The sequence below is a fragment of the Anopheles bellator genome, chromosome 1, assembly GCF_943735745.2.
Source record: "Anopheles bellator chromosome 1, idAnoBellAS_SP24_06.2, whole genome shotgun sequence".
Lineage (NCBI taxonomy): Eukaryota > Metazoa > Arthropoda > Insecta > Diptera > Culicidae > Anopheles > Anopheles bellator.
In genome coordinates this window covers 32,437,969-32,582,147 of record NC_071285.1, presented here as the reverse complement: position 1 = coordinate 32,582,147, position 144,179 = coordinate 32,437,969, and the positions used below count along the sequence as shown (strand labels likewise).

General features: G+C 39.6%; 8 protein-coding genes across 19 annotated transcripts; 5 read left to right on the top strand and 3 right to left on the bottom strand.

The window, feature by feature from the left end:
- Nucleotides 1–8,556: 8,556 nt before the first annotated feature.
- LOC131215445 (serine-rich adhesin for platelets-like) lies at nt 8,557–24,617 on the top strand. Its single transcript, XM_058209835.1, has 5 exons — nt 8,557–8,577; nt 9,603–10,050; nt 11,104–13,981; nt 14,096–14,123; nt 24,561–24,617. The coding sequence occupies exons 1-5, from the start codon at nt 8,557–8,559 to the stop codon at nt 24,615–24,617; spliced, it is 3,432 nt and encodes a 1,143-aa protein (XP_058065818.1).
- On the top strand, nt 14,100–40,814 carry LOC131205304 (FH1/FH2 domain-containing protein 3). 8 transcript variants are annotated; one of them, XM_058197350.1, is made up of 15 exons: nt 16,348–16,425; nt 24,561–25,153; nt 26,523–26,632; nt 28,867–28,925; nt 30,411–30,819; nt 32,200–32,602; nt 32,726–32,948; nt 33,270–33,848; nt 34,039–34,616; nt 34,684–34,830; nt 36,961–37,775; nt 37,848–38,087; nt 38,168–38,469; nt 38,663–38,852; nt 39,672–40,814. In XM_058197350.1, exons 2-14 carry the CDS (start codon nt 24,968–24,970, stop codon nt 38,725–38,727), a joined length of 4,116 nt encoding a protein of 1,371 aa, XP_058053333.1. In that variant the 5' UTR covers nt 16,348–16,425; nt 24,561–24,967; the 3' UTR covers nt 38,728–38,852; nt 39,672–40,814. The 8 variants fall into 8 exon arrangements, with proteins under 8 accessions (XP_058053332.1, XP_058053327.1, XP_058053326.1 ...); XM_058197345.1 differs by having other exon boundaries at nt 32,200–32,948; XM_058197344.1 differs by lacking the exons at nt 16,348–16,425; nt 38,663–38,852 and adding an exon at nt 15,467–15,519 and having other exon boundaries at nt 24,564–25,153; nt 32,200–32,948.
- Nucleotides 40,815–45,220: 4,406 nt separating this feature from the next.
- On the top strand, nt 45,221–48,232 carry LOC131215444 (uncharacterized). The gene is made up of 4 exons (XM_058209832.1): nt 45,221–45,479; nt 47,006–47,158; nt 47,237–47,500; nt 47,576–48,232. The coding sequence occupies exons 1-4, from the start codon at nt 45,221–45,223 to the stop codon at nt 48,211–48,213; spliced, it is 1,314 nt and encodes a 437-aa protein (XP_058065815.1). The 3' UTR covers nt 48,214–48,232.
- A 7,633-nt stretch (nt 48,233–55,865) lies between these two features.
- On the bottom strand, nt 55,866–85,035 carry LOC131215443 (band 7 protein AGAP004871). The gene is made up of 7 exons (XM_058209831.1): nt 84,864–85,035; nt 84,694–84,711; nt 58,210–58,319; nt 57,042–57,114; nt 56,785–56,867; nt 56,309–56,568; nt 55,866–56,157 (listed from the first exon to the last, which is right to left on the bottom strand). The coding sequence occupies exons 1-7, from the start codon at nt 85,033–85,035 to the stop codon at nt 55,866–55,868; spliced, it is 1,008 nt and encodes a 335-aa protein (XP_058065814.1).
- A 3,359-nt stretch (nt 85,036–88,394) lies between these two features.
- LOC131206448 (tripeptidyl-peptidase 2) lies at nt 88,395–93,270 on the bottom strand. 2 transcript variants are annotated; one of them, XM_058198999.1, is made up of 9 exons: nt 93,100–93,270; nt 92,342–92,975; nt 91,347–92,270; nt 90,768–91,273; nt 90,589–90,694; nt 89,783–90,506; nt 89,270–89,659; nt 89,028–89,211; nt 88,395–88,921 (listed from the first exon to the last, which is right to left on the bottom strand). In XM_058198999.1, exons 1-9 carry the CDS (start codon nt 93,265–93,267, stop codon nt 88,712–88,714), a joined length of 3,846 nt encoding a protein of 1,281 aa, XP_058054982.1. In that variant the 5' UTR covers nt 93,268–93,270; the 3' UTR covers nt 88,395–88,711. The 2 variants fall into 2 exon arrangements, with proteins under 2 accessions (XP_058054982.1, XP_058054983.1); XM_058199000.1 differs by having other exon boundaries at nt 89,270–90,506; nt 92,342–92,971; nt 93,100–93,153.
- A 410-nt stretch (nt 93,271–93,680) lies between these two features.
- Nucleotides 93,681–104,185, top strand: LOC131205754 (tumor protein D54). 3 transcript variants are annotated; one of them, XM_058197993.1, is made up of 8 exons: nt 96,466–96,533; nt 97,016–97,038; nt 97,210–98,151; nt 101,137–101,258; nt 101,345–101,505; nt 101,736–101,795; nt 102,957–103,119; nt 103,223–104,185. In XM_058197993.1, the coding sequence occupies exons 3-8, from the start codon at nt 97,470–97,472 to the stop codon at nt 103,337–103,339; spliced, it is 1,305 nt and encodes a 434-aa protein (XP_058053976.1). In that variant the 5' UTR covers nt 96,466–96,533; nt 97,016–97,038; nt 97,210–97,469; the 3' UTR covers nt 103,340–104,185. The 3 variants fall into 3 exon arrangements, with proteins under 3 accessions (XP_058053977.1, XP_058053975.1, XP_058053976.1); XM_058197992.1 differs by lacking the exon at nt 97,016–97,038 and having other exon boundaries at nt 96,413–96,483; XM_058197994.1 differs by lacking the exons at nt 96,466–96,533; nt 97,016–97,038; nt 97,210–98,151 and adding an exon at nt 93,681–93,829.
- Nucleotides 104,186–106,505: 2,320 nt separating this feature from the next.
- LOC131206654 (V-type proton ATPase subunit G-like) lies at nt 106,506–108,113 on the top strand. Of its 2 annotated transcripts, none has more exons than XM_058199312.1 (3): nt 106,506–106,664; nt 106,807–106,907; nt 106,971–108,113. In XM_058199312.1, the coding sequence occupies exons 1-3, from the start codon at nt 106,583–106,585 to the stop codon at nt 107,148–107,150; spliced, it is 363 nt and encodes a 120-aa protein (XP_058055295.1). In that variant the 5' UTR covers nt 106,506–106,582; the 3' UTR covers nt 107,151–108,113. The 2 variants fall into 2 exon arrangements, with proteins under 2 accessions (XP_058055295.1, XP_058055296.1); XM_058199313.1 differs by having other exon boundaries at nt 106,506–106,672; nt 106,815–106,907.
- Nucleotides 108,114–127,708: 19,595 nt separating this feature from the next.
- Nucleotides 127,709–130,244, bottom strand: LOC131214972 (uncharacterized). The gene is made up of 5 exons (XM_058209328.1): nt 130,154–130,244; nt 129,315–129,485; nt 128,977–129,258; nt 128,623–128,879; nt 127,709–128,225 (listed from the first exon to the last, which is right to left on the bottom strand). Exons 1-5 carry the CDS (start codon nt 130,209–130,211, stop codon nt 127,803–127,805), a joined length of 1,191 nt encoding a protein of 396 aa, XP_058065311.1. The 5' UTR covers nt 130,212–130,244; the 3' UTR covers nt 127,709–127,802.
- Between the last annotated feature and the right edge of the window lie 13,935 nt (nt 130,245–144,179).

Sequence of the window (144,179 nt, the reverse complement as noted above, 5' to 3'; positions counted from 1 at the left end):
TTAGCACAACACGGGTTGTTTTATTGTTTTATAAATACTCATGGTTTACTCATTTCTATGGCTGAGGCGTTTCGTGGCGTTTTGTGGCGTTTCTCCTGTGTCTACCAGTGCTCAAGCCACTCGCTTGATTATGACTAGGTTTTTTCCGCATCCATAGTTCACCCAAAGGCGGATGGCGTCATTTCACACGAGGAATTTTCATCGCCCCCTCTTGTTGTGCCATTCTAAATGTTCTAGCATTCGTTCTCTCCGCAAGTTTTTATAATTATTTGACAGAGAAAACGGTAATCTCTGTTGCTGAACGGTTACCTGGTTTATCCTGTAGAATTTGCCCAGCAAATGTAAGTTTGCCTGTGCTGTCCTTTGCTGCATTATGGATTTGGATTCATCATCTTTGGATCATCATCATTAGGATCATCTTTGCTGTATTTAAAGTCATTACTCGTGCCCTTAAGTATTGGGGTATCACCCATCTGCATAAGGGATTGGGATCCGTATACCCTTGCTTGCTTTTTTGAAGAATAAGTTATGGCTCTGTCAGCTTAGGCGAGGCATCGACGAGGAACCTGTAGTATCCTTCGACAGACATCAATTCCCATCAGAGCAAGTACATATCGATGGTGTACTTTATGTTATTACAAATAAGTAGTAACAGGAAATGGGCAAACTGGGGAAGATTTTGCTCTAGAACCAATGTTGTCAGACACTAATGCATTGCCGGCGTACTTATGGAGTGTTTATTGAAACTAATAGAGTCTTACGAGTTTTTTATAACTTTTGCTACTTCTTTATTGCTTCCAGGGGTCCTTCAGGGGTTTCAAACATTCACCAGAACATTGCCCCTTCCCAAAAACTCCCACCTGCTGAATTTGGTTCGATTTGGTTCGATTTGGTTCGAAAACAAGCCAGATGATGCTGAGTTTATCGTTGACGTTATCGGTCGTCTCCGGACTGCACTTTATGTCGCATCCACCGAAGAGTACGTAGGAGTGGTAGAAACTGGTCAGGGGATCCGAGAGATCAGATCAAATCGAACCCATTAAAGAGCAGGAGCTACCACTCCTGACCTACATACCAGCCGGATATGAGGGCGAAATGGTGACCCATTAAAAGGCCATGGTCTAGCTGGTCCGCAAAGTGAAGTCGAACGGCAAACCGCTACTTGTAACCGCGGCAAAAACAACAGCACCGGCCCAAAGTGCAGCCACTACAGCAGCTCGTGAGAATGAGCAGCGTCATCGAAGCGTCACAGCAGTTTTCGGTGCAACACACTAAGCGGCAGCTCCAGTGCGAGAAAGTCTAGAGACGGTAGAAGCTGAAATAACAGGAGCCTCAGCATAAGCAACAACAGCAGTCGAAGCTGTAACTTCGGGCGATTACTTCTACGTCGAGGCAATGAAGCAGATAGTTGACGACCGAATTGTAAGGGAGTCGATCACCAAGTCGGCGTCGAAGTTCGAGATATTGGTAGTTCGCAAGAATGGACGCAGATACCATAGGTTTTAACGACAATGGCTGATCTTCTCATCAAGCCGATCGACATGTGCGCTCTTTCCGCTCCATTTCCTAAAGAGCGTGGAGTTCCACGAGACCCAAATGCTTTCGGGGAATGGATTTTTCTTGGCCCCTACACGATAAGAGGTTTCCAAGACCGCACCTGCTGCCCTGAGGTGTCGAGTCGGCGGAACATGCCATGGTCTGACGTTCCAAAGAGAGACGCGGCTAACAGGGTTTCATTAGTTTCGGACAGAGTCCATGTTTCAAATCTGAGGTCTCCGCTGCCTGAACACCATTTTGAATATATAGAAAAGATGGAAACAGAAACGCAGAACGCATTGAAGTATCTGGCACAGATGATATTGGGGCACGAGTACTTCTGGGATTACTTACAAAAAAAAAATTAAATTACTTACAAAGCACAAAGCAGATCTTTGCACAGAACTGAAGAGAGTACCAGTGCTCAGCTAAGAACGTCTACATTAGCAGCAGTACATCCGCATGCAGTATGGCTAGTGATGGCAGGCGGTTGGAATAAGCCAAAGTGTCTAGACACGTTTTCCACTGAGCAAAATAAAAATATCTTCACACAGCACGGTTCACTTGTAACATTTCTTCCATTTCATATGGAATTGATTAATTTCCGATTTGATTTTTGAGATTTGAGCATGTTTGGACTTGTGTAATTTCAAATCAATTCTTCACCTGACTGACCGCATGACCGCTTTTCTAAACGTTTTTGAAATACACTTGTTGAAATACATGAACATACACATATGTTCAGAAATCTGTTTTTACTCTTGGGTCTGAGATACATTTTGGCCATCTCTCTCCGCCACTGCCTATCATCCAATCTCTTTCTTTATATTATTTAACGAACCACTTCTTCAAATGGTTTTTAAAGCTTTATGAAGTGTTTACTACAGATTTTAACCATGCCTCTGGTGTTTTATAGATTAGATTGGATTTGATAAAAACACATTTTTTTTTTAAATCCTGCCACAGTGAAAGATAATCGATACAGTTTCTCTCTTCAACGACAGTTATTCTCAAAACTGACCAATAGCTATACATAACTACATTTGTTTGATGATTACTATTGCTTATTAAAAGTGGTTATTGCGGTCATTGCTATTAAAAGGGAAGCAATAGGAATGTCTCCAAAACTTAGTGCGACACGTAGCATTATTTCTCATTACATTCGTAATATAACGTAATATACATAGTTGTTTCTCATGACATTAAAATAAAAATATAACTGAACAAGAAAATTTGTGAATATGTTCCATTACTGAGCCTCGAAGATCCTTAAATTTTCTTCACAAGTTTCACTGGATTCGAATGTAAATAAAATGTCTTCTAGTAACCGACGAAAGGCGTGAAGTTAGAGCTTATGATGTGAAAATCGTACCAACACTCCAAAGGGTACGCCACGATAGTAATCTATTTTTAGAAACAGCCACCACTTGCATCACTAAGACATGTAACCCAATGGAATGTTTGTTCGTGTTGATCAGTTTCAATACCCGAATACTACACAATCGTTCGGTGGAAAATCTAATACTAAACTGAGTATCTGTATTAGTAGAAAGAATACCCCTGATTACCTTGAAACGGTGAAGAGAACAAAAATCTTACGTTTTTTAATCTGTTGTTTTGCTTAGCCATTGTCTCGATCGCTCAGATCCGGCCGCAAGTAATCAGAGCGCTCTTCGATAGCGAAAGACTAAATCCCGATCGTGATCGATATCTTTTCAAGACCAACAAGCATGGCTCACTTCCACCTCCATTTCCAGAGACTGTCCCCAGACCGAGGGTTCAAATATTTACGAAGATGTAGATAGCCAAAGCAACTTTCGACAGCTTCAGTTGCAGAACTTCTTCTTTAACATGGCACCCTCTCCACCAATCTGTTATCCCGGGTGGGCCAGCATCGCCTGCAGTCTCGCCATCTCAAACGATCCCTTCAGTCCCTCATATCTTGCTTATTTTTTCCTTTTTGTAGCTTTTGTAGAGCCCTCAGTAGAGCCCGAAGAGCCGAATATGCCGAAGGGCAGATCCATCTTTAAAGCGATGCTATGGCTCTGTTCATAGGCGGGCAGGTGCTGCACAAATGAAAATTAGCTTCAATAACTTTAACCAGGAAAAGTTTTATATTTTATATATTTAGCACAAAAAATAACGGAGGCTTCGCAAAAAACCGACAGAGTTTTACCAATTTCACCATTTTTTACCAATGAAACTCGCAAATATACAATAATATGATAATACGTAAATCGCATTAAAAAGAAACTTGAATACAAACTAGAGTCTTGAATTTGACAAAACTGCAAACTGCTGTTTGCATTTGTTTTCATTCCTTTCAGTGTAATGCCATTTATGCAATAATAATTGTTACTAATCTGGTCTTTGTTGAATTTTATTTGTTCACGGCTCATTACTTTATATTTGTATCTAATTTGTTGTTGTTATATTTCAACCGTACATTCCGTTTCGCTTTTTTGTCGTAGGATTGTTGCGTAATAATAGTTTCAATGCAAATACGCGGTTCTCTACACGAATCTCTAACCATAAACCAGCATTTGAACAATCAAGCATTGGAACAACGTTTGTTGTGAAAAATAAATTAAGACGTGATTATGTGTATGATTTTCCATGAGTCAACGTGCTGAATGCTTCTTTTGCTCGAAGGACAGCGAATCACACCATAACACTAAATCGTGCAGTAAAATACCTAAAACCATTTTCACTTCTGAGATGGTAAGCGATGGAGTTTGGAAGATGGCTTCTTCCGACGATGCTGATCCATATGGTGAGTAAGCGCTATTTCGTCAATGCACAAAATGCCAATGCTAATTTTAGATCGTATGTGGGATGGTTCAAAAATGCTCATCTGTGTTAAATTTTAGTTCGCCATATGTATCTTCAACTATATTAATTTCGCGCACTGATTTCAATCAAGGTGGATAAAGCAACTAACATGCTTCAGGATGATTTTTAAGGCGCTTCATTGTGAAAGTGAAACAAAGTATTGGAAAGCACTAGAAGATATTAGCTTTATATGATTCGCTAACACCCCTGTCTGGGTCGCTGTACCGGAGTAATTTATAGAATTTAGCAATAAAGGAAATTGTATCACACCCCTCTTCAGACTTCGCGTGCATCTAACAGCCATTCAAGCTTTCAGTTTTGAATTTTTAGTCAAGCGGATCTCGTTCGCTAAGGGCGCTAAAATTATACGAGACCATTGGTGACAGAAAATCCTATATACCAACGATCGGAATACTTAGACCAGATTGGTTGACGTTCATATGTCAGAACATCAGCGACATCTATATTTTAGGTTGGGAAAAGAAATCCATTGTTTTCTCGGTAGATGGCCTTAGTGATTTCAAGTTTGACTCGCTTTAAACTTAAAAAAAGCTTTCATTCAAAAAGCTGTTTATTGTTTGTTCCACTTTATAACAGGGTGTTAACAACGGAGGCCAAATAAGAGAAAATTCAGTACGTTTTACATTTTTTCTTTGACAAAGGCGAAAATTCAAGCTAGTCCACTGAAATTGTGGCCAATGGTGCTGATACTCCAACAGCTAGTAACGTGCAGATTTGGTTCCATCGAATCGTTTTAGCTTAAGTTTAGGTTATCGTTTTAGGTTAAAGATGCACCTCGCTTAGGCAGACCCGCCGTCGTAAAAGTCGATAAAACCACACAAATAACAATTAAAGTTGATTGTTAGTAATCAGAGCATTGGCCAGGAGCTAACGAACAAACAACAAACAGTTTTTAGCCATTTAGGCAAAGCTGGATTCACAAAGAAGCTCCATGTTTTGGTGACACACCTATTAACACAACAGAACTGATGGATCGAACTTACATATGCGCAGTTTTGGCCAAACGGAATGAAATCGAACCATTTCTTAAACGGATGGGTACTGGGGATAAGAAATGGGATACGAAACCGTGACGTGAAAACGCAGCTTCCGCGACGCGACGTGGTGAAGCAGCTTAACAGGATGCACGACCAGGAAGGTTATACTGCGTATTTGGTGGAACTTGAAAGGAATCGTTTATTATGAGTCGCTTTCGTGTGGTTAAATACTAAACTCAGATCTCTACTGTCAATAACTGCACCGTTTGAAGCTAGCGATTGACTAGAAACGACCAGAATATGCCAACGGAAAAGATGTTGTGTTCCATCAGGAAAACGAAATATTACGCACGTCTTTGGTGACTCGCCAGGAACTCCGGGAGCTTGGTTGGGAAGTTTTAATGCATTCACGGTATAGTTCGTACCTTGCAACAGCGATTATCACCTTTCCGCACATTGCAAAACTTTCTGAGTGATAAGAAATTGACAGCAAGAAAGGACTGTGAAAATAGATTGCTCGAGCCGTTCGCCAATAACGACCAAGACTTCTCTATAGGAGAGGCATTATGAAGCTATCTTAAAGAACCTTAAAAAAGACAACACATTTTACAAACAAAACGGTAAATATTTGACGTAAATCGCACCATCGGAAACATCTTAAATAAAGTTTTGAATTTCCCCCAAAAATAATGGATTACTTTTTCCCCAGCCTTATAGATCAGAAATGAGTTATCAGAACATTCAGACAGAACAGATCAGAACAGATCAGACAATTATCAGAACTTTTCGAACACATTACTTTTGAACGTTCAAGAGAAGCAATGACCCGAAAACTGATGGCTTGAAAAGGTTCACTTCGCGCCATCAGAAACAAATGTGGTCGTAGAGGTATTGATGATGCAGAACGCAGTGGACGTCCAAATGAAGTGAAAATGAAAAATGAATAAATCAGAGAAAAATGTAATAAATAAACTTTAAGAATAATAAAAAATTCTGAGCAGCGTTTGGTCATTTTTAAACGTAACCGGAATCAAAACGAGGCTCATCTGAGTAGAAAGAGTAGAAGCATGTGCGTGGTGTAATATACATCGACTATCCTGAGAAAGCAAATGCCATCAACAGTGAACATTGTATGACCGATTGCAGTACGTGGCGCGTATTGCGCACACAATCCGCTCGTGCCGTGTCCGCTGCATCGCCGTAAGCTAATCTGATACTTTAATTGCTGTTCATTTCAGAGCAGGAAGAGTATTGAAGATAGATTTCATTTATTCTATTCTGCGCCACGATCTTATCTTGTCTTGAAGATCTCGTCGATCTCCGCCTAATGAATGAGCTAAATATAAGTTTTCAGAAGATCAGACAGGCTCTGCATACTCTAGCTACGTCGCGAGATTCCGGTTGCGATTTAATTCTTTCGATTTTCGAATACTCCCGTACATCGTAGGTCGGTGCTTAGGAAAGTGTTTTCAATTCTAGAACAAGATCATTATACTAGATATGAAAACTGAACGTACTATAAATTTATGAAAACTATTATCAATTTACCAATCGGAAACGTCGAAATGCATCGGTTGAAATATTCAGTAATTCGAACATAAATTGAACGCTTGAACCTGAACTCTACACATACGGACAACACAATATGTAAAACACCAGTAAACTACATTTTCTTCATCAAGTAGGAAGTTGTTACCCGGCTCAGCTTTCTTTAAACGTCTGTCAAACGCCTTCACCGGCTATGGTGTCGTTTTTGTCACTTCTGCGCACTAGAAGCATCGAGGACGACTTGCTAGAGAGGCTATATTTCTTCTCTCATGATCTCGTATCGGGGAGGATTTTTCGTTCTCTAGTCTAGTCATCGGCCAGTAGTGAATTAAGTTTCGAACAAGCCACGTGTACGCCGATAGCGTGCGTTAACGTTTTGCGAATCTTTTACGGACTCGTCTACCGAAGTGGTGCTTGGTAATTCTGACTTCTTCGATTATTCGGCCTCGACGAAAATTAGTGTCCGCACGCAGGGAGCATGGCAATACTGTTGCTTCACTTGCGGCGCATTCTACTCCTGGTCACGGTCGTCTATCTTGCCGCCGCTCTTGGCCGAAAGTTGCTCTCAGCCGGGGCCAGTAGTTCGTCACGCGGTTTCCTGTTCGCAAAACGACTTCACTTGCAGCCGTGGGCTTACATCTATACCTTTTATGTGTATCTGATAGTGAATAGTATCGAATGGAATGAGCGCAACTTACTCAACATGTTCTAATAACCGAATAGAAAGAATGTGCAAGTTTTCGAAACGTTTTATGAAATCGGCTTTAAGGGAACAGTCTGTGAAAGAGAGTCGAAAGTAGTAGGAATACAGGCGAGAGAAAGAGTGATCTATAAATATCCTGCGTCAACGAATTAGTCCATTCCACGGTCTGGCTTGCGTGTGTAAGTGTTCTGTGTATTTTCCGGTTTGTCCTGGTGTGTGTTGGAAGGTGAGAGAAAATTCAAAATAACTTTGTCGTCTGCAAAGATCATTTCGTAGGGTGTAAAGAAACTGTAGTATTGAGAGCAATGTATTGCTGCTGGAAACAGTAACTCGTCCGCCTCGAGTGATGCGTGTTGTGCGCAGTTGCAAGAACTGCACAAAATTCCTGCCACTACTAGGCTTGGTAAACGCAGACCTTTGCTCGAATAGTGCATATCGACTTGGTGGAAGACCAGTGAACAAATCTGGCATAACTCATGCTCTTCTTTGGGGCTGGGGCGAGTAGTGATGTTGGCCAACGAGTGCGTGATGCAACAAGTGGGCGATGAGCGTATAATGTGATGGTGGTTGTTACTGGTGTTATGGATACAGAAAATTTGTAGAAATTACGGGCAAATCAAAGGCATTGCACCGTATATGTATATTTATATCTAAAAACACACACATACAGCATATATATACATATATATATATATATATATATATATATATATATATATATATATATATATCTTATGTTGGTCGAATGCCTGTGGTTGAATTGATAGATGGTTTGCTCGTCTTTAATGGGGTCTGATGCTGTATTTGTGAAGGGAGGCCAATCTTCAACTGGTGTACGTAATTGTGCTGTATGTGTGATTTGACGATACGTCGGGAATAATATTCGCCAGTGACTAGCTAGCACGTTGTAGACAAATTCGCTGTAACACGAAGAACAGGATGTCGTATCGGAACTATCACGTAAGTAAATCATAACCTGGTTTTAAATGTGGATCAATGGTTCAATATTTACGATTAATCCTTGACTATGCCTTATTAACCTTATGCCTTATGCCTTATTAGCTTTGATCACGATTTCACTAACTTTCAGTGAAGAATTAGGACAGATGATCTTGTAATTCCATGAAGTATTGATAATCCACCGATAATCCACCGATGAATAACTAGGCTACAAGGAAATGAATGTGGTTTTCGAAACTAAGTCATCGACCACTACCACCACTCATTATTTTTAAATATATTTAGAATACGTGTGAATTTTTATATAGATCAAGCTTAATAGTTTCTCGCTGTAGCCAATCGTTTGCGGTGGGATGGTTATTAAAAATAAGGAATTGGGAACTCCGTGGAATAGCCAACAGCCAATCCCAAATATGACTAAGTTCAATTCCGGTTGTCGGTTTCCGTTTGGAGTCCTGCGCTTCTTGTTGAACTAAATGGGAATGTGGATAAGTTTTTTAACTTTTGTTTTGACTTACGCTGATATTCATAACCCTGTTTATAGCGTTGTCCGTAACGCTCGTCGTTGATACGCAGCTGGCCTGGGTTCGATTCCCGGACAAGGTGGTTGCTGCGAGTCGTAAAGTATTCGCCTATGTATTCGTCATCTTGGTTGTGTTTTCCCTTACCTCCTTCATCACCTTCTACTGGGTCATAGTGTTGAATCTGATCGTTTCGTCGTATTTCGTCATCCTATCGCTTTTTGTCGGCGACCCGTGTTTTTCATGTTCACTTGCAAGCTCGTTTTTTGTGTAATATTCACACACCTCCATCGGATTGCCATGGGGCTCATGTACGACGTACGACTATTAAACATTAAACTAATTAACTGGATAAAAAATGTTAATAATCAGACACATCCAAACGCTTCTTTCATTATTATTATTATATTACAGTAAATTAAATATTACTAAAATTATGAACTTTTACACTCATGGTTATTATTACATTAACGCTTCTCATTATTCAAACCTTGTTTTTTATAGCTCTCAAAAGATGCAACGCCAGCTTCCCGGTTCAGTTCATTGAGTTCTTCCAGCACGAGCTCGTATCGTCCGTTGTATGGTTCCGGTTCGTATCGCAGCCCTCGTTCAGCTACCACATTGTCCGCAAGCTCGACCGTGTCTTCGTTCATTAGCCGCTACTCGAATTTGTCTATCGACAAGGATAAAGAACAGGGTTGTGATAGAGCGAAAGAAGATGAACGTCGCAAGCAACGTGAATTGCGCGAAAAAGAGCGCGTAAAAGAACGCGACCGGGAGAAAGAACGGCTGATCGAAACGTCCAAAAAGCTCGAAGCCCAGATAAAAGAAAGCAAACCGAGCCCGCTGAGAAAGTCCGCACTGATTGCAGTGAAGTATGGATCAACGAAGGACATTTCTTCGTCAGAAGATCCTTCGGCGAAGGGACCTATTGTTACTCAATCCGCGAGAAGTACTGCGGATAAATCGAAAAAAGATAATGCTCCTCCGGTTACGTTCACTACACGCTACAGTCGGGTGGCTAAGAGGGATAAGTCACGCGAACCTAGTCCAGCGTCAAAATTCGGCTCTTCAAACTCACTTACACGTTCACGACAACGGGATCCAAGTCCTGTTGCAGGACTTGTTACCGAAAGCATTCGTTCCCGTGATGCTAGTCCGGCCATGGGGTGTAAACGTACCGATGCTTTGACTGTTGCGGATAAGCTGCCCAAGCAAGCGGTGTCTAACGAATATAGAAAGCAATCATCAAGAGGTCTAGCATTTGCACAATCCCGAGCACGGTCTCGTGATCCCAGCCCTACGGTACGTTCATGCACCTCTCGAGAATCCAGTCCCATGGAGCCGAGATATATTGAATTTGCTAATAAAATGATTGCAACAGCGGCACGTTCGCGTGATCCGAGTCCGATTTCCACTCATCATCTCAAATATGGGCCAATATCTAAAAAAGGAGAAACCGAACAAAAGCATCGTTTTACCAGCTCGATCACCGTCAACCCCTGTCTCCGACAACAAGATACTAGTGCCGCCCAGCCACGAAAGAATTCAATTGGAACACCTGTACACACAAAATCACAATCCCGAGATCCCAGTCCAGCCGATAAAAAAAGAAGCACGTTGCGAGGGCGTATGTCCAAGACCGAAACTGAAACCACAAAGTCACCGACGTCGTCAAATGCTGGAAAAAAGACACGTGATCCTAGTCCGGCTGTTAGTATGAAGGTGTGCAGTAAAGAATCAAGCCCAGCGTTACTGACAAGTAGAAGTCGGGCGTCTCGGAGCTCTAGTCCTGTAGAATCGGTTCGTGATAAGTACGGACTCGGTGGTTCAGGACAACGCCGATCCTATGTTCGCTCAAATAGTGGACTAGGAGCAACCAACAGGTTCGGTCTAAGCGCGAGTCCTGTCACCAAGAGTCCGATCGCGGATATCGCTTTGTCATATATGACGTCAAACGAAGCGAAAGCCACTCGGCCTTCATCGCGCTTTTCGCTCAATCCAGAAACTCATAGACCGCTGCCGTGTTCACCGCCTCTTACGTCGAGTCAGGCATTCTCTCCAGAATCCCAGTCGTGTGTTCAAGCTACCGAGTCGAAGCAAGAAAGTTCCTCCAGCTCCGAGACCACTACGACGGAGGATTCGTCCGAGGAGAACGAGAACAGTTTGCAGCAGGAACCAAAAATTTTCATCGAAATCTCTTTGGTAACAAGGGGCACATCGCCTACCAGGCCTGGGACAACTCCTCTGATCCGCACTCGACGGGTCGAGATAGGCAAAACAATCGAAACGACCATCCGGAAGCAGCTTCTCCCAGTCGAAACGGCCGACAAACAAATGCAGTCCGATCGAATGGATGACTCCACAAGATATTTGCGTTACAATCAACCGTCGTGCCGTAGCTGGTCCCCGTTTTTCGACTCTAAAGAGGGTACGTCATCACCCACCCCTCTTTATACGCGCTACTCAAGTAGTTCGTCAAAGTACAATCGTGACACTCCTAGTTTGAGCCGCGAAACAAGTGTCAGCTCGACGAAAAGTGGCGCTTCGGAAAATCATGAGTTATCGAAGCTGGCGGCTCGCGTTAAGGATCTAAGTTTGTCCACTCAGAACAGCACCAAGCCCACGGCAAGCTTATTGACGGACACTGGCACGAACATCGGCAGACCCAGAACACTTCTTAAACAAAGTTCGCCGGAAAAACCTCCTGCAGTCCCAACAAAGGACGGTATCGTGTCGATGAAATCGGTTGCCAACAAGGACTTTCGTAAATCAGCACTTAACATGGGCCCGGCTTCAGAGCGCCCATGCAAGTCCTCTTCTTCTTCCTCATCGACCAAATCGTCCAGCAGCTATTCCAGTTCATCCGGTGCGTCTACTGCGGCGCAGATCGAGATGACAAAAGGCAAAACGGCCGTTCAGATCAATCAAAATGGAATTTCAGCTCGAAGTTCGTTATCGCCGAGCTGTGAAGACACCAGCGGGTCCTCCAATACTGAAACGGACCGATCCAGTACAGATCGAGAGCAATCTCTGGTCCGTACTTCGTCGGTGGCACTCGATGAGTCACAGAACACCACCAACAATGAGCTCCTCAGGCGAGCAATTCAGCTGGCAACCAATTTCGTGATGAATCAAAATCGTGGTGTCCCAGAACGTTGTTACGAGAACACTTCCACAGAGCAATACTTGCCATCGGATGTGAGTGGGAAGGCAGGCTGGGAGGCAGGGACTCACTACATGGAAAGTATTAAGGATGATTCTAGCGACCAAGATGATGTGGAACAAGGTCAATTTGACAGTAACAAGGATGACGAGGGAAGGTCGGTGCTTCAACGTATGACTTGGTGGCGTAAATCAGACAATTTCGAGCCGCATTCCCCAAAACAGGAAGACACTATTCAGGAATCGCTACCAAGTGTTCGCAACTTCTGTTACCGTATCCAACGTGTGGAGTCTGGCGAAAAACCGTGGTGGTTGTCGGAAGAGACCAAACGTCCGGAGTCGGAGGAAACGTCCGAGGAGAAGCCGATGTCTGCCGTCACTGCGTTAATGTCTGCCGAAGGAACCTCTGAATCAGAGGCCGGCGATGGCCGTAGCACGGTGACGGGCCTGTTTGATAGTCAGGCACTTAATTCATTCCATCCGATCCAGGTGACTCGTATCGAGTCCGGAGAGAAGGCTTGGTGGATGAATAGTTCAGACAATTTGACCGATAAGGTGAATACTGAACAAAATATTGAAGCATCATGCAAATCGCCAACACTGAGGCCAAGCAATAGCAGTGATAGTGGTGGTAAAAAAAGGGCAGGATTCATAGTTTGTACACTGGAAGCTGAGGACGAAGCATGGTGGGAGGAAGCAATGACTGGACTGAAGCGAAAGGATTCCACCAGCGGTTCAAGTAGTACTTCGGTTAGTCGTGGACCATCGCACGAACCAACACCTGAACCTAGAAATGGACAACTGTTTAGAGTTTCCCATGTTCGTTCCGGTGACAAAGCTTGGTGGTTGTACAGCTCAGACAATGACGAGAAAACTCAGTCAAAGACAGAGCATACTTCCGAATCTGAGTTTGTGCACGAGTGTAGTCCTGTGAAAGCGAAACCGTTCAAGATAACTCGCATCGAATCTGGTGAACAGCCTTGGTGGATGCTGGAAACATCCGAAGGTCCGCTTTTATCTCGATCCGGTTCCAAGTTGAACTCGAATAGCCTCAACAGCTCTAAAAAAGGTAGCGGACAGACTAGCCCTACGAAGTATCGTATAACACACGTGGAATCCGGCGAGAAAGCTTGGTGGATGATGTCGGACACTTCGGATAATTTGGCCGATAGTCCACGCAAATTATCGACATTCGCGGAGAAGCATGATGAGGAAGAAACCAGTTTGCACGACTTTGAAAACGAAACACAAATCGGAAAGGAATTGCACAACGTAACAAAGGTAGCGGCTGGTTTGCCGAAATTTCCAATCGGTGAATATGCGGCGGAAATGCTTGGTGAAACACCACCCCTGGGTCATCGGGCCAGTCCGGAGGGTATAGAAGATAATAGCCCTCGATTAGGCGGTCGAGTCTCGCCTTATGATAACATTCCTTCAGCTGCAACCACAGTTGACGAGAGATTTTTGGCTAGCGGAACCGTGGGAAGCAATACGAACGGCGGAGTTGTACCATTCAAGGACATTCAGTGTCAATCAGCATTCATCACACACCTTACGAACATAGATGATCTGCTGGGTAAATCGTGCCATCCACTGAGCCCGATTATGGACCAAATGTTTATAATGGACGGCGCTGTTCAAGAGATAGCACCGGAGGATGTTCATTTTCACGACAGCACAGCACGATTCATCGATTACGGATCCGGTTCCGCTGATAGGTAAGATAGTTGGTTTGTGCTTTCGTTAGATTCATTCATGCAATTCTTCCCTTTCGCATTTTTGCAATGGAAACTTGCTTCAACTGCTTATTTGGATTTTTTGTATTGTTGCAGAGTTCACCATATCGACCGCACAGCGACGGTAAGTAAACAAAGTTTCGTCGTTTCTTTGTTTCTCGGTTTTTGCATCAAATCAGTCATTTGAATTCTACCGAGACCATGAATCTTTATTATTATGTCGCTTCGATTTTCATACTGACGCTAATGAAACGCATCTAAAACGTTCACCAAGTGCGAGACCTGGTGAATTCTTGTGAAATTAATCAAAGCACATTGTTTCTTTTAAATAAACTCAAATCTCATGATTGAGAAAAAATTAAACTCGACGAAACCGCTCGATGGCGTACTCCTGTCTATAGCGCTGGGTTCGGGTGCGCTGCGGGTTTACAGGACTAGATTCGGTGCGCCATTGACTGCATTTTTGTGACATAAATTTACATGCTTGGAAAACGGTTTGTCACGATACATATGGGTAAATATTGTGGAATAATTTAAAAACTACGAACAGATTGCATATCATGCATAACAGTATAAGAAAGAATAAAAAAAAAACTTTCGTACAAAATGTGAAACAATTTCTCAGTCCCTTAGTTTCATCTTTAAAATTAGAGAAACGAAAAAGTGTGCTAAAAAATTTAATTGTAAGAAAGTTAATTTAAAAAAGTTAATGTTGAAAGGAGTAAACTTTTCGTATGAAAAAGTTAATTTTTCGTATGAATCAAAAACTCAGTCACAAAACAGTTATTCACCAAAATTCGCCTCAGAGAAGAACAGAAAGAGAGACACAGAGAAAAATAGAGAGAAAAGAGAACGGGAAGGCAAAAAACAGGTACTGGGAACGCAGAGTCAGAGATTTCATCTTCATCATTCATTCATTCATTCATTTATTCATTCAGGCGGTCAGAAAATACAGAGCCTAAAATTGTTGTTTCAAATCGGCTGTTATCATTTCGTAAATCTTTCATTGTTCTGTCCAATTCCTCTAATAATTTTTCTCTAATAAATAAACTCTAATAAACTCCACCGCAATACTAGGCTGTTCATTAGTTCTGCGCCTAGATAAGAGAAACACCATTTTATGGTTTGAAAAATACTTTTTTATTCAGTATGGTCTCCCTGGACATCAATACACTGGTTTCAACGAGACTCCAATTTATGAAATCCTTAAATGTTGGCCATTTTCAAAATGTTCCTTCTTTTATTGAACCGCAGAACTTTTGGAACAATCCAATTTAAACACCATTGCACGCACACACGCGAACGCACCGACGTGTGCGGACGTGTCGTTAACATGGTGTTGGTGCAAACCAGGTTTAGGTTTGCAGGTTCAGGTTTGTCATCAGGTTTGAAGGTTCAAAGTGACGTTCAACACGGTTGGGATTCTCAGGAAACAGCAGACACTTTTTTTCTTAACTTCCAACCCAACCTTCAGAGAGAGTTAAAATTAAAATTCCAAGAAGGAAATATTTGAACTTCTCGTATGTACAATAAACAAATAAACAATAATAACGTTCAAGCGGAAATTAGAGTGGTGCTTTAGTTAACATTGCCAACGTTTGCCAGGAAGGTGTTGTTGTGTTATCAGTTATTATTCAGGGATTCATATAAAAGCCTCAGAAACTCAGAGCCAGAAATTTCAATAATTTTTCAACTGTTGCCGTCAGCTCAAAAATCCCGATTCAACCTACGAAAATCCCGAACACGAAACGAAAGAGAGCTTTCGGATTGGATTAAACTATAAAGCAGCCAAGCTTTTTGCTTCGCTTATGTTGTTGCATATGAGGAAAATTAGGAAAAGTGATCGAACTGAACGTTTGATGGACGGATATCGAGGATTAAACAGTTGGTACATGTGGCATAAACTATAACAATTGTTCTATCGATCGTGAGAAGTGGCAGAAATCGGGTTTGTTTTCCTTTTCACGACGTCCCCGAAGAGAAAAGCTGTGGTTACAGAAGAAGAAGAAGACATAGTGTCAGGAAACAAAGTAAAAATGCAATTTATTTCAGTGTGGGAAAAACGAAATCAATCTTAATATTATATATTAAAGTTTAATATTTTTGTGTTGTTTCTTTTGTGGTGCTTTTAACATTTCGGCGATCATTGGAGATAATTGGATTGTGTACTTTGACTCATCGACGGAACGCCAAGAGCGTATGAAAATGACCACACAGTGCTAGTATTTAGCAATTAGCTAGTTAACGTTGGTTCGTAAAATAGTGGATGAATGAAATCTGCATATAACCTGTTTATATTTTGTGTGTGATTTGCCGCTGGTGCCATAAATATTTCCCACTAAACCGATCATATTTCGGTCGGCAACATCATAAAACTACCGGCTTTCGGAAAGTGAAGTTAGCTTTGGGAGTTGATAAAAGATGAGGTGAAGTGCTAAAATCGTTCTAGAGGGATATTACGGATGCAATACTATTGTAGTGGTTTTCAATGTTTGGCTCTTCACATTGCTACTTCTGTTTCGGATCTTAATCTAAATCCGAACACGTAACACGGAAAAAGCAAAACCTTACAGCCTCAACGGAATCGAACGGTCTAGGAAAAAAGCACACGAGCATCGAAGTAATAAGATTTGGCGGCTTTCGTTTCCAACAACACATACTAAGAAGAAGAATGTTTCGCGTGAAGAATGTCTAACCAAGAGCGGCAAATGTGGTTTGAGAAAACAATTTGAGACTGTGGCGTTAGGCCAATTTTACATTTAGTGTGTTGAATACGTTGTGTTTTCACAACTCTGCAGCTATGCCGGTCGCAAGTAATGTTTTAGTGTGTTTTGCATTTTCCTTTATATTTTTTCCGAGCTTTTACTGTCTCGATTTCGTTTCGTTGTTGTTTTTTGCAGGATTGTGACATAGGTTTTTCGATGTCATTGACACCTCTTTTGCGATAACATTTCATCCTTGGTTTCTTAAGGGCCGGCTCTTTTCGTGTTCAACTGTACATTATTGTGTAGATTAATTAGCTTTCTCAATTATAGATTTGTTATGATTTGTTAGTAATAGATTTTTTTTCAAGATAAAAAAAAACTATTGTTTTTATTGTAAATCTGTTCGGTGAGATTCCCGAAAAATTGTCATCAAAATTTCTTCCGTAAAAGTTTGTTTTTCCAATATTTTGTAAATGAGGTATTTTAGAAATCAAGAAAATCCACTGCTTAAAATTAATTATAAGCAAACATTTGCAGAACGAAACTTACTCAGCGAACTAGACTTTATCTATTTGCCTTTAGTGCCTTCAAATCAAACATACGTGTTTAGCAATAAACTATGCAAACAATATTCTTTATCGAAATCACTGTGTGTTGCTAAAACATTTGATTTTCCATGGAACGATGAAGTAATTTGGACAATGCAGCTTACATATACTTTTATTCATAGTCGTAACACTCAACAGCAACTTATACGCAGCAACAATTTTTCATATCCCCAAATTATCCTTCATTACGCTTTGATAATGGACAAACAAAAACGAATGCGAGCTGGGTTCTTGAAAGTACATTAGGAACACTCTTTAAATTATCGTTATGGAGCTTCAACCAGACCGTGATTGAACATAGCATTCTGAAGTAGAGTGGTTAAGATATTTTCTAAATTTGTATCCCTTGCATTCTGCTGCCGGAAGTTGGTCATTGCAATCATTTTCATTTCCGGTACAGGCATCGCTCAGCAAAGCATGGTTCTACGAAATAGCTCTAAGAAATGTTGCATAACAAATTTAAAAAATTCCAAGTTAGTGATTAACGCCAGATATTGGAAATATCATTTCCGGTTTACCAGTAGACAGCAGAAAGGTGTTTTTCCAACTATCATATGGTATTTATTAGGGTTTCTCTACTCAATGTAGACTTAATGTGAACGATGAACGGCTGTTTTTGTTTGTTACATTCAGTTGTGAGTTACAGGATGTTAAGAGTGGAAGACTTCCCTTCCCTTCCCTGGAGAGACGAGTCTGAGAGCTTAAACTCCATCACATTAACTAAGTTAAATTGGTGCTCGATGAGAAGTCAATGCGAGATATAGTAAATGCGATCAATATTTATTGATTTGTTATCGATATCAAAATTTGAATTAAGTGATTTTTTTCGCAATCAAAAGTGATACGTAGTTTGATGTTGATATTGATCAGTAAGATAGTAAAAATCAGTAGGAGCAAGAACTACGAAAGTCAAGAAACGAAGTAGACAAGAATGCTTAATCTTACGATCACTGAATCTGGATGAGGCTTTCATATCTGCAATCTTCATGTGCATGTAAAGAGGTTAGGTCAAATTTTGTCGGCGCTTGGCATCAGTTTAATCGGTGGCCAGAAAGCGATAATTGAAAGACAAATTACGGAGCAGAGCTGAAGCGAATAGAGTGTTTGAAATCATGGTGAAATCAATTGGAGCCTAATATTATGCCATTCGTTTCGAGGTCGCCGCAATTAACAATGTCGGGGATATGAAGTATTCGCTATGAGTATTGTTTCTAACAACTTGAAACTGAAAGGAGAAAATGATAAATTTGAAGATAGCGTATCTACGAATTGTTTTTCCTGTAGCACTAAATTATACTGGGCAAGTGTATTTAATGCAAAATTGGGTTACTGCCACGCACATGAACATAATATTTGTTTTGAGTGCGTTGTGAAGTTAGATGTGTTCGCGTCGTAGGTGCAATTGTTTAGGATTCAGGTTGAGGAAAACAACAACAATAATAGTAGTAATTATTATATAATTCAACAGTAACATTATATAATGCACTATTTTAACAAAAATTTAATATGTATTACTGCATACTGGGTTTACTAAAAAGAAATTCACTATTTTTGTGTGAATTTCAAAAGTGTATTTCCGATGGTCCGATTTACGCCGTTTTGTTGTATAATTTTGTTACCATTTTAAAGGTGGCTTCATAATGTCTCTCTTATAGAGGGTGTTTCAGTAACGGCAAATTTTTTCATTTGGTTATTTAAAAAAAATGGCTGAATATTTTTCAATGGTTGAACATTTGTTTGAAAGGTTCATTCATGACATTTATGTATAAAATATAATTTCGGTTGCAGAAAATTGGGAAATACGAAAAATTTATTTCCTAAGTGGTAGGTCGCCAAATCATTCGTCAAAAGCACATTTCATTGTAGCTCATTTCCACCTCGGTGGCTATGTTAATAAGCAGTATTGTGGTACGGAAACCCCACACATCGTTCAAGAGAAGCCAATGCACCCACAACGAGTGATTGTTTGGTGCGGATTTTGGCTGAATGGTTCTTCGGCGTAATTGAAGCTGAGAACTTGGACGGTATTTGGTTTCAACAGGACAGCGCTACATGCCATACAGTGACAGCCACAATCGATATTTATGTTATGCGAACAAACCAGCAACTATTGACGACCTCAAAGCCAAAATGCAAATGGTAATTGCCGAGATAGTACCACAGATAATCGAAAATATACTCAAAAATAGGCCTTTCGAAAGGACTACTGCTAAGCCAGCCGTGGCACACATCTGACCAGAATTGTTTTCCATAAAAAAATGTTACAAAATTGAAAAATGTTAAGCCGTTTCTTTTATTATAACCAACTGAAAAAATATGTCGTTACTGAAACGCACTGTAGAAGTTTTACGCTATTGTTAAAAAAAATCTAGCTATCTAATTCTACAATCTTCTCTTTTAAATTGTTTTTAATTTCTTATCACTCAGGAAGTTTTGCAAGGTTTAAAACGAACATGAACTTGAAATTGTACGATACATACTTTACGAAATATCATTCACTAAAGCCAACATTCTTATAATTATTTTTTTATGCGTTACTTGCCGCATTGGTTGGGCAGGGTAGGATAATGACAGATATATTGACTTGATAAACATCGACGTGTGTGGACGTGTTCAAGTATCAAAATATAACCGTTAAAATTCACATATATGAAAAATAATAAGTCAACCATGATTTAGAAGTAGGACCGAAGATTATATAGATATATGCTGAAATGCCAAAAAGGCATCTTTCCTAAGTTACCACTTTTAATTAAATCGCATGAAGTTCGCAGTTCATCTCGTTCAATATCTATCTTTCTTTCTTAGGAGAGTTTTGCGGATGTGAAAAAGCTACTGGCGCATTGTTATTCAATGGAACTTTTAAACAACACGACTGCGTGCATCAAAAATCCTCTGCCCTATGCCAGATTACTTCCTTCTTTCAGTGCGGCTTTGCACTTCTCGTGGATGCAGAAGTGCATTGTTGGAAAGTCGTTTGTGCTCTTAATGTGCGAATTATAAGAGCCAGCATTCTCAGTATGAATCAGGAAATGTGCAATCGACAGTAATCAAACAATTCAATAGTTGAGAAGCAGTAGATGTGTGTCTTTACTTTTCTGAGGTACATTGGTTGAAGTGAAATTTCTTCTTTATCCGACTGCTACTCCCGAGCGTTCATGCTCTGCAAGTTGTAGTGATACACTTTGCGCAATTTTCCAGTTGTTCATCTTTCCGTTTGCACCTCATTGAATTGCGCAAAGCTCACAAAAATCATGACAGAGATCACACGTATGAATTCGTTTCTGTGAGATGATGAGCCACATGTGAATAATGATGCCCGTAATTGTATGACTGAAAGGGGGGTGGTTTGGTCTGAAAACAATGGTACAACTACAACTACCTTCACAATGGAACTTGTATACCTTCAGATTTGAGTTTTTGTTGAATATTTTTGGCCGATTGGAAAGGGTGAAATCTCCCTTTTCACCTCAAATGAAAATATTTATTTTATGTTCTCTATAAGCCCATCAGCTTTAATTCGATGAACAAGACGTTCGTTTTAATATTCTTTGTTTATTTAATCAACGACACCTCGCTCTTGTAAAATATTTTTGCAATATCATTGGTTCTGTCACCATTAAAACTAATCGGTGGCCGTTCTCGATCGGTTATTTTCAAGGTTTAAAATATTCAAGGGCTTTGCCACCTTACAAGCTGAGAAACAAAATAATGTCTTGTGAATACCCTTATTTGTGCATTGATTACCAAACCATATAAGAGATCATGTAATTATTAGGCTGCTCATTAAATTCCGAGCTTTTATAAGAAAAACACGTTTTTATGGTTTGAAAGTCACTTTGTTATACAGTACAAAACCTCCCTGAACACCAATGCACTTGATACAACGAGACTCCAATTTTTGCATTCCATCCATGAAGTGAGAAACTGTACGCGCTTCAAAATACGCTTCCGCAGCTGTTATGATGGCATAATTTGATGGAAAACGTTTTTCACGCATAATACTGTGTCATGTCGATATAAAATGGCTTATAAAAAAAATAAATGGCCGATTGAAATGAGATTTCACATACGTTAATATGAAAAGTGTACCAATATATAAAAAAATAGACTCGTAGCAGCGTCCTCCGTTGTCGAAGCTCGGAATTTAATGAGCAGCAAATTTATGGGTTACAATCAACTAAATCTGCACAGTTGTTTTAATATAGAGCAAATCGAAGAAAGTCCAAAACTTCAACTAAACTTTATTTGCGCCGTCCAAATTCATCAACGACAGGAAACGGCTGGTTGCAAATTTTGCAAATATTTGCATTACAATAGTCAACAGTCAACAATAACCACAAAAATCTTTTATAGCTGCGAGGTTCCCTCGGGATATTTCACACTAGTATAATAGTGAACAAAGATTAACTATTTTTCTGTTGCACGCAAAGACCGCCCAGAGGCTGTAGTGCCAAGAAGAAGAAAGAAGAAGAAGAACTATTAACGCTAGGAACACTAATACGAGATCTCGTGAAGTATCGATGCTACAGTTTTAAGTTCAGGCTCATTTTAAAGCTGATACTTTACACTCAAAAAATGATTTTATTGTTTATTGTTTGTTCCATTCGTTTATTGTTTGTTCCATTTCATGAGTTACAGGGTGTTAACAATGGAAGTCACCGTAATGAAAATTTGGTACATCTTTCAATTTTTCTTTGAAAAAGGCGAAATTTCAAACTAACCGCTGCAATTTTGCATGGTGTTTATGGTGCCAATACTCTAATAGCTAGTTGTGATATATTTTGGTTTCATCCACCCGTTTCGGTTATTTTCGATATTAAAGATGCACCTCGCACAGGCAGACACGGCATCGAAAATGTCGATAAAATCGCAGAAATAATCAAAGTTGATCAGCATTTTCGTAGTCAGAGCATCGGCCAGAAGCTAAAGATCAATCATCGAACAGCTTAAAGCCATTTTCGCAAAGCTGGATTTACAAAGAAGTTCGTAGTTTGGGCGCCACCTTATTTACATCAAAAACCGTGATGCCTCGAATTTCCATCTGCGCAAGTTTGGAAAAACGAAATGAAATTGAACCATTTCTTAAACCGATGAGTATTGGGGATGAGGAATGGAATACATACGAGGTGCGTTCAAAAAGTTCTGACAATTTGGCATTTACTCGGGCTACGTATGTTCGATTTTCAAATTTCAAAAATTCACTTATGGTGAAACTTTCGGCCTTGAGTAATGAGCTGAAACTTTGAGTAATTAGTAAATTTTTAACAACTGTTTTACTGTGCGCGTGTCTTGGCCAATCGGCGATTTTTGTCTATTCCGAAAAATTGTTGGCAAAAAATGTGTGTCAAATTTTGTGTAAAAAACGAAATAAAAAGCTCGGACGAAATTGAAATGTTGACTGTAGTTTATGGTGATGCTACTAAGACCAAAAGCAGCGCTTATCAATGGTTCAAACTTTTTTCAGAGGGCCTAGAAGATGTGAACGTCGACGTTGTTTGGTCAGCCATGTTTGGTCGAATGTAAACAGTTTAGCTTACAGTTTTCTTCGATTGCAGGGTCGTGGTGCAGTTGTTGTTGCCAAAGGATACAACAGTCAATAACGAATATTTCCTGATAGTTATGCACAATTTGCCCGAAGCAATCCGTCACAAACGCCCGGATTTGTGCGAAACCCAAAATTGGCTGTCGCACTCCTGCTAACACATCGTGGTTTCTGCTCGAAATTTTGACCAAAACAACACACTGATGATGCTAAAGCTACCGTATTCTCTAGATCTGGCCCCCTGTGACTTTTCTTTAATCCGGAAACTGAAGGAGGCCATGAAAGGACGAAGCTACGATACGATTTAGGTGATAAAAATGGCATCGCAGATGAAAAAAATCTTGTCCAAGCAAAACAGTTGACAAAAATTGACCGATTATTCAAAATAGCCGAACTTTTCACCATCAGTCACTGACATGTGTAGCAACCTAACGCCACAATCGTAAATCGTAAATCGGATATACGTAGCCCGCGTAAATACAAAATTTTCAGAACTTTTTGAACGCCCCTCGTACGACAATACTGTGTGAAAAATCTTGGTTCGTGGTCTAAGCGTGCTGAAGCAGCTCAACTGGTGGTCAAATCGGAACTCATCGCTAGGAAGGTTTTACTGGGTTTGTGGTGGAACTTGAGGGGAGCCGTTCATTATGAGTTACTTCCGTGTAGTCAAACACTAAATTCAGATATCTACTGTCAATTACTGCACCATTCGAAGCTATCAATTGACCAGAAACGACCGGAATCGACCAACGGAAGAGATTTTATGTTTCACCAGGACAACCAGGTTTAGTGACTCGCCATTTAGTCCGGGAGCTTGGTTGGAAAGTTTTAATGCATCCACCGTATAGTCCGGACCTTGCACTAGACGATTGACGTGTATCACAAGATGCTTAAATGAAGAAAACAGAAAGCCTAGAAAAGCATGCTAATATTAATCAATGTTAATCTCTGATACTCTCTGTAGCAATTTGTTTTTACGGGCGGGGTTGTTGGTGCCGCGCCAACCCCCTGTCACGCCGGTATCGGAAAAAAGGTGATACAACAATTTTACAATACAGTCTGAGAACTTTAATTTTCCGAAAAACGATCATCGGACTACGTTGTGCATTTCGGTAGCCATGGTAAGAATTATGAAGGTTCCATAAGTGTAGTGTGTAGTGTGGTTCTCAAAAGTTGGAGATGAAAATGCTTTCTGGAATTACGAATTACTGTACGATCACATGTCACAGCCTGAAAGGTAGACAATTTAGTCGATGTGCGGCAATTTTTCGCATAGTTGAAAAAAAAAGAAAAAAAAACAAAGCGTGTATGCAGAACAGCCGCAAAATAAGGAAAATAAAGTAAAACGCTCTCGACTCTCGATCGCTTTCGTACCTAACCAACAGTGCCTCCCATCATCCCCCGTCCTGCGACTTTCAAGACCAGTTATGGTATGGATAACGTTCTAGCGATGGATAACTGAGTGAAAGACTATTCTTGAGCGCTACCGAATGAACAAACACAGGAACTTTCGGTGCACCGTTCGCGAAGATGTCCACGTAACGCATCCGCGATTTGATTTGAAAAAGATACCGCACGAAAAACATTGTGCTGTTAAGATTATAAGGATTATTACTTATTAAGATTATTTTGCGTAATTGTAGTAATGTTTAAATATCGTGACTCTGCGTCTAACGTTCGTTTTTCGTCAATCGTGTTTTCAGCAGGTCATCAGAAAAGAATCGGCGGTGGAGTTTCAATTTGTGCTAACAGTGGCCTAGATGCTTTGGCAAAACAGATTGAACAGTGATGTGATTTTATACGCTGCCATTAAAGTGTGGGATGTGTTGCAGTATGTTTTAGCACTGCGCGTCACCACGACATCATCAATGGTTGTTTAGTGCTCTGGTTTGGCCTTTGTTTTCCACAGCTTCCAGAATTGGCTTTCATTGGTCATTTTCTGTTGGTATGGCCTTCAGTCTTCAAAAGTGTGTGTGTATGTATGTGTGAAAAAGGAAAAGGGAGAGATATAAACGAACATTTTAGTGTTATGTTGCGAAGCGTACCAGCATAAATAGTCAACGTAGAAATCAAAACAAAAAATTGCGCACAGAAAAACCTAGCCCACAGAATGACCAGCATGGAGCCGGATGAATTAATCGTTGTCCGGGTTCAGTACCTGGTAGACAATGATCCGTTCAACAGTCTGTCGATGTACCCTGTTCCGTCACGAGCTCCTCTTTTTTCGTTTGCTAGTGCTGTTCCATTAGCCACCCAACTTGGAGCGCTGCTTAGACATCTCGGAGCACCACAAAGGGTAAGACTCGAAAGATTATGAATCTATTATGTGTATTGATGTTTTAGTATGAACTATTTATTTGGTGTTGGTAGTAGTATTAGATTTAATGGTATATATAGTAGCTTTTGTATTTCTTTGCCTTAATGGTGTAGGAGCTGTTTTGTGTTACACAAAATAGTTTATTTTATTTCTATTTGTTTTATTGTATTGCGTACGATACCAGTCAGTTAGCAAACTACACTTAAACATGTTACCCGTCTTAACGGTAGGTGCTTCGATCCAATCGAAACTCAACCACCTTTTGAAATGCAGGGTTGCCGATCATAGTTAAAGTTGAAGATAAAGTCAGTCAAATGTCTGCCAGATCGTGTAGGATCCGTTTTTGCGTTTACCACTCGTAATAAATTCACTTTTCATCACCATTGACGATTCGATACAAGAACCCGTTTCTTTTCTGCCATGGAAGCAGTAATTTGAAAATGGTTTTCCTTCTTTCAATTCATTTTGAACTCAGTAAGACTTTTATAATCAGACTGTCTAGGTTGCTCTTGTTCTTGCTAGACAAAATCACCACTTTTAAACCGCGAAAACACGTTCTGACATCTGACACGTTCTCCCAGCTAGAGCATGTTCACCATTAACACCCATTAAAATACGATGACTTTCGGTAGCAGTTTTCTTCATATTGAAGTAATGAAGAAGAAGTACTGCAAAAACACTTTACCAGGAACAAAACTTGACATGTTCAAATGCTTCAAAAAGGTGTTGTTTGCTCTTGAATGATGATGATGATGCCAAATGCAGTGGACGTTTAAATGAAGCGACAACACCGGACAGTTTATTAAAAATTTATAAAAAAATCACAAAATCGTTTTGAATGATCGAAAAGCGAAGTTGCGTAAGTCGATATGTGAACTTGGATCCGGATCACTTCACGCCGGAATCAAAACGATCGTCATCTGAGTGGAAAGCAACTGGTGAATCTCGTTCAAAGCGCTTAAACGCACAATAATCGGTTAGAAATGTTATAGCCTTGGTTTTTGGGGATGTGCATGGTATAACATACATCGACAAGGTAAATACCGTTAACAGTGAATAGTATATAGCGTTATTGGAGAGTTTGAAGGCTGAAATTACAAAGAAACGATCGTATACGACAAAGAACAACTAACAATATTGTTTCATTGAGGCAACGCACCGTGTCACAGGTCAATCAAACCAAAGGTAAAACTACTGCCAACGGTCCGGGACTTTTCAGCTCATGTGTTACATGCTATTTACCGTTCGTTTGAATACGATGTTCAACGAAATTAATGAAACGACATTTGAATTTTTATTGATTGATTTAAACTAATTTAGTGATTTTTTCCTATCTTTCCTCGACTAGCTTGACGATGCAGCATTACAAGTCTACAAAGACGGCGATTATGGAGCTTACCTAGACCTGGAATCATCACTGGCTGAGCAATCAGAAGATGTTGAAGATCTTAACTCGAAGTAAGAAATGATCTGCGATTTATTTATTAGGTTGGCTAATACGAAATCCATTATTATGTCGTCTTGGTCGGTCGTTTAACTTTAGTAATCGATTTTCACAATCTTCTCTTGATCTCAATTTCTTATCACTCAAGCAATGCGTGAAAAAATGATAATCACTTGGTGCAAGGTCATGGTGGCATGCACTAACACTTCGCAACCAAGCTCCCGAAGCTTTTGGCGAATTTTGACTATTCGTTACGTTGTCCTGATGGATCACAACACCTCTTTTGTTGGCCAATTCTGGCCGTTTCTGGTCGATCGATAGCTTCAAACGGTGCAGTTATAGTAGAGATCTGAATTTAGTGTTTGGCCACACGGAAGCAACTCATTATAAAGTGTGAAATGTCAGTTTCAAAACGACCATGAACTTGAAGCTGTATGATGAATACTTTACCTGTTATCGATCACTAAAGCCAACTACCGAGAAAATAATGGATTTCTTTTAAGCCAACTCAATTTTTTCCGAAGTAGGTATTCAGCATCGTTTTACTCATATAGTTGCTACGTAGTAGCCTTGTTTAGTTGTGTATGGGGTAGTTGATGGCAAGATTCCTCTCACAAGGCACCGATTCGCTATTTTATACCATAGTTATGGTTTGATGGATCTCGTGGTCAACCCATCCCGTCCGACAATCCCGTCAATTGCTTGGTGCTTAGTTGTTCTTCAGTCGATGCATGGCCTTCTGGGTCTTTTGGATGAGTGCTCGGTAAATTGGTCATTGAGTAGTTCATCAAAATGTTGGACCCATCGCGAGAGGACGTCTGGCTGGTTACTGATCTAATTGTCCTGGCAGCAGGTAACTTTAGGTATGATGAGGTTTCGGTGACCTGCTACCATTGTAAAACTGGCTTGTGGGTCCTTAGCACACACTCCTTTCTTCAAGTTCACGTATTCTTTGTTCTACGCACAATCGTTTCTTTTTCTTGTGATCTCGTTTCTCTAATTTTCTGAGCTTCTTGTTTTCCCTTACGCTGCCTTGCGTCCTGACTTCAGGGGCGCAGGGAGTTCGTTTGTTTATGCAATTCTTGCATACCCTCTTGTTTCAGAGAGTCCGTAATGAAGCGAGATTGCGTGTTATTTCCGTTCGTTGTTCTCTGGCGATTTCATTCGATGTTGGGCGGTTGGCCGGTTGGCTCCGACTTTAGCATTGAAGTACCCCATAGATTTGAAAATCATATCTGGGGCATCTGTCAAGCTCTGAAGGATGCCATAAAAGTGGTCCTGTTCTCCGAGTTTGTCCTCGGTAGGGGCGAGAACTTTTAACAGGATACTATGGAAGCAGTTATCGAACGGACGTAAGTTGCAAAACCTTTCATTAATGGCTCTGAAGTCGATGACCTCTGGCTTCAATCGCGGACCCACGGCGAAGCTGGTTCCGAGCATGTGGTCGCGATCTCGGCGGCTGCAGTAGATGTCATAGTTACTGCCACGCCTGTTCTGGAAACCACTTCTTAGCTAGGTCTTACAAAGTTGTATCTGGGCCTTCGCTCTTCGCAGAGTATGTACGTTCTATGAGCCTTGGCTTGAAACAATATATTATCACTCGTTTAACTTTTACAGACCAATTTTCGGAATCTACACAAGCCAGAAAGCTAAATATTCGGATGGGTCATAGTTAATTTATCTACTTTAAGGAAATATAAATAAAACCCTTAAACTTCAACCTTTTTGATTAAAATCAAATGCCCGCCTTTTCCCAATTACCCCCCCGTTTTGGCGTTATCGATCATCAATCATATCACGTAAAGGGAAGTGTTTCTTGTTGCAGAGCGAACTCTCTACTTTACGGGCCAGGTCCCAACATTTGTAGCACTGGCTTCGGTGGCTCTTAGAGTCGCACTACTCCGTAGGTTGCTCCAAAGGGTTTCTTAATCATCTAGGCACTAGGAACAACTGCACCACCTTGACAGCGATAAAAAGCACAGAACTCTTCCTCCTGTATCACCCGTTCTAGCGATCTTTTCAAGGGCGTGGTGGCCGATCGCTGCATTTGTTCCTGCAACTCGGATATAACTGATGAGCTTAGTGACTTCAAGCTACACAGTGACAGTGACGACAGTAGCTTTAAACGCTTTATTTTCACGCTTAAATTTCCTTTGCTAAAAGGCCCATTTTTCGAAAATTTGCCAAATTTTACTTTTATATTTTTTTAAACTTTTATCATTTCATGCCCTTTGCTATTTCTTTACAGCCGCAAAAACTCTCTGCTCATCCGTACTCAGCTTAGTGTTCGTGTTCACTCTATCATTGGTAAGTCCTTGGAAATAGGTTTATTTCTTTGTTTCTTCGTACCACTAGACGTCTGTAACCATCAAAAACCCTGTTCATATAAACACGCCGGAGTCGTAGTGTTAAATTTGTGCGATACCTTGAGAAATTCAAAACCTTCTCCTCTACCTTCAAAACCTACTTGTTAAAATTTATCTAAATCTGCCCATAAAATTATAGGAATGTAAGGAAGCACGCGAAATTGTGCGAATTCCAAAATTATAGGAATGTTTCCCCCGCTGATAGAGTAGTCGGTAACGCTCTTCGCTGTCAGCGCAGCTGGCCAGGGTTCGAATCCCGGGACCGTTTGCGACTCAACCGGCTATGGTTTCGATTCCCGATACCGGCGCTGACAGAGGAGGGGGATTGGCGCGGGACCAACAACCCCGCCCGTAAAAAAAAATGAAATATTACGGATAACACCCCAGGGATAATTGACATTAACATTGTCTCTGCTGCAGGCCAAAGACCGCACAGCGGTTGTAGTAGAAAGAAAGAAGAAGAAGAAGAAGAAGAAAAAGAAGGAAGCACGCGTTTTTTCGTGCAGTTTATCATGAAAACTGTTCAAAGCCTGAGTTAGAAAGAAAATTTAAGCGTTTTGGTTACTAATTTTTCCTTCCCTACTAGCAAAATTGTAGCAAATTTATCAGCAAAACTTATTTACAAAAATCAGTGGAACTTAACACAACATGAAAAACTTAACTTAAAAAAAATTATTGTCTGCAAAGCTACCCAAAATCCATGTTCGTTTCGTCTTTCTTTCGTCTTACGTCGACACAGATTGTCTCACTGTCCTATTTGTATGATTACTGGCATAATAATAATAATGCTAGGCTGTTCAATAAGTTCTTTGCCTCGATAAGAAAAACATATTTTTATGGTTTTAATTACACTTTATTGTTCAGTATGGCCTTCCTGAATGTCAATCCACTTGTTCCAAGGAGACTCCTTTTTATAAATTCTATTCCTGAAGTGAAAAACTGGAACGCCTTCGAAATACGGCACCGCAGCTGTTACGACGTCGTCGTTTAATGAAAAGTGCTTTTCGTGCACGATTTTTTGAGATGTCAAAACAGATGGAAGTCACCAGCGGCCAAATCTAATGAGTATGGTTTATACCCCAACAATTCCATGTTTAATTCATGGATTTTTGCCATTTTTAAAATGGGGCTCTTGTGACAGGATGCATTAACCTGATGAAAGAGGATGTTTTTCTTCTGGAAACCGGCTCTTTTTTCACGAATTTTCTCCTTCAGCTGGTCTAAAAAGTTACAACAATAACCTTTAAAAGTGTTCATTGAAATCATTAAAAGTGTTTTTTTCAATTGCTTATATTCTAGTTTAATTGCTGTGAACACAGTTGTCAAATAATTTCGGAAAATTGTCAATGCGTTGGGAAGCGAAATCTACAAATGGCAATGAATAAAACATGCGAAGTCTAGTTCTATTCTTTCTTTTTCTTTGCAGAAAAACTTCTCTCATCCGAGGGCCGCGAACTGCGGCGACTTCTATTCTCGTTGAAACAAATCTTTCAAGAGGATAAAGACCTTGTGCACGGATTTGTGGCCCACGGAGGTCTAAGCTGTCTGGTGCAAATTGGAAATGATGCAGATCAAAACTACCAAAACTATATCCTACGCGCCCTCGGTCAAGTAATGCTTTACGTCGATGGTATGAACGGAGTGATGAACAATTCATCCACGATTCAGTGGCTCTACTCGCTGATTGCATCCCGCTACCGACTAGTTGCTAAGACGGCTCTCAAATTGTTGCTCGTTTTCGTCGAGTATTGCGAGAGTAACTGCTATCTTCTCGTTAGCGCCATACGGTTTGTCGATACCGCGAGCGCCGTTGTGCCATGGAGCAAAATTATGTGGTAAGTCTTATGTTTCCGCCTTTAATAAAGTAGTCGATAACGCTCGTCGGTGTCATTCAGCTGGCTTGGTTTCGATTCCCTAGATCGGCGAAACAGAGGGTATGGCGTGGAGCCAACAACTTTCCCTGTAACAACCATATTGTTACAGTAAGCAACAGAGATTTACATTATCTCCGTTGCAAGCCAACATCGCTTGCGGGATAAGAAGAAGAATCATTTATGCCGACAGAGGGACAACAAAGAAGCAGTTTCGTGTGATTGGATGGCATTTAAAAAATATTATTATTTTTTCTATTTAAAAGAAGAAGTTAGAACTGCAGTGAAATTAGCGAAGTAAAGTTAATTCAAAATTTTAGTTTTCTTTGTCTTACTTGTCATGGAAGTTGCTTTTATTTAGTGGTGTCATGTAAAACAAACACCCAGGTTAACTAAGGGGTGGGGACATTACATCAACCGGTGAAACACTTTGTAAATTCCTGAACTGTGGTTGTTTTACGGGCGAAGGTGGTTAGCCTGCCGCCCAATCTAGTTTTGGTCCGCCCTGACTATTTCGTTTTATCACCCAACTTGGGGAAGGAGGCGCCCGATGGGAAATGAATATGACACTACCATATTGTGAAAATATAAACATAAAAAAGTGAGATGTTTGGGACTTAACGTACAGTATCGTAGATCAAATCAAAAATCAAAAATCAAATTAACCTCATCTGCATCAGTCGATTTGCTGCGATTTTGTCAATCGACCGGACGCAAGGCGTCAAGTCTCCTGGAATGGGAAAGAGCCTGACAATGTGCGACTCGCCTACTGTTGTACAGTAGTACGTATTGTTATTAAAGCAATGTGTAAAGTGATCTTTAATCTTAGTCCTTTTCATTTCCCACCTTTCTGTACTTGGTCACGTTCTCTCTAGTTCTTACCCATTGGTAATTTGTTCAGATTGTGTTCTATATTTTATATAACGGCTAATTTCCCTTTCAAATATTTGGTTTTTTTAAATTTTTTTCTAATCTTAGAAGAACGGACCGGGCCGTATTTATAAATATTTAGTTGTTACTGCAGTTTGTAATAAATTTTCAGTTGATGGCACATGGTTATTAAAGTAAACATAACACAAACATATTTCATCAATGTTTGTTTTGTTTCAAGAAATAAATTTTTGCCAGAACGAAGTTTGCGAAGTCGACTAGTTCAAATTATTCTCATAAAATATGCATATCTATATCTAGAGTTTTTCCGTTACCCTAAATCTGCGAACCGTACGATTCCTATTAACCAGGCTGTGAGAAACGTAAGACGCACACTCAAGATTTCTCTAGGCATCAGGAAATACAACATGTATAATACCAATAGAGTGAATTACCTCATGTTTTTCATTTCAGCTTATTAAAAGACTACGAAAATGGTGACACGGAGTTACTGATTTATGCAACATCGTTGATCAACAAAACGCTCTCGGGCTTGAGCGACCAAGATAGCTTTTACGATGAGAGCGACTTTCTCGAACAGCAGGGATTCGAGGGTATCATCCAACGCTACATGTCCCGATCCGGTACCGATCTCGATCTGCTCGATCAGTTGCAACTGTACGAAAATGTTCTCCGATTTGAAGATGGTGAATCCGACGGTATCCGGATTCCGGATAACACTGTCCGAAAAACGCTTCGGTATCGGGCTGCTGCCGGAAATGACACGACGGATCGGAGAAAGTCACGTCGTCATAGCACTGGAACCACTCCCGCTATCGTCGTTCATCCACATGTCGTATCATTTACGCCGTCCCAGGTACCATCTTCTGCGATTTATTCGACATGTTCGAATGGGCTTTCGGCCGCTCCTCCACCACCACCTTTGCCTCCACCGGTTGAACCCGTTCAAATATACGGTGGGCTGCAATTACCACACCAGCGGGTGGCTCAGGACGAGGACAGCTCTAGTTCGGCCAACAGTGGCGACCATCTTCCTGGTAGTAGTTTTCACGATCCGTCTCGTGATACAAATGGTGTGACACCAGGGCTGCGAAGGCGTCGCGAGCGAGCGGAACGCCAAAAGAGTTTAATGCGCGAACAGCAGGAGCTGGCAAACTTCCATAACGAAATGGTCGCTCACGGTGAAGAAGCCTCAGCGAATGGTGAGTTTGAGCTGCTCCCTCTACAACCTTTCTGTGTTTCGAACTTTGTGGTTTTTAGCATTGAATTGGTTACTAATACTTTTACGCCTAATACTTCAAAGTCACAATTATAATCGAAAAAATTGATGAAAGATCAGTTTTCGGGTTTCAATTTCCAAATTTGTTTTGTTCGTGTTGTAGATATTGCAGAGCTTTCAGCGCAGCACATTGTTACCCAATGTTAGTAACCTTTTATTACCTTTCATATGCCTAAACTATTTCCGTTTTTGTGTTTTGTCATGTGCTTGCTTCAATCCCTTTGCGTGTGCGTGCGACCGCCAGAATACAATGGACCACGAAGCGGAATTCACTGCAAATCTAACGAATGGTTTCCCAATGGAGCTCCAACAATACACGAAGAGGGCGGCTATCATCGAGACGTTGAGAGTAATGTGAACACTGTTCAAGTTATTTCTCATAAACCACTGAATCCCACCACTGGCGAACTATACGGTAACGGAAGTTGTAGCGCCGATGCGACCATGCCACGGCAGTTCCATGCGGTTGAATACCGCAATAGTAGAAATATGTTTCTTCACAAACATTGTAGTAGTTTTACGAACTCTACGCTTTCAAATGACGTAACTACGTATGACCGGTGGATAGTTGATCTCAATGAAAATGTTAGAAGTACACGAAGCACTAACAGTTCTCTGCCAGAGCAGGACACCGAAAATAAAAACCCGAATATTAATTTACAAAATTCGTATATCAGACACCTGAGCAACAGTAAAGAGTTGTCAGACGTCAGTGGTAACCGCAGACCTGCTCTTTTGGGGTTCGATAAAGGGACTGGAAGCATGGCATTGAATGGAACACAATTTGAGATGTCCTTAGGGCTAAACCGTCAGTCGCTTCAAGGTAAGTACGTGTGTAAAGTTGCACGAATGAAAACTCTTTGCCTATTATGACAGGGACTTTTGCAAATAACGCTTTGCAAGTAACGTCCGCTATCTCATTTGTAGCTAAGAAAACGTATACTTGTAGTAACCAAACATATTTTTTTTGCATTTTATGCGTTTCTCACTCCTACTTATTGAAAAAATTTTAGTAGAATCAGACAACGAAGAAAAGAAACTGATCCGGCAGCTAAAGAAAGACCACACTGTGAAGGATCTAACTCAGAAGCTGACCAGTATGCCAATCAGCCCCCAGGATGAAAAGCGCCAGAACCACATCGGGGACATGTCCGGACTAATTTCTAAAGCCAAAGAAGGATTGGCCAAAAGTAAAAGCAACAAGGATATTTCACGCTCACCTAGTGCTGACAGTGAAATCAAGAAACTGGGAAATGGCGAAACAAAGAAATCAGAAAACGAGCTTCACTGGGAAGAAATTGTGAAGAATATGACGCGCAAACTCAGTCTTTGCGATCTAGACTTTACCGATCTGACGTCGGAAGACGACAAGGATCTTTTGGCACCACGAGCTTTCGGTGGCGTCGTTCCTCCACCTCCGCCTCCTGGTGGTATGCTGAAGAACGGAATGCCACCACCACCGAACATGATACTTCCTTCGCCCAAAAATTTACTGTCATTTCCTGGCGGGCTGATTAATGCTACCGGTGTTTCCCAGCTGAACACCGAAGAAAGCAATGCTTCGACTACAATAAAAAAAAACAAAAAGACTGTGAGTTTTTAACCTATCAAGCTTAAGTATCTCAGATTTTATTCAGCTCTTTTCATTCGTAATATAGGTAAAGTTATTCTGGAAAGAAGTTCGGGATGACATGATCCCGACGACTCTTCACCGAACCATCTGGGATGAGCTACCGGAGGCTGTGGTTGATACTCAAAAGCTCGAACATTTGTTTGAATCGAGAGCCAAAGATTTGTTGACCAAGGTAAGGTGCCCAAAAAAATCAAAACCAAAACCAAACCAAACCAAAAAAAAATTATTCAATTTCATTCGTTTTCAACTACGCGCCACTCTCATTCATATTTTTTTTTCTCTCTCTTTCTTCTTTTCTGGTTGCGAAATAAAATTACTTTATATGTTTTGTGTTGCACTTTGCAACTTCATTGTCTTCATAAATGTGTACCCATTGTTTGTTGAACATTAAATTTATTACGTCGGTAAACATTACATGGCACTACCCACGTGATTTTCATAACTGACTGGAATACAATTTATGTAACATCTGCTACACTTTCCGATTGTGTTCACCTTTTCATGCTGGTTGTTCAACAATATTTATTACTTATAAAACATCCTCGTTTGCTTCATCATAAAATCATAAATGTCATAAATGTGCGCACACATATTTAAACTAGGAGGTGAGTGTTTTCAAAATTTTTGGCTCGGATGGATACTTATCGATATTGATTTCATGCTTTGAGTGTTATGACGTTGCCTTTCATTGCATCTGTTTTGTATTATTATTGTTGACTATTTGTTTCGCCATATTTTTCAAATGTTAATTTTCAATTTTTGGAAAGGTTTATTATTTTTATTGCTGTTCATGATTATGCAAGTCATGGACACGTCATGGAGTCATGCAAGTCATGGACAGAAAGCCGAGTCTCTCAATAACACTGAATAATTTAACTCAATCACTCAATCAAAACTGAATCACTCTAAAATATATCTAATTTCCATTAACATCAGTTTCGATTTATAAAATACAGTTGTTGCTAAATTGTCTGACTTACATTTTGTTCGCTGCATAAAAAATGTGATACATCGGCTATATGGTCGGCGTACCATATAGCTGAGTCAAATACCTAGTTCATATCGTTGGATTTGTCATTATTATTAGGCAACAACCGCTGAGCGGTCTTAGCTTGCACCAGAGACAATGTTAGTCTCTCTGCTGCTTTCTGTAACGGATCGATTTTAAGGGCGGGGTTGTTGGTCCTGCGCCAACCCCTCTCCCTCTGTCACGCCGGTATCGGGAACCGAAACCATGGCCAGCTGTGTGACAACCGATCCCGGGATTCGCACCCAGGCCAGCTGCGTGACAGCGTCGAGCGTTTCCGACTGCTTTACCATGCATCATCAACAAAATTAGTTACGGTACCAATCGTCACCCCTAATTTTGAATTCTGAAACATGTAGTGGATGCAGAATTGACTGCTTTAAGATTGAAACAAAAATAGTAGTACTGCGGGGGCAGACGATGCGTAACGTAATTTTTTTGACATTACAGATTAATGCCAAACTGCTGCGCTTCTGTCAAAACGTATATGTTTTGGCCGAGGCGTAAACAGTTTGGCATTACAAATTGATTTTACACTAGTTTTTACGCTTGGTGTGGCCTCCCAGATACATTTTAATAGGTTGGAGAAAGCCACGTTTGTATACTAATTAGTGCGTAATTGACTTATTCATCACAAAATGCTGTACTTACCTTGTACCAAAACTATTTCATGAAATTCTTAATGCAAAAAACTCTTGTTTCATAAAATCGAATCCATGAAACTTGATACACTATAAAGGAATATATAAGGATTTTTTTCAGGCGGTTCTCTAGCGTCCATTTAGTAATATTTTTATTTAAAACATTTGACTACATTACAACAACTTCGGCCTAAGAATGAGCCGTGAAAGATTATAATTCATCATTTTTAAATGTTGGTGTTTACATTTAATCATAAATCGCTGCATGCTAACATTACCTCTTCTTATGCTCGTCATTACCACGATTCCATGTGATTTAATCCACACATTTTGTATGCCATTTGTAGTTTGCTTTAATTTTTTATTTCCTGCTGTCAACTTCTACCATGCTTACTCCACGCCACTGTGTGTAGTCATTTGGTTCACATTTCGTGCATAATTTCATTTACACAGTCGAATTGTTGTTACCATAATGACGAAAACGATCTGGTTATAATGGATTTTGATATAAGCTTAAGTTCCTTTGCTCTTTTTCGGACCATTTAGTAAACACCCGTTTTTGTCATTTTTCTTTTCAATTAATTTTTTTTCTGTTTCCTTCTCATCGTACTCTATGGCTGAACGCAATGAGCAGAAGCAACATGAGTTGAACAAGAATAAAGAAATCATCGTACTTGACCACAAACGCTCGAACGCGATCAACATAGCAATGACCAAGCTTCCACCACCGAGAGCCATTAAGGCAGCCATTCTAAAGATGGACTCTACTGTTGTGACACGCGAAGGCATCGAGAAACTTTTGAATATGCTACCGACAGATGAAGAACGGTGTAAGATTCAGGAGGCACAAATGATCAATCCGGAGCTGCCACTCGGTACGGCCGAACAATTTTTGCTGACACTGTCGTCCATTTCGGAGCTAGGGGCCCGGTTGAAGTTGTGGGCCTTCAAACTAGACTTTGAGAACATCGAAAAAGAGATAGCGGAACCGTTAATGGATCTCAAACAGGGTATAGAAACACTGAAGAAAAACCTCACGTTCAAGTGCATCCTGTCGACTTTGCTGAACATCGGAATCTTCCTGAATGGAGCCCCAGTGAAAGGATTTCAAATCGAATACCTAGCAAAGGTACCGGAGGTGAAGGATACGGTTCACAAACACTCTCTGTTGCATCACCTCTGCCACATGGTTATGGAGTCGCAGGTTAACACCACTGATCTATACTCGGAAATTGGTTCTATAACACGTGCTTCGAAGGCGGACTTCAACGAACTCGCCCATAACATCACCTATTTGGAGGCAGAGTGCAAAGCTTCTTGGGACCGGCTTAAACTAATAGGCAAACATGACATGGCTCCACACTTGAAGCAGAAACTGATCGATTTTCTGGCCGATTGTGCAGAACGGATCATAATCCTCGACATCGTGCACCGACGGGTGCTAAATAGGTGAGGTTTGAAGAAGTAAACTTCAGAATAAATGGCAATTGTGTTTCTTACCGATACATGTTGCGTCCTTAGGTATCGAAAATTTCTACTATGGTTAGGTGTGCCACAGTTGCGTATTTCCGAATCGCGCCCGAACGAGTTTTGTCGGATCGTATCCGAGTTTGCGTTGGAGTATAGAACGACACGCGAGCGGGTCCAGCAGCAGATCGAGAAGAAGGCCAACCATCGAGAGAGAAACAAGACTAGAGGCAAGCTGATCGTCGATGTCACCAAGTTGAAAACGCAGGAGGACCTTGCGGATAATCAACTACGGTACGCGCGTGATATTTTATTGGTATAGGTGTGTTTGTTTTCTTTTCAACATCATTTGACTTTCATTCCGACTTTTCAAGGACGCTACTGGGGATACCGACGAAAGGTCCTGGTGGTGACGAAGTTGATATGAGTGGAACTCTAACCTGGCGCAGACGTCGTGGAGAGGCGACATCCTCACCAGTAACGAGTCTCACCACATCACAACCTACTGTAGATAATCTGTTGCACAATGTTGTTTCGAGCGGTGGACGTGACGAAAGCTTTACCGACGGGGACGATGAAATTCTGGAATCGCTAGTAAAGACTGCCACTAAAACGGGCACCGCGCGTCCTATGCAAAGAGAACGGAAGCGAACCCGCCAAGCAGTTCGGAAATCATGTAAGTCCATCCCCTCATGGCGTTCGTTGGTTTTTGTCGCACCGCGTGTTTTGTCACTATTGCTGTGCATTGGCTCAAATGCCTCAGCGGCCATGCAAAAGCCATCGTTAAACCTATTCAGCTCGTTTATGTGCTCCTTGTTAGTACCTGCATCACCGTCTTTTGACCTGTTCTACTCTTTTCCTCCCCGCAGTCAAAAGATCTAGAACACGCGAAGGATTTACGATGGAGCGTACTGGAAGCTCGCCACCTCTTTGAGATGCATACAGAAGGCTCAACGACTAGCTTCCTAGTACCTAATTTTATACCCAATTTTCTTAAGCTAGTTACCAAAAGAAGACTTTCCACTTTTTCATTCGATTGATTCGAAGTTATACATACCGGTGAATATTGCCACAATGTGTCATATGTGTATTTTGCTTTCCTTTTCTGATAGTTTATTGTGTTCGTTTTCTTATGCATATGTTCCCAGACAATTGTCTGTTATTCTTAATCAAACGCCTTTTATATCAAACTGTTTGATACTAATCAAATGTTTGCTTTCCCAATTAACCATCAGTGTAAGGTTATGAGCAATGAAAATTCCCGAAATATTTTGAAAGTTTGACTAAATATATCATTATTTTATTTCTAGACAGAGTCATAGTTTCAAACAATAAATAAATATTTTAATAAATTTAAAATTTTAAACATGAAATGGTTTCCTAAGATGGAAATATTTTATTAATCAAAGAACAAGCTTTTCGAATAATGTTTCTATCGATCAAACAACAATTGTAGAACCGTTAACATAAACAAGGTATTTTCAAATAATAAATAAAGTGTTGTTTTCAATTAAATTTACAACAGTGGGATGTAATGTAAACAAAACTCAATCCTTGCTTTACAATATGCATCTAATAAAAATTAAAATTAAATGTGAAAGCAACAACACTCGAACAAGTCGAATATTTTTGAAGAACATTTTCAATTCGGTTTGCTCTAAATCTAACAAACATAGAATGCACTTACTATTCGCATTAGCATGAGCATGACTTTTTTTAATGATTTCTCTTTTATTTACAATAATAGTACATTTGGCTTAGCATTTACCTTTATTTCATTTTTTTTTTCCTTCATGTTGTCGCTAAAAATGGTTACAACATTACCGACATCTCTATAACCATCATCGCCATGAAAATACCAATGTCATCATCCGGCAGTACGACGCACGCTGAAGAATGGATTATCGGAAGAGGAAAAGCAACATGTTGCCTCGTTAATAAAAGGATATTGAATTTGTGGTATCATCTAGCTGCGGAAGACGACGTCGGTACTTACGATTCTCATTGGTAGCCACGCACTAATGCGAAGGCGTTATCGCAATGTTAGGAATGGATGACATTTATGTAACAAACACAGTAATTTGATTACACCTTTCCACGCTATACTATAAAGTAAAAGTATGTGACCCGTTCGGTTAAACCAAAAATATTAACGAGCTATTTAGTCTGAATGCTTCGTTTTTACCAAACGTTTTGTTTCCTTTTTCTTTCTTTCTTACAAAGAAGAAACGTGTCAAAACAAATGTCATCAACAGTGCAATCATTTATTGAACAATTGCCACGATCAGCGTGTGCCCATCTGTAAATTTGTTTAACAATTTCTGTAATTCATTTGAGGTACTTTTTCGGCTCCAATATTGCTCGAATCACATTTGTCATACAGGTCTCACGCCGTTGGGCCAAGAATAAAAGTAAACTAGAAATAGAATAAAAGTAAACTCGAGATACTAGAAATTACAGTAAAGTGGACAAAAGAAGTAACTATAAATAGGAGCAGATAAAAAAGCTTCGTTTTAGAACAAAATCAGTTAAACCGAAGCAACTGTTTTACAGAAAATGTAGCGAGAAGTATTTTTAACAAGGTTTATGTTGGAACAGTTTAGAACGTTGATTACATAAATTGGCAATTTCATCTAATATTGATGAAAAAAAAAATAAAAATCATGGTGTCTTCTTGAATGAAATTCATGTCTTGATTGAGTGACACTGAAAGTGAAACTCCAATTAACAAGGTGAAAAATTATCAATATTGAAGCACTAACGCTAATGTATGCAAGTGTCGAAAACAATTTTAATTCTTCAACTACGACAGCAGTATCACCGTTCGATTGAAATATTCATACAACGGTTTTTGCGCTGAAAATTATAATTCAAAAAATGAGTATGCCGTTGTTCCTATGAAATATTTAAACCTAGGTACTACAATTTATAAAAAATCTCGCGTGGTGCCGCATTTAGCGGTCATGTAATGAAGCTTTTTCATTGTACCGAAGGTACTTTTCGTTCGATTGTCTACCATAAAAACAGTGTTACTTTGAATAACGATGTTGTCATGTTTATTGTAAATGAAATGATGAAACATACGTAGTTTGTAACGGTAAGTATGTTGAAAATAGTTATGAATTACATAAAATAATAATTAATAATTACAATGCAAATATAAGATATAACTAAACGTGCAAAGATCGGACCTGTATCGATCGTTATTGAAGTTATAGATTGCTTATCGTATCTTTGGTAGCTCTTTGCATTCTTGCACTATTTTCAAACTTTCTTAAGGCCGGTCCACACGCTACGATCTATCGTAGTGATGTGCAGTAGCTATTTATCGTAGCGATCTATGGAGCATACACACGCTACGATTTTTCATAACGATTTGCAACCGCAGATCTCAGTATTATGGAAACAGCCATGGAAGAAACACTATGTTGGTTTGTCTTGGCATTCTGCTTTTCGGATAAAAAATTCGGAAAATAGAACGTGTCAAAATAAACCAATAAAATAAACAGTGTACACACGCACACATGTCTATCCACCAACAGCACACGCACACTTGTATGGAAATTGGACAGATATTGATGCTCGTTTGCTCAGATTTTCTAGATCTGCGTCGATTGTTCAAAACGGCAAAAATTTGTGCAATTTCGCTGTCCACACGCAGCGACGAATCGCTAGGATGTGCGTCTGAGCAACGATTATCGTAGCGTGTGGACCGGGTTTTAAACTGTTAAATTTATATTTTAAAGTTGATGAAACCGTGATTCTCTTTGTCGGTAGTTTTTGAAGACTCCGAAACTGTTCCAGTTTAATTTGTCAGATAAAAGTATTCGGATCGTCGTTTTTATTGCTGATAGGTTTCCTGAGGCACGCGGCGACCATCAAGTGATTAATATTGTTATTACCGATATTAATATTGTTATTAATATTCCATCAACTCTCCGACTGGTCTCTGTGGGGCACAAATGCGATTGTCGACCGACCTGTATCGATAATGTAATAAATATTTCAGCTATAATCATTAGCAAACTGTCATATTACCTATTATAAATATAACTGAATCATTCGCCATTCGCAAGCCACGGCTTCAGCAGTCCCCGCTGCTCCTCTCTCCACGCCTGTTGGAGCTGCATCGTTGTGGCTAGGCAAATTGCCTTGTAGGTCCGTAACGCGCTTTGGTTTCCTCGAGTTCATGTATTCTTTGTTCGAACCACGGTTTTTCCACGACTTCTTGGGCATAGTTTCTGACACATGTTCCTCGAGCACTCCATCCATATATTTTTTTCATTTTACTTTAAACTTAAAAAATTGCCATCGATTGAAAGTGATGGGAACGATCCAAAAACTCGTTACAAATTTTGCGAGCATCGCAAAACCATTTGTGAAATGGTTCTTTAACTGCACCAAAGGTACCCTTTTTTGCATCGGATTATCACTGGCAATAAAAAATTGGTTTATTTCGAGAACTCTAAATTCAAAAAATAATGGCTTTTGCCAGGTGAAACTGGACCATCATTTGCCAAATTAAATCGTTTCGGAGGAAATCCGATGTTCTTAGGTTGGTGGGATTAGAAGAGTGTGTACCATGATAGTAATACAGTGTTCTTCGGTTGCATTCGATTGATTGGGCGGTGGTGCATCGCGAGTTCTTATCACAGAGTAGAACGGTCAATAAGGAATGTTACCTGTAAGTTCCGCGCCATTTGCGCGAAGCGATCCGTCGGAATGACCCCCGCCGGAACGAATCGACAGACGGAGAGAGATTATCATTGTCTCTGGAGTAAGTAGGAGTAAGATCTGCCGGAAGTTCCCGGATTTGTAGGAAAACAAAAATTTTGTTTTGTTTTCCCGGAAATTCCCAGATTTGTGGAAAAAATCGTTTGCACAAGTGTATAGTATCTGATGGGAATTACTTTGACAGAAACAAAATAGATATTCATGAATAAATAACTAATTTTTAGTGGAAACAAAACAGGAACAGACCACGTATGTTATGTTACAGAGAGAAAGAGTTAGATGTTTTTAGGTCATATTTTTTTGAAAAGGAATTTCTTTCAACTTTTACTGGGAGTTTTTGCTCGGAATGATCAACCGTTTAAGTTCGTTCATTGCCAGCCGATGTTACTTTTTACGGGTGTTTCTTCATTCAGGAAATAAATGGAATGCAGATTTCATTGAAGTATGCAAAGACTCAATGGTTATAGCATGACCGATTGCTTGACGGACTTATTCGCACTTAATAGAGATGAGAGTAGTTTACGTACAGCACACAGTGAAAGTGACACTCTTCCTCATTGATACGATCAACTTATGAAACGACCGGAAATGTGAAGATGGTATCTACGCATCATGTATCGTCACGCAGCAAACCATGCTAACGGCACTATGAAGCCTCTATCAATTATTCACGCTTCGGCACATTTCGTTTCCAATGGGAGTTCTTCAGGTTTTTAAATATTTTATACATCAAGCTCTATGGTTCTACTCTATATATGACCAATTGGCCCAGCTGTACGATGGAGAATGTTTTCCCATTGTCATCGACCGTTATTAACTGTTTACGAACCCACTAGTGTGAGTAAAGTTTTATTCAACACCATAGCAACCAAGCACTTCTTAAAAATCGAAGACACATTAACAGTTACAATTTTCTACGTGGTCGAATATAAAGTATATTTAGTCCACTTTTCATTCGAGGTTGATATCATATTTGTCATTAAATAAACATCGCTCCTGGAAGTGTGATAACCATTGTCATCCGTACTCACTGCCGTAAATTTTTTACGCGTAAAACAAAAAAATGAAAAGGCTGTGGCACCTTTGATCGATAATCAAAGCTCTAGCGTTTGTCTTACATGTTGAACCACATTGTTTTTCGTCCGCCGTGCGTTACACATTTCTATTGCAGGAGTGTTTTTGACAATTGTGTCATCGTTGGAAAGTATTTTTTTCTTGAACGAGCGCCATTGTTGAGAGAAGGTTTTGTTGATTCTTCAAATTGCTGTACGTCAAACGATACCGTAACCAAACCTACGCAAGTCGAACGTACACAACATGTGGTTACTACGGTTCAACGTATTGTTATATGTTATCTGTTTAGATCACATTACATGAAAAAGTATCGCATGTTGTAGATGTCAATGTATAATGTATAAATTAAGGTGATGTAATTGTCAAAAAATGTAAAAATGTATATCATTTAATGTATTTTTTATATTCACGCACAATTTTATGTAGAGTTGTTGTACTTAGCATCAATAGATGTGAGATGTGGTATAGCAAATTTATAATTGTGCAATGTACAATTTCCAAATGGTCATAGCTCAAGAAAAGATGTGTGCTTTTGCAAAGAGGCCAGAGACGTCCCTATAATAAAAATTAAAGCCCAATAACCAATAACAATAACTATTAAGTGAGCAATTTCATGCGCTTTAGCATATAGCTTTTTTTAACTTTTGTGCTCCATTATTCGGTTGCATTGCAAAAAATCGTTGATACGTTCTATGAGTATATGGTTCACGGGCCACACACAGGTAAAATACTTATTAATGCGGTATTGAAGGTTCTTCTGGAAAAACACATTGGCAGTATATTTAACAACGTTGGTGCTAAAGATAGTTAGTTTGAGGACGATGTAATAAATTTAGAAGAATAAATAAAGATTTTGTTAGCTTGCCTATTTGTATGCAAATATTGGTTTTACGATAGGCAAAAGGCATTGCTTGTGAGGCTTAAATGACATAAACATTGCTTAAATAACATAACCAGAGCATTATGCTCTTGAACTTTTTTCGAACCGCCTGAGGTAATTATGAAACAAGACATTTCGATAACATTGTTTCGATTTCAAGATTTTATTTTATCTTAGACTTGGCGGACTAGGCCATATTCATGAGTTCAAGATTGTTAACGAAAGAAATTCGCATTCGCACTATGCACTAATATTTGCGATTTTAGAACAAAATTTGAGAAGTAATTAAAGTAATTAATTAATAAAGTAATTTGTGTTCATCTTTCTGTTCGGACATTTTATTTTAAATTTTTTTGGCAGCAATTATGTTCATGCAATGACAGTGTTGACATGCCACAAGTAATTTTTCCGCTGATTAAAACTTGTCTCTCATACAATTTTTTAATATTTACAATCGTTTGTAATTCGGGAAAATGAACAATATTGAAACGACGCTGCACGTCTACAGTTCACTTCCCAGCTAAGCTGTTGATGAACAATCTGCAGCGATATGTAACGAAGTTGGGTGGGAGCTAATCTAAAAAACTATAAATAAAACTGGATGCCTTGCTCTGTCGTAGATTCGCGTGCTGTCGTTTGTGGTGTCCAGATCGCAGAAATTGTGAAGGCTAGAAAACGAATAAAATCATAGCAAAAGGAACGTATGTATTAGCCAGTTCCCTTTTTTCTTTTGGCAAAAATGCTCGATAAACAAAATTATGACGTTGTGAAAATCCACCAACAAACTATTTCGCCTGGAGGTTTGAAGTGCAGTGTGTTGTCGCGAGCAGCGCAATATCGCTTGTCGAACAGTTTTTGGAACAAACTTTACTTATTGAGCCTGGTGCAAATAACGATCAGTTTAGTATGTTATGGTGCGTTGGCAAATGTGAACAAGGAATTTCGTGCGGAGATGGCTTTAGCAGGCAGGCACATCACGAATCAACGTGATACACGGTGTAAGATTATAAAATTTATTGCTGTGCTTATTTTTGCTTACTATGTGCGAAATTACGATTACGTGAGTACGTTATCACATCATAAATCTAAATAGTGCTTAAACTAAAAAAATGTTGCGTGATAATATTTATCGATGCAATTTAGAAACAACAATGACAAATCAAAGCGGCTTTAATTTTAAATTGTCAGACGAATAATGCGGACGAAAAAGAATTGAAATGCTTGGAAATGATATAATCCGAAAATGCCGCGAAGATTGAGTGTAACTACTACTTTACTACTACTAACTCTTTAACTACTACTTCGCTTCTTTAGTTCATATTATGTTCAGAATATTGATTTCAGTGTTTTTAGATGTTATTTATGCTACTCACCCAAGATATGGACTATTCACTATTCACCAAGTCAAGATATTGAATGTAGAATATTCAAATGGCATGTGATAATGTCATATGTTTCGAATGGAGCGCATAAGTGGTGCTTCCGAAATGGACGAGGACGCTCGGAGCTTTTCTAATGCAGTAGGGAAATATTTCATGAGACCCTGTAATTTGAAACGAATGTGAAAATTCACTGAAACAACCTTGCTTTTAACACGTGAATATCAATTTCCTTTAGGTTTTAATTGCTATTGCACTTTGCTTAAACGTTTAATGATACCTAATGATGTTCGATTTGCAATGAGCAAAATTTTGTAAACTCGTTTCACCGGCATTAAAAATATCATGTGGTTTATAAGAATCTCAATAACCCCGGTTTATCAACTCTTAACAGTGCGTTTCCGTAAAACCGCACAAAAAATTTCAACGTATTCGCATCATAATTTCTCGCTTTTCAGTCACGTAGAGTTTAATTTCTTTTTCCATAAGGTAACTTGATGAGTTGCGATTGCGATGGTTCGAGTCATTCATGGAATTGAGGATTCTGGAGAAGATAATCCAACAAAAAGCGCTCACTTACTTTTGCGACAGTGATAGTGTATGGCCGGTTTCGGCAGCATAACTAGTCTTTGACGTGTCCACTAGCTGAAGCAAATTATCAGACCGATCAGCATCTGATAGAGCTTGTGAAAGACTGTCTGAGGCTGTCTGAACCGCGATATTCAGGATACCATCTATTTCCGGTGCTTCGGTGATCGGTTCATCCATCGTGCCATCAATGAACAGGTAGCGAGGTGGTAATCAGGCAGCATGTCTCAAGGTAAACCCGTTCGCCCCCATGATCGAGGAGGCGTATAGCGGCCGTAAGACATAAGACCATACAGGTCTTAGATCATGGGAGACATACCTTTAAGGGTCTCTTTGGAAGCATTGATTTCATTTGATTTGCAATGTCGATCTAAAAGTAACTATAGGAAGAGCAGAGCTAATGCGTCACCTTGAACCTTCAATTCCAGTTTTTATATAGTTTCCTAATCGATTCTGATAAGTGGTGATATTATCACGAATAACTGTGCATACTTTTATCAATAGGTCGAACCACATCCAGTAGCACTAAACCAACTTTACCCATATCCGTTTCGTAGTTTTACCAATATTTACAGTCTTCCAGTGGGGCACAGGACTATGTTCGGCTGCTTCCGGTGAGTACGGATCCTGTCAACCTAACAACGATTGCGTTCTACGGGGCGGGCTTCCGGCAGGTCCTTGCGCCGGCGGTTATGGGACGTGCTGTATCTGTAAGATTTCGATCGATCGTTTACAAGATCTGAAAAGACTTCTATACTAATAAAAATGTTTACTGGCGAACTTCTCAGTTATAGCATCCTGCGGAGGTGTAGCGCGAGAGAATGGAACGTACTTTGTCAACCCAAATCATCCGGACAGTACAGATGGAACCGGAAGCTGCCAGTTGACTGTGTTGAAAATGCATCCGGATATTTGCCAGATTCGGCTGGACTTTGATCATTTCTTGCTAAACGGACCAGAGATAGTGAACCACATCTGCAGTACGGATCAGTTCCTAGTGTCTGGCGGAAGTCCGGCTCCAACGATTTGTGGAAGCGCCACTGCTGAGCATAGTAAGTTCGGAAAGATTTAAAAGCACGCTCGTTAAAAAGATCGAAGAAATGAGGCTTTCTAACTCTTCTCACCAGTGTACATTGATGCTGGAATGGGACAGAGCAACCCCATTATACTGACGGTCATTACCAGTGGTCCGAGTTTCCCGCGTTCCTGGCGAGTTCGGATATCTCAGATCCCCTGTACAGCGATAGCAAAAGCAGATCAGGGCTGTCTGCAGTACCACACAGGGGTTAGTGGACGCGTGAGGAGCTTCAATTTCGACCAGGTCAATGGGCGTCAGCTATCGAACCAAGACTACAGCATTTGCATCCGAACGGAACGTAACTTTTGCAGTATTCAATATACGGCCTGTCCGGGAATAACGGCGAATCGATCGCGAACATTTACCTTGTCTGGAAATTCGAACACTATTGTACAGGCAATGGTGGGCGGTGGAAGCCAAGGAACACCGAACTCATGTACTAACGATTGGCTGTTGATACCATGCGCCAAGATCGCGGACCGGCTACCGATGGCCAGCACATGCGAGGATAAAATCTGTGGCGGGACGCTTAACGCGGAGGTTAGTTCTGTGGAGCGGACCATTGTATCGACGATTCGTCCTTTCCGGTTGGCATTTCACTCCGACTCGATCGAAGCTCCAACTGATGTAGATAATCGAGGCTTTTGCCTCGATTACGTACAGCAACCTTGTACCAACAACAAATAATGGTGACAAGAAAGCATTAATGGTCGGAGGGAAACACGGATCACCCACAACCCATACCAGTCACATACATTGATTTAACATTTCATTTTTCACATTTCGTGAATTTTTCACAATCTGTTGATGAAGCTTGTCATTTCTCAGACTAATCGAGCGAGTGCCTTAGTTGTTCTCCATACACATTTGACGGTAAAGAAAACGAGCATTCGAAATATGATGAACTTAGTTTTATTCTACAATAAATATTCAACTAATTCCAAAGATTCTGAACCTGTAAACTTGGAAAAACTGAACAAAATACTTGAAACTTGAAACAGAACAAAATACTTGAAAATATATGAAGACTATTATGTACAAAATAGAATTATGCGTTTGATGTCAAGATGACTAAAGCACATGGTTTCATTCAATAATGCACGACGTAAAAATGCGTGGTTTTCGGTATAACAACCACAATCAGAGTGCGATTTCATTCCACAATTTATTGATTAGGCATTTCGATAGTAGTGTATCGGAGGTGGTGTCTGAGGATTGGTGGTTCTTCTACTGAGACGCATGTGTTGGTGGACGGTGATCAGGATGGTCAGGAGGTGTTGATGTTGTTAATTTTAACTTTTTATTTTACAAGACATTTTTACTATTTACTTACGGAATATTTTGTTTGAATTCCATTGGTATTTCGCAGGAAACAAATAATTTCCTATAGCAGTGTAAACTGTTTTTTTATGAGGCACTTTTTTATGAGAATTTTGTATTGGTACACCATACTAGGAATACAATTAAGAAAAAAAAAATCATCAGACCAAAAGTTCTCTCATGTTTTATCTTCATGTCTATATCGTTGATTAATGCTGTTCTTTGTTTGTTCATCTGCATTCAGTCAATCTGGGCATCTACCTCTCGGACGACGCTAAGAGGATTTATTCAATTTTGGACAGAGTCTCAGATGCCAGTGACTACTGCGATTATAAAAGTTGGGTCCAAGCTTCGGCTTCGACCATCGCAACACGAGATGAGAGAAAATAAACATAACATAAATAACATTGCTCCTAGAGAATGTTGCCAAATGATAAGTTATTCCTAAAATCATCTGGTGTTATTGTGGACCAGGCTTTTTCGGTGTTCTTGGTAAATTCCGTCAAATTACGCGGTGCCTTTTGAGCTACTCGATGTTTCATTAATGCCCACATGACAGATTGCTCTTGCTGTCATTTTGGTCTTCCTAATTATGCCTTTTTGGCAAAGTCACCTTTACATTACGTTTTGACATTAGGCAAATGATTTCCCGTCGAAATAAAAGTAATTTGGTTTGCACCTTATCTTTGAAGAGGTGAGACCATGACGACATACAAGGCACAGGCATTTCAGGCAGAAAAGGGCCAAAAAATGAAGTTTTGCGGGGATCATTGTTTTGCTGCTACCTGTTGAAGAAAACTGCTATAGAATCGCATCAAATGCTGGTCGAAGCTTACGGTGATCATGCTTTTGGAAGATCGAAGTGCTATAAGCGGTTTACAAAATTAAAACATGCCGATTTTGACTTTTGAAGAACTTGTGGACGAAACTGAAACGCAATCGCAAACAATAATTCGCGGATCCGCTAAATCTGTTTCAATACGTTCCTGGCCCTGGGAATGATCGAGAACATTGGAAAATGGGTGTCACATGAACTGAACGAAAGACAGCAGGAACGCCGAAAAAGCAAATGTGAAATTCTGCTCTACAGGTATAAAAGGAAGTCATTTCTCCATCAGATCGTGATTGGGTGGATCTGGGCGAGGGTTTAATTATGTCTCAACTGCTATAAATAAAAATACAAATAATTATTGATTAATTATTGGGTGTGTGAACTTAATAATGATTATTTTTGATTTCTGCTCTTTTGTTTGTTGTATTCTGTTTTCGTTGTAAACTTAGTGGAGCCACCGCACGGACAGTACAGAGGCGCTGTACATCCCACTCGACCATCATCAGCAACCACAAAACATCAACAATAGAGAATAGACAATCATAAATAGACCAACAGTACAGTACAAAACGAACACCGATAATGAAGTACACACGAAACGACCGTACATCAAACGTAGATTTGTTAAGTCCATGAGTTTATGGAATAGAATTAAAAAAAGTGGACAGACAGTTCTTTGGACATCAAAATAAACGCTAATAAAATAAACATTGTTTCGGATATTTCAACACTATACACTACAGTATACAGTACAGATTGGTGACAGCAGATTGCAAACAACTTCTTTAAGCAACAAGGTAAACCTGTTTTTTCTTAAAAAGAAATATTTCTTATGAATCGGTTTATTTACTTTTCTTTGATTTTGTCACGATTTGAATGCTATTTGACATGACATTGTGGTTGTGTTGTGCTGTGTTGAACTGTGCAATTCGCACTTCGCATACATTTCGCACTAAACTTGACCTAGTTTTTATGCTCCACACAGTAAGACAAATGCATGTGATTTCAAACTCGGTGTGCGATGATGAACAGGAATATTTAAAAATACTTGACAGCGATGTCACTTTGGAACCTTCTTTCATTCATGTACCCACGGCCAATTCTATTCATATTGTGTTAATTTTCTGGCTTTTGCAATGTTTGAAATAGTTAAAGTTTCATAGTTCTACTTTGATTTCCGTTTCTGCTTTATTCCTTTCAGACATTACTTCGTGGTCAGACAAACATGTGATAGTTAAAGAAGAACATGCGAAAACGGTGTCGTAGCCAATGGTTAGAATGCTAGTGGTTATGGAGGAAACAAATGATTTAATGGGAAGAGTAAGTGGACAAAATACGGATGCCCATTTTCAGTAAATACATCTACCCTAATAGGTTCGGGTTAGTGTTTTCCTATTTTACTTCACTTGTTGACTCTTAACTAGGCCCGTATCTAAATTCGCAATATAGTGTAGAATAAATTCCTTTTACTTTCGATTTTTGACACTTTCGAGTGATAGAATGCTCGTGGCAGCGAGAAGAACATCTGGACAGAGTTGTGAAGCTGTATTGAACACAGCTATAGTAAAAGTGTGTATTTTGAACAACGACTGGAAAGTTATACAAATGAAAAATATTTGTTTATATAAACGTTTTGTTTTCTTTGCTACGTTATAATTTTCGGTAATCACGGTACATGTTAACAATGTAGCAATTAAATAACTAATGCGTTTAAATGGCTCGTTATACTATCATTTTGTCTGTTTGTTTTACAACTTCTTTACCAAAACTTTTCGTCTGTGTTTTTCAGCATCTTAAATAGAATTTATCTTTGGTTCGTTTAATGCGGCAATACTTGACAACACTGATAAAGTTTGTTTGCTTGCGTCTTTCTCTCGTCTTATTATTTTTTTCGTGTTTCTCTCTCACTCCACACTTCACGGTAGCCAACGATTCTGAGATTTTATTGAGAATCGTTAAAATATATGAGATACTTTCACATAGAAAAAGAACCGTATTTCTTTGAATTTCATGAGAATTTTTTTATGTTCTTTTTTACCCTACGCTGAAATGAGCTTTTACTGTACATCTTTCCTGAATCTTATCTGCATTCGTGTTTCTTTACCCAGTTGCCTTTAATAATGAACTTTTTATTATCTGGCTAATATAGTTTCCTAGTTGTCATCAGTGTGTTTTCTTTTACCTCCATCTTAAAGCTTATATCACTTTCAACGAGTTTTGTTCTTTTGATTTGTTGGTCATTATATGCATGTAGATTTTAAGACTTAAGTTCATTGATGTGTAGAGTGCACGTTCATTGTACGCAGAAATTTGTGATTTCTATCAAACAGACAGATTTTTAAGAATTCATCAATCAACATTGAAAGGGGCATTATAAATCAAATGATCTTGTACACAACAGTGTAACGTCAATTGAATCACGTTACTACCTAAAATCGTACTCTGAAAGGTAAACACCTGCCATATATTGTGCTGGAACATAGAAAACCAAATAATTTTAAAGTGAACATAAAAGATCGTATTGTACGGTTCAAGCAGTTTTGCTCAACAAACATGCGTTTGAATATATTCCATACGGCAAATCAGTACGAATAAATAGTTCATGTTTGTATTCTACTGAGTAGCAAAGAAAATGTACAAAATAAATAAAAAGTGACACCAACTCTGTGGCGTTTTTACTTTAATTTATCAAGTGTTTTGGTTGGATTGAATGGTATGATTTACCGCTTTGATTTGATGATTTCTTTTCTTTGATGGGGCTCTTTGTCGTACATAATCAGCTATCATTTCAACGCTTTCGAATATTTCACACTTTACTTAATTTTTTATTTGACTTTTGAAAATATTCAACTTTCAGAAATTAAAAATTATTCCTTCCAAAAATTCCGAGCGATATTTTTTTCATACCATTTTTAACGACATTCCGATTCAAAAAAAAATCTGAACAACAAATTTTTTTTAACTCGTTCTAGACAAGCAAATAAGGTCGGTCGTGCTGTGTAAGAAATAAAAATTACCATAAATCAATCGTTCAATTTTCATTCCTTTCGTTTTGCATTTTCCTCTCCCTGATTTTCCTTTCCTCTTTCATCCCTCCCTTCCTTTTTCTTCGATATAGTTTCTCAACTCAATGGACTATCTTTCTGAAACCATAACAGTCCGTAGTGACATGTTTACCAGTAACTCGAAACTGGGTCCCTGTTTTTTCTTCATAATTTTCCTCCCAAACATTTTTTCTAGGTCTATCAGAATATTCTGTCCGTTTCGGAGTAATTGTCTTTAAAGACAAAATTAGCCACCCGTGTTTTTGTGTCTTCTTCTGTGGGATTATTTCAAAGATCAATCAATATTAAAAGAAAACTATAGGTAGGAGTCTTAGTAGGTGGTAACACCCGCATCTGACTCGGAAAGTATAAGCAATCTTTAAAATCATTTACATCATTGGACATTTACGATATAACAACAGTTTTAAAAGACCCCGTTGTTTGTTCTGTAATCAGTTAATTGGTTCTTAAATGTTCCATAAATTCTTTTGTTCAGAGTTAAGCTCGTTTTAATGGTTGCGTTCAATTGGGGGTTTTGGCGAGTTTCTACCTATTTATCAACAATGCATTGATATACAACCAATATTCGTTTACCATATGGTTCCAAATGTATTCGGTTTGCTCGGTGCATTTCAATGATACCCATGCCACGAAGATTTCATTCCAGTTTTTCAATACCTGTTCTAAGCGGCAATTATGTCCCACATTTCAATACAATTCCTGGTTTACAAATGTATATATTGTATTGTCCAAAACAATTACTTATACTGAATTGAGGCTTACCATGATGATTACGTAATCAGTGTTGGCATTATTTATTAAATTGCTTTTTGTAATTTGCCAATATGTGCAGCAGATTGTTGACAAACAACACGTTGTCTCAATTACAAAGTCCTTGAGCAAAGTTCTTGCGAGGAATTATCCTACTAAACGGTTAAACGACAAAACTGAGCGAAAAATAAGGAGGAATTGCTTATTGCTCTCCGATAGCTTATTTTAAAAGTGCTCCAATCAAAGACGGTTAACCAAACGATCTACTTCTGGTACCGTTTGATATCTAGTAATCATTTGTTGTTATATCGTCGATTGTTCCAGCTGTGTGTGTGGTCAACAGGAATGTCCAAATTGAAACTGAACTTGAAATGACTAAACGAAGTCAAGAAGTACGTGCGTTTGAGAGATGCAATAACTTCCCTACAAAAATATCTTCTCGTAGCGTGTAGGAAATGTAATAATTTCTTTAATGTCATGAAATATATTTGAAATGATCATCAATCATTCAACATATCAAAATCATGTTTGAGCGTAACAAAGTTCGTTAAGCCGGCTAACAGGTAACAGGTAACAAATATTTTTTTACCGTACCGTATTTACATAAAATAAAATTGTACAATCATTTTGATGGTAATTTAAACGGACAGTAATTGAAACGGACAGAGTTATTCGGAAGACCTAAAATATTCATTCTATAATAAATTTAGACTCGGAGGACAAAATCGAAGTAAGCGGAAATTCTTAAAAATTACCAACTTGCCCAACCTTTTTACTTAAAAGCTTTTGCCTTTGCCTTTCACCACGATTCTTAAGCGAAAAAGTTTGAACTCTTTGCATAACCCAATATCAAACCTTCCATTAACGGCTACGAACGAATCTGAAACACTGGCGGACATAGCATGGAGAATCTAAATGAGTGGTTTACAAGTCTCTCGGGATTCCCGCAGTGTCCCGTCTTATGAGACACCAAGTTTGACCAGATGAGCCATAGAATAAATTTTAAAAATGGCTACGAACGAAAGTTCAAAAAATAAAGGCTGACCGTAGCCTCCAATTTTACAAAGTCCAACGGCACATATTTTGATATTAGACATTGAGGTGGGAAAAGCCAGCGACGATAACCGAGATTGGTTTTCCACACCGTGAGTGAGCGAGATATGTGAAGACGTAGAATAGAAGAAGGATAATAGAATTAGCTGACGATATTTAAGTCCGTATGACCAATGTTGGTTTTAATATCACTGGAAATAAGAAAACATCCTATGCATAGCAAGCCAAAACAACTTCTCTCTTGCGTAAATCATCGTCACCTTCTATATTTCGTGGACCAATCGGAAAAGATGTCAAAAAAGATTATATGACAATTTACAACAATTTTTAAAAAGCTCTATAAATAAAGTTCAATCTTATCAACACTTTTACTTATTACCAGCAAATTGGGGAAACAACTTTTGAATCTGAACGTCGATACTATTGTCGTAATATGTTCCGTTTCTTTGCTCTTTGCTCAAAACTAAAGAAAATGTCAATGTCAGTTCTTTGTTGAACGACATTTAACTACTAGAGGTCACCGTTAGTTCTTTTTGAGCTCCTGTTTTTAAGCTTGTTATATGAAGAGCAAAACTAATTTCACAATTTAACACCGTTCACATTTTCTAACACTTCTTTATTCCATCCTGATTTAGTATGTTTGTCTGTTGTATTCAGTTGGCTACTTTATCATATTTTGTCACAATCATACTTTATTGAAAAACAAATTATGATTGGGCTACGAATTTTGTGTTTTGTTTTTCATTTTCAAACTTCAGTATTCTGATTTCTGTTGAGTTTATCCAAAAGAACGTGATAAAAAAATATATATTTGTTTGTTATAGATATAACATATGTATTGTATTGAAAATAGCAATTCATAGTTAGTAGTTTTAGTATAAGTATAAAGAAAGAACCGAGTAGGGTCGGGGTAAAACTTCTAGCATTGGAGAAAATGCCAATGCAACGATGCAACGATGAAATTCATAATAATGAAGCTAATTTCGTTGATAGATTATGGAATACGGAATAAGAAATACCGTAAAAAATACGTCTCATGTTGTTGTTTAAGGTTACGAAAAACAGTTGTAGAAAGTACAAGTATACCTACGGCATTGTCCGTCCCCAAAGAGGAAATCGATTTGATGAAACAGATCGTTTTTTTATAAAATACGATGATGGATGAGGAATTGAAAAAATACCAGCCGAAAAATGAAAGTAATTTAAATCGTCACGTAGCGTTTTAAAATGGAATAGTTTCGCTTTCTTGTACTAAAAGTATAAATGCCCTATAAACTACTCGGGTATGTCTCGAAACTTACATGTTGTATCGATTGTGTTTACGTGTTGGCAGCGAAAGCTTCCTTCGATTTCATGAAGTATGTCAGTATGTCGATCGGTAATGGGAACACGATAGTGGAGTTCTTCTCGGCCGAGATCGTATTGAGTGTCTGAAGGTACCGGAGTTGTAGGGCTGCTGGCGAGTCACCGATCACTTCCGAGGCTTCTCTTAGCGCACGAGATGCCTTCTGTTCACCTTCAGCCGCAATCACTTTAGCGCGCGCCTCTCGTGCCGCTTCTGCTTCCGCGGCCATCGCCCTTTGCAACTGCACCGGAAGGCGTACGTCCTTGCTGTATTTGAATTAAAAGCACAAAGGAACGAATGATTAACACAATCCTATACACTCGTAGTTGACGTTCTAATATTTAAATCAAGGAAATGTCTTCACCCACACTCTTACGACTCCCAGAAACTTCTCTGTTAAGACCAATCCATACTTACATCTCTACACGCTCCACTTTGATTCCCCACGCCTCTGTGGCCTCGTCGAGCGAGAGTTGCATGCTTCCAGAGATTGTCATTCGCTCGCTGAGGATTTCGTGCAGATGCCGGGTACCCATCGTGTTCCGAAGCGTGGTCTGCGCCAGGAGTCGCGTCGAGTGATGTGCATTCTCAACATTCGCAATCGAAACGGTAGCGTTCGAGACACGATAGTACACCACGGCATCTACCGAGACGGTTACGCTGTCTTTCGTCAAGACCTTTTATTGTCAGGAACGAACCCGCACAAGGTACGAAATTTACGAAAGCAAAAATCACAAGAAGTAAAAATGCCGACATAATAGATTAGAATCATCATTTTGAATATGTATAGAGTTATGTTATTCGTTATACTTGTAAGATCTTCTAAAATCAGGAAGAACAGCAGTTCAGTAGTTGTGCTATGCTTCCAATTATCAGACATATAGAAAAATTACCTCCTGTGGTGGTACGTCATAGGTACGTGTGCGCAAGTCAACGCGCGCGTAGGCATCTATGCATGGCAGTATGAAGAAAATACCTAAAAAATAAAACGTGGGATATTAAAAAAAAAATACATACAATAAAGGAAAGGAATCAGAAAAAGAAACACGAAGAAGAAACAAAAGAAAGAAATAGGAAACAATATGTTGTTTAATAATTCAACTTATATGCAACATGCCGAAGTATTGCGCAAAAGCTTGGTCTAACTTACCTGGTCCTTTGGCGCCTCCTTGCATTAGGCGACCCAGTCGAAAAATAACAGCACGCTCGTATTCTTGCACGACCTGTGAACGGAACGAGAACGAAACGTGAACCAAGATTTTTTTAATTTATTTAGTTATTTTTTATGTTGAAGATGCACCTCGCAGAGGCAGACCCGTCGTCGAAAATGGTGAAGAGCTATAGATCAACCATCACTTTTAAGTGATTTGCGCAAAGCTGGATTTACCAAGAAGCTCGATGTTTGGGTGCCACATTTATTAACACATAAACGTGATGAATCGAATTTCGATCTGCGTAATTTTAGCCAAACGGAATGAAATCGATCCATTTCTTAAATGGATGGGTACTGCGAAATTTGCACTGCGACAAGAAATTTGATACATACGACAGTTTGTTATGAGTTGCTTCCGAGTGGCCAAACACTGTATTCAGATCGCTACTGTCAACAACTGCACCGTTTGAAGCTATCGATCGACTAGAAACGGCCAGAATTGGCCAACAGAAAAGGTGTTGTATCAGTACAACGAAATTTTATGCACGTCTTTAGTGACTCGCTAGAAAGTCCGGAAGCTTGGTTGGGAAGTTTTAATGCATACACCGCATAATCTATACCTTGCACCAAGCGATTATCACCTTTTTGCGCATTTCAAAACTTCCTTAGTGATAAGGAAGTGAGATCAAGAAAGAATTGTTAAAATGGATTGCTCGAGTGTTTCGCCAATAACAGCCGAGATTTCTACAACAGAGGCATTACGAAGCTACCTAAAACAGCAACAAATTTTCCAACAGCACGGTGAATATATGAAGCAAATACTGTTTAGCCAACCTAATATTATATATTTAAATATAACTATATCAAATTAAACGTAACTATGCGCTTTTCCCGCTTGGCCACTACTTTCTTTATCTTTTGGTCAATTTTTTTTATCGTTCTCACATCCAATAGATCCGAACAAAAGATTTGGAACGAATGCTTTTGAAATTGCGTGTAAGTGCGTGTTTGTCTGAGAGAGATAAAATGTAGTGGCTTAAAACCCAAAACATTCAAATTTTGCTTTTCTGCAGATACACTGTGGACCTCTATAGTACGCTGGTAACAGCGACACTGGAAAAATAAAAAGGGGAATGCGGTTCTACAGTGCTTTGTATATTGTTACCTTAAAGCATACGAGGAGACTGAATGGCATCGTCAGAACGACGAGTACCCAGGATAGGAATATCAGAATGCGGCCACAGGTCGACGCTTCGCCGTTCGTGTCATCTTCGGCTGAAAGATATGACAAAAATCATATTAGTTTGGAGCGGTCAATACGAAGGGCAGCACACAGGGTAAAACACGTAAAGACACACAGGGTAAACACGTAAATAAGTTGTGTATAAAACCGTGACAATGTTCTTCGCACGTTTCAAGATTTATTTCACAAATATGGAAAATGAGACACTTGCTGTCGCTGTTGTTGACAAAGTAAGAGAGTTTAATTAAAAATGTACGCTACACTTGCTGAGTCTAAGTTGCACTTTAGTGCACAAAAGACAAGATTGTTTTATTTTGTTGTGGCAACTATTCACCAATCTTATTCGTTTAGTTTAGAGCCTCCCGATCATAGGGCAGTCGGTAACGCTCGCCGTTGTCACGCAGCCATGGGTTCGAATTCCGCGACCGGTTGTCACGTAGCTGGCCATACTTGTGATTCCCGATATCGGCGTGACAGGGGGTTTGGCGCGGGGCACACAACCCCCGCAGTAACAACACACCGTTACAGAAATCAACAGAGATTAACATTGTCTAAGTTGAAGGCCAAGACCGCTCAGCGGTTGCAGCCGAATACGAGCAGAAGAAGATAGAAGAAAGTATTTGTTTGCAGTGGTTGAGCCTTTGAAACATCGGAACGACTGTAAATGTTCACCCTAAACAGAAAGTGCTTAATTTTATGTTATAGAATTGCGACATGGCTTTTTCGGATGCCACTTGTTGATTAAACTAAACCTAAACGTCTCAACATTTATATAATGAATGGAATATGCATGCACACTTCCACAAATGTTTTAGTGGTTCATAATGAGTGGTTTTGTGGCCTCGGCGAACAGAGGAGCCGGTAACGCTCACCGATGTCAGAGATTAACATTGTCTTTGGAGCAGACCAAGACCCTCCTGGTTTTCCAACTGTCCATGAATTGACACAACTGGTGAGCAATAAATGTTTTCTTTGTCGTGCATCTTTTCAAGCTAAGATCCATTACGCAACAACAACTCCTGAGAGCATAATGCAATCGAAAATAAACGCAAAATTAAAGTAGAAACGGTTCCCCGTATTTTAGGAAAATCCTCATCTGTAAATCACTGAATGCAGGCAAAACGAGTTTTTTTTCTTTGTCTTGGACTTTCGCTCCGATATGTTTTCCATTATGTATTAAAAGTGCTAGCAGCGGCTGCAGACAGTCGACTTCAATGTCTACAGCATATCTTGCTGTAAAACTCCGCGGCAAAAAACAAAAACTATTTGTAGAGATACAGGCAGTACAAAATTCGCAAAGCTTTTCGAGATGTCTCGCGGAAAGGCGGTAAAGTAAAAGATAGCATGAAAAGCGTCTTTACAAAAACGGTAAAAAGTAAAAAACGATAACGGCCGATTTAAGTAATCGGTCAATTTTTGACAGCTGTTTTACTGTGGCTTGGCTCATCGTCGATTTTTCTCATGGCAAGTAATCTTTATCAAATTTTGTGTCAAAAACGAAATTAAGAGCCCGAACCCATTAAACATGTTGACTGTGGCTTATGGTGAAGCTATTCGGTGGTTCAGAAGCAGCGCTTATCGGTGGTTCAAAATTTTCTCAGAGGGCAAAGAAGAACGTCGAAAAGTCAAGTTTGATCGAATGTGAACAGTTTTGCTTACTGTTTTCTTTGATTGCAGAGTCGTGCACCATGAGTTGTTGCCAAACGAAAGAACGACCAATAAAGAATATTACCTGAAAGATGCGCGAAACAATCCGTTACAAACGCCCGGATCTGACATGACTAGTCATTGACATGTTTGGCAACCTAACGCCACAAAAAAAATCGAAAATCAGATATCTCGCGGAAATTGAAATGTCGCGAAAATGTTCTCGTGTATCCCCTGACCTCACATTAAAATATTTATACTCCTGTGCACAACAGATTCGTTGCGATCGTCGAGTTAGGAAGATGAAAATTTTACTCGCGTGGAAAAAAATGTTGGATAAAATATTGTATAAAGAGTGAATGAAAGCTGTTTTTGCTATAACTTTATTATGAAACTCTGCAGAGGGTTTACTGGGATGATTTCCTGTCTCGTGCCACAGTTTTTCAGTGGCTCAAACGAATTAAGGAGGGGAGGGAAGACGTTGAAGATTACAAGCACTCCGAGCGACCGGTGGCTTCAAAAAGTGAGTTGAATATTCATATAACGACCGAAATAAGTCTCCATTCGTTCCCCACCCCTACAAGAAAATCCCATCTTTTTATTATTAGGCCCGTTGTTGAGGGTCGTGGATTTTAATAAAGGAACAGTGAGACAAAAAGTGACTCGAGATGTAGAAAGAGGATTCCTGTGTTCTACATCAAGGCAAGCGGTCGACTCCCAACGCCCAGTCTGTCAAGGACTACTTGGCCAAAAACCAGGTTACAGTTATGGAAAACCCGCCTTATATTATGGTAGAAGTTACAGGTTGCGAAGTATTCACCAGACTTAGGGACTTCACCAGACACAGGGTACTAAGTCTGGTAAATACTTAGCACCCTGTGACTCTATCTGTTCTCAAAAATCAAATCCTGCTTGAAAGGAACCACCACGAGTCATTGAAGGACGCAAAGTAAAATTCGGCGCAGTTATTGAAAAGCTTGTCGGAAGATGACCATTAGCACTGGAAGATTTGCATGAAGCGGAAACTACAGAAAGGAAGTATTTGGGCGGAAAAAATAGCAAATGAGAAAAAAAAACTGGGAAATAAACAAGTAACAGCAACAGTCTATGAAAGTAATTAACAGACCTCGTATATTCCCGAAAAATAAGAAGAAATATTTAAAGTGTTTATATCATGCGACCCAATAACTCAACCAACTAACTTAAATCTAGATTCATATTGAACAGATCTGACACAAATACACGTTAGTACACCATAAAATAAATTGGAAAGAACTTTGAATCTTCCCCCGGGAGCAGAAGTGGATCGAGTTGCTGATAACATGTCCTTTTTATTAAGGTGGGTATACAAACTTCGTTAAAACATTTTGTTGCTCCGAATGACGTCATCATTAGTTCATTAACATATGATCGAAGTGGTCCTGGAAGCTCACGTAATAGTGGAAGTTGAACTTTACCATTCCGGCAACACATACCAGGCGGTTATTTTCTAAACAATAACGCATCACCAAACGGACACAATTTATCCATGTTGCCAATTGATACATCGGGAAGGTAACAATAGTTAAAAGCAGCGGTCGTCAGATTACTCGGTCTTGATAGAACTTTTCGTATGCCGAAATAATGATCGATAAAATCAAAAGCTTTGTGAACTTTTCGCTTTTATATATTTACATCGATGACGCACTCAGTTCTTTGAATTTCGTTAACGAACCTGGTACCTAAATAAATCGAGAACCCTGACTTTCTTATACTCCGTTTTAGTGGAAGAACAAGGGAACGCTTTTAGCCTTGACCCTTATAAACTATCCTTAGGTATACCTGCTGCCCACATTGTGATTTTGCACTAATCAACTTGCCTCGACGTACGGCCACACAACAGACCTGTCCTATCGACAGAAGGCAGTGAGTCATATACGCGGACATCGACTGAAGGTTGCTCCCTGGAAGAAGGGGCAGTGAATGAAGGTTAAATTTCTTCGGCGATTAATATATAATGCTTACTTAGGGATCCAGTCTATACAACTGGGTTTCTGTACAGAAAGAATAATACAATAGTATACAGACTTTAGGCGCCATCAAAGTATGTTCGCCTTAGAATGTAGAATGTATGTTCATGGAATTTACTGCATGTTGGCAGATTGCCCAGATCCAACTCTGACGTGCTCCGTTCGGTTAATCGTCGCACCATTGTGCACGTATTGCATGACAGGAATCCGTCAAATACTATAACTAATCTCTCCGCACTTATACACAATATCCCAGTTTCACCATGATTAGAATCTGTTGACGTTCCGTTGAAGAACGCTCCATTCAAGAAATTTCACATTGAATGATACCGCCTGGCATCAGCCATAGGCATAGTAAAAACTTCATGGCATAAGCATAGCAATTATTCTTCTTCGCATACATTACTTATGTCTAGAAAGAGTTCTAGCTAAGTTCTAAAATCCTTATCTAACGTGTACAACGCAGTGTCTATTACATTCTGTAAGTGTGGCTGCATATTTGATTTATGTCGGCATCAAGTTAGAAATTTGATACGTCTATATCAAAAACTAATTTTGAGAAGCGAATTCGAGAAATATCGGATTCTGATACCACCAGCGCGTCATCAGTTATGGCTATTTAGATGGATGATTGCTGGATCACTGCTTCGACAACTCAAGTATCGTGGCAACAAGTCATTTATAACGATGAAGTTGAATACCATCCTCAAATATACTATTCTGTCTCTCACTGACAACGCATCTAGTAACAAAATAAAAGTAGTGAATCGTGTGATTTCATTGAACTAAATAAACTAGAAAGGTAAATGTCTAGATGGGGAGAAATTATATAAAAATACAGCTTAATTTTACTACTGGTCGTTAGATCTGTTTTCCACCGACTTAAGATTGACTCGCCTCGCGACAGAACGAAACTCTGTTACGTGTCCTTCAAAGTCGAGATTCTACCGTCACTCAAGGACGTTGACCTCCTTCCTAGCACATGGCCATGTGGAGTTATTTTCCGCGAATTTGAGGCTCGGCGTAGGTCCGTTGACGGGTCGCAACTGATGTCATCATCCTTGGGATTAACACAGTTTCGTAATCCAGCGGTAGAACAAGAAAAATTTCACCGCAGTATGTTACTCCTCCTTTAGACACGTCCGGTCTATCGGAACGAAAAGAACGACTTACGAACCACCTAATTGACTCACCGTTCCCACATACACGCAACTACACTGTTTCTATCAAAAGCTGAGTATGCTGCTGAGTATACATGGGTTGTGATCGCTGTAACCGAGACGCGGTTTGATGAGTCCATCCTCTCATCGTGTTTCAATGACAAGTTGATCTTTTGTAAATCCAAGGTCCTGCTGGCGACTCCTCGACTATTTGCGTAAATGTAACCATTTGTCTATGTCAGAGTGTTCGAGGTGTGTTCAAAAAGTATCGCGACATTTGAATTTCCGCGCGTTACGTATATTCGATCTTCGATTTTTTGTGGTGTTATATCGCTACCCACGCCACTCCCTTGTGGTGACAAGTTCGGTCATTTTGAGAAATCGGTCAATTTTTGACAGCTATTTTGCTTGGACGTGTTTTAGATCATCGTCGCCACGTCCACGAAGTGCTCAGAAGGTATTTCAGATTAGAAATTCATTTATTTTCGATCGTCAAGACGAATTATCGTCGATCGAATCATCGTCAAGATGACAAAAATCGGCCCATTCGAAAATCCACTCACATGTCCTTGACATTGACTTACGAAAGAACAGGGTGACACTTGAGGGCATGAGGATCAATTAGAAACAAAAGAAAATAGGATGAAAAAATAAACGGAAAAACAAGGATAATCAAGTTCTTGGAAAGTGGGTATTTCTACCCAATATCGACTATCGGAACTGTTAAAAATATATGACTACGTACTCCCTGCAGGTTGTTAAGATCGAGCATAAAGTTGTTTCAAGAGTGGCCAAGGGAACGGCCGGCGGGGCCACAGTGGATGCACAATAGTAACGCAGCAAGATGATGATGAGGATGTGGTGTTTTGTGGTTTAGGCAGGTCATTGTGTTTTCATCGATTTGCCAACCAATCCATGCAAATGTACACATACACACGACATCGCATATAGTACGATTTTACAGTATGAGTAATGAATATCCAATCGTATCGAGGTATATGAGAGAAAAGAAGAGAAGATAATGAAAGGTTAATTTTAACAATTTTTAAACCAAACGCGTTCCTCGAAGATGGATTAGTGATTCTACCACTGCCACGCATTTCGCTGTGCCATGTTACAAACGACGGTCGTCCACTAGACCTTTCTCTCCTTTCTCTCACTCTTTTTTAGTCTCTTTGGTTCTCTATTTCGTTTTTACCACCACTTACCATAGAGTAAGAGATTGTTTTTCATTTTTACATCTAAAAAATGAGACGAGTTTGCAAAAAAGGGAAGATTGTTAGTAATTCTAATAAAAATTTTGTAGATCTTGTTTTGTGTAGTGCTTTTAGACGTCTGAGTTGATAGGACATAAAGAAGTTCGAGGTGAATTCGTAAAGAGATAAAGGGCTGTTTTAACCTACCGGGAATCATTTATGTTCCAAAACAATAGGTTCATGCTACAACAAATATACAAGTATATCAGATGAATGGGGTGAATTAGTAAGTAGAATGTTGTTTGATACTGTTTAGACTGTTTTAGAAAACTAAAGTGACCACTGAAGTAGAAATAGAATTTTGCAAATTTTGTGAATTTGTGTTGAGAACATCATATACATTTCTGCCTGAATAGAAGGGTTTATTTCTAGAAAGCAAGTGCAACAAAGCATGGCTCGAATAAGTGCAAAAAGTAAATTTATACCTTACACTAACAATCGACGGCGTATTCGTGTGTATTGTATTTTGTTCATACTGCTGGGTTTGGTTTATGATTACATCTTTTTTGGAATTGACTACTTCTAAATGGTTTTTTTCTTTAATTTGATTTCATAACAACAGATTCAACCTTTTTATCTATAGCGCAAAACTAGAAATAAGAGCAACAAAGGTAACTAATTTATCATCTTTATAAGCTGACTTAAGATAGGACTGTAGCGATCAGAAGACAAGCTGACCCAATAATTATAATATTATAAGGTATATAAGGGATAATATTTATTCAATATTTAAAAAAAAAAATGGTTCGTCCATAGATCATCCGCATGATCATAAAAATATGGTGCAGAAACTTCCTCGTGAAGCGAAAGCCAAGAATTGTCTCTCCACTAATCGGGTCTTTTTGACGCACAGCATTGGCACACAGCATCAGAACAAAATCGGTAAATAGTATTCTTTGTTGACAGTTTGTTCGATTGGAAGGGGATCACAACGCACCACACCACGATAATCGAAGATCAATAATAAGAATCTCTTGAAATCTTGTTACATATTTTATGTTTCAGACCCGGTAAGAGAATTGTTTCGATAGTAAAGGATTGTGTTGATTTTTTTTCGAAACAAATATATAATATATTCATGTAAAGTTGACATCATTTTTGAATTACGATTTTTACTATGAGTTACACACCTGCGAAACAACGTCGAATGGAATAAATCAGATAGATGAAACTAAGTCTTAGCCGGATTAAAAATATGACACCATTTCACAAATATGTGCATGCAAAACTTGCTAATGCACCATGCAAATGAGTAAAACACCCACCATACATTTCTTCTCTATCTCCATTTTCGTATACCAAATACACGTTGCATTTACTGGATACACAAAATACATTATTCTACAATATATAAACCTTGGGCCAATAAGTGTTCTTTGAATTCGTTGCACGTATCATTCAACCCTAATCAATAATAGATAGAAGCAATTCTATGTAGCAATTAGTACTGGCTTAGGTGCTAGCTTAAGGTATAACAGTTACACAACAGTTTCCTCACCCAATCAGTAAAGGTAAGTGTACCATTTGGTAGAACGGCAACTTCACCCCTGCGTAATAATGATAGTGATGAACTATATCGAGAGTGTTCGATGGTTCGTACCATAAGCAAATGAGGCTGCAATTAAAATGATATTACCGTCTAAGAAGGTTGTTATAGTTCGTTACGTCACTCAATTCGTGCATTCGGTGGTTATAAACGGTGTCATCAGCAAACTCAAGCAAACTCATTTCTCAAGGCGATTGATCCTTGATTCCCCCACCGGTGATAGAGCAGTTGATAACGTTTGTCAATGTCACGCAGCTAGCCATGGGTTCGAATCCCGGGACTGGTTGTCACATACCTGGCCAAAGGGTTTCAATACCGGATACCAGCGTGTAAGGGGGGTTGGCGCAGGGCAAAACACCCCCTCGTAACACACACCGATACAGAAACCAACAGATATTGATATTTTATCTGCTGCAGGCTAAAACCGCTCAGCGGTTGCAGACGGATAAGAAGAAGACGATTTAGTTTCAATTAGTCAGTACTAATACGTTAGGGCCTCAACCTTCATACCTTAACCAATGATAAAGAAACTAAAAGTAAAAGTGATGAGGAAAATTGACAAGATCATCGCTTTAACGAAATCATCATTTTAAAAGACTCTAGTGGGATTGTACTACGTTGGAAACAATTCTTGTCTGACGAGCTGATTGTTATACGGAAGCCAGTATTACCAGGACCTTATTAGAGCCAGGAGCGGAACCAGTGTGGAACTACAACAATGGGATGTTAAATGAAAAGCAACGTTAATAACATGCATAATTGAGAAATATTTATTAAAAGCTAAGCAGTGATGAGCGTGCTTTTTTTCACCGCAATTTCAATTGTCATTTTCAAATCAGGCTTACTAATTTAAATGACTTTTCTTCGATGAATATTCATTAAAAATGCCCTCTCACAGATTCATTATAATATTGATCAATGTTATAAAATATACATCAATTTTATTGATATTTATCTTATTTATGGTTAGTTGTGAGTGAAGTGAATACGGCCTACGTTCGTAGCGAAGTGCCGAGCATCACAATTTGTTAACGCATCAATCATTGGCACTGGCACAGCGTAAAAGTGCCATCGCAGTAAAATAAGCCCCTTTCTAAGACAGATTATTCACCATGATGAAAATCAATTCTGCAACATCTAAAAACTAAAATAGTTCGATGATAACCGACAGAAATACTACCTAATGGTAGATGTTGAGAATTAGGTATAAGCAATTCTAGTGTTTCAAATTCTTACAGCTAAATATTGTCGTTTGCAAATGCAAAGATATACGGATTAAAAATTTGCATCGCCATCACCATTGCTGTTTTTTCCTGAAACGTGTTGATATCCATTTGTGGAGAAAAAATGAGCGTTTCATTTTGTATTTGATTTATTTTATCAATAAATACGGACAATCACTTGCTTGTTAACTTGCTTGTCTTATTTTAATAACAAAATTGATTCGTCTGTACACCTACTTTCATTCAACTATGTTGAATGATTATTCCTCCTCGTGCAGATCAGGACAAAAGATTGCTCCCATTTGCTATATCCGGCGAGACGTTACGGAAGAATTTGTTAAGAAAAACTATGCTGAAAGGGCAACACACAAAATAAAGCGCCAGAAACAGAAAATAATTTGACGCATACTGTGAACAAAATTTGGTATATTTTTTTATAAACTAGCTTGTCGTTATCGAGTCATGCAGTTGCAATTGTACAATGAAATATTTTTGATTGTTAATTATAATTAATTAATTAATCATAATCTAATTCATTATCCCAATTTATTAGCTTGGACTTAATGCCGGCAGTTTGTGTGGTGCAGTTAGCAGTTTGCTCTTAATGTTTTGAAGTCTGTTACAAATTTCCTGGGGTATTTTTACAAGGGCTGTGCTTGAGCTTAACAATTCTCAATTTAGTAAGTTCAAATTTCAGTTTATTCTTACAGCCAGGCGAAATTATAAACCACTTTCTATATACAATCTTCAGTGCTGATGCGCTTGCATTCTGCTTCGTGCTCTAAGATGAACTAGCCAATCAGTCTTTCAAGAGCAGTATATCCTTTGAAAACGAAATTTGATATTGAACATAAATCATAAATCATCTAACCTTCTACAATTACAATGTCGAAATTTCTCATTGCTTCCCCAATATCACGGGCAGTTTCCATCGTTCGGTTCACCGTTTACAAATGTTGCTGTTCAAAAGGATTTACTACCTCTCAGTTCCTTCTGTTAGAGCATCGTACACAGTTCACTGTAGCTACAAAATAAGTAAACAAAAATGAGTTTTCTACGTCTCACTGGCAACCGGAAGTTTCCATAGGCAGCGGAAGTGCCCCGGTATGCTGTTGATGATGAATGGAAAACTTCTTGCGTCCCGACCCGCAAGACGAATGGGTTGTTCGTTGGTGTGTTTCGAAAGTGTGGTAGTTTGATGGATCACACAGCCACAACTTTTTTCTATAATACAATCGGCGGGATGGCGTACATTTCAGGCGCAACCATTGTGAGTGCTGCCACGCCACGCGAGGCGAACATTTTCTGCTCGATTCCGGTTCTTTGTTTAAGGGTTGTTCGGTTTCGGTTGTGCTCTTGCCCATAAATGGTTGCGTGAACGCGTTGCAAGCACTATTACATAAACGATACGTTCATGAAAAAGCTGTGTAGTTACCGTCTTGCGTACACATTACCATAAGCATTAGCTTTCGTTATACATCGTTATCAACAGTTTCACTAACTCACGAAGCCTTCGTTCCGATTGATTCAGAACACGTCACTGGTGACAAAAAGGCGAGCGTTCACGATGGCTTATTGATAATGGCTGGCACAGTTCAAACCATGCAGTGAGACTGCTAAATAATGGACGTAGCTAGATGCACGACTGACTGGCGACAGTAAATTAATTGCTGCCCTATCCTTCACAGTGACCACAATTTTATAGTACCACTCTGGTTGACCTGTGGGTCCGGCATGAGTAATTACCGACGGGTGAACAAAGTCTCACTAGTCATTGATAGAAACATAGAAGAACTAACTGTTTAATTTTTTTATTGCTACGTGTACTATATTTATTGTAACCAGACGAAAGGTTTATGTACTATATTTATGGTAACCAAGATTGTTGCCAAGTATAATGTTTTGCATTTATTTTAATAAATGGGGAGGATACGAACCAATGTCTTACGCATTGGAGTCAGTTAATCATTGCAGCGCAGCCGAAAGAATCGCAACATAATGTCTTAGATAATAGTTTCAAAAGTTTATGTTTTATGGAGATACAATGTTTATGGAAATTGTTTTCAAGGAGGTCTCCGTGCAAAACCTGCAGTACTCGACGGATAATACTGTTTTCCTTCATTTTCCTATACCTTTTTCATTTTCCTTCATTATACCTTATGAAGATTTCACGTTGTTATTGAGAAGAAAGAAGACAAGATAAAATCTGGAACATTTCCATATCTCATTTCTGCTCGAACAATGGATGAAATAGGCAAGAATGATTCTAGTCTATGTCAAGCGTAGTCCTTACGTGGGGTAAACTTTTCCATCAAGCAATCCATCTAAATCCAATATCTATTGTCCAATATTGTTGGTATTGTTCCCATCGCCCAACCGAATATCTATGGAGCGATCGGGCAACAATTTTGCCAATACACATGCACTGAGGGTGCTGTGTAATCGGTATACGTGGAAGCTAGCCATCATAAGAGCTTTCCTCGTGTGCTTTGAGTTGGCCCTTTACAAGACATTTTCCTCATTTTTGCAAACGGCGCAACACCAAACAGCGTCTTTAAAGCCAAAGAAAGATTTCAAGTGATTCCAGAGTAAATTTTATGGCGCAAATGATAATAAATTGCAGCAATCTATTCGCAGGTCTAGCTCGCTTTTAATTGAACCGTAATGTCAAGGCGCCGAATTGAATATGGTTTTATGCCATCAGCAACTTTTGGTCTTAATAATTCGCCAATGCTTTAATGGAAAACCTGTTTCCAATCGTTTAAGCTTTCCTAACGTAACAATAATTGTTTTTTGGTATTTGGTTTATTCAAATTCCAACTTACAAATACTTGAAATTGTTGATTATAGAAAGCGCCTATTTTCTCCTTCATAAGCATTCGTAATGAACATGCATTAAGTTCACAACCAAAAATCAAACGTGAACTATCATGTTACGCTTGTTTATTTTTTAATCTTATCAAAAAAGAAGCCAACTTTAAGCGCCATTTTTCGTTTTAATATTAGTCATATTGTGCAGATCGTGTTTTGCCTTTTACTTATGGAAGGTTTGGCCCGCGAAAGAGTTTTTATGGGGGGTTTTGCTCTAGTGGAACACCTTGGCCACATGTAGTCACATATTTGTGAAGCAAACTAGTTATGCAGAGTGAAATTACGATCAAAGATTAGATAAAGGGCCAATACTAAAATTACCATTTTTGCATGGAACAATTTTTAAAATTTTCCATTGTCATCAGAACGCTTTTTTGTTCTACATGCCTTGATCAAATGTTGCGACCCATTTCATTTGTTTTTCAAAAATTCATTAGGATTCATTCGCTCCAATAGAAGATTACAAAAGGAGAGGAGCAAAAAACCGATTATTTACGTAGAATATGTATAAAGGTTCCGCAAGTTCTTGTAGTTTGCAGAAAATTGCTATCTTTGCTTGATCAACCAATCAAATGCAACCAAGAGATAAATCAGTATCTAGAAACGCCTTCCACGGCCTTCATAGTAAGGTGACATCCTTGGCCCATCGCCAATTACGAAAGCCAGAATCACACTCAATTTTGAATAAACATACTACTCAGAGTTGAAAGCAGAGCCTTGACCTGCTCCGCTGAGAAGCATAGACCAAATAACTCCAATGCGGATGGTCAACCCGACGCTCCAAAAAGTCTTCTGGTTAGAGCAGCTAAAAAATAACCTTTCAAATTGAAGTAGGTCAGCTTGCTGGTGATCATTTGTCAAAAAACCTGTGATAAATAGCCCGGATGACAAAATGACCAAATTATATTTTAATTTACTTCTTAAAACACATCAACATCGACGACGCATCGACTGTACCACAAAATCATCGAAGATTTTTCACAAAACTTGATGTTCAATGTACATCGCTGTACTATTTGAAGTCGAAAACTACCAATCAGAGAGCGTTGCGAAGTACGCCATTTGAATGTACGATTTTTTTTAGAAAAAGTCACTGGTGGAAAACTTAATAAGACAAAATGACGATTTTCGTTTCAGTTTTTGTTAGACCATTTTTTGGGACCAACGCATTGAAGGCCTCATTTTTCTACGGTGGGTGAACAATGTTTTCATCAATCAACTTCACTCGTAGCATTCCTCTTTTCGTGCTCCACTATTATCTGCACAACGCGACCACTTCTAAAAGAAAAAAATTAACCCTTTTTGTAGTGCCACTTTCACTCAGCCGGCACTCTACATGTGATAGATCCTTCTATCCTACTTGACATGATGTATTTGATGAAGTGTTCTCCCGTTATAGAAAGACTCTATCTCGTTTAGTTGGATACAGTATCTACTGCACCGCCTACTGCAACGTGCTGTGGTGGACGGGCTAGTATACGCTGGAATGAAGTTTGTCGCTTCCTGTTGCATTGTCTGCAGCTTCAAACATGATGGGCTGCTGCTGCTCGAAGAAGATGACTGACGAACTGACGAAGTGTAGTGTTACAGACTGCGATAGAAGTTGACAGATGTAAACTTCACATACAACCGAAACGCAAAAGGAGGGAAATGTACGGAAATAGCATAATTTCCTTCTGACCTAGTGAAGTCTATAATATCACGAGTAGGAATACTTCTAGGAATCAGCCAGTTTCCAATGTATCACAGACTTTGCATGATTTCGTTCGTTTATAAGTTGCTCCATTAGTAATGGATTTTATAATTTGACACCTATTGAAATAAGTTAAAGTACAAAAGGTTCGCTAGGTTGGAATTCGACTACGAAACAAAATATACACAAAATGTTTAAGCAGATACGAGGAAATGAAGAAGAATATTTCAGAACATTTACATAACACTGTGCTTGCAAACCCGGAATAGGGGTTAAAATACAGTGGATTTAACTAAATAGTTCATGCCTTCACTTCCATCACTAGGGCTGTATTGCATCGAGACTCCAACGAGAATCAAATGCAGTCTAGTAAGAATAGTGAACAAGACTACAGGTACAGAGGTAGTGTAAATATAATGTAAGTGGACGACATTCGGCACAACTTTCAGCTCAACCCACTCTTAGAAAGGGGTGCACTGGCCTACCTTCCACTATGACGGCGCTCTCTTCAGGCATTTTTCCGTTTATCAGTGTGATGTGGCCAAGCTTTTTTCCTCCGTTGAAAGTCGTCGTGATGGCGGATTTATACTACGTCTATGTCTAAACGTTCACCCGAACAAAACTTTGGTTTGCAAATACTTTTGAATGTAGGTGGGCCGTTCAGGTAAATTTACCACATAAAAACAATTTGCCGCAAAATCAATATGCTATAAACATGCACAATTGCACGGGCATGTATTGCAAGGTAATATCGTTAGCAGACACTACTTTAGGGATGCAAGACGACAGCAAGACACCAGGTTTGCTCAGCAGCTGGGAACGTAAGCTTAATCCTGTATTCAGCCTATCGACCACGAACATATGAGGCGCATTAAAAGTAACGCATCGACCAGAGCCAACAGCACTACCTCCAACACCAACTAACACTCTCGTGAGATCAGCGCGAAAATGAAAGTCTTTCACCAGAACCAGCAAGAAAACTCACAGAAGCCCAACCGCAAATAGCTTTTACTGCTTCGAGGCGCGTGAAACTAGATCGATTCCAGGGCAGGTTAGCAAATAACTATAGGCACAAAATAACACGCTACGATTCAATGGTTCAATTTCTATTTTTTCCCTTCGTTCGTTTATGTTCTTCAGTAACATATATCGTCTATGAATATCACACGACTTCTACCAATCGACAACCTCCGCACTAAACAACAGAAGCAACGAGAACTTCACACCAACCGGCAGTGTAGGAATACACAAAGGCACAAAATTAGATATCGCGTACTCCTCACACAAAGGAATGCACTCCAATATCCACCCGACAGAAGGAGGCTGAAGGTTTTTTGGCACAGGATTCGAGCAATCAACAAGAACGCCGCAGCGTACAGCATCTAGTAAAGCCAGCCTCCAAGGATCTGCAGTTGCCAAAGTTTTGAAAATTTTAGTAACTCCTTCGTGCAGTTCGCAACGTTGAGAAGTTTATCAGGGAGATTTGAGGTTTTTTTGTTTTCGTTTATCTTAACTTTTTTGCTTGATGAACTTTCAGTCGCTCGCAAACAACTTTTACCAGCTAAACCAGCTTTGCGAAGATAAACTAATCGTAAGAACACGGTTAAGTACAACATACGCAGCAGAGGGCAAGAAACAACATGGCACAAAACAGTCCCGCTCACAACGAACGTTAAACTAAACTCAACCCGGACGCCCGGATGGAGCTGTTAATGCTGGTAAGCTTGCTGACTAAACGCAGATTTTTTACGCATAAATGAAGCGTCCGCATCGGAGAGTAGAAGTAATGTAAAAACACACACTACCAAAGTAGTACCCAAAGCAGCGGAAAACGCCAAATCATGGTTAAACGGATATGATTAAACACTGTCGATTCGCTTTTCTTTGGGCGTCTTGTTTCGAGTTCAATCAATTCCTTTCGCTACGATTAGTTACCGTTTTTCATGCGACACAATGCGGACCTTCGCTTAGCCCGTTATCAACTCGTGGCTGTTAAATACCGAGTGCAGCTGGCGAGACGGCTCTCGGCAGGGAGCTTCGGCACACTAACGCTTGTCCGTTTGGTAGCAGGAGCGATGTTCAACTAAACTTCCAGCAACCGGGTACATGAGCTTTTATGTGACTCCCCCGGATAAACTGGGTTTTGCGAGAGTGTTTTCAAGAGAACTAGTGAAAGTGTCTTCTTCAGCGTTTGCTAGCGGGTTAAGCTCATTGCTCCCGGTAAAAGCTCATTTCGAAGAGAGAGTGTCCTAGCTGCCAAGTCGTGTCGTTCCGTGCTGTATTCGGTTATCAATGGTCGGCAAAGTCTCTCTGGTACTTGAACAAAGGAATCCTCGTGGATTCAGGCCAACTTAAACCGCGTCGCTCTCTTTTTTCTCCTCTACGTGAGAGAATCTATGTCTCTTTGTAGTCGAAAGAATCTCGGGAAGTTCCAAGTACTCCCATATTCGGTACGAAGTTGGATGACTCTGTTGCTTTTTGCTTCCGAGGCCCAGAAGCTTTCTCATGCTATGTCGTGCCACCGATACTTCTCAGGAAGGATTACGGACCAACAACCAATGCACTAACCACAATTTAACTACCAGGGCTGTAGCCTGACTATGGGCATTTAGTCAAATTCTCGAATCTAGTGTAGAAATGTTGAAACTTTCGATATCGTACCTCGTGTTTGCGTAAATATGTGAAGAAAAATGTTTCATCTTTCCGGATTTTCTAAAACGACACAATATATCCTTGAATCGAATTTAACCGGACAATACCCTGATGAATAATAAAATGGGTATATCAATCATCCAGTCATCAAGTCATTCTCTACATTAATTACATAACTTTTGTAAGTCTTACATAATTTTGCACTCGTTATGGTCCGATGATTGCTAGGTAACAAGGTTGATTGCTTCAAGGGACAAGCTTAAATTATACAGTAAACATCGAGCTCATCGATCTACTGGTAGGCATAGTAGTTCGGAGTGAAGTTTCACGTAGTCCAACTCTGATTCGAAAATAACACTGTACCGGATGATACTTATTATTACGTTTTTTACTTAGATGTAGGATAATTGGTTCTTCATTTTGTTTAGTTGAAGTACTTACCATCACTAAGATCAAACTCGAAGGTTATTTGGAAACAAGTTTGGCGAAGAAATTTTTGCATACACTACATTATGGTATTTTTTCAATTTTGCTGTTTATCAACTCCAATTTAAGGGTTATAGGTTTGTACAATTTGTGCAGACCCACGCTGATAGAGCAGTCGGTAACGCCCGTCGCTGTCAACGCAGCTGGCGTGGGTTCGAATCCCGGAACCGGTTGTCACGTATCCGGGTGGGGTTTCGATTCTCGCTACGGAATAAGTCTTAGTATAACGGAAATATACGGAATAAGTCTTGTCACAACTTCAATTATATGTACCGGCTCGTTACATGAGACGAAGATATAATATAGAGTTAAAAATTGTTTCCCGCAGCACCGTTGCCTGTTACAATGATCCTCTATTGTCTATGTGCCGAACCTACAACCTGTGTTCGTCCCAGATTAATTACAACATGTCTCTCCGTCAGTGTCGCAACATCCTCGACTTCGTCTCCTTTTAATGTCTGGTTACGTACTTTTCTCTGCGTTTCGCCGTTGGACAGTTTGTTAGGACTTTTGTCAATTTGTATGTTTGCTTAGGTTAGCTCAGGTTAGGCTAGGTCTTTAATCATAATTTTGGCAACTAAGCAATTTGTGCCCATTGCCTGTATCGGAATAATAAATAAATAAATAAAAATAAATAAATAAATACCTTGAATGTCGGATAAAATCCTCGTTCTTTGATAATCTTTGACCCAAATGGCGTTATTTGGAAACAGCCATTGTAATGTCGAATGTTTTCAAGAAAATGATGTGATTCGGGTGTTTCGCCACAAAACAATGAAAGTAAAGGTTTTGGTGGCGGGGATAACAATGGCAATTTAAGTTTTCCACTTAGGCAGCACAATCCGGTTGTCTCTCCGGAAATTTTCAACGCATCACATTTATCATAATGAGCGTTCATTGACCCAATGCGAACTCTCTTATGCTCGCTGTACTTAGCGATGCAATCGTATCGATATGCTGCTCGATACAAATCAGCTTCTTCTTTGGGAACAACCGCTGAGCGGACATTTCAGCATCTTGTCGAAAATGATCTACTTGTTGATTTCTATTTTCCGCTTGCCGATTTCGCGTTGCCAACCGAGCCGTTTCACGGGCAATTAGGTATGTTCTTCTTCAGTCATTTTATTCGCAATGTTTCGAATCCTTCTTGCACTACGGCTTCGTTGGGAAAAATTCGACCGTCTTGATCGCCTTAAGACCGTCTTAAGGGGTTGTAAGATGTTTTTTATTCACTGTCCGGTATTAGGACACTACGCTGTGTTCGCGGATTGTTTCAATAGGTTTTGACAGTTGACAAAAATGACAGCTAAGTAACAATCGAAAGCTCCAACGTTTCGCGAGAATGAGAGAGAGAGACTCGCGAGAACATACGAAAGAGAGAGAAAGCTGAAACTCGCTCAACTTTTGCTCGTAGTGACGCTCTCTGTCTGGCCTTTCTCGAGAAGGGAAAACCATAGCCCCCCACCCCCTTTCACGCGTCCGTGTGAAAGGAATGGGGGGCTAGTTTTATTTGGAAGGAGGAGACGCTGCATTAGCGAGAAAGAGAAGACAACAGTTGTTTGCGTTTGCGCGCTCTGTCTGTCTCGTCAAGTATGATAAAATGCAATTGATGCTTCATTGTGACGCGGTCGGAATATAAAAAGCCTTCCTTGAGTTCTAAGATACCCCCTACCAATTTTCAGCCAAATCGGTTCAGCCTTTCTTGAGTTATAATCATTCCAACATTCTGTGACTTTCTTTTATCTATATAGACTGAAATGTCAGGTCGTTTATTTACGGCTCGTGTGGATGGAAGACTCATGGATGAGCAACATTCGTTAAGGCTGGTCCACACGCTACGATGCATCGCTACGATGTGTCTGCGCAGCGATTACCATAGCGTGTGGACCGGGCTTTAAAAGGCCATCAACAACGTAAATTAAAATGATGATATACTCCTTTCATGACAATGCCACAGGTAATACGAGTATAACAAAGTGGATATGAAAACACCGATTCGTTCTTTTCCCATACAACGGAAAGGTAAAATTGATGATGATGATGATGAGACCCGCCTCTTTCCCCAACATAGGTTTGAGATAGGCGAGATAGTTATCGTTATGATATTTATATTTAAAAGAACAATTTTAAAAAATGGTACGAAGTGGTGGCATCGTCGCAAGGCCCTCTGGAACGCTCTGTCTGTCTCTAATCCATGCATACAACGGTATCCAGCCATTTCCATAAGGAGAAAACGCATACGGAACCACTCTCCGGTTTGCCCCCGTAAAATCTCCAGTTCTTTTAGTGTAGCCGTTTCCCTAGAACTATTGTAGCGTTAGGGTACCACTACCAAGAACGGCCGAAATTACATTTATCTAGGACATTTACGGTAGCATTAAAATAATCATCAATGGACGAATTTGATGCACCTGTCTCACGATAGCACGAGTGCAGCGAGAGTCGTTCTATTGTTGAGTGTTTGCTTCAACTAAAAGTGGACAGTTGGAAAGTGGAAAAGTGGATGCGCGCGCGTTTCAAAAATATGTACACTACATTATTATTTTAAATTATGATCAACATCCAAACATCCAAATTCAAATGAAAAAATTAAACATATAATAAATGTTTTTTTTCTTATCATCATCCACCTTCCGTCGCTGAGTGTAGTAGTTTACAAGTTTATACTAACAAAATTAGTAGAATCTTTTCGGTACCTATACGTATGGTTTAATACCAAACTACCATGCGACACGCACATTTCGTATCTATTTTTTTCTTCTTTTGTGTCAAACGGATTTCTTTTATGCGCAGAATTTTCGGGTTCTGGTACGACGCACATCCACAGGACCTGATAAGATTATACAAAACTACGATCCACTCTGTCCTGGAGTATGGATGCATTAGCGTTTAAGATGCCGCTGAAAGAGATTAAACTAATCCAGTGTAAACCAATAAGAATCTCCCTCTGGTCCCACATTAAATCGCTCGAAACTGACGCAGCTGGTACTAACACATGTGCTGAAAAGTCCCGAGCCTAGCACATAAATGGCACTAGTCTTATTCATTCATCGCTTTTTCGGTTAATTTTCAAATGTAAATTGTTGAATGAGCAGGATGAGCAGGTAAAGACCGCTCGGCGGTTGTAACCGGATTAAGTAAGTAAGTAAGTAAATTGTTGAAATTTTAACACCATATATAAAAAACAACAAAATCGTGTTGAATGATCGAAAAGTGATGTTGCGTTTATTAGCTGACTTCGGATATGAAAAGAACGTGTTGGTTTTATAATTGCACGGACATTTGACTATGAGAAAGCACTTTTCAAATTGGCTGCCACGTTTGCTCGCTGTTGATCAAAACTAAAAACGTGTTGATGATTGTGAGCATTGTTTGGCCATTTTCAAACGTAACAAAAAGGGGTTTCTTTGCTTCTATATGTGACAATGGATGAAAGATGGAACATGGATCCATCACTTTTCGCCAAAACGATCGTCATTTGAGTGAACCTGGTGAACCTCGTCCAAAGCGCCCGAAAGCAAAACAATCGACTGGAAAGGTTGTAACCTAAGTGTTTTGGGATGTGCGTCGTATTATATGCATCGATTAACTTGAGAAAGCAAATACCATCAACAGTAAATATTATATTTTTTATAAATTTCCCGATGTGGGAAACATCCTGTTTCTTCCCCCCCAGCCAGTCCTATCTGGCAAACAGGGGGCCAGGATCCTCTTCTTCTTCTTCTTTGGCGCTACAACCGCTGTGCGGTCTTGGGCATGGCACCAGAGACATTGTTGATCTCTGGTGCTATTATTCGTAACAATTCGTAATTTTTACGGACTGGGTTGTTAGCCCCGCGCCAGTTGAGTCGCAACTGGTCCCGGGATTCGAACCCTGGCAAGCTGTGTTGACAGCGACGAGTGTTCACGGCCCTGAGTGAATATTATATAGCATTATTAATATTAATATGAAAAAGAAACAGATGTTGTTTCATCAAGAAAAAAACAGCATTTTTAACGAAAAGTATGGTGGCACTGGAAAGCTAGTAATCACTGAAGAAACTACTTACACTGGCAACCTATTGCACCTATTGGCCTTTAAATCATCCACATTCAGGAATCTGCTTCAAAACACAAAACCATAATAGCAAGTCAAACCCGGCACCAAACACAATGCAACATCGACCAATACACCAAACGCCCAATAGTAACCATTCAACCTTATTTGAATTGCAATTCACAACCTTTTTTAGCCAGTTTTAGCAAGTCCGCTAAAATTTCACGACGAGTCTGCTTTGGTTACCCCTATGTTTTGCATAACATAACCTCTGAAGCATAACCCCACATTAAAGTAATGAACTTCGTCGCATCTGGCAATTACATCCGCTAAGCGATCTTGGTCTGCAATAGAGACACTATTACTCTTTGTTGCTTACTCTATCAACGGAGGGATTTCTACTCATGGACTACTGTATCCAAAAACTAGCGAACGCGCTGATTTAAAATTGGAACAGTTCATTCGTAGATCATTCATTTACTCTGCACCAATGAATTAGTCTGTCCAAACAAATGAAACTATAAAACACAAAAGGCCGATCGCATGACAGATATACCCCAATAACAACACAGAAACGGCATAAAATCAAGTACAAGATAAATATCTTTGCGAACCATGAAGGAAGATAATTTAACAACATTAAACCATACTCATGAACCACACTTTCTGACGAACAGTAAAAAGGGCGCATTAAATGCTCTCATTTCCATCTTCTCAGCGGGAAGGTTATGTTAAGATAAGATTAAGGTTAGATAAGATTTAAGATCCAAACTAAATATATTATCGGTACAAGAAATTGTAATTTTGTAAATTTTAAAAATGTTTAACCTGATGTATACATAGACGTTCCGGATGTGGTAGTATTTGGCCTTTGCACCGAGCAAGCTCGAGAACTATTATTGTTGCCAAAGTGCAGCATTTTGATGGATTGCGTAGCCGGATTGATAGTCGGCGTCATTAGTATTGTAAGGTTCTGCGTGCGGCCCCAACCAGCATGCAGCCGAAATGACAACACGAATACCTTAGAACTAAGTGAACGTTATACTGATTCAACAAGTCCAATGATCGGCTGGATAATGCGCCGATTTTACTAAAACTGCAGGGGTTTTCGAGAAACCAAAAAAATTCTGCGATGTAAAACACTATATATTTCTATTTCCACTAAATCGCTAAAATTACAATATACACTCAGACACAAACGCACATTGCAAACAGGGTAGTGTCACTGGTAATGGGAGGCCTATCACATAATTATTCCGATGTTACTTTAATACCGCACCGATTTTTCGCACGGACTTGCATTTTAGAGCCACTTGCCTCCGGTATGGTTCTTCAATCATGTAGCAGCTTTCCATTTCTTGCTGTTTCGTGCACAACCACTTTTTACAAGGTTTTCCTACACGAAAAGTCGTCAAAATAGATCGTTTAATATCAAAGTACGGGTATATTCATCCACGAACCCTCACAAAACGATGGTTCGTCGTCGACTAACGTGTGCACCTACGGATTCGTTCGCCGGAGGTGAAACTCTCTCTGGTGAAGTCCTGGCTCTGGAACTACACCGGAAGGTGTTTAACCTGTGTATTTGAGTGCGTGTTTATACTTTCTTCGTCCTGGTTCAACTGCACTTGTCCATCCTTGGGCTAGCCCTCGGTAACGGGAGCCACGTTTGAAGGTACCCTTGTTCATTCTCATGGAATTCATGGAGCATCTTTTCATCGTGAGAGATACTTCTCTCACAATGAAAATGTACGTATTTACCAATATAAAATACGTATGTATGCACCGCATCTCTTACGATGGATACTCACCATATCTGAGAGTGGAATCGAGCACAATTTTGAAATTGTTTTATCACTCTGTAAGTCCATATCCTTATTTGAACCAAATTCAGTATGCACACAAGTTTGACCTTACGCCTTTCGCATTCGTACCTTTTAATCGGTAAGCCGAAGACGTTTGTGATCCCGACAAACCATAAGAAAATATGATGACCACCGCGAATTTTCCAACTACTGTAAGTGGTCAGTAGTTGGAAAATTGCAGTTGATGACATGAACACGACAGAAGGGAAACATTCATACGTATGGGCCCGTACGAGCGAACTCATTTATTGATACTTTCTGATCTCTTTCGGGCCCTGTTTGATGTCGTAGAAGGTTGCGCGCTACAAGTGCCAATATGAATGTTACGCCTGGTTGTAACATGGTGCTTCAAACATCAAAAGTAGACAGTGTGAATACTGATTGTAGTGGAAGGCAAAATGTTTAATCATGACATTTTTTGACAAATGTTAGGAAAAAATTGTAAAAAAAAACTATACTAATGATGAAAACACTATTAACATTTCTCTCAGTGTTTTGCTATTGTCGAAGGGCGCTGCTACGTTCCAAGTTGTCGTTATTCTTGTTCTAAGCATGGTGATGATGGCTATAAACAGCAAGTTTTGTAAATTGATCTTTTTTATAATCTCCTACCATAGACTTTCTGACACAAGCGCTCGCCTACATATTATTTTGGTCACTAGAAGGCCTCGTAAGCTGAAATAAAATGCTACCAAACACGCATGCGTTCATGGTAGGTCCTTAGCGATAGTATTCTATCGCTTTATGTGTGAAAAAAAAACTTGACCTGTCGCCGGAGGTCAACTTCACATTAGAGTGAGGCACTCGCACCTACAGCTCGAAACACGTGGCCTGAGCTTACAATCACAAAATAACCCCGACAGCTGTTGCGTTGGTGTAGTAATAGACGAATTACTTGCAAGATTTCTTAACAGTTATTTTTGGCAGATGGTTAATTATTAAAATAAATATTCAAAACTTATAGTAGTAATACGTCTTCGAACACTCAGAAGCGTCCATAACATAAGCATAGTGATTATAATACTAAAAATACTTTTTACTTTCGCAGCGTGTAAGAAAAGATTATCTAGACATCAAGCAATACATACCAGCATTCCCAGCATTTCCAGCTTTGAGAACATGGCCTTTCTTTTCATAGTTTGTTGACTTTCGCCTTTTAAGGCTAGAGTACAAAACAGATTGGATGAATATAAAACGATAAATAAAAATCTCCCGTTTCACCATGCATCTTCTTTCAATTTTGCTAGCGTGTATGTTTCTGTTTGCTTGCAGTTCATTCGTCGTTTCTTTTATGTTTGTAGTGTCAGGTAATAACCCGGAGCTATCATTTGCCCCAAATGAATAGCTTGAGCCTTCGGGACAGCGTCTGATTAGAATTAAGTTACTGGGTGGCAACTTCCATTCATGGCCTTTTCTGATCTCTGCAAAAGTCTCGCTTAATCTAGACCTTTTGCCACCGCCATCGGCTACCCCACTAGTCATCGAAACGATTCCAATTCTCTAAGTACGGTAAAAAGTCCGGTGAAAAGGCGGATTCTGGGGTTTGATCTAGTTCGGTTTTTTTCTTTCGCTCATCGTAACGTATACAAGTGTTTATTAGGTTTTAAGTACATTAGTTCTGTTTTTCTTTCACTCTTATTGGTTCACTTGACATTTTCTTCGAAATAAAAACAAACCTCTCGTATCTTCAGCACACACACCATTTCACCATTTCCAATTGAGTGTAAAGTTTACAACTGTAAACACTAGTGACATTTTGTTGGATAACGGGTATTATTTAATCCATGCGGACGCCTTCAAGATTTTAATCTAACAGATGGGGAACATACTTTCCGAAAACCAAGCTACACCAGGGTATACTAGGGCTAGGGTCTATGGTTCTCTAACCAATTGAAAGAATGGTGAACATGGTTAAGATTGACCAATTTTGTATCCGAAATTAATCCAGTCATTGGAAGTACAGAATTTGGGAGAAAGAACATCTCAAGAGCCACGTCGGTGTGCTAATAGGCTCAATGGTATGACTTAGTAGAACTTTCGGACAACTCTCGGGAAGAAGAGCGAAAGGAATATAAAAAGCCCTGCAAAGCAGCGACAAAAGAAATAATTGTGAGATCACAAAATCAGAAAATTATTCTACTAAGTGGTAGTACATCAACGAAACAACTTCGTACCCAAGGTCATCTGTTGCCGGGACAACGTTGGAAGTCTGACCAGTGATCAGCCAGAGGTCCCAAATAGCCAAGCAGCCAGAGGATCCATTAGCGGATACAAATGTGCTTTTGCCACCGAGTATCAAAGAGACTCGGAAGGTTATCATTCGACTAAAACATAACGAAACACCAGGCTTCAAGAGGATTGTAGTCGAGCTTGTCAGGAATTGAAGAAAACGCGTAAACACCGAAATTTATCTAAACGTACCAGGAGTCGATGCCTTATGGCTCGGATCTTGGCATCCTCTAAATTTGTTTGTATACAAAAAATCCATTTTGTATATAGATTTTTTCCAATAGGTAACAGGAACAGGAACTTCCGATGGTGGCACCTTCAGCAGCTATACCAAGAACGTCTGTAACCGAAAGTTCGAAGCAGTCACGAGCCTCACCTATCAACGGATCAACGGTTAGCTCTCAAAACGACATAACTGAGGAGATTCGTGGTAGGTAGATCATTTCAAAGTTGGTGTTAAACAGAAGCTTCATAATCTTTGTACTGAGACTGTATACGCATCTAAGACATAGACTCTGTATAATAAATCCTGACGAAATCCTCTTAGGCAACGTGAGACAAGACGCTCAGAATGATGTTGTACAATGTATTGGGTGTGTGAATTAATTAGTTCGGTTTTCATTCAACATTTGTGATCTAACTACAACAACAAAACGTATGACTACTTAATGAAAGTATTGTCCGTCGTTAGGTACAACTTTTTGCCATCTTTTAGGTAGTTCTTCGATTCCGTATCGATAGAACTTCTTATCTTTATCAGCCGTCATTTATAACCAAAGGAAAGAGAGATATTATAAAGCTGGGGCCACACGAAGCGTAAAAGCTAGCGTAAAATAATTTTGTAATGCCAAATCGTTTACGTTTCGTGTGGCAACAAAAATATAAAAATAAAACCTTCGAAAAGCAAAGTTTGGTCGAATGTGAACAGTTTCACTTACAGTTTTCTTCAATTACACGGTCGTGGTGCCACATGAGTTGTTGCCGATAGATAGAACGGTCAATAACGAATATTACTTGCAAATTATGTGCAATTTGCGCGAAGTAATCCGCCACAAACGCGATATCCAAAAATGAAACCCAAATGTCGTGAAATTTTTTGAACAGACCACGTGCATACGAAGTTTAAGATCGCTGCTTGTGTGCGAATTGTTGGCCAAAAACTACAAACTAATGATGCCAAAGTCACCGTATTGACCAAATCTGGTCCCCTATAGCTTTTTCTTGTTTCCAAAACTCAAATTACCGCTTCGTGGTCAATTTATTACGGAGAAGGCAGAAATCGCCGTTGAGACAAAACTCTTTCACGCAAAAAAGCTGTAAAAATTTAACTGAGCTTTAAAAATAGCCGAAATTTTCAACATAAGTGAGTAACATATGTAGCAACATTACGCAACAAAAAATCGAAAATCAAAATAAGCATTTTTTTAAATCACAAATTCCCGGTACTTATTTCACAGAATGTATATAAGATAGAAGACCCCCCATTTTGGGTATATATTATATGTAACAATATTGTGTGGATAATTATATTCCTAAAAAATGTTTCATTTCATAATTTATTCAATAATACCATAAAATATGTACCTAAAAGGGCACATTTGTATATTTAGAGGAGACAAAAATTTTACTACCCTTGTATAACGCGCACCCAGATTTTGGAGCTAAAAAAATTGGGAAAAAGGTGCGCGTTATACACGGAAAAATACGGTAATATTACATAGCCATTTACTCACCGTACTTACGAAGCGTTGCTGATAGATATGAATGAAACACAATGGAAAAATATAATATAATAGAAGAATAGTAGAAAAATTGATAAATAACAAAAATTAATTGCAATATTTAAAGCGCAATATTTTGTCGAAACTTTCAAGAATGCATGCAGGAATTAATGGACACTTACATTGCATGATTTTACTCCTATATTCGTCATCCCCCCGTCGAAAGGACGTGTTGGCACCAATGGTAGCAATACCGTGGTTGTTTGTCGCCCGAGGCGTACCATCACCAGTTCTTGCTCCTCCATCACTGCCATTAACAACTGGAGTACCCATCAGATCCAATGGAACCATCATCGACTGTACCAATGACGTTTTTATTAGAACTGAATATTAACATAAGATACTATCTTTTCTATCTATACTGGTATATATAAAAATGAAGTTCTGTCCGTAAAAAGTTCCGTAAAAATGTTCCTTATGGACCCCGAAACTACTGGATCGATTGACTTGAAACTTGGTATACAGAGATTTTAGGGGCCGGGGAGTGCAATGGCCATGGTAAGAAACACCTCACTCCCCTCTTTCTTTCCCCTCCCTATCAACTAACTGTTATAAACATTAATTACTGTACAAGTTATGAATCGAATTTCATCAAAATTTGCACGATTTTTGACGCTCATCTGAGAAACTATGTGACAAAATTTGACCCTTGTAGGACGAGTCCCCAACAACCCCAATCCTTAAAATACGTTCTAGGGCAATATGGTTATCGTTTCTTAGGTTTTGGTGGTCTCTAAATCGACTAGTTTCACTTAAAAGCCTTCTTCCACCTATCCACCACCCATCATTCCCATTCATCTTGAAGTAGTGTGATGTTGGGGGTAAGTTCGCGTTTAATGTTTTTATTTGTCTTTATTTGTTGTAAAAACAAATAAAGATACGAACCCAGCAAAATGTATTTAAAAAAATGTATAGGTAAATGTTTAGTTGCATACAAAATGTCAAAGTATTCCTTTTTTTACTTCGAATTAGTTGTGTTACGTTTATCGAACAACCGTTTTAGATTATATTTTAGATTTTGCAAAACTATTTGTTAGTTTATTGGTCTGTTATCGGAAACGGAACAGTTTTATTTTATTGCAGCAGCCAAACTAAGACATTGAAGAATTTATCGATTATAAAAATAGTTAATTATTTAGTTTTCTGCTATACCGCTACTACTACTTTCGGTATGGGAGCTTATTTATGACGAGTCACATAGCAATCTACACCGATTTTGTCTTAATAAACAGGTACTATAACATCTGGTTCAGGACCCTTTTGAACATATTCTAGCTGAATGTGGCCGCCTTTCCCAGGTTGATTTTGGTCTCATAACGACCTTAACGACCTCTCTTTCGTTTTTGTTCGTCTATTTTGAGCAAAGGGACATAAATATTTGAAATCCATTTCTCTTGTCACAAGAAAAAACATCAACACCTGCTCCATGAGTAAAAGTAATTGGAAGTGATTCAAATAAAAGTAGCAAGATATATACACAAAATACTCAGCCACTTTTAATTTCTATGCTATCGATACACTACTTCCGATTTTTTTTAGAAAAACTGATTATGATCAATTGATCAATGATCAATGATGATCAATTTGAACCATGCATTGATGTAAAAACCACCACAAGGGGTCCCGAAGACACGGTAAGTTAATGTTGCTCTATGACAAAGCGCCTGGACAACATACAGATACACTAGGGGTCCTGCTACTGCTAAGAAGTCGAAATATGATGTGTTTCGATCTAATCCTTTAGGTCCAAAACTTCGTAGACCTTTGAGTTACTCGCAAAGTTTTCTAAGACCATTCTCAGGGACAGGGTAGGCTTGGTGGGCACCTTTTTAGATGGTGGGACAGCGTCGACGGTGCAGCCATAGCGTCCGGGATGGCAGAATAATCTATTGCAGGCCAAGACCGCTCGGCGGCTGTGATGCCGGAAAGAAAGAAGCACACACTTTGCGTTTGCATAAAAATGTATAATTCGGAACAAAAAGTTTCGACTACCAGTTATCCTGCCGTGCAGCACCCTGATAGGTTGAAGCAACATTAACGATTTTAAGCGGGATACTTTATAACCATATACAAATGTAGCACGCACTATATGACACACTGTGATGCTATGAAAGCCTGAATAGAATGCTACTTAAGTAAGTTTTTAAAAAAATCTTCAGTACAAATTGGCTAATTAACATCTTATTCAGGCTCAAAAATCCTAAAGAACATAAGACCTTCATGAACACCATGAAAAGTATCTTTTTCGACAATGAATTAGATACATTCATTACATACGATCATTATTAATAATGATCTATTCTATGCAACACTAAGTCTTCCAGAGCACTTTTCGATAGATATGACCAATTACATTATTTTGCTAAAACTAGTCACTAACACTTCAGCGGTGTACCAAGCCTGTTAGTTTTTAATGCAAATGATCGAACGTTGTTCTTAGATGCACATAGTTATCGGATCACATTATCTTCCACTAATTACAAATGAAAGAGACTCACCTGCTGATTTGTAATCTAGTTATAGCTTATAGTTATAAGGATAATGCTAAACAACAAAAAGTATTCAGAAAAATTTGTTTTTGGTAGCAGAAACGAAAACACAAACGATGTGAATCAAAACGAAACAAAGTGAAGCGAAGGAACCCTTCTAAGCGACTGACTTCACTTGATGCCCACGGTCCCAATAATCTTCCAGACGTAAGCTACTATCGATAGGACTCTAGCCTGATCCTCACTCGTTTTTGCACAATCCAACCACTACAAATGGGGCATGGGTCGATATAGAAAGCAACTTGGTTTCCTGTAGTTCAGTGAAATGAAATGTTATATGGATACGTACACTAGAAACACAACTCAAGGACGGAAAGAAACCTAGAGTGGTTGGGTGCGGCAATCATAAAAAAGTGGTGAACACTAGTGGTAGAACACTATGTGGGGAAAATTTCTGCTAACGACAGTCCGGACCAAAGAAGTAGGGCTGGAAAGGGAAAGAACACAGACTCAAGTGTTACTAGAGCAGCTGCACTGGCTCCCAGGTACGTGTTAATGTTGAAACACTTACTATTCTGTGTGCTTGGGAATTCTTAGGAAACGTTGCAATGGTATATTGTCTGCCTGGTAACATTATCCTAACATTAGAAAAATTCCTTTTTGTCATTAGCACAAAAGAGAAAGTGACCAACTAGAAGTAAGCTGATCAATACAAGTGGTCGTGACAATAAATAATTTATTCATACCAAATGAGTGAAACTGGTGTACCAAATGGGTGAAAAATGGGGTTTTGTTTGAGTTGGCAAAGTTAAAATGGTTTTCTAGTGATGTCGGTGGTAAATTCACAAGAAAAATATTTTAGCAATATTTTTTCGCAATGTTAAGTCAATGGTAAAAGTTAATTGCCAATGTGTCAAGCAGAGTTCTCAATTTGTTATATTGTTTGATGCGATAGGTAGTTACTATTTACGTTTCCTTCGTTTTAGTGTAAATGTGATAATATAAACGAGATTAGCGTGAGTTAGGTTTGAAATAGTCAAAAATTTGGCCAGAAATTGGAATGACAAGGAAGACAGCACAATAATGCTTTATGATGCAGATTCGAAAGAAAAATTTAAAACTTTGAATCAACATTAACACTGATTTACTACAATTTTTGAAAGGGAATTTTATTGTTTGCCTCACATGCATTTACTTTTCAACTTTTCGCTTGTAACCACTTATTGACTCCTGCTGGGCCAACCCTTTGCAGTAGATTTACTTCCATTTTTTTCTTTATTTTAATTACTCAGGTAATACAAATTTGGCAATCTCCCCCACAGTCCAAAGTCATTAAAGTAAGGCAACGAAAACAGTGAAAGAACGTTGATTGTATCCAACTCAATAAAAATAAAGTATTATTTTTTCTACAAACGTGTCTTGCAAGGCATCGAGCAATGGTTTACTGCAACACAGTAATACGCACAAAATCTCTTCTCTTCTTAGAACGGACGATATCCCTGAGGGTGGGACGAAACAATTATTTTCGACAGCAGCTTGCTGACGTGATTCCACTTCTTACAGTTGACCACAGCTAGTGTTTCCTCCAGGACATCGCGACTTAGTTTCTCTTCGTACAATTTGTGCAAATACTTGAGCATACGTCCGTGATGTTTCATGTAAAATGCATGCCAGACTGATAACAGTAACACCTGGAGAACAAAGAGAAAGAAAGCTCATATAGATTGTGCATTAGAGAAGACGATTATCGCGAGTTTGCTAACTTCAAACCCTTTTTCAATCGTTAACCTTAGTTACCTTCGAATCGATGTATTCAATAAACTTGCCAACGTCACCATACAATTGTTCCAATTCTTCTTCGTAGTTTGGTTGGCTAGGATCTTGCGCATCGAAAAGTTTTTGTATCTCATTAAGTTTACAAAGGGCTATGAACTTTCTTTGACACGCATCCAGAAGAAGTTGCTTTTGTTTATCCATTTGTCTGAAACAATTATGAAATCATGTAGAAACCGATACGTCCCAACTAAACACAAACTTACATCTTAATTTTCGACGCATTATGGCGATTGTCGACCTTAATACCGTAGTATGCCAGTAAAGCGTTCTGATCGATCCCCTTCAGAACGAGGCCGCTCAATTGGATGATATGCAATAGTTTAACCTTTAGGACGGTCGCCGCGGCCTGATCGCTTGGATCCAACGAACCTTTGAATGCGTGTGGAAGGTTAGGCATTTTTTCACCTCCCTCAATACTGTCCACCATCGCCAAATGAGCAGGTAGGTGGTCCGGATTTTCTTTTAGCACGGTTCGGTATAAATTGTTCGCATTCTCATCATCCATTTTCGATATAAGACCCGTTTGAAAGTCGCGCAAACCTTCACAGTATTCATCCCACCTTGTTTTGTTTTCTTTAGGTCCACCAGCCCCACTATCGCTTGAAGTAGCGTTTGTAGAGTTTCCGTTGCTAGTTGATGGGGAGGCAGTGATGGAAATGTTGGTTCCGTTGGGTGTTGCGGCATTACCTCCAACTACACCTCCTACAGAGCTCACATTTTTCTTTTGTGGCTGACCTTCAATAAGCAAGTACCGAAAATTGTGCGAAACACACTTCTTAACAAACTCTTCTTTGGCGTAGAGAATATGACCCTCAAGCCATGAACAATACGGTGGAATTGAAGCTTTTTGGAGCTTTTCACTGCTTATAGGCGCGAGGTAAATAGGACGACAGACACCGGTCGGTAGTAAATAATTAGTGAGTTTTTTACCACCGGACAGCACCTGATTATATGATTTGTACACGTCGACCGACAAGTTGTTAGGCAACTTAAAATTGACCACAATGTTTGCTTCGTTGAGCTTTTCTAACAGCTCGCGTTTCTCGTGACGCAACTGAAGGCGAACTGTGTAGTCGCCTTTTACAAGTTTTTCGTACTTTTCGTTGGAATACGCATCTCCACAACGGACCATTTGTTTGTTTGCATCGAACACCATCCAGAACTGAGATTCAAATTCGCTCTCGTACAGAATGTTGCTGAAAAGAGGTGTGTAAAGCGCAACTTCATAGTTCTTAGCCAAGTGCAGATGATACGAGAGCACATTTTGGTAGATTTGACGTGCAGGATAGATAACATCACGGCTGGTCAAAGGCATTACTTTTGATTCGATCGGCTTCAGTACCATAGCGGCCGTTTTTAGTGAAACGATCGGTTGCACTTCTTCACTGACCAAGGCTGTCAGATCAATACGGTGAATGCCACCTGCACTGTGCATAATAGCTAAAGAGAGGAACAAAAATCGCAAAAATATCAATTAATACACAACTCCATCTGTTTGTCACAAAAACTGCTAATCTCTTACATCCATTTAGGGGACTAATGCCATGGAACTTCACTGAATACCGTAACAGCAGGCGTCCAAAGTTTGACCAATACTTCGCAATGCACACTTCTAAAATGTGATCTTCCTGAATATAATGGAATGATGTGGATAGTGATAACTGATTGTTTACTAGAAATAAATAATGCATATAGGCTTACCACAACTTTCACCGGTTGAATAGTAGGCGCCATTCCGTTAACCGGTAGAATTTTTTGCAATTCCATCGCTTTGCAATACTTCTGAGGGAGCACTTGCAACGTGTGGAGAAAGAATTTGCCCCCCACGGCGTCACTCGGATCAGCCGAAATCATTTCAACAATGGCCCACGTAGCGTATTTCGGTACAAGCAGAAATTCTCGGATGATAGTGTTCGGTCTGCATTCGAGGGGCGGATCACGACGCACGAATTCATTGGTTTTCGGGTCTACTACGTGCGGTTGCACAACGGTCACAGGGATTTCAAAAAGCACGCCTTTCTCCGGACAGGTTGAATCATATGCTTTCACACTTGCTCTATAAACACCGGGTGCAAGGCCTGTTGGGTCCACCTTTACCACAATCTTTCGGGCTGAGTAACAAAGATCAAGATAGTTACCACAGTTAATCCACGGTTCAGTTGGAATCAACGTAAACCGTATATTGAAATTGATCTTATCTCTTGGTTCTGCAAATAGATTAGAAAGATCATCTTAAAATTGAGTGACACGACGACGTTAACAAGGCCAAAATGTACTTACCAGCAAATTTTTCATTGAAAAAGATTGGTTCAATGTTCACAGAATATTCCTCCACCTTCGTTAGAACACCGTGTCGCAGGTGGATACCTTTCGCGTTGCTATTACCAACTGTAACTGCAAAACGAATCTTGTTCTCCAATAATTCACAGTACGTTGTTAAATGATCAAATGCTTTTTCTACGTTCAACAAGCCATTGCCTTGAGCAAATTTGTCCACGTAGTCGAGTTTGGTAGCTGTATTCCAAAGCGCCCGTTTGATGCTGAACGCGGTATAAGGAACCGATTTTTGCTTCAACCCCGAAATTAACAACCCAACTGCTCCGGCAACATGTGGGGCGGACATGCTGGTTCCATTCATGAGTTGTGCTTTACACATTGTAAACTGAGGAACAGAGGCAATCGCAGCCCCTGGAGCACAAATTGTCACTCCAAACCCACCATCGATGCAGGGGTCACGGGAAGACCACGTGTACACGTTGCCAGGCAGTTTTTGGTGCAGCGTGTATTCGGCTTCCATCATTTCGGGAGAAAAGTACGCTCCAACACCGACACAGCTTGGTTGGCTTATGTCAGGGGGTGTTCCAATGGTACAGAGGGCTGGCCCATGATTGCCGACCGAAGATACCCAAACCACACCGTAACGGTTCACCAGTTCAGTCATCAGCTCTCCTACACGGCCCGAGTTCGACCAATGTCCATGCTCTCCGTAGCTCATGTTTATCACATCAACCCGACGGCCCGCTTCGCATAGTTCGGCCACTTTGATTATTGCTCGCACCAAGGCAGTACCGGTTTCCATCGTTTCCAATCGTCCATCGCCAATCGTCAACGAAATGATGCGAGCTGCCGGCGCGACTCCGTTTAACTCGGGATTATCAGGATGATATCCACTAGCAATTGACGCAACATGAGTCCCGTGACTTGCTGCAAACATGAAAATAACAAACATAAGCAATCGTCACCTTTTCTGCCGTGTAGAAAAGGCCACCACTTACAGCAAACACCAACGATCTCCAGAACATTGCCCTTGTCGTGAACATTGATCGAAATCGAGAGGTAATCATCCAGGTTGACCATCTGGTGAGATTGGCTATACTCAAGAACGTGTATTGCATTTTCCAAATCACCTCTCTCGGTTGTATCGATCACAGCCATCCAGCCTTCTTTTGTAGGAAACAGCACGCAATCATATGACGTTTTGAAGTCAATAAATTTTTTCTCGCATGCACTCAAAAACTCCATCGTGCATTCCAGATTCTCCTTCATCAGCTTTTCCTTCCCACTGAGAGCGGTTGGCGAGGGGTTCGCGGCATCAAATTCGGTTAACTCGCGGCAAGCAGCACTATATGCCGTTTTATGCGGATCGTCCCACGTTTTCACTTTCAGATCGTTCATGATGCGTTCGCGAATACGAGACGGACATAGATCGTGCATACTCTTCAGACCAACTCGAAACTCCATTCCAGCCACGTTTTTCGCCATCATAGTCGAAGACAATTTAAGTGTTCGGCCTGACAATCCTTGCAGCGTCCCGTCTTCGCCGGCGGTCACCTCTTTGCTCATATCCACATCGCCACACCCGGAACAGTCGTACCGCTCGATTACCTTTACGCCACCTCCAGGAACTTGCTGCGGACAAGGTTGTGGATAACATTGGAAAACAAGAAGCGAATGACGTAAATCCATTGTTGGAATCGGGAATGTTCCCAGATATCAACGCATAATCTACAGCGAATCAACCGCATTTTATCACCTCTAATCCTTTTGCCATGGGATCAACGCCAGAGTCGAGAATCGCAATTGTTACATCTCTTCCGTCGTACTGCGGGTACTTGCGGAGAAAGTTGAGCACCCCGGTTTCGTGCTTCGGCACTAGCGACGTTACGGGAAACTTTACCTCAACAAAACTTTCCATTTCCATTCGTATGAACCAGCACTTTTTAACCAGCACAATCGTCAAGCGCTTCTTTCACTATTTGTCTTCGCCGTTGCCTACAATGACACACACTGACGTTTGCTCTGCTGAAATCTGCTGAAAACATTGCTGAATCGACCCTGCAATCGAAAACATTGAAAAGTTGCTGAACCCTGTCATCTGTCAAAAAGGTTTAAAAAGAGAAGGAAACATAGAAAAATAGAAATTTTGACTATCGCTAGTAGTTTGGGTGAATAAAGAAGCCGAATAGATTGTTTTTCGTGAATAAGTCAAGTAATTTTCTTGGCGAACCGTTAACCGTTCACTTGGATGGCGCACAAAGGCTGACAGTTGAACCCTGCCAAACGTCAGTGTTTTTTCAACATCGAATGCATACGTCATACGTCAAAAAATGTGCATCATTCAATACGTGTTGTGCGGTGATTCTGTATTTAGTCAGGCTTTTGAACATTTCATTACTCTAACTCGCAATCGATTTGCCCCTACAGAATAGAAGCATTTTGATAACATATATATATATATATCGAAACAATGGAAGAATCATCATGTAAGTACAGCACAATAGTATAGTTTACTGTTCACCTACGTGCGCAAAGATGCCGGCAAACCTACATCTAGAAAAAACCATGAGTTAAATTTTCGATGGTTTTGAAAAATTGTGTCCAATGATTATAGTAGAGTTGAAGGCACAACCACAAGGTACGGGGAAGTGCTTGTTATTTTCTCTAACGAAATCCGGTATGCCGCCGACCACAAATCTCTTTCACTTGCAATGGTGTATGGATACGAATCGCATTAATTTACGGTTCATTGATACGAACACGTACTGGGATGCGAATTAGAGCACGAAATTAAGATTCTTAAGTTTTGGTCGAATTAACTGACCCCCTTGCCTGTGTTGAAACTATTCCCGAGAAGCATCCTCTTTTCTTCGAGTTTTTATGTTTGTATGGTGTTTTTCTTATCTTTCATTAGTAATCATTAACAAAATTGCACAAGCTAACAATTGTTTTACTTGATGCATACTCTTTGGTGAACCCAAACAACGAGTTTTGGAGATCAAAAATGTGTTGTTTGTTCAGTTCGCTTTCTATTCGCTTGTTAATCGAATACAAACACAAAACAGAATGACAACTAAAAATGTCACAATGAGAATGAATGATTCGCAATGATTCTCTATGATTTTATTACCGATGAAACAATGTATTAGAAGTTATGTGTAGTGATGTGGCTCATGCAAAGTTTTTTCTGTTGTTGTCTGTTGTCTTCCCTTTCACAAACATTGCATCGCGACCATAAACTCGAATCATCTATGCTGTGGTTACAGTGCAAATGCACTTGAACGAATGTGCAATTAGGAAAGGCAAACGAAAGTGCGTAAAACTAAACAGCAGACAACTAAATACGCCGAAACCTCGGCAATTTTCATATCCAATACTGTCAATTGCCGCATCTTGCCCACATGATTGTCAGGCGATACCTAATCAGGGATGCTCTGTTAAATAACACAACGACAACGTCACTCGGTGTACCTGCACAACTGCACAACTATCTAGCGGAGCTTAATTTTTTGTATGGAGTTTATTATTATTAGTGGACAGACAAAGACGTGTGAAGCAACAAGTTTTGCACTCAAGTTGAGATATGCATCGTTCGAACTGATGATTTTCACTGACACCGGTTAAACAGATCAGCGAGACGGAAGATCTTCGAACGATCCACGGATGTATAGATTTGATAATGAAATTCTAACAGCCATCGCGATGCGGTTGTGTTTTTTTATAGCGGACATCATTTGTTGTGTGTTTTTATCGCTGAACAATATGTAGGAAAGATGCGATGCGATGGTTTAGTAGGCAACTGGGTTTATTATACAAGTCCGTGGTTTGCGGATGAAAATACGAACTAGCTATCTTTGTCCATTAACAATGCATTTATCTTATCAAGACTAGTCTTGTTCTTCGTGTCCGGAACTACAACCGTTGTATATGTATCCTGTTCTGTACATGAGGCTGCGTCCATCATTCGCGAAAGAGCGTCGCTGTCCACCAATCACGTTATACAGTCCATTATCGCATCATTTTTGTGCAATCACACCATTAGAATCGGACATTAGAAAAGACAAATCCTTTGGAAAGTGTCCATAGAGCGAAGCACGGCATAAGAAAGCTTTGCAGACTGGTTCGGAAAGCTTAACGGAACGGTCTGGAACGGAAAGCTTAGGACAGCTATGGTGCTCATGTCTCGACCAGTCCACCGGAGCCTGGCGAGGCGTATACGGATATACGTGCGCGACAGTTTGCTGTTGTACCCGCTCTTCCATCGTCCCTCCACACATACTGGGCCAAACATCAATCTGAGCATCTTCGGGCGACTATTAAGGTATCGTCAGCTTTGGACAGCATGTCAGATGTGTATTTTGGCTGTTGGTTCTTGTTCTCGTTGATCTGCAGACTACGAATAAGCGAGGCTTGTCTGATTCTCATGTATGCCTTAGCTTCATCGTCCATAATGTCTATCTCTTCAGCCTCGGTCCCTGATGTTGATATATTACTGATGATATGTCGAATCTTGGGCAGGAGTCGGGCTAGACCATTCAATTGGTATAATCCTTTTGTGTTATCGAAGGGATTTTCCATCCAACTTCACCTTGCTTCTTATATTGGTTATGATCATTCTCGCGAGTCTTACTAGTTTGGTACGATGGTTTGGTCTTTTGAAAAACGATTGTTCGTGTGTGTGTAAAATTGGGATTTCTTGAAAGAAAACACGTGTATTACATTAAAATGAGAAAACTCTACCCTATTTAAATGATTAAAATAGTGCATCACGGCAAATTTCATTGTCGGGCGCAAATGCAGCAATACACTGACAAAGCATCGTGTGTTAAATACACAAAATTGCCATTAGTTTAACAAATCTTATTTTAAATTTACACCATTCCAATACTATGTAGACGCATCTCTGTGGTCACTACTCATGTTACCGCAATGTGATTTTCTTGCTCTTTTTCACGTATGTACACTGCCCCAGCTAGGGCTCTCGATTGTTACGCCAACTACCATCACTAAATTGTACGTTCCATTCACTCGCTTGTTGCGATGTTGATCTGTCTCAGTTCTCATTCGTACTCGGCCGCGGTCGGACACTGTTAATAAGTTTGCTGGTGTTCGCGTGTTAACGGATTCTCGTAAATAACGGGTAATCGTACCCTACGACCACAGCCTGCACGCATTTTTCCACTGAAATTCGTAATGCGCTCTAAATTGGTTTATGTGTCAATCGCTTCCACTGTCTTGTTATTGAGGTATGAACTGTCTCACAGAACTCTTAGGCAATGATTAGTGGTTTGATAGATAGTTTGTTTGTTATGCTTTGGTTCATTTTAAGGGCAAAGTGTGCACTTTCTCTGGTCTACTATAAATACTTCGGTAACATTTAGTCAACATATGAACATGGGCTTGAAGTAGTGGAGGACTGATGCCTTTTTCATGAGCATGAGCTACAAAACACAGAAGATGGCAAAATAATGGACTAAACTAATCGCTAATTACAAGTCGGTCGCAGGAAACTTTTTTTTTTAGTTATTAGGCAACATGGTGGAATATTCGAACTACCGTTACAAAATATGGAAATGTTAGGTTTTATACAAGAGAGGCACACACAGTTATTATTGTCCTTGATGCTTCATCCTACGTGTTCAGGACCTATTGTTTTCTGTTTTACTTTGCAGGAATAGATTTAAATCATGATGGTGTGAGTGTTAAAGTAAATCAATTTTGAGGAGTTGCTCTTTCATATGATCAGAACGTCGTGTAGCTGTGTAGCTTTATAGCGGTATGACGCAATGATCGTTTGTAAGATCGCTTATATTTCTGTCGAATGTACAATTTTGTGTTTATTATTGTGTTTCTATGACGCCAGCAGAAATCGTGTTGAAGGTCAATTTGGATTAATTCACCGCAGCAATTGTTTAAAGAAGTTTGATAACACACACAGGAGCATGTACCTAATCGTCTTATAAAAAAGTAAAGTAGTTAATCTATAATACAAATGACTCTGACGTTGACTGTGCGAACGAAAGACTCTAGATCGCTCAATCGATGTGTTATACCTGCTGCTATATGTATGTATGTTTGCATTTAGTCCGGTCCACAAAGACCCGGCCATCGTGGCGTGATTTGTGAATGTGGGATCCAAGCTTTTCCGGCTGGAACAAACAGGAAGAGCGGGAAACTGAAACTTCGCCACCCCATGACCCTCATAAAATGCGTGTTGAAGAGGACGATCTGCCGAGCCTCGAGTTTATTGAAGACCCCTACATTCCGAAGCTCGATCCAAGTTGTATCACGCCTTCACTGGATGATGTTACTGAATTAGATGACGCGTCATTGCATGACGATGAAGGGCTCATCGATCAGGAGGAACAGCAATGGTCGGACGAGACAGAACTCTACCTGCGCTCATTGACGCTGGATGAAATTTTGGGCATCTCTTCGAATAACGAAGACGTCGAACTTGCGCCAAATGTTGAGCTACAAACTGTTGAGGCTGAGTTCAGTCCAGTTATGGTATGCAACACACTGAACTCAGACGATAAAAACAGCAAACTAAGATCCTCAGTTGCCACCGGTCAGCAAGTTGATTGCGAGCCAACTTCCGGAACTGCAGAAAGAGGTGTAGAGAAAAATTTTCTTACCAGCAAGTTCTTGTTGAGCAGAGTTACAAACAGACGCATTCAGACACTGTTCAACCGACGCAATATTCGGGACGTTCGGGTCACGTTCATCGACTTCTCGAAGCCATACTTGGCACGCATCTCTAGTGGTGAGAATTATAAAAGCTTTCTCAGCATTGGCAGTATAGCAGGTGAGCAACCGTATCTTTGTAGGAATAAATTCAATAGTATCGATATAGGTTTAGCTTCTCTGTTATTTGTTTTATCGTCTATCTTGCGATGCTATCTAAAGGGCAGCATTGAAGACAAACAAAAACGAAAATATGGACATTTTTAAGTTGTGTGTGTTGTTCGTTAGAAGAAACCTTTCAAATAGTACTTGGCTGACGTCGATAGTCGCGGTGTAGTTACGACACTTCGCGAAAAATGTCCATAGAATATGAAATAAAAAATTAACTTGGAAACCCTAGAAGACCGAATTTCTTTTTCTGTGACTTTTTTCCACCTGCGCTAGGGAGTTGTGATAAAAGAAAAAAATATGTAAAAATTACATATCAACCCGAAAGCGCCTCTCATAAGCGCGTTACGAAAAGCCGATCGTCGTGTAACGGTAAAGCTTTCGCAACAGAACCGACCACATCGCGCCCGTACATCAGTATAAAATTTTGTGTGTGTTGGGCGTTTTTTTGCTTTTCTGTGGCTTCCATCTTCTTTCGCTATTCTAAAATGAACTGGAATAACTGTTCTATAGAAAAACGACTCGATAGCCGAGCTGGGCTACTGTACAATACACCGAGTGAGGTTGCGCTAATCGTGTTTCAACGACACACTAGGCTGTTCAATAAGTTCGTAGTCTCGATAAGAAAAATACATTTTTACGGTTTGAAATACACTTTAATATGCAGTATGGTCTTCCTGAACACCAATACACTTGTTCCAAGGAGACTCCAATTTATAAATTCGATGGATTGATCCGATTTCGATGGACGGTGACAATTAGTCAATGCGACAAAAATTATTCGTGGATTTTTTTTCCATTTTCAAAATGCTCTTGTGACAGGATGTATACATTGCCCTGATGAAAGAATATGTTTTCTTATTCATACCGGGTTTGTTTTCACGAATTTTCACTTTCAGTAAGTCTAAAAGGCTACCACAATAATCAAAATTGATTGTTTTGTAAGTAACCCTAATAAAATTTCATTCCAAAACGACTGATGCTAACACCTTCGCGGTCGATTTCTGGACACGAACTCGTTTCGGAGCTGAAGAACAGCGTTCACACCACTCTTTAGTTTCTTGTTTTAACTCAAGATCATGGTGATAGACCTCAGTCTCATGCATTGGATGCACAAAATGCACTTTATCCTTTCGAAAAAGCTCTAAATTTTGCCGGTAAAGTTGCATTTGAATGCATTTTTGTACGCCTTGTACTAAATCTTTGTCAGTCATTCGACGATTTTCCAATATGATATCCTGCATTGTTTCTACGATTTCAGGAGTTGTTTGTTTTTTTGTCTTTTTTAACGTGAATCATCTTCGAGACTTGTAAAAATTAAATCTAAAAACCCCCTTTTAATGTTCGAATGGAAGGCTTGGAGTTCTCATACACTTTCAACATTCGTTCATAATTTTTCTAACTCATTTCTCATATTCTCTCTTCGACATATGCTCAGGGAAGGAGAGCATCAGAAGGTTTTTTCTCGTGTTTGGAACAACAAAAGAAATACAGTTTTTTAAACTTTTGGTTGGTTTTTGCTTTGTACAGTGTTTTAAAACGTTCACTTTAAAACTATTTTCATAAACTGTTCTATCAATTGTAAAAAAACACCCAGAGAAACTATAAGGCTGGCTAAAAGTAATACATTATTTTTGGGTGAACTTCAAAACTTAATTTCAAGATGTTTCCGTTTGTCCGATTTAGGTCAAATATGCTCCGTTTTTTTTTTTGAAAATTTGTTTGCTTTTTAAAGGTATTAAGGGTTTGAATTACTTCTTGCCATTTTTATTCGACATATACACATCATAACCTTTGTGCAGTGAATATTTGGCTTTGGTTGTGATGGACCTGGTTCAGTAGGTTGTATCCAGGGCTTTTTGCGTCTAGGATAAGGATTGTAATAACTCACCAGTGACGATGCGGTACAAGAACACCTTTCTTTTCTGCTGTGCAAGCAGAAATTTGCAAATGCTTTTCCTTCTTTTAATGTCTCGTTTTTTTAAATTGATGTGGAACCCATAAGACATTTTTCGAATCATTCCCATGGTACTCAGGCGATGGGAAACTGTCGTGTGGTCACTTCGTAAAATTTCTGTTTTTTTTTGCGTCTAACATGCATTAACATCGAGCAATGCTGCCAATTTTTCATCATCAATCTTTCATTTTTTAGGTCGTTCTTGGTCTTGCAAGTCAAAATCACCACTTTAAAGCCGCGCAAATAACATTTGACACGTTCTGTCAGCAAGAGCAAGTTCACCATAAACATCCATTAACATATGATGACTATTGATAGCCGTTGTTTTCGTATTGAAGTTATGAAGAAGTACTCTCCGCCAAAACACTTTAGCCAAGTGGCATTATTTAGCAAAAATGCCATGAATGACTACATTCATTATAAAATTCATTCTGGTCTGCATTACAAGCTACGTCCTGACTAGCTACCTTATAATATCACATGATACCAGCTGCCAGATTTTAAAGTCGTGATCAAGGGTTGAAATTGAGTAAAAAATTATTAATGCCCTCTATCAATGAGTTAAATTCATTTTCGTCTACAAGCCGGTGTCCTTCTGGTCGTCGTCTTATTGCCCTGTTACCGATTTAGAAACCGTGTACAAAATTATGAAATTAGGACTAAATTTAGTCTAAATTTCATGAATGGCTTAGGCAAGTAAATCTATCCTGGTCTACACTGCAAGCTACCTCCTGCTCATCCTGGTGACATATTGCGATCACAGAGCGAACTTTTTGACACATTTGAATAACAATCAGAACGCATCATTCAACAAATCAAAAAGACGTACAGAAGTTCTTCCGTTCTGATTTAACCAATCAGATGGCAGCTTTTTCGAATAATACTACAGAGTGTAGTGGAATGAATAGACTATAGCCGATCGTCGAAGGAAACTAATGTTGCGCTAATGTTGGTTTATATTTGGTGTTTTCAATATTTCAGACAATCCCACTAAGCTGTCTGATGCTTCTCCCATCGGATCCATCAGCTCTGCTGAAATTGCAAATGAGTTTTCCGGACTTTCGACCGAAGAACAAACGGCACAACGCGATGAGTGGAGTCAGGTATTAAATTACAATTGTGCCGCAAGTTTTTTACTGGCAGAAAGCTTGTTATTCGTGGCACTAATCACTATCGTTGCAAATTTCAGGAATTGTCCCGTGTTGAAGAGGAAATTACAACACTTCGAACGGTTTTACAATCGAAAATGCGTCATGCAAGCGAACTGAAAAGGAAACTTGGCATTACGGTATGGAAAGAAATCACGGACGACGTCAGTCAGGGAATTAAAAATGTGAAAGAAAGCAATGTGTAAGTATTTAAGAAACACAAAAATCTGATTAGCTGTGTTGTTAATGCTACACAGTTAAACGGCAACTACTTTTCACTTATTTAATTAAATAACTTTTTAGTATCTGTTGCCGTAATTTTTTTTGTTATGTTTGTTTATTGATTATTTGAATCTTAGAATAACTGACTCGGCCGGATTTATATAATATGTTTGTTTATGATTTCCATTATTTTTCTTTTCCCTTTTTAAGTTATCAAAGTGTCGAAACGAAGGTTGGAGAAATAACGACTGTCGTGACAAATGCCCCAATGTAAGTAACGGGTTAAAATCCTCAACGATTCGTGGTAATTTGTTCGATGGAAATAAATTTCCCACGATTGCTCATCGTAGCATATATGTTAATATACTGATGTTCGAATACTCTTGAGTTTTCGCTCTAAGAAAATCGAAGAAGCTATAATCTCATTAGAACGTCTATATCAAAATGTCTCAAAAATGTTTCGTTTTGCTTGGGTTGAAATCTTTTCTGATTCAACCAGACAGGTCAGTTATGTAATATTATGTTGTAGTGTGATTTAAACAACAATAAGAACAGGATACCATTGTTATTTATTGGGTGACTCCTTTTCTAATGTGTTATATAATTCATATGTTACTGTTCTTTTTCATATTTCAGTATCATATATTATATTATTTCTTGTGTTGATGTTGCTTTGTCTAATAATACTTCCTTTACCAATCATCAATTTTGAAAAATGTAGATTCAATATTTCCTGCCGATTTGTCTTTTCATTCATATCTTACATATAAAAATAGGATAGTTAAAAGGTAAGTATAATTCTATTCAAAGGTTTTTCAAAACTATTAAATGTTTCTTATATGATGTATAAAGGCCGCTGTGTCCAATGCTTATCGAGCTTTTATATTATTCTTCGTATTATTATTAATTATTAGTAACCGCTGTTCGCCGTCAGGCTTAACACGGAATCTTAACACTAAAGTATTTAAAATAAAAAAGCTTACGTGTAATAGAGGAGGAGAGCTTACATGTAACAGAGTGAAGGTACAGAAGGATTTTTTTTTCTTTTGTATTATAGAGGCTATGAGCTATAGTGGCCTAACATTCGTCTCTTAAAAGGTGCAGAAGGATGAAAGATGAAAGATGCAAAGAAACTATGTTACACAAAGTCATTTTCGAGATTTGACTACATTTCCTTTTTCTTGTTATCCGGCTTCAACCGTCGAGCGGTATTAGCCTGCAGCAGAGATAATATTAATTCTGTTGCTTCCTAGAAAAATGTGTTTTTAGGGGCTTTGTTTATTAGCCCTGTTCCAACATTTCTTGACTACATTCTACCCTTCTTAATACTAGGTTTACCACACCAGTCATTTTGAGTGCTTTTTGGTCAAAATAGAATTGAAATAACTATTTTAATTTTACAACTTTTTTAATTTCAAATTCTCTCAACAGCTACCAGAAAACCGAAAGCGCTATCAAAACGACGGCCGGCAAGACGACATCTGTTATCGGTGGTATCGCTGGAAAGATGACTCAGAAATTGACTGAAATGAAACAGTCAGATTCATTTAGATCGTTCGAGGAGCGTGTTGGGTCGGCATATGAAAATGTCAGAGTAAGTTTCAGGATTGATATAAATTGCCTTCTGCTTTCTAGTGTGAGAGAATATAACTTGTTTTTTCTTTCTTTCTTCTTGTTACAATGTTCTTGGTAAGCAGTCCAAAGTGTCCTCTCGTTCAAGCTCGGTACAAAGTTTATCCGATCTACAAACCGATGAGCGTCGTAGTTCCGTAACTACGCCAACGGCTATTCCGGAGGATAAACCCATTCCTTAAACTGAACGTATCTCTAAAAGGTCCACGATTTACAAGCCTGGTTCGCTTCGTCGTCTATCGAAACAGTTTGCTTAGTTTATTTCAGAAAATATGTATTCTATATACGTTTAAAATAATTCGGCGTCGTGATTTATTACAACACATGTTTGCTAATTCAAATTGTGTATGCTATTGCAGCAGTTAGCTAAAAACAAACATACCATCATGTACAGCTATGTATCATTCTTCTGTAATTTGATGACTGTTTGATGACTGTGTGCAATTGTAATCGAACCAATTTCCGTATGAAGCAACCATGGCAGCCTCTTCGCCTTCTGTTAACGTCGCCTATACCGCCTCAGGAGCGTCTGTTTGTAAACCCATCGTCGTTGTTAACATAAAACTAAATTATAAAGGGCAACACAAAATAAAATCGGCTTGGTCAATGCAGTTATTCTGATCGGCCTTTCATATTACGAAGTTCTCTGTCTTTTTACTATAAGAAGGTAAAGACATACCTTACAAGACCTTAGGCAATTGTCAAAAGCGTTGTGCGATAAAGACAAAAAATCCTTTTTCTTGCGTTAGCATCAATTTATCTGAAATATGCACTCTTTGCCGGTCGCTGTTACACCAATCTCCAAGTGAATATATTTTCAAAGAAATTTTATACAAATAGAAGAATAAATCCCTGATCATCTCCACAATAAATACCCCACATAAAGAATAGCATTCTTAAGATTAAGAATTAACATTAATAAATAATTTCTTTATAGTCTTTCGGTCATACTTGTCGTACATGTAAGATTGAAAAGAAAATGAAAACAATATGTTCATGCAATAAAAATATTTAACGTGAACGCTGCTATAACAGATGAATTTGGTGCTCTTATCATCTCTTATCTTATTATATTCTTTTAGAAAGGTATGACAACAGCAAAAGAAATGTGTCGCAATTGTCGCTAAATCGATTGGATCTTTAATTATTGAAAATTAAAATATATTTGAGAAATTTAGAAAAAACGCACTTATCATTTACCACCTTTTCATCGACTTCAATGCCGCAAAGACAGCATAGTCAAAGTATGAGTACTTGTTATCTTGCATGAGACCATGACTAGTTTTGGTATACCGACCAAACTTACCAGACTTGCGAAAAGGACCAGGCAAAAGAAGTGGCCAAAATTTGTAGTCAACAATATACTCAATTATGTTTGTTTGCCTACACAATTGTTTTTCGACCAATACTCGTTTACAAGCAACTGCGGTACCCGGCCAGAAACATTTTTGCTCCGTGTAAACGTGTTACCGTTTCAAACGTTGTTCGAGCGATATATCAGCGACAAACTGCGATACGATGACGAAAATCGTTGATGATCTTGATCGGTACATTATTATGAATGTACCAAATTGGACAAGAACAATGCACGGTGGAACAAAAAAATAACTGAGAAGACCCCATGTAATTTAATGAAAAAAATCAATAATAATACCGGAGGACTGTAGAAGGCACCTGTTGAGCGCGATCGCGTGGTCCAAAATGTTTTTAGCACGGTTTGGTAAATTTAAATTCTTTATTTCCTCAGCCGATTGCTAAAACATTACTAGCTTTGGCCAATCTCTAATCGCGACTGGCTAGGTTTCGCTTCGCTTTTCGCGTCGATCGCTCCCTCGGTCGTCGACCCGCTCTCCCGGTCAACACTCGACCTTCGGCGCTCGATCGATCGGTCCACACTCGATCTTCGGCGCTCGATCGATAACGCTCGCACCTGTTTATCCGTCTGTGTTGAGTTGACAGCGGTAAAGAGGGCCCAACTGTTATACACAACAGCACCACCTAACAAAAACACAAGAGATTTATGTACACTAAGAGCTCAAAGTCAGTTGGCAATAATGTCGCAATGGAAATTAAGTTTGCTTTTATATACTTTTTTTCTGACCTCTACAAAAACCAGAAACATTATTTACTCGACTTAATCGATGTTTCAGGCTTAATTTTGAATGACTGAAGAAATGTTTTTATCCTCGTATTTCATACAATCTTTCGATTTGGTGAAATCAACTTTGTTACGGTGGCCGGCCTTTACTGGCTCCCCATTACTATAGATGCATGGTTAACTATAGGGCTCAACAAGTTTGTCTCAACGGTTACAGAAATCTTTGAAGGACTTGTCGCAAGTGCTGGGCATGATTACTCGGCGTTTGAAGCTGCTGGATAATAACAAATCGTAAGAGACTCTTCATATTTTTGGTATAGGGATAGGTCGCACCGAAAGATGACCATCAAAGTTGCAAAGGACGTCGTCGTTCTTTTTATGCGTTATCATTGTTCAGTGCAGTTCTTTGCATTAACACACAAATGAATGGAGAGTTTCAAACAAAACTTTTCTAAATAAATTTGACGTTCGAAAGTTTTTAAAAACCAAAAATGATTAAATCTTTACGTTGTAACGGAGCAGCCGATTTCGACCGTCGTCAACCAAAACCATTAGGCAAGCTCGGTCGAATTAGCTGTCAAGTTCGATCGGTGTTTTTAGTTTTGTTTTTTGTCTTTAAAAAATGATGCTCCGAAAAATGGCAAATGTATACAACGACCCCGTTAAGCGCTAGTTATTAAGGAACTTTTTAATTATGCCTTCGTATTGTCTATCGTCTACGTATCGTATCTTATTGTATTGTACAAAGATGTACAAAGCCCAACGAGTTTGAATAACCGAGGTTGCTATAACAATGGTGTATTTTGTTGTCAAATGACTTCAAAGCAAAGCAAGAATAACAAGAATAACAAAATCATACTGTCCGGCCAGACGAGGCGTAACGTAATGTTTTTGGCATTACAGATTAATGCCAAACTGCTGTGCCTTTGTCAAAACGTTTACGGGTCGGCCGAGGCGTAAACCCGAGCGTAAATACTTGTTGCATACGCTTTGCTTACAAACAGAGGATAATTTAAGTTCTTATTTGCTGGTATGGCAACAAAATCGAAAAAAATATTCAGAAATCAATTTATTTCTCTTCTATTTCTATTTTCTCGGACCAAAAACACGAACGTAAACACGTTTCACATTCTCACAAGCGCAAACGAAATGACGTTTTTGCGGTCCGATTTGCGGTTCGTCTGGCGCCCCAGATAGAATTTTGCTTAGGTTGACATTTGCTCAGAAGAAAGTTTTTCGGGTGACGTTTCCAAGCAGTTCTTTGCTCGGTCCAGAGAAAGAAGCTTTTAACAATCGGAAAACCAAATTGTCGCACAAACCCGCAGCAATGGCAAGCCAAACACAAGGCATTCAGCAACTTCTGGCAGCAGAAAAACGTGCCGCAGAAAAAGTGGGCGAAGCAAGAAAACGTAAGTCTGTAAGACAGTTTATAATGTCGCAAATTGGCTCGGAAAATCGATACAACTTTCTCGATCGTCTGAGCCTTCTACGGCCATGGGAGCATAGTAGACTAGAACTAACTCAAACCGACTGTGTTCTTTTGGCACACAGGAAAGCAGCGTCGCTTGAAGCAGGCTAAAGAAGAAGCCCAGGAAGAAATCGAACGCTATCGTCAGGAACGGGAAAGACAGTTCAAAGAGTTTGAAGCGAAGGTAGGACGGGGTAATAGACGTCTCAAAACAACTATTGAGTCTGGTTTGGTTTTTACTTCACAGCACATGGGAAGTCGTGAAGGTGTTGCTGCCAAGATTGATGCCGACACCGTTAGAAAGATCGAAGAAATGAATAGATCAATTTCTGTTAATAAGGCTGCCTTGTTGAGCGAAATTCTCACTCTAGTGTACGATATCAAACCGATGCTTCATAAGAACTTCCAGTATATGAAAGCCAAGTAAACAAAAGAAATGGGTTCGATCCAGTAACAATTGCTCGTTTTAACGATTAACTGTGCGTAATGTTACAGCAGTCATTTGAAGCCAGTGTGTTAACCCGAAAATGCAAGTAAGGGTAAATGAAAATCTAGTTGAAGTACAGCCGCAGTTTAACAAAACACTATTAGACATAGTTTCGAGGTTCAGCCGATGACGTGGAACTGTAAATAATTATGTAATTGATTAATTTTTCTCTCTACTTGCGATAAGTTATAGTTTGGTTGCACGATTGCCATCGTGTGCAATTTTCAAAGCTTCTCCTTCCCAATTGTTCGTTGTTTATGTTATTTTTGTCATGTTGAACTAAACTTAAAAAGACTAAACAACCCTGATGCAATTTTATTTTCGATAAAAGTATCAAGATATAGTGTTTGATGCATATTGGACTCATTTTTCACTTTAAGCTCGATCATATCGAAATTCGGTTTTGAAATTGATAATATGTTCGTTAATCTGCATATCTATTCTATTGCATTCTGTCAGTTCATTCGTTTGTGTTCTTTCGGTTACTAGTTCAAAATTTACAACACCAGACAATATTAGCTATCACTGAACTTTAACTCGAGACTTTAACAGATCATAACAATGTTGAGACATAACGCAGTATACCATTTGTTTGGAATAATACAAAACTAAAGCTTGGCGATCGCGATGGATGGTAGATAAATCTAAGAATGTGTTCACGAAGAAAAAAAATTCTACCGCACGTGTCTATAGAATTTGTTGAAGTTTATCTATTGCGGAAAGTTATGATTCGCTTTGTGTTTAGTGGCATCATTATCACTTTTGTTGAACGGCTATCGCAGTTAAATCTTAATCTAACACGAATCTCTAATCTTTGTATAGTGTTAGTGTTTGTCATTTTTTAATGACTAAAGGCGAACTTGATTTTTTGGAAATAAAAGCAAATGTTCATTACACCCCACAGTTACAATTTTGTCAAACAAGTTTGTATATAAATACAGCCAAGCCCCTTATCTAAGAAAAACAAAGTTGAATCATTTCTACGCTATAGGGCAGGTTTTGGGCAGGTAGTGTTCTGTAGCATGCAAACAATGGAACTACAACTATTCTCTACAAAAAAGAATGTTTAGCATACTCGTTGACCAGAGCCTTATTAAAAAACAATTTGCCACGAATACAGCACAACGCATCGTCACTCGTCACTATGCGCCGTGATCGATGGAGAAAGTGATCCTGTGAAAGTGACCTTGTCGATTGTGACATAAAATGCTACAAACAGCTATCTGTTTATTTTTTTTTCTAGAATATGTTGGCTCATTACATATTCATGGTACATGAATATGAATGTCTAGATGAATAACACTTTAAGGGTTTCTACTATATCATTCAGCTATCTGCAAAAGTTCTCTTTTTATTTTATCTCAGCAGCTTTGTTGGCGCGTAATTGTGACCGATACTAAAGTTATGCAAGACACAGTGTAGATGACAAATACAATCCGTTTACAAAGTGTTGATTCTATTAGTGAGCCTTAATGTTATGCCTCATAAATTTATTAATTTATTTGAGAACAAATGTTTAAAACTCCCAAAATAGCTGACAAGGTGCATTTGTTCGTTACTTGCCAGGAAGTTTGTGGTCGTAGAAGGCTAAGTATCTTCCGTCTGTTGTCATTCGTTTTACGCACCAGATGAACTGAAAACTGAAACGACTGCGGAGAAAAACGGTTACTTGTTTGTAATAGTGTTATTTGATTGTATGTTTAATTTTGTAATACTGTTTTTTTTCGGTAGGTTAAAAAGAACTTTTTTCAATCATGCTAGAAACTATCGAAGCCAACCAAGTCCTTGAAGAGAGATCAAACACACAGGGCCAAGAAAAACAAGCTTTTCTTGGAATCAAATTTACAGAAATTGTAAGTTATCGCCTTTCCCCTGCATTATTTCACCCAGTTGAGTTGTCATGTTCAAGACAATTTTCCCTGTTGGGCGTTTGTATCTTTTTCGGGGGCACTCGGTGTGAAGATTTGCTGTCTAATTTGTGCCGCCGTTCATATCCTGGGATTCTTACACTACCAAGAACCATTGCCTCACGAGATGTTGTTTTGTGGTTTGTATGGGAGCTACTTTCTGATGTCATGCTATTCTTTCTCGTTCCTGTATTGGAATTGCTGTTCGATCAACTACCTAGTAGAATCGGTGGTGTCTGCCATGGGATTCGTATTATTCGTGGTGTCTGCATTTGTTTCAATGTACCACGCAGAGAAGGACATCCATCTCCAATACCTGTCGGATGAAGAGGAATGGTCTCATCGATTCTTTGTCTATTGCCGATTACAGAGTCTTACAGCAACGTTCACGGCTCAAATTTTTCTTGTGCACTGCTGTTTGTCAATGGATATGGCAGATTATCTTAACAGCTGGTTCCGTACGCCAAGCAGTAGTTTCTCCGCATCTGAAAACCAACCGAACAATGGATATGCTAAAAAATTTAGAATTAATCCGTTTTGGATTTCGTCATGGAATGCAGCGCAAAATTGTTTGGTCAATGTTCGCAACAATATGGCCACAACGTAATACGTAATCATATATGGGAAACTTCCGAAATAAGTCACAAAGCAGTGTCAATAACAAATGCAGATTACCAACAATGTGTGCCTGCGATGTCTTATAATAATAGCTTGTTAATAATGAATAATGAAAACAAAAGAAAAACTATTTTATATGCAAAATGTACAACATGTTAAGAACCCTCGCTCAGATTCACTCTGGGACGACGGCCTAGTTTGAAATAGACTTGGTTGCTGAGTTGAAGACTTCTAAACCTGTTCCGTTCTACTATGAGGAGCCTTGGGTAACAAATGCGTTAGGGATAAGGACATGACCAAACATTTTCAGAAACATGCCAGGAATCTGACGAAGACTTTCAGAAATAATCTTGCTTTCGTATCGCAAAGAGGTGTTTATTTTTATGTTGACAGAGAGTGGGTAGTGGTTGATAGAACAGTCGCTAACGATCGTTGTTTTACCGCAGCTGGCCATGGATTCGATCCCTGAAAGGGGGTTGGCGAAGGAAAAGCTGGGGCGTTGTGTTTAAAAACACAACGTTATAGAAAGCAACAGAGAAAAACATGTAACATTAAACCCTGAACCACGAAACATTACGCAAACCGCCAGCCCGTTACCAAATATGTCATCAACGAGGCACGAGGCTGGTCTTTTCTGCAGAACTTTTCTGCTTGTAAGCATTATTCAGCACTGTAATACCGCTACAACTGGAGGCTCATGCGGGTACGCAGTGATCACACAAGCACTAAAGGCATCAATCGTCATCAAACTATTGTAGTAAAAAAACAGGAAATTTTTTATCATTTATTTTGTTTTAAAATGCACAATTTCGTTAGCCAGCGACGAACGTACAATCGCCTGGTTTACAATCTCATTACTACATTATATTTACTACACTATTTTTACTATTACCAGTTCTGTTTCCGTCTCGCATTGGCTCATCTGTTGGTCCGCGTGTAGATGTTTTCCGTGACTTACGTGTACACTGCACGCGAAGCAGAAGCTTAACTGGCACTTCGAGGATATAATCAAGCGTGCATATATAATGTTAGGGTTTGTTATTCGTATAAGTTCAGAGTTCCGTGACGTTATTTGTCTTAATGCTATGTATTGTTCTCTTGTTCGTCCGATCCTCGAGTATGCTTGTGTTGTATGGCATCAACAGTAATGTTGGATTGATCGAATTGAGACTATACAAGGCAAGTTCACCAGCATAGCCGTTCTTAGACTTGGTTGGCAGCACGCAGCTGATCGACTATCTAATTATAAAACGCGCTGCCTTCTACTTGGGCTACGATCACTCGAATATCGTAGACGGTCAGCACAGGCTCCGTTCGTATTTAAGATTTTGACTTCACGGGACTCGCCAACACTCCTGTCTCGTCTAATTTTTTGTGCTTCTGTCCGATGTTTGAGACCTAACCTTGAAATCGGAATTGATGCGCGGTCATCCCTCACCAGGCATAATGACCCATTGCTTTCTCTATGTCGTACGTATATCAATTAATCGTCGCTTCTTGACTTTAGTATGTCCCTCGATCAGTGTCGCGATGTTTTTGATTTCATGTCTTCATGGAAAATGTTTCGTCCTTGTTACTGTCGCCTGTGGTTTCAGTTAAATATCGGTTACCAGCTAATAAATTACAATCTATCCTCGGTTAAGTGAGGGCCCAGATGTCCCATCCGAGAAGCAGCCATACTATGGCAATCAACGATGGTTTTGAATCCGACGAAATGGATGAGTTTGATGGTGGTGTCAGAAGCGGGTTTCGCTCCGTCGTACACTCAGCTCGTTGATTTCGCTCTTCGGCTTCGGCTTACAAATTAATTTAACGCTAGTTTTCACGCCTCATGTAGCCCCCCAGTAAAAGTCGAAAACGAGACACTGTAAACAGATGGCTCCAGCTGTCAATTTGGTCTTCCTCATTATGATTTTTAGCAACACTGCTCGTTTTGACATTCATTCATCTTTGAAGAGGTTGTACCTGTCGACTGTTGTGCCTGAAAATAACGTTTTGCGAACATCGTTGCTTTTCTGCTACGTACTTTAGAAACTGCCACAGAATCGCATCAAATGATCAAACTACGGTGACCATGGTCTTGTAAGTTCTCCGACCTTTGAGTGGTTCGAAAAGTTTAAACATGGTAATTTTGACTTACCAAAGAGCTTGGGAGGCCTCTAAAAATTTGAGAAGGCTGAATTACCAGAACTTTTTGACAAAAATGACACGCAAACGCTACATCAACTCACGGATCATCTAAATGTGTTTCAATACGCCATATCCCTACGTTTGAAGGCTCTGTAAAATCCAGAAGATTGGAAAATGGGTGCCACATGAACTGAACGAAAGACAGCAGAAAAGCTTAAAAACCACTTTTTCAATTCTGCTAGACACGTATAAAAGGATGCTATTTTCCATCAGAACGTGATTGGATGGATGAGACTCATTTTGAGAATTAGGCAAAGAAAATCATGGGTCAGTCCGGGAAAACCGTCAACCTCGACTGCAAAATCACATCGATTCAGCAAAAGACAATGCTTCCTGGCTGGACCAGAAAGGTATGGTGTGTCACAGGTACAATCAAAGCACTTGGTTGGTTTGGTTTCACCCAGCCCCACCCGGCGTATTCAGTAGACTTGGTCTCCTCCGATTATCATTTATTTTTATTCAGTACTTCGCTTGCTAAGTCGAAGTCGAAAATTTGATGATTAATTGGTTAGCTTCAAAAGATGAAGAATTCTTTTAGCGTGGCATCCAAGAATTAGCAGAGAGGTGGGAGAAGTGCAGGTCTAACGATGGCACCTACTGTGAATAAAATAGAGTTTTTTTTCATTTCAATGGAATAAACATGTGATATCTTTGAGAAAAGTCTAGCCTAGAAATAGCCCCTTGTCCGTAGTGTAGGTCAGTCATTTAGTCCGACCGGATGTCTGACTATCTTGACTCTTTCCTTTTTTGCTTCGATCCAAAGTGTCGTTCCAAGTGGGCCGTATGCATGCTGTTTTGTTCTTAAAATACTATTTTTTATTTATTACTTATCATTATTAGAACGGACAGAATCGTATCAACCACCATCTTGAACTTTTGCACTGCAGTTGAACGCACTCTCTGAATTCGAAATAACGTATGCCTCATTGGCACCGCTGAATCGGGACTTATCGCGACAGCGCAAACGGATGATCTTTGGACGAGCCACAGCGTCCGGTCCTTCTCCTTCACAAATCCATGACCCTCAAAATGATATTTTATCTTATTCTTAGGTCAATGCCCAAAAATGGCGCAGTAGTGATAGTATCAGCAACAATTGTACCGCAATGTTCTGATCAGCACAAGAAACATCTAGTGGGTTGTTGTTACTGTGCAATCTTACCGGAAAACTGAAAAAACCGGTAAATCTTACCGGATCACACAAAAAATGGTAAACAAATAAGAATGTTCTGCACGGACTTCTAGTATTTGGCTTTTTTACTAACTATAACACGTGTTCACTTTTCAAGTGCAAATTTTTATTATGGTCTGTTCTTGTCCCTGTCCCTTTCGGCAATAAGTGTGCATAAAATGTTTATACTTTTTACATGAGTAACAACGCAGTTCTCTTTAACTAAAGAACTTCCTGCTATCATGAGCTTCACCTTGTTCCATTGTAATCTTGTAGTGTACCTTCATCAACACGACAAATTCCACAATAAGCAAATATTTTTCTGGTTTAAGGTTTCAGTGCCATTACCTTTAAAACCGATGAAAATGAAGAAAAACATCTCTTACGAAATGGCGGGCAACGAACTTCCCAGCCATATGACGGTGAGTGATCTGAGTTACTAAAAAACTGGGAACTCCAGAATGCTGAGAATCGTCGTCAAGAACGCGTGCGCTAAATCTTGCTCAGGGGAAATTTCGGTGATTCGATGCGATTTTCTGAGCGGTGAAAATATGTGTGTACAAATGTCGAGTAACATGTTTTATCTTGTGAAGACCTTAACTAAATCTGAAACCGGGGTTTACGCGCATTCCAGTCTTCGCCACCTTTTGGAATTTTTTTCATAGCTTTGTAACACTTTTGTAGTAAATGTTGAAATCCTCACAGTTATTGGGCAATATTACTCACTTCAAATTCCAGCATCGTGTGCATAGAGCGCTTGATCTTGGTAATAAACATAATGGTATATTTACTCATTAAACTAGGCTTACTAGAAAACTTTAACTCGTACTTGTGGCTGATGTATTGAATACACTCTAAAGAATCGAAAGAGCATTGAGTGACTGTAGAACTCTTACTCAAACCAAATGAGTGTGTGTGTGTGGGTGGCTGATGCTTCATCTGATCAAACACAGGATTCTCTTCGTCCTGGACTCGGGAACTCTTCGTTGTAGCGGTCGTGTCTACCCAGAACCTAGAGCTTAGCTGTGGTTCATGCGTTCAGCTGAAATTGTTTTGACTTCAGAGAAAGAACCGTGGAACAAGGATACGGGTGTCATCGGATCAGGATCGTCATCGGTCGTCGTTGTTGTCGTCGTCGTATTTAGTTGTTCATCATAAGTTTGTTGATTGTTCTCCGGTCTTGTGTGAATAGTACTACTATCGATGTTAATAAGCTATTGAAAAAGAAGATATATTCAGCGGCAAATAGTTATCCACTATGCTTCAATCAGATGTACTGCATTTTGGAACTCAAAGAAATACCGTAAGATTAAACGAGTACCGAAGCGCTTCTCTATCAGGTGCGATATCTGTACTATTTCGAAAAATGTAACTCCATAACTTTGGAGTTTGAAGCTAAGTGGTGAACAGAGGTATTATGTAAAACATACACTTACAGTAAAGTGGCAACGAACGTAACAAGAAAGTAACATCAAAAGTGCCCAATGGAAACAAAGAGTAAATGACGAAAAGTGATTATTTTAACACGAAAAAGCTGTACTAACTAAGGGAAATTGATAAAAAAAAAATTGTGAATAAATGAGCTCTGAGTCAAAGTAAAAACGTTTACAGGGATCTACAGTTTACGGAAACAGTTTGTTAACAGTGTCTAGTGCGTGTCTGTAATTCACAACCGGCTCTAGAGATTTACGATTGATTGTGTTCTAAGACGCTAGTAATCCAAAGTATTGTAACCCAAAACCATCCATAAGGATCTATACGGAGTGTTCCAACATGCTGCAATTAAGGCCTCTTGGTGCGTTACATACCAAATTCCATTCGGCTTAATATACCGTTATTCAAAAGGAACAAGACGAGTTGGCCCACCCCAAACGTTACCCTCAGCAATAAAAATCATAAGGTGTTTGATATGAAACATGTATATTGAAAGCATTTCTGAATTGTGATAAAATACATTCCGATTGTGTGCAGTGATCTGGTTTTGGTTTAATTAAGTGATGATATGTGGTGGGACTTCCGGCAATAGATGGCAATTATAAAAGAGTGTGCCAATCTATCTACACTACTAATTTAACTCGAAGGAACAATGTTTCCCTAAGTTACACGGAGTGTTGCAAAGTACGTGTATGTTTGAGAGTATGAGCGACAGCGAGTACAAATAAAGCATTCTTAGCGTGAAAGAGAGAGGTTATTAAATGTGGAGCATGCATAGTCGTCAACATGCAACAATCAGTCAGTCACTCACTAAGCTACTGGCAGCATAAATAAAAGCAGTAGTCTTAGCAGGACAAGTGAAAATATATTGACTGCTTTCCTTCTCGCCGCTGCATACTTTGACTATCAATCGGGCGCTGGTCGATATTGGTGTGCATTACGTTACAACACGTCGGTTAACTGTGAACGCTGTTTAGTTTGCCATATTGGTTTGAATCGAAGTGGTGAGGATAGTGAGGCGTCGGTGTTAGTGTCGTATGTAAGTGTATCCTGTGAAGTGAAGCGTTAGGAAGTGAGTTAGCCTAAATTTAAGTGACTTATGCTTCAAACAAACACTGGTCGCTACTAAATCATAGAATAAAAGTTGACACTTGCACATGTAATAATTGATTACATTGATTGGTGACAGAAACAACGTAAAAAGCCACAACATGTTGCATAAAAACCTGCAGTAGCATTCCCGTAAAATTCCCGTACAAAGATAACAAACAAGCATCTAATAAAAAGTGCCTGTTCATTTCTGTTTTGTGACTCGCCCAATCTATTATGCGTGCCATATCAATTAAGCGAATCCAAATCAACAGTTACCTATCGCAATTCGATGAATCGTCGAAAAAATAATGACATAGTAGAGTGTGTGCCATAACAAAATCCGAATCTGTGGAGGATCGTACTTTGTCTATCACAGTTCTGTAAATTGTTCTGTCATTGTAATAATACATACCAAATTTGCAAATTACTACGGAACGGTAACAAAGTGTTAGACCATTGACTTATACTTCGTTTGAGCGAAATTGTGTGCATGCAGCGATAAAGTAACGAAAATCCAAACAAAGTGTAAAGTGTATAGTAAAGTAAAGAGACGGCTTTCTTCCATACAGTTACTGTAAATCTAACATTAACTGTTGGCAAGTGACAACTGATGCTGTAGATGTATAACTACAGCAAATATTATACATACTTAAAGCAGTGGGCAGTTTTGGGGCAATGGCTTAAATTGGGATAATATGCGATCCATAAACGAAACGATAACATTCGTCAGGCAATCAAAAATCTTCGATTCAACGTCATTGTTGATATATCTGTTTCCAAACCTGTCGCGACATTCTTCACATATTTGGAAATCGAGCTTACAAAACAAGAATTAACGGAGAAAACCATCGTTGGTAGAATCTGAGATATACAACCACCGTTCGCCACCGCCACAGAAATGGAGTTATTCGAAATCCGGAAAGTATCAACTATCTGATGCAATCTGGCAAAATGCTACTAATAGTTTTGCAATAATAATATCAATATTTGCTGCCATCATCAGTGTCATATACAAAAAGGCTTCTTCAATGAATTTCGCATATCGTATCGTACAACTAGTACCAGTGATTGAAAAGGAAAGAGAGTGCTGCTGTATCCGCCAGTAGGGAAGTGTGCTGATTGTTTTTTGGCGGCATTGAGTTTTGTTTAAGTGTATCCTGTGTAAAACGTTAGTTGTATAGTGACCGTGAGTGGTTAAGGCATGCTTCTTGATGATCAAATATCTGCCGGGAACTATTGCACCAGATTCTTTCGAGTTCCGTTTGGCGATCCTGTGTGTTTCATTTTAAAGTGTTTGTATTTAATTGTATATGTGGTTGAATGTGTGCATAGAAGTGGGTACATTTATACGCATTATCTCTGTTGCAATCGCTGAGTTTTTCATAACCGATATTCCATTGTTCGCGAGAGAAAAATATAAAGTGTGAAATCATAGCACCGTGAAGTTATATTACTAAGTGTGGTGCAAAATATTGGAAAAATTTAATGAAGATAATAAAAGTCAACGTTTTCCATTCACGAAATGCCAACAGAGCAAGAAATAAAAGCAATTGATGGAAAGTAAAGTGATACCGATCAGGATAAATTGTGACTAGGTAAATCCTGCTGGGATCCTGCTGTTGGGAGATCAAAATTATAGTACGCTGCTATTTATTGAGAAGAGAGTTTGTTGCTAAAAAAAGTCAGAAGCAGAGAATCGTGGATCGTATGGTGCTGTGAATATCATGAGTAGAGAATTTCGAGGAAGAGTTCTCCCCAAACGTGCACTTCATTAGTTAAAACAACGCAGGCATAAGCTGAATTACAGGAATTACTCGTTTGAACCGAAATCGTCTTGTTTCGTATTTAAAGTGTGTCATTTCAAAATAACACATATGTTAGGTGAGTAAACAGTGAAATTGCAAATCATCAATTGATATTAACGTTGAAGGTAGTAAGAAATCCAAGGAAATCATCAACAGTCGTTTCAGGACTGTGTCTATCAGTCACCATAGAGAATAAGTATTTCACTTTTTGTCCCAATTCTGATTGCGAAAGATTTAGAAGGTATTCTTTGTTGTGGTCTCCGTTTTGTCTCGATATATCGCACTTTAAATTATTGATAAATATAAAACCTACCGCGCTTGGGATTTATTTCAATGCTCTTGGTGGTTTCTCTTGGGTTGCTTTTACAGAGAAAAAAATCATCGCATGGATGTTGCGGACTGGTGTTATGGAGAGGAAGTGCGGGATGTTTCAGAGTGCTAAATTGTACGTACGTACATGGTTTCTGCGATGCGAATGAGATGGATAGTCATGTTCATTCTCTCTAGTGGTACGTCTTTTGGGTAATGCTTTCCATGACGGGTTCGTGAACTAGCGCGCACTCCGCTCTTCTTCTGTTGGACGACATCGTTTGAGAACATACGTGAAGGGAAAATGAGAGAAAACCCTTCTGTCTGATGTTTCCACCTCCTGCACTAAGCTAACATATATACACTCATAGCTACCCAAACAGCACCCCCTCTAAGAAGGTACCTAATATCAACATTCCATAACGAAATACAAAATGCTGGAAGCATTTGTACGTATATACGCGGTCATTAATACATGCTTTCTCTCTCTACCTTCTTTCTGCCCCTTCCTTCCATTCCTCTCTGCAATGGCCTTTGAAACTTACACAGAGTTTTTTGTGTATGCTGGTTTTCACCTAATGCTCCTCACTCCTCGTTTTCGCTTTTCGTTTGTGTGCTGTTATTTCGCAAAGTCCTGCACTTCGCAACCGTTATTGGTGGAATGCTGCGTGGCATGTCCTGGCCTACACTTCAAAACTTGACAATTCCTGATTTGCTCTAGGCTTTTGATTCTTTCAACGAGAGACTTTCTGTTTTAAGTTAGGGTCTTAGATAAACCGTAAGTAACCGTGGTTAGAACGTACCTGGACATCAAGTGTGTAGCGTAGTGGTCCAGTAGTACGTTCCGGTTTGCTCAGTATCTGAAATTTGTTCGGGTCAATGTATGTATATACATAAATATATGTATGGATATTTGTATATATACATGAAAGTTTTTGGGATAAGGTGTTGCTGAATGAGCCGAAAGAATTAATCTTCTTGGCACTTGAACCTTGGTTGCTCAAGGCTGTATAGAAGCCGCTAGCTTCAGTTGCGCAATGAGCCATGCTAACACCTCCCACAGGAACTGAGTTCATACATAACCAAACGTACGTGCCTGACAATAGTTTGCATACCAATGAACAGGCGATCTGACACTAACAGCTGCAACAGTTGCATTGTTGGCAATAGCAACAGAGTGAGTGCAACTGGTCCGTGCTACTCAAGGATCCGGTCCCATCAGGGGCTTCAGTTGAGAGCTCTCGACGGTAGAAGGAATCGAAAGAGAAAGCAAGCATTTAGAAACGTTACAGTACAGAGTTTCGTCACTTGCATGCTACGATTAACTCATAAAGTCACGTTAGTAGAAATAACAAAAAGGAGGATGCTACATCGAAATTATAAAGTTAATATACTAAGAAAAGTAATGTTTTTCGAAGATAATGACACCTTAAATATACTTTGATGAAGAAGGACTTTAACTTAACGATTACTGAGAGATAGTGTCGCTTTTCGTACATAACTTCAATACTAGTATCATAACAATAGACACATACATCTTTTACGAAGAACATACAACTATTTCTGTTGTCAGGTTATAATATTTTCGAACACTTTTTTAAATCTAATTAATTATGCAGCACGTATTATTGATGTATTTGTTCTTAAGTGATAAGTGTAATTAATTGTTATAACAGAGATGTATACAATTAAGGCATTGATAAAGTTAACTTGATTCGAAAGAAAGAAAGTTTCGAAATCTAACAATTGTATTGATTATTGCATCTGTGTTCATGTGTTCAACAAAAGGGAACAAATAACCGATTAACGAAGATAAATAGATAGATTAAGATGAATTTAACTTTGTATGAAAGCGATATGGGCATAGGAACAAACAGCAGATGAAAACTGAATAAAATATTTTGATTTTACTTCTTTAAGCTATGAAGATTTCTTTCTGTTTTGAGCATTATGAAGATATATTCAGCGAAGATAGCTCCGCACGAAAACGTGGTTTTGCGAAGGAATGGAAATACATTCATTTATAGAAATTTTAAACAGATTTCGGATTTACTACGTCCATTGAAAGTGCAAAATAAGCAAATAATTTTATATCCTATTGTGTTCTTCATAAATTTGTGCACAATCAATATCGTATACATATGTGGAAATGAGACTTCTTTCTTCTAAAATGCGGACTGCGATGTTGTATCTTCGTCTCTGTTCGCCGACTCAATAGGTAGCTATGAATATCGATTTTGTTTGTGCTATGTGTTGAAGCGGAGAATAAATTTCTTGAATGGAAGAAACCCGTATCTGAATGGAGGTCAGAAAGATTTTTTTTTTAAGATTTCTTAAGAAGAAAGCCTGAAGTCAAAGAAAAGCTTATGACTTGTTCTTCTAACACACCTATCATTCACAGAGAAAGGATGGCTGTGTGTTGTTGTACAAATCAGGAACAGAGCATAAAAATTAAAATTTCCATACAACTGATTCAACACTGTCATCAAATCGAATATCTGCATCGGTTGAAAAAAAATCTACTCAATAGACGTTAAACATGAATTATTATGACCCAGTAAACCAATTATGAAACCAGGTTGTTAAACCTTTTATTATTTTAAATAATCGTTTCATTGCGTTGAATAGTTTGATCATTTACATGTTTCACAAGGAATTGTCATTGATTCTAGTACAAACACCCACACTTTTAGTGGTATTTTGACCGTTTGTAAGACGAGCGGTTGTTGAAGTCTGTGTTGATTGTTGATTTGTTGTTGATTGATTGTTGCGGTTGTTGAAGTCTGCTGTCTGGATGAAGTCTCATACCATAAAGCCTTATGATATGAACTTGTGCTTAAGTCTCTTACGGAAATTACTTCGTTTCTGGTACTTAGAAGTGCATTGTACTTCTGTGCGACTTAGAAATTAAACATGATAAAGTAAAGTCTGACTAAGCTTTGAAACGTCACCGCTGCAGCTGCACCATTTTATCTGCTATTTTCGAACACAACACTAGACCAACGTACTCGTACTCTGCATGCTGGCGATTAACTTCACAAATAATGTTGCAAATTTTGATAAATATTATAGTTTAACGCATTTGGACAACTCCTTAAAGTTGATGAATATTTTTTGAGTTCTTTTGAATGCTTCAATGAAGCTTTACAGCAAAGGCGCATGAACTATACACATTAACTTCAGACTAAATGCGGCAAAAAGAAGAAGAAACCGGATACATATGAATGACAACCGAATCAATTTTCGAAATCCGCAGAGCTCACTTAAATTTCCGAGTGCGAAGGTGTGCAATTATTTAGTATATCTTAAAGCGGTAGCTAGCAGCTGATGTTTTAAATATTGTGAATTCGAGTATGGTAGATGCGATTCAGCGAGTTTTGGTATAGAAAGAGCGCATCGTCGAGAGATCGCGAAGAGCAATGGTCACGAGAGGCTTTGTCCTAATCTCGCAAGAACTATCTCGCCGGAGTGAGTATAATGAAATACTCACGCCAGCTCGAACCAAAAATCTGGGGCTCAGGAACATGAAGTTTATGGGAGAAGGTGATGCTCGCGTCGCCTCCACACCAGCAACTCGTCACGTTGTTCCGGTCGCTGATCACCGCTTCGTGACGTTTATGACAGTATTGACTTCGCGGCTTTTATAGGTGAGATCATTGGAAGCAAGCATTTCGTATCACCAGTGGAATTTATGGGCGCATCGCGATTCGTTCGGTCCTATCATCAACGAGAGCCACAATATGGGGATGAAACATATGAACACGAGATGCAACATAGGTGTGCTGCCAAAACTTCTTCTTCTGTGGTCCTCTGTTGCGATAAGTGATTCTTCTCCTTATCCGGCAATTACAGCTCTCTAGCGCTACTGGCCTGCACCAGAGACAATTTCCATCTCAGTTGCTTACTGCAACAATGTGTTTTGCGGGTGGCGTTATTGGCACCGCGCGAAGCCCGGTGGCGCGGGTCTCGGGAATCGAACTCAGGCAGCTGTGTAACAACGGCGAACGTTACTGAGTACTCTATCAACTAGGGTTACTAATAGAATTGGCAGGAAGAGTTAGCCATTTAAACTCTGCCTGCCATTTTTTCGTTGTGTTTCAATTAATTTACAATTAATCCTCAATTAATGCTGAATTATATTCTGGTTCGATATAGCGATGAGTTGTAGTATTTCAGTTGCCGAAGAATCGTTTTACTGCATTTCAAGTCCGGTGGTATACACGTAACGGATTGCAGTATGCGGCGATATAGCACGCAGCGTACAACAATAGCACCTTCACCATTGTTCAATGAACTAGTCGTCGAAAGACGATCAGAGGACGGGCTCATCGAACCAAATTTCGATCAGATCGATCTCGTTCAGACAAAGCGAGACAAAAGTTCAGTTTAAAGCGCAATCTACGCACCTTCTGATAGTAGCAGTGTAGCTGCGTACATGTGAGTCAGTTGGCCAAGAAAAATTAATAAAGTACGATTTGGTTGCATAGGCCGTTGATGATGTTTAATCGTCAAGGCGGATAGACAAATCGAAAACCATCCTTTTTCGAAGCCATTGCTTTAAGCATACTTTAATTATCGGTGTGGCTAAGAAGACCTTTCATTCCACACCTTTCAGTGCCGCTTGTAAACAAAGTGTGTCAAGGAGGGATCTGAGAAGGTTCACTAGTGCGGGGACCTCGAGCGTTTCGACAGGCTTCTCGAGATGTATGGACCTCTCCGGGTTATGGCCGAAGGCGAAGAAATCCTGGGAGGGAGATTATTCACCGTGGTGGCTAGTGGTTCGCCATGTTGGATTTCACCTTTGGATTGGTTAAGACATCCGTATTCCTCGGCGGACCCATATACGATCTCTGCTCGTGCGTTTCGTGGGAATTGGATGGTATACCTTATCTTGGGCATGACATTCCTGTTTTAGAAGGTCAAACTAGTATTAGGCATTGACTGGAGTTTTCAGGGCGTTGGCGAAAGAGCTGTCATCCTCCATTTTATTTTCCGCGCCTTTCTGCCGGTATACAGGGTAGTCGCTGATGGCATCCGCTTGTTGCCGGCAATGGAGACACTTCTTTGCTGAAGTGTTAAACTCCGTTGGGGTGTAATCGTGTCGGTATTTCCACACGACTACTTGTTGCAGGAATATTTGTGACCCTATTTCATTTTACGCAAGTTTAAGTGGAATCGGATCGGTGAGTATTACTGGGCGGCTACATGAGGCGTGAAAACTAGCGTAAAATTAATTTGTAATATCAAATCGTTTACGCTTCGTGTGGCAGCAAAAATATAAAAACGAAATGTCAAACTTTTTTACATTCGTGTTTTTGGTCCGAGAAAACACAAATAGAAGAGAAGTAAATTGATTTCTGAATATATTTTTCTATTTTTTTCGATTTTGTTGCTGTACCAGCAAATACAAGGTGCGTTTCACGGAAAACAGGACTTTTTCAATCGGGACATTTCGGGCAGCGCTATCTCTTGGTGAGAATGTGTGTTGGTAAGCACATCCTTTCCCAACTTCCAGTAAAAATTTGATGACATTTCATCCATTGGAGGTCGAGTTATTGCGTTTTAAGTGACAGTATGTTTGTGTCATCGGTACAAAAATGAGCATCGAACAAAGAGCCAATATTAAGTGTTGCTTTAAACTTGGTAAAACTTTTACCGAAACGTTTTAATTGATGAACCAAGTGTATGGTGCTGATTGTTTATCCCGTAGCAGAGTGCATGCCTGGTTTAACCGATTCAAAAACGGTCGGGAGGACCTAAATGACGACGATCATCCAGGCCCGGAATTTACCGTGATCACGCCAGAATCCATCGAAATTGTGCGTGACTTTGTCAAATATTCGCCAAAATCTTCACTTTCACTTACTCTCATTTATGGAAATGGAATTGGGCATCTCCAAACCATCAATTTATCGCATTTTGACGGAAAAACTGGGCTTCCGGAAGGTGTGTGCAAGGTTTGTTCCGCACAAGTTGACTGACGACCGAAAATTGCTCCGAATTCTTTTGACTCTTTTTGACGAATTTTTGACTAAAAATCACATTTTAAATATCAATCACTCCCCGTATTCGCCGGATTTGGCACCTTGCGGCTTCTACCTCTTCGGAAAAATGCATTTGCCCATGAAAGGTCAGCGATATACGGACGTAAATGCCATCCAAAAGGCGTGTACCGACATCCTCAAAGCGATCCCTCTGAAGGACATAAAACACTCATTTGAAATGCTTTTAGACCGCGCAAAAAAGTGTATTGCATCCGAGGGAGATTATTTTGAATAAATAAAAAAGAATTAGCCCAAAAACATTTGTTTTTAACTTCATTTTTAAAAAGTCCTGTTTTCCGTGAAACGCACCTTGTAAGAATTATCCTCTGTTTGTAAGCAAAGCGTATGCAAAAAGTATTTACGAACGGGTTTACGCATCGGCCGACCCGTAAACGTTTTGACAGAAGCGCAGCAGTTTGGCATTAATCTGTAATGCCAAAAACATTACGTTACGCATCGTCTCCGCAGTAACACTCGACTAGTTTTAATTCTAATTTAATTCTAATACCAGTTGTCAATCAGGGTACCTGGGCGTTTCAAGGGCCCTGGCCTTTCCGAGAGACGTAAACTGGTAGGGGCTTTTGAAGTACAAGAGCCCCGACTCTGAGGGAGTCGGCAACTACGGTTCGTTGGCAAGGGCTCACAAAGGAAAAGACTCTTTTTAGAAGTAACAGAAAGGAGCCCCAACTCTGAGGGAGTTGGCGACTATGGGTCGTCACCTCGGGCTCCGAGGTGACAAAAAGTGGCTCTTGAACGCGTTTTATATTCCTTTGGGGGAAAGGCTCTGAGAGAGTCTTATTCCCCATCGGAGGACCACCGTCACTAGAAGACCGTAGATTCCTCCATTTGATGCTTGTAGCTATAGCTGCTTGATGCTTGTTGTTTCTTCCGTAAATACAGCCAGCCAGCCATCCGCACAACAAACCTGACGGGCGATCCAAATTAAGGAGATAAAGCTTGATGCCTGCACTCTTGCACAAAAGGCAAACAAAGGAACCTAAGCGACCACCGAAAAACCACCCAAAGCAGGGCGACTTTCGCTACACTGCAACACTGTACTTATCTGTCAACAACTTCCTGAAAAAAGGCGCACTTGATCTGCACAGGTTTCGAAAGTTTTCATCTATAAGAACCGCACTCATTGGGCAGATTACCAAGAGACGCGTTGACACACGCAAAACACATGAGTACCTATCTTTTCTATGCCGGTCCCTAATCACGTTACAAAAATTCAATATTTCTTCTTCTAGACGCCACATATCATTAGTTTATCTCAAAATTGTTCGGAAAATTACGTACTCAATCTACGAGAGGTTTTTGAAAACTTCCCTCTGCAAGAACCACACTCATTGGGCACATTCCCGAGAGACACGCTGTCACACGGACGCACACATGAGTCCTTGCAGACGCCGGTCCCTAACCTCGTACTATACTTCTACTTTTCTAAATAATGAAGCCTCTTTTCAATAGTTCTAAAGGCAAAAATAACTCCTGCTTGCTCCAGTACGCCGAATCTCCATAGCCGCGGTGTTTTGTCTATTTCTCCTTTGATCACTCCTGTAAGATCGCCACTTTCTGCTTCTGTGAGCCTTCAAACTTGTTACTGGCTATAAGCACCGCTAGACGCCTTCAAATGACGCGCTTTACACGAAGCTGCCAATGACGCGCAAACGTGAAATTTCCTGTCCGCGGTGATACGCCACTTCGCCACTACCTCAAATCTTTCTTCTGGTGATTGTTCGATCGATCCCATAGGATCTATATATTTGTCACAGCGTTATCACCCCATCATAAGTGCTAATTTCTATTTATTATTTATTTTTGGACGCCATCGAACACATGCAGAAAGAAAAACAAAGCGAGTGAAGGTAGCCTATGTTGTATTCTAAGGCAGTTGTTACATTTTGGTCCAAAGCTTCTGTATGTTAATCAATCTTCTTCTTCTTCTACATATATAAAAGAAAGTCGGCCATGCTGTTCTTCCAAACGCCCATAACTCAAGAACGGCTTAACCGGTTTGGCTGAAAACCGGTAGGGAGGTAGCTTAAAACACAAAGAAGGCTTTAGGATACTTTTTATATTCCGTCACAATGAATGTGCACAATGATTTTTCTTTATACTGAGACGAGACAGACAGAGCGCGCAACAGCAAACAATTGTTGGCTTCTCTTTCTCGCTAATGCAGTGTCTCCTCCGCCTAAGCAAAAATACCACCCCTCCCCCCCACCAAAACCCATCCCGCTCACCTCTTACACGGACGTGTGATTTCATTCCCTTCTCGAGAAAGGCCAGACAGAGAGAAAAGGTTGAGGGAGCTTTCAGCGAGTCTCTCTCTTTCGTATGTTCTCGGGAGTCTCTCTCTTGCGATTAGTTTGGCGAATTGTCAGCCTCTCTCTCATTCTCGCGGAACGTTGGAGCTTTTGATTGTTATTTACCTGTCATTTTTATAACTGTCAAAATCGATTGAAACAATCCGAGAACACAGCGTAGTATCATAATAACGGACAGTGAATAACAGGTGCCTCGTACATTTTCTTAACAATGCCTGGACCAAGACGGTCGAATCCTTCCCGTCAAAGCAAAACGGATGCGTAACATTGCGAATAATATGACTGAAGAAGAAGAAAAAGAAATTGACGCGATCGGGACCGCGTGCGTAAAGCTGAATTTCGCGTTTCTCAAACCCAAGAGCACAGAGAGGAAGTCCGGGAAACGGCTCGGTTGTGAATGCGAAATTGCCGAGCGAAAAATAGAGATCAACAAGTACATAATTCTCGACGCACAAGAAGAGATTTGGCAAATGTTGATTTGTCGAGCAGCGTTTCGATATGATTGCATCGCTAATTACAGCCACATGCCAGCGTTTTCATTGGACCAAAGAACGTTCATTGTGGTAAATGTGACGCGTTGAAATTTCCCGGAGAAACGGCCGGATTGTGCTGATAGTGGAAAAGTTAAATTGTTATTACTGACTCCGCCACCCGAACCTTTGCATTCATTGCTTTGTGACGAATCACCCGAATTACGTCATTTTCTTGAAAACATTCGACATTACATTGGATGTTTCTAAATGACGTCATTTGCGGCAAAGATTGGTAAAGAACGATGATTTAATCGGACATTCAAGGTATTTATTTTTATACTAACATACTATTGTGTGGTTGTGTGGTAGTGGAAGAATAACTTATTATAGTTATTCCTACGTACTATGTTTCTTTTTCTTCCTATTGGGCAACAACCTCTGAACGGTCTTAGCCTGCACCAACCACGGACAAACTTAATCTCTGATGCTCTCAGCAACAGTTCGTTTTTACGGGCGGGGTTGTTGGTCACACGCCAACCGATCTCGGGATTCGAACTAAGGCCAGCTGCGTGACTGCGACGAGCGTTACCAACTGCTCTATGAGCCGGGGCCCATTGACTTTTAAGGCGGAACAAAGTTCACCGCGTCTGCTAGTAGTTTATAAAAGAACATAAAATTAGCAACCAACTTTCAGTAAGCCAAATTGTGCGTACACAATCTACCTAGGCTGGTTTCATCGGGCGCAAACAGTGCCATTCGCAGTCGTTGTTGGCTACCATCGTTGTCGCACGTTACGATTGTATGGGTTACACCAATTCGTCGATAACGTCGAGTTGATGATTGTTTTTATATTCGAATGAACCGAGATAATTTTTGGTAACATAATTCGCAACAATAATGTTTGTTCATCAGTTTACTTTGATGTAAACTTTTATATTTTATGGTAATTCTTTGTAATTGGCAATATTAATATAGGCAATATTGTTACATTGGCAATTTGTAATTGGCAATTTTGTTATACTAATATTTTAACGAGAAAAAATGAGAAAATTGTTTTTAGAAGAATGATATTAAACAAATTTCTGGAATATTTTTTTTTCGTAATAAAGCAAACTCATCATTTCCATGAAGATTTGTTTTAAATATATTAATTTTAGCGAGATTATATCAATAATTTATATTAAAATAATCTCGCCTTATTTGTAAAAGAATAATTTTCTTACTTATGTAATATATTAGAGATGTTACCAATTGTGGGTATGGAATTGATTGATTTTTGCGCCTGAAATAGACTGCAACAAATTGTAAAACCTTTCCGACTATCTAAAAATTCTTGATGATGCCAACCGTGAGAGGAGCATATATTTCTACATAAATGTTCGCTATTAGAGGAAAAAGGGTTATTCATTGTGATAAATACAACAGCTGAATTACTTGGAACATGCACCACCACTTTCCACAGCCATTTCGGTACTTCAACTAGACCATCTTCACCTAATGTCATATTTACTAACGAACCATTGACATCGGGCAGCCGAAGAATGTCGTGTACTCCAGTGTATACGTGCACAGTGTCGTTGAGCCGAACGGCTGCTTTCCGAACCATATTTTCCACACGCAACCAGTTTCCAGCATTGATAACCTAAGTAGATAGAAGAGTGATAACTAATTAGACTAAGAGTGATAAAACCTTGGTTGTTCGTAACGGTCGGTAGTCAGTAGAATGAGACACGCGTAACGCATCAAGTGACAGGTCGCAAACATCGCCTGGCGGCCCGCCAATCTTCCTATCTTGTAAATAAATAGCGTCCAATGTTCAAATCATTCATGGCTCATACACAACAGATCATACGAATTGAATATCTGAAAAAGTCACTGTAACTGCGTATATTTCACAAATCAAAGGCCGAAAACCCAGATCAAAAATGTAACTAATACATCCGTAAATAGTGGGTATGCATTGCTAATCCAACGGAAAAGGAAATTGTTGGTTTTGGAAGCCGCAATCTTACATCGCATTCGTATTACATCATACCTACCTGCCACTGTGGGACAGCATTAATGTAAAAGTAAGTTGCTTCTGCCCAGTTGTTAATAATTGCGTCTCCATCCGGTGTGAGATGACCTTTTGCCAGATACGACTTAGAATTTATGTATTTCGTTGCATCGTCCAACGAACTCAAAAGCTTCTTAAAACGATCATGCTGATGGTTTTGTGTGTAGACAGAAGTTAGTCGCAGCTTAGTCGTTACACCACCAACTTTAAACGAAGGACGATTATTGTTAATTTGCGCATCTGTAAAGAATTATGAAAGAAGAAGAATTATTCGCAGTGATTTTTGTAAATGCCCATCCGTCTCCATGACTATTCCAAACTAAGTTATAAGGCTTACAGCTTAGACTCCCTCCAGGAAGTAAATGCGCGCTGTAGATCGCTGATGATTTTTCCAGGTCGTAACAGGTTTGAAAATATTTAATAAAAGGAAAATCGCCCACTTCAAATCCTATCACGTACAGACGACCTCTGCTGTTAGCACAGGTTGCATTCTGTGTTCTTATGGCACTGGCGACACTAGACCGACACCTTATTTCGTCAAAAGTTACAGGTCTTGTACGATTTGGAAGAGTGAACTGCTGACCGTCGATACATGTTATGGTGGTGTGATGTGTTCCGGCTGCAACTCAATAGACATATTAATGCTCTGCAACATTTTGCGAAGGGTTGTCTTACTGTTCAAAAGTATATTATTCTTGGTCGAACATCCAACAAGCATTTGCTGAAATTTCTGTAACTCGAAGAATGGTCCTGAAGGCTGCATCAGATTGTATAATCCTTTGTAGTGATCCAGAATCAAAGGGTCTTGGTCTTGGGTGAGGTTTCCGTTCAAATATACTCTACATCCTAAAAAAATTGGAATTAAATAGCTTCGTGTCGAGCGATGTGACTCCTTAAAATAATGTGACATGCTCCGTAAAACCACCCAACGACAATTGCTTTTAAAGTTTGTGTTCAGGTAGCATGTATCTTTCGAATATATCAAAGACTTCCTATGAATAGCATTTATTAACATATTTTGTTTACTAATTTTGAAGTGCATTGAACAATAAATTAAAGCTTAGTTAAAAGGTTTCGTTTAAACTTAGTTAAAATGTGAAGGCTAGCTGCTAAAAAGGCAGACCATATAATTATTTATCAATACCTATTTTACCTGATGTCTTTTTATATCTTAGACAAAAATGATTCTTAACAGAGTATGACGCTTCAGTAACCTTCTCAGCAATACTACAAATTTTAAGATGTGCAACATTTCCAAAAAAATTAGATTATAAGCTAAATACAGAAATGGAATAAGACTAATGCGCTGGAGATATTCAATGAAATATTTGGAAGATGATGTGATCGAAACCATAATATTGTTATGATTTCTGCAAAGTCCTTTTGGTAAAACAGTTTCTGAAAATTGTTTCAAAAACTGTTTCACCCAGATGTTTGCTTTTCATAGATGATTCCACCAGATCACAGATGTTTCACAGGCAAGCGATCCACAAAATTTGTTATTGATTTCTCACCGCCACGCGTTGAATCAAGAAATATTGATAACATTATCAACACAGCAGACAGACACATTTCACAGCTAGTTTGTACAAAGTTACAGTTCGAGATCTCGCACGCGACTGACTGACTTGTCTTGCCAGCAAATAGCCGCCGCGTTCGGTGCTTGTTGATTATTATGAACGTATATGAAAGCACAAACTTGTGCTTGTGCAAACTTGTTACTTGCTTACACACTAAGAAACGGTAAATTCTTGGAACGACAAACCTCTTTAAAGCAATTTGTGAAAGTCGACATACTTTTGTTAATTTGTATATTTGTATGAGAAACGAAACAATATATTACATGTCAGTAAACAAAACAGGTTAGGCACTTCATTAAGTTTAATTATGAAGTAAATTTATAATATTTTACATTTTTTTCCTCGCATTTGCGAAGTTTCGTTGACCAAAATGAGGAAATTTTCGCTATGGGTGAACTATTTTTTGAGCACTGTACATACATTTTTTACATTCTTCTGCCTTCTTCTCATAAAGTCTTAGAATCTTTCTTGTTCAGCAAGTAGGCAGAATCGAGTCTTTGCCTTAGCTCATTCTTTGTACAACAACCTCACTTAAAAAGAAAAGTGCACGGCAATGACAATTGAAGGAGCAAGAGAAGAAATGAGGAGGTTTACTATCTTCCGTCAGGAAGCCATCCATGGCGCGCAATCCAGCATCATTGGGGTTTGTCGCGTACAAGAGCATGTAGAAGAGTTCCTTCGTACTGTCACACTGCACCGGGCTCTGGGGCTTACTGGCTCATGTCTTGCAATGGATCTCGAACGAAGGAAATGGAAGGTAATCGAAATATCCCCACCATCTAGTTCAACGTACCCTCGGAAATTTGGTTCATGGCTCGCTGGCAAATATGACACAATGTAGAGAAAACGGGGAGGTTTTTGGTTCTTAAGTTGCAATTTCCCGGTAACAAATGCGCATTTTTGCAAAAAAAATAGAAGTACATGTTTATTAGAATGTATCTGATTGGTATTCATGAAAGGTTTATGTTTGATAAAAGTATTTGAGGAGTAGATAATAGTTGTTCCAAAATATAACGATTCACTATAACTATAATATAACGGAAAAAAAGAAGTTAAACGAAAACACGAAGAAGCAAGGTGAGTGCAGTCATTGGCAGGCCATGAATATAGTTCTATTATGTTTTGACAGTCTATAATATACGTTTTAGGTACACCACTAAATCAGTTTTCAACGCTCATTTTTTAAGTAAAATGTATCGTTTTTACTGAATAAATATTTTGAAGAGGAAATTGCATGCCACCTGCGTTTCAAACAATAGGTGCACGAGATAACCGCGTCTAAAGCGTGTCGTAAAGCTCTCCAGCAGCTTTATCACATTCGCTGTTTTATAAGATCAATAGTTCAGAATCGCATCGATAAGCGGCCAGTTGCGTACGAAAAGTTTAACAAATGGGTCGATTTCCCGCCACCCACCGAGCGGTTCCTTGTTCAAGGAACCTCTCCACTGCTCGCGGTGGAGCGTCTTCGTCCACCATATTACAATACCGGCCGTCGCGCGTCCCGGTTGACGCAATCGCTCCATCTCACACGGGGCCTACCACGCCACTTCTGTCCTTCTGGACAAAAATTGTCCTCACTTCTGTCCTTCTGTCCCAATGGAGCAAAAATTTACGGGCGGGTTCGTCGTCCGCCATTCTTATGACATGACCAGCCCACCGGAGCCTTGCAAAGCGCACACATTGCACGACAGAAGGTTGTCATACCATGCATAAAGCTCGTTATTGGAGGAGCCGCTCTCTATTGTCCATCCTCACATACGGGGTGAAATATCAATCTGAGCATCTGAGGAATCGGCTAAGAGGGTTTCGTCAGTTTTCGATAGTGTGCATGTCTCAAATGCTTATGTGAGTACTGGGATTGTGAAAGTTGTGAGATGTGAGTAAAATAGTTTTCTCAGGCAGTAGAATGACATGTCGGCTGCTAGCACTCTGGCGCGAATCTCCTCACTTATGTCATTATTGGTCCTAGCCTTTGACTCTTGATAAGTACATCACCCCCACGTATACTCGCCGATGTTGTTGGTAGGGCTGCTGCTGCCTTGATGTCGATGAAGAGGTAATATGTGTTTTGCCTGTACTTTCATCTTTTCCAAGATCAGCCACATTGTGAAGGTCTGATCAGTGGTGGACTTTCCTTTTCGGAACCCTTGCTGATAAGTTACCAATAACGTGTGGGACTAGCTGTTTCTGCAGAACGAGGGGGGTCTTATAAGCGGTATTCAACACCGTTATACACCTATAATTGCTGCATAATAGTCTGTCCCCTTTTTGTGCATGGGATAGATGATGCCAAGGTTCCAGTCACAAGACATCGATTCGCTATCAATACCGTTGGTGCCTGGTGCTTTGTCGGCTTTGTCGGTTCATCAGTCGGCGAACGGCCTTCGGGTCTCCTGTGTGCTCGGTGGCAGTAGTAGATTTGTATCCGCCAGTGAATTTTCTGGCTGCTCAGGAAATTGGTCGTTGAGTATTCATCAAAATACTAGGCCCACCGCGAGAGTACCTCTGGCTGGTTAATGATCAAATTTCCAACCTTGTCGTGGCAGCAGTTGATCTTTTGTATGAAGTTGTTTCGGTAACCTGCTACCGCTTTGTAAAATTGTCTTGTGGGTCCGTATCTGGTCTTACCAAGGCGCGTGCCCAAGACTTTTAGGAAACAGTTCCTGATAGATTTTCGTAGAGCGTTCCATCTCTCGCTCGTAGTTGCTTTTTCATTTGGTGGTTGCAGCGACAACTTTGTAGAACTCTTGCATTCGTTCTTGTTTCAGGGACTCCGCATTGAATCGAGTATGAACGTTATTCCCGCCCTTGGAAAGGCTCTGACGTTTAACAGTTCTCAACGTTCTCATTTACCGTGACCATCCCTGGGTAATAAAATCCACAGTTTAAGCAGGACGTGAGAACTGATCGCTCTGCTCTCAGAAGAAGCAATTCATCAGCCCGTAGTACCGTGATTGCGTCCTTAAGAGCACATTAAGGTGCATTTACCAGAACGTTCAACGATTGTGTTCTAAGTTGAGGATCTTCTGCTTGGCCATGACTGAGTGCGATTGGGCCATGATCGCTCTTCCTGAACCTTAATCTTTACATCGTGTTGTCGAAACTATCTCTCAAATACTTTCACTGCTGCTTTATGTTCACCATAAGCTCCCACAAACCAAAGTAGCGAATTCCGGAAATGCACTTTATTCGGTGGAAAACCAATTAAGTGAAATTTGTTCAGAATGATACTAACAGATAAATGAAGTATAACGTCAAATGAAAAAAATGGGTATATAACGAATCAGAGAACAGACATGCATCGTATCGCAATTAGCTGAATGCATAAGTTCGTTTAAATTTCCGACTAATCGGCGGTTCGAACGGACAAGTTTTGATTTTTATGGAGCTACATTATAATAAGAAATGAAAAGGTATTTACAATTAAATTTACTTAAATCTAAATCATAATCATTGATTACTGTTTTAACATTTTGTATTTTCCACAGGCTGCGCATTTTTAACGTACTTCAGCCCGGAAAGCGCTATAAACGCTCAAGGTGCTGTGCACGACAAGCAGATGCTATTTGGGGTAAGTTTTTTAAGTACTTTTCAATGATATTCATACTGGGCCGCTCCAGTAGCCGTAATTTTTCAATTTTCAAATGGCCGTTTTTGTCAATCGCCGAACTCAAGATCATTACACATCGTGAAATAATGTATATAATTTTCAAATTATCAGGATAGAAGAAACGAATAGAAATGAAAACTTCTTAATTTGATTCGACATTCCAAATGAATACACCCGTAGCAAAAACGCACGGATCAGTTGGCGTTGAGTTGGCAGGGACTTCTGTGTGCAAACATTTCCTCAGGGATCTGACTTCTGTATGGACAGTTCTACCAACCGGCAACTGCTAAATCATTAATCGGGCATGAGAATAACAAGACGACTCGCTTTACAAGCTCAGTGCGGACAATGTGCGTTCTCTTGGTTGGTAGGTCTCTCCGCGGACGGCCAAATCAATTGACAACACCGATAGAACCGTTAGTTCCGGTCAACACGAATCGTCGCGGTGACCATCAACGAGCGCTCTCTTTTCGGTAATAAACAATAGTCTCGTACAAATATACCGATGGTGGTATCACTTTGGCAATAGTCGGCAATGATTTTGGAAGGTTTTCGTATGACGTCTTGTCGAGAGAGCGATGTTTCCATTGTTTCTCTTCTGCCTTGGTTGGTATGATTATCGCCTGTTGTGTTTTCTCGAATCTCGGATTGTCCATGGATCCAGCCAAAGGAAATGCGTTGTTTGGGTATTTTTTTTGGTGTTGTAATTTTGCTACCAGTTTTTAGTATTTGCAAAGGTTGCTGCGAACTGGACGTTTGCCAAATCGAGCATGCGGCCCATGGTGCGTTGTGTTAATTGTCTAAGTCTAAAAAGACCACTGTTTGAGCCAGAAGTCAATAATTTATCCTAATACTACTATTTAGTGTACCTGTACCCTGTACCACTATATAAAATCCTCCAGTGTACTTTCCGGATTTAAAATTCTTGGGGATATTTGTAATAGGCAATCCATCTATTCCATTGCTAAAGTTTTGGATTACTATTTAGAGGAACACCGTTCTTTTGAAACACGTAGTTGGATTTTCCTTGTCAGATAAGCACTCAAAGGTTTCTGCCGTACAGGAAATTGTACGATATATTAGGTCTGCAAATTATTTCGTGCCATTCGTGCCGGTGACTTCAACAGTTCCCATCTGACATTTTCGACATAGGTTTTGACCGGTTTTGCGATGTGGGGTCGAGCGTAGTAATTTTGAAAGATCAGTTTATCATGTATTTTATCCCAATCTCGTCGTTTTATGGCCAAAGCTTTAATTCGAATGCATTAATTGTTGTTGATGGGATTGTCCTTCAATAATACTATTAGGTTTTAGAAGCTCATAGTACACCACACCTTTCATATCCTTCCTTTTCACCTTTCATATTCACCTTTTTCATTTCATTTGCACAGCAAAACCGTTGCTCAATGAATATTTCGCTTTGGTAGCGATGGACCTGGTTCACCAGGATCTATCCAGGCCTGTTTTCCTTTAAGATTTTTGCAATAACTTCCCTTTTCATCACCAGTGAATCCAGTGGTACAAGAATCCCTGTTTTCTGTCGTTCAAGCAGAAACGAAGAAGTACTCCAAAACAAAACACTGTACAGGGAGCAAAACTTAACATGTGCAAATGCTTAAGGAAGGTTTACACCTTGACCAAACAATCTATACTGTGTTAGATGCCTAATGACAGTAGCTATTAACCACATATTTCACAAAAAAATTGTGATACTTAGAGAAAAATGCCATCTATTGTAAAACGACACGAATTAATTTGCAGACCTAATAGTTTGGCATTCTTACTCCAAACTTCCATTCTGCATACTGTTGTAGTATGGCGTGAAGTAAGGCTTGGTTCCTCTTTCATCGCGATAGGCGTTATGAGAGGTCCTGAGTAGCTTGTGTTATTCCTTTATTGTTCCTGCATTAGTCTCCGGTTGAGCATTCTGTCCAAAACTTGGCTGATGCAGTTTACAAGGGATATGTGGTGATGGCTTACCCACGCTGAGAGAGCAGACGGATACGCTCTTCGCTGTCACGCAGTTGGCCTTAGTTTTGAATTCCAGAACACGCAGCTGCCCAGCTGGGTTTGATTCCCCATATCGACATATTTTTTTGTATTTTGTTAAGTAATTAAGCATTCATTTACGCACGCCGTGTGGGACTCACTGCCGAGGTCCTACCCACAAAACGCCCCCTTGGTTCTCCATCCTACCCCTTCCGGGGCTACCGTTACCGGCTTTACTTTCAAAGGGGGCACTAGGACTAGACCTCGTCTGTCATTTCACAAAGAAAGGAGCACTCCTGTGTTGTTTGCCCTCACTCCCGGTCGGCAGGCTAACGTCTGCGCCACCGACTGCTGTTGCTCTCGTCGCCATTCACCGAGCAGAGCCGCTGTGATGGCAGCAACACACGCGCTCACTCCCTCGAACGCTTTCTCATTCTCACACATGCGTTGGACGATGGTCTCCACAGTAAGTCCATCTTCGACCCTATGCTGCATTTGTTCCCGCGCGTCGTCGATCCGGGGGCACTCGAACAGGACATGCTCAGGCGACTCCAGCACGCCCTCACATCTCGGGCATTGCGGCCACCGAGCTCTCCCTATCCGGTGGAGATACTCCCGGAAGTACCCGTGCCCAGTCAGGAACTGGTTTAGGGAGGGGTTGGTAGCCCAATGCTTCCGGTGCGGCCAGCATTCGAGGTCTGGGTTTAGGCGGTACGTCCATCGTCCGTGCACGTCGCTCTCCCATTCCCGTTGCCATCGCTCTATCGACCGTCGTCTTGCCTCAGCACGTATGCCCGGGGCTCTCGTAACACTTGCTGTCTTCCTCGATGAGGATCCCCACTGGGATCATTCCAGCAACCAGGCTGCCAGGGATACAGTACGGAAGGCGTCTGAGACCCGTATCGCAGGCAACCGCTGGACTCGATTGAGAGTCCCCAGATTCCGCTTCAACGACAGTGCCTCCACCCAAGCAGAGCCCGCGTAACCCAGTACCGAGGTGACGACACTTGCAAGCAACCGTTTTTTGGTGCTGCTCTGCGCATCATGCCAGAAAGAGCGTCAAGCGCCCTCAATGCCTTGCTGGAGGCCTGCTCAGCGTGAGTCTTGAAGTTAAGCCTGCCATCGATCATCACCCCAAGGTATCGTATCGCTCTCCGGGATTGAACCACGAGATCACCGATCCAAATCGACGCCTCTTGGGCGTACCTCAGGTTGCTGACCACTACCACCTCGGTTTTGTGCCGAGCGACTGCAAAATATGTGATGGATCCCATGTCTTTGAAAAATATCTAAACTTCATTTGGTTGATTAGGTTGGTTGATCAGAAATAAAGTCGATTGCTGTTTTGTTCCCGTTTTATTCATCAGAACCTGCATGTAGGTGAGATTACCCACACAAAGACGTATATAATTATGCGTTTGTCATCGAGATGACGTTAGCACGAAGTTTTCTCAAAATTTCCACGACGTGAAAACGTGCGATTTTCGGTAAGACCACCAGAAAGGGAGTGCTTTTACTTTACAGTCGTTAGAGGTCAAGATATTGGGATATCGTGTGTTGGGATTGGTCATAATTATATGTAACGATTTAGTGCATTGAGGTTAACAGCGTTGTAAGTAGAAAAGCAAATATTTTTTTTACGCTCTCAGCAAATTATCGTCCATCTGCAAGTATCAAAATTACGCGATGAACGAAATATGACCGATGATAAATAAATGTACACTGGTACAACAGATTTCGTGATCTAAGGCATCAAAATATGTTAATTTAACTTTGATGTTCTTAGCCATTATTGAGAAATACTTGCGATTTTTGGCGACATCGAAATATTCTTTGCGTCTTTGCGCTCTTTGCGTACTGTGTGAACCTGCATTCTCACATCTTTTTCACTATTGAATTTTCCACTGCTTTTATGCAACCTGTAGCTTTTATGGACTTGCTGATAAACGCATTTCCGTTAAATTTCCATAAAAAACGATGTAGTGGTAATTGGGAAACCTCCCAGCATTGACGTTTGAACATTGAAATGAAATGAAATCTCTCCCAACAGCATTAGCAAGTAACCAGAAACATGCTTTGTTGGGCCAAAACTATTCCTCGTTCTATTTTTGGCTGGGCGAACCCGGGCCAGATGCATTTGTGTGCTTCGCGGGTTTGTTTATGCTCCACTTCACTGGAAAGATTATAAGAATATGAATCAATGAAGAAGGAATGCGCGCTCCGCAACGTTTGCGCATTTAATATCGACCGTAGCTGGCTTGACCGTTCAACTTGAAAGATCTTATAACTATAACCACGCAATCATACCATTAAAAAGTGTTACAATAAAACATTACGTTTGTAATAATATGCCAACATGCTACGATATACGATACGATACAATATATCAGTATGAACAATTAAAAGAGTGCAACAATTAGTGGAATTAAGAATAAAAGGTTGGCTTGGTCACCAGTTTTATTTTCCTTTTTCATGGGCGCAACCTAATTGCGTTGACAGATTGTATTGCAAAAAACAGAAAAACAGATTGCATTGCAAATTATTTTTATCAATTATATGAAGATGTGCTCATCCTGTAATAGCGTGTTATACTTAAATTCCTTCACTATACCAAATGATAAACGTTTCTTTTAAGCTACATCTAATATTGAAGATATAATATTACCGGAACAATGTGTTTCGCCTAGTTAGGATTTTTAGTAAATTTTCCTTATTGGGTCTACAGTACTTTGCATATTGATGACGCATATCGCACGAGAAAACTCAGAAGTAATAAAATTTGTAGACGTGCTTCCGTTGATTCTGTTCGCGGTGTCTCACATCCTGAGAAATGTTTTAACGAGTTGGCATGCAAGAGGACTGTCGATATTTTAAACAACGATGCCTGGTATTGAGAACTTGAGAAAAACGTTTAAGCAGCGCGCGCCATGAGGGCACGCGTGTCTGCCACATCGCCTTACAACCAAATGAGTGAAGAGTTGGAACGTGCTAGCCGATGTTTGCATTTGCGGCCGTTCATTGGCTTGTTCGATTTTCGATTCGTCTATGTTTTTTGTTCCTTTCTTCCTATATTCAATCGTTCAGCCGCGTATTCCGTGTTCTATATACAACCGTTTTCCATGCTGTAATCACCAAACGTTGGTCCAGCCGCTAAGATTTTCCGTCGAACAAGCCGCAGGAAAAACGCAGATCACCAGTCAGTTGCTCTTGCGCGCGCAACCGAACTCAAATGCTGTCCGCAGACAGTAGCTGCCAGTGCGCATTCATTGTACTTTGGTGAAAAATGCGTTATTCAGTTAGTTGAGTATACAGTGTGTCAGTAGGAAACGATTCTGGATCTTTTTCGATCATCAATCGCATAAGTGCAATAATATAGTACATTATTGGTATACCGAATCTTTAATGCATTGCGAAAATTACTATTAAAGTAAAGCTAATAAATTATGTGCTAGTGTATTTATCTGACATAAATGTGGTAGTGCGTGAAATTGGCAGTATTCAGTGTCAAATAGATCTTTTATCGATCTTTGTGTTTAGATGAAATGCTTTCAAGCCTGTGGCTGAGGTTTTGTTTTTTCAATCAAATTACATAGCTGTGTTGGAATAAATTACTCGTGCCGATCGCTGCATGTACCCAGCAAGCGTTTCGTTTAGTGCTGTTCTGTGATAAATATAATTAAAGTATTAGCTGTAAAAAGAGAATCCAGCTCTTTTCAAGAATACTTCAGACGAGTGTCTTCAGACGACGACGCAGATTAATATGATGGATAATTCTAGCATATGGTATTATGATCCGTTATGGGTAAAGCAGTGTTTTTTATGTATTTACAATTAAATGTAGAGCATGAATTATTATTGTATTATTAAGTGCATTTAAGATTGTAGGCGATAGCAGAAGTACTGCTTAGTAAACTGAAGTTTTAGTTTATATTATGTAGTTTTGCACAATTGAATTCATTGCATACAAACTGTTGGTCGAAGTTCTATCGTAAATCTGTGTTGTTTTATCTAATGTGTGATATGCAAAACGTGTTTTGAAACAAGCTCCATTTCAAAGTAGGATTACATAATATCTCGTTTTCAATTGTCTTCCAAAATGAAACAAAGGATGTCTTGAATTGAATTGTGTATTTATATTTAGACTACGTATTCGGCATCGAATGACGAAGAAAACTCGAAAAGTAGGCTGTACTCTAATAGTTTGAACATCACTTATATATGTAGGAAAAGATATGCAATCCGCGTATCCTTTCGTTTCTGACGTGGGCCATTGATTATCAACATTAATCAATACTAGGCTAGGTTTATGCTTCTAAAGCATTGTGCAAAATTACAACAATATGTAGAGCGTTTTAGGATGTGTCGTTTAGTTCATATCAATCAGTCATTTAATAAATTCGGCGCGGTCCATTCTTCTAAGATTAAAAATCAGTCATTTAATGATTATCAAACAAATAAAAATAGTCGCTTTGGGTTGGGATAGAAAGGTGTATTATCCGAGCGTTATGCACCATTTGCGGGCGAGTGTGCCGCTCATTCAAGTTCAGCTTTGTGGAACATTGTGCATCACTGTAATGCACACGCACACAACATTAACGCAGACTCTCACTGTAACGTATGTTTATACAATAACTAAATATACAGCACCCTAATCAATAAAATAAACACCACCCTTTTGCCTAGTGTTAACTTCATGACTTAACAGAATTCAAATTACCACTTCAATTGAAAATTGCAGATTATTTGCGGTCATTTTGTGTAAAACCGTCAACGACAGGTTCGGGGAGAAATGAAAATGAATTAACAAGGACAAATGCTTGGTGCGTAGGCCATTTTGTGGAGGATTTCACACAGTTTCGTAGTAGCAGTTAACCAATGTGTTTCTCAATTAGAAGATAAGTCCTTAATTATGCCTTTCAAGTATAGGATGTTTATCCAAGTCCATATTCAGTATGAGAATATTTGAATTTGTTTACCTTACTTGATGAATTGTTTCTTTATTATTTAGGTAAATATATATTATAATACTTGATACTCAGTATACGTGGTTGTAGTACGTTACTCGGAGTGTCGTATCACCGGTAACGGAGAGACAACAATGATCCGACGTCCTAATCTGATCAGCAAAAATGAAAAATTTGTGACAAGGTGAATATGGGATTCTTGTTACGTGTTCTCTGTAATTACTCAGGCTCTCAGGAATCATATATTATCAAAAAATCGTTCAAACATGTTTGTTCGTAGCATGAAATTGTTCTTAACCTGTGTTACATAAATTGATCATGTCGTGAGGAGGAGCAAATTAATCATATAAAGGAAGAGGAGCACACAAAGAAAAACAAGCAGAAGTAACTATGTGACTTAGCAGTTGACCAAGGGTTTGGAAAAGGTCCGAATTTGATTTGATGGCTGCAAGTTACAACAAGTTAATTTTTGGCATTTAATGCGCTGCTTCGGTTGAGCATGATTTAAAAATAAAAGTGGCATGAATATGGTTAGGTCTAGAAACATATGGAAGTCGCTTGTGGCCAAAAGACCCAAGTTGTGGATAGACTCATCCCAAGTGATGAGTCACCACACTTTCCATTCGCACGTTTATTCCATTGTTGGCGCATGCAGCACCCGCTTTCCGAAACCCAATACTTCAGTCAAAATATTGGTTACATTGCCTTATGAGACGCAAGGTTTCTACTAAATCTCTTTCAGTCACTCGACGGTTTTCCTATTGGTATTCGGTATCCTGCTTTTTTTATTATTATTTTTTTGTATTATTTGTTTTTCTACATTTAGTTCAGGAGCAAATTGCTTGTTGGTATAAATTGTCCAAAGGGGAGCACACTTGCAGTCGAGCACTAGCTTTGGGTCTACTAAAAGAATTGAACACCTCAGTAAACCGATTTAAAGCCACACTTGGGAGTGCGGTGAGTATGTTGGTGTAAAAGTGTTTTGGATGGGTATTTTGGTAGATGGTGTATCGTAGATCTCGCACGTGGTACAATCTAGTACGAACCTAGATCGACACATACCTGAAGATACCGGGCTACGAAACAAATACAGTAGGGCGTTATAGAATAGCAAGAAGAGATTTAAAAAAATGAAAAATGGAAAAAACGGTGGAATACGAAATGGAACCTGACCAGACCTAGAGTAGACCTAGAGAATGTAAATGAACCGATATTGTTAATGAGCAATACAAAAAACAATGTGTGTTTAAAAATGTGTTTTAACACACACAAATACTTCTAAACACATTTTAGAAGTCATTGGCAACAGTTGCGAAGCGTCTCGAAGTATCAGAATGAATTGTTGTAATTCCTAGACAACAACGGATTGCTTTCTTAGAAACAGTTGGGATATTGAGAAGAACATTTTAGGGAAATGGCACTGGACTTGGTGCTGGCAAACTGGAAATGGTTGATAGATCGTGGACAACCCATAGTTGCCGTCCTTCTGGGTTTGAAAAGGGTGTTTGTAACGATATTGTTAAATGGATATGAAACGGGCGTTAGAAACGAGGTCTCCTTTTTTAAACGTACTAAGCCGGTTGGCCTCCGCTGAAAGAGCAGTAACTAAAGCTCATCGTTATCACGCAGCTGGCCATGGAGTCAATTCCAGATAGGTCCGCAACAACCAATTCAATTCGGTTGTTGACCGCATTGGCAGCGGTGTTGGCGTGGGGCCTACAACACTGCCCTAAGAAATCACATTGTTACAGAAAGCAACATAAGATTATAATTGTCTCTGTTGCAAGCCAAGACCGCTCGGCGGTTGTTGCTGGATAATATAAAGAAAATCAGATTCACTTGAAATCGCCCGTGGACTTCCACAAAGCAGTGTTCTCGGGTCAATCCTGTGTAAGTGTGCATGTGTAAGCGTATGTAGCAGATACAATGTTAACCCTTTTTGTTTTCTGTAACGGTGTGCGGTGACGGTAAAATATTCGTTATTGACCGCCGCCTTTATTGTAGCCTTTGGCAATAACTCATGATGCACCAAGACCTTGCAATCGATGAAAGCTGTAAGCAAAACTGTTCACATTCGACCAAACTTGTCTCTGAACCTATCAAATGTTGAACAAAGCGCTGCTTTGGGTTATATATATAATAGCTTCACCATAAGTCACAGTCTTGATTTTGAATGCCTTCGCGCACTTAATTTTGTTTTTCACACAAAATTTGATACAGATTCTTTGCCATCCATTTTTTGGAAAAGACAAAATCGAAGATGAACCAAATCTCTTCCAAGCAAAACAGCTGTCAAAAATTGACTGATTACTCAAAATGGCCGAACTTTTCACCATAAGTGTAGCAACATAACGCACATGTGTAGCAACATAACGCAACAAAAAATCACGCAAATGCAAAATTATCAGAATTTTTTTAACACACCACGTATTACACAAAACTGGTATTCTTTTCAGAATCATTTGACTCAAACTCAGTTTTCTCACAAAATTGTTCAAAATGCCACCAATGAACTGATCTTTATCTTTCGCTGGTAACGTTGCTATCACTCTCGTAAATATATGGTTTTTGCATTGTATGCCTTGAAGTAAATGGTAAATTCCTGTAAAGTGATTAATGCGTTTTTATTTGCGCGAAGTTTTCTCGTTCAGCTCTCATGCTTCTGGCTAAAATCGCTCTGAATCCATACAGAACGATCAAAATGGAATCTGTATAGCACCTTGGTACCCGAAATGCAGAGGTGAAGATAATAGAATGTTTTTGAAAACTTTGTATTCCTCGGCCCATGCATGAAAATTCTGTCGAAGGACTCGAAAGCAACCTTTTGTGTTCGGATAGAGACCAAAACGAAGAAACTCCCGTCTATTGAAAATGCGCACCAAGGGCACCTAAACTACCCTTAATAAGGAACTAAAAACCGCGAAAATAAGATATACAGCAGACAAACGATAAAAAGCAATTCCGTAGATAGAACCACAATTCGATAAAGACGAACATGAATAATCATTTTCAGAACTTCTCTTATCAGGATGAATAGTTTATTTTCTAATAAGAACAATTGCATGAAAAATTTATGCTGTAGTTTAAAATCGATTCAGATCGAAGCCCTTCTGGTAGTTTATTTTAAAAAATGTTTGGTTTATATGTTGCACAAGTGTATGGATGCAGGACAGTTCATAAGAGTGTTTACTGTACTTCAAATTAATAATTGATACATAGGAACAGCTTCGATTCTGCATTGCAAGGAAGTTCGCCAAATTAAAATGAAATGAAAGAAAGGGAAAATGATGTTATTAGATAGCAAGTTACCGAACCATCATTATATTTCAAGAAACAATTCAATTTCTTCCTACTTTTACTATTTCAACACGATAGCGTTGAACTATCAACAAGCGTT

Coding starts and splice junctions, on each gene's coding strand:
- LOC131215445 (XM_058209835.1), top strand. CDS start 8,557: ATGTCGTATCGGAACTATCAC. Junction 10,051..11,103: donor TGTTACTCAATCCGCGAGAA/GTACTGCGGATA, acceptor CGCTCAATCCAG/AAACTCATAGACCGCTGCCG. Junction 13,982..14,095: donor GGATCCGGTTCCGCTGATAG/GTAAGATAGTTG, acceptor GTATTGTTGCAG/AGTTCACCATATCGACCGCA.
- LOC131205304 (XM_058197344.1), top strand. CDS start 24,968: ATGACCAGCATGGAGCCGGATGAATTAATCGTTGTCCGGGTTCAGTAC. Junction 25,154..26,522: donor ATCTCGGAGCACCACAAAGG/GTAAGACTCGAA, acceptor TTCCTCGACTAG/CTTGACGATGCAGCATTACA. Junction 34,617..34,683: donor TAAAAAAAAACAAAAAGACT/GTGAGTTTTTAA, acceptor TTCGTAATATAG/GTAAAGTTATTCTGGAAAGA.
- LOC131215444 (XM_058209832.1), top strand. CDS start 45,221: ATGCTCGATAAACAAAATTATGACGTTGTGAAAATCCACCAACAAACT. Junction 47,159..47,236: donor TTATGGGACGTGCTGTATCT/GTAAGATTTCGA, acceptor CGAACTTCTCAG/TTATAGCATCCTGCGGAGGT. Junction 47,501..47,575: donor AAGCGCCACTGCTGAGCATA/GTAAGTTCGGAA, acceptor TCTTCTCACCAG/TGTACATTGATGCTGGAATG.
- LOC131215443 (XM_058209831.1), bottom strand. CDS start 85,035: ATGATGGTTCCATTGGATCTGATGGGTACTCCAGTTGTTAATGGCAGT. Junction 56,868..57,041: donor AGGAGGCGCCAAAGGACCAG/GTAAGTTAGACC, acceptor TTTATTTTTTAG/GTATTTTCTTCATACTGCCA. Junction 56,158..56,308: donor AAAGTGGAGCGTGTAGAGAT/GTAAGTATGGAT, acceptor ATTCAAATACAG/CAAGGACGTACGCCTTCCGG.
- LOC131206448 (XM_058198999.1), bottom strand. CDS start 93,267: ATGGAAATGGAAAGTTTTGTTGAGGTAAAGTTTCCCGTAACGTCGCTA. Junction 90,695..90,767: donor TTCAACCGGTGAAAGTTGTG/GTAAGCCTATAT, acceptor CATTATATTCAG/GAAGATCACATTTTAGAAGT. Junction 90,507..90,588: donor CATTAGTCCCCTAAATGGAT/GTAAGAGATTAG, acceptor TCCTCTCTTTAG/CTATTATGCACAGTGCAGGT.
- LOC131205754 (XM_058197992.1), top strand. CDS start 97,470: ATGTGGGATCCAAGCTTTTCCGGCTGGAACAAACAGGAAGAGCGGGAA. Junction 98,152..101,136: donor CAGCATTGGCAGTATAGCAG/GTGAGCAACCGT, acceptor TCAATATTTCAG/ACAATCCCACTAAGCTGTCT. Junction 101,259..101,344: donor AACGCGATGAGTGGAGTCAG/GTATTAAATTAC, acceptor TGCAAATTTCAG/GAATTGTCCCGTGTTGAAGA.
- LOC131206654 (XM_058199312.1), top strand. CDS start 106,583: ATGGCAAGCCAAACACAAGGCATTCAGCAACTTCTGGCAGCAGAAAAA. Junction 106,665..106,806: donor AGTGGGCGAAGCAAGAAAAC/GTAAGTCTGTAA, acceptor TTTGGCACACAG/GAAAGCAGCGTCGCTTGAAG. Junction 106,908..106,970: donor TCAAAGAGTTTGAAGCGAAG/GTAGGACGGGGT, acceptor TTTACTTCACAG/CACATGGGAAGTCGTGAAGG.
- LOC131214972 (XM_058209328.1), bottom strand. CDS start 130,211: ATGTGTCTGTCTGCTGTGTTGATAATGTTATCAATATTTCTTGATTCA. Junction 129,486..130,153: donor TCTTGATTCAACGCGTGGCG/GTGAGAAATCAA, acceptor CAATTTTTTTAG/GATGTAGAGTATATTTGAAC. Junction 128,880..128,976: donor TCCTGGAGGGAGTCTAAGCT/GTAAGCCTTATA, acceptor AATTCTTTACAG/ATGCGCAAATTAACAATAAT.